This window comes from Phyllostomus hastatus, unplaced genomic scaffold (genome assembly GCF_019186645.2).
Source record: "Phyllostomus hastatus isolate PE091 unplaced genomic scaffold, TTU_PhHast_1.1 phas_contig_86, whole genome shotgun sequence".
NCBI lineage: Eukaryota > Metazoa > Chordata > Mammalia > Chiroptera > Phyllostomidae > Phyllostomus > Phyllostomus hastatus.
Window position 1 is genome coordinate 21650266 of NW_025333977.1, and position 144179 is coordinate 21794444.

Here is a 144179-nt window from a genome sequence, read left to right on the forward strand (position 1 = left end):
TGTGGGTCAGAGCACATTCCGCTCTGGGAGCAAAGCTGTGAAGATATGCGCCTGAAAGCTTGCAGCAGCTGCCGTACCAGCCCCATGGGAAAAACCTGAGTCTGGGAAAGTGAGACCAAATGCACAGGGAAGCAGAGGTGAGAGAACAGAGAAAGGGCTTTGGGGCATATGGCACCTGGATCCACTGTTTCCAAAGACAGCTTCACAAATGCACTTTGGTTATAACCATTCGTTCCTTTACTTCTCCTGATCAAGCTCTGTCGATTAGAACCCAAATCATTCCGACTAGGCAGTGACACAGACCCAGGTCCCTCAATGTCCATGTCAATTTTCTCCTTTTCTCTGGGGCATTGCGCCTTGTCTTCCACTAGCTGCGTGGTCTTGATGGGACCACCCATGACCTTCCTCCCTCGCCACATGAAAGGTCTGGAAAATGGATGTGTGATCCAGGTCAGTTCCAATACAGTGATTCAATAAAGTCCTCTCCTGGCATTTTTCAAACTGAAATGAAGGAAGGAGACCTTTCTCTCCAGTTAGGAGAGCTTCCATCAGTCTCCCTGGCGTCTGTCCCCTCGTGAAGAAGCCTGCCTGCAGGAGGGGAGAGAACGGGAAGAGATGAGAGAAGCATAGCAGGGGCCAAACACCATTCAGGTCTCTGGGTTCATGTGGCCCTGGAGCCAGTACCATCATTTTGGTCAAAGCTAGTCTGAGCTAGGACACTGTCACTTTAAGGAAAACAGTCCCTTCTAAAGGAGGGCCACCTGAACCATTTGGTTTAGACCTCTGGCCTGAGGCAGTCTTATATTTGTGGTAAATTTATGCAGGGTAGAAGGCTAAGGTTTTTCATCACTAATGTTTATCCTAACTGTAACCCATAGATACCCTCCTCACCCTCCCCACTGTTCTCCACTCCTTCCTAACCCTCACAAGCTCTTAAAGCTTTGGTTATCTTAAAGATGGGTTTTATGAAAATCTGCTAAAATTATATTATTTATTCATCCATTGATTCATTCGTTAATTAGTTAAGTGAACATTTAATGAGCATTTGCTGTGTGCCAACCGTGCATTAGCTACCCCATATAAAAAAGCAACACAAAGACAGAACTAGCTCTCAAATAATTTACAGTGTAGTGGTGTAGTCAGGTATATCACAGATAACGATGCTGAGAGCTCCTTATCGTTGTCATCTTTAATCTACTTGGGAAAGTTACACCCTGACTGAGAGGGGAAAATAAAATACCAACAGAAGCACATTGTTGCACAGATTAAAGATAAGAGTTTATAGAATATTTAATGTATAAAGGCATATTGACTAGGTTTTCTTGCAAGCTTGAACCTTTTTTATGGGTGTTGAAAGTCAGCCAGTCCCTAAGCTCCCTGAAGTTCTGATTTAATCATGAACCAAACAGTGAGGGATTGGCTGAGAAGTGCCTTCTTCAGGCTTCTGCACAGCACCCTGCAGAGACTTTCTGCAGAGGAATATGCTGTTTTTTCTTAAGGCTGAAATTTACTTGAAGTCATCAATCTTTTGCTTGTCTAAATGATCTAAAAACTCCCTCTCCAGCTGTCAGAGGTCAGCTTTTCTCATGATAGGTGCGATGGAATCACAGCTGAAACCAGCCAGCCCTGACGTGCACATAAAATCCACAGCCAGGTACAGTGAGCAGAGCGGAGTGGAGATTTGCAGCAATGACCCTCCTCCTGGGGACTGTGGGGGGTCTTAGAGCGCTGAACTCTTCCAAAGGAAAATATGAAGAGTAATGTTTCTTTTCATAGTTGATTGAAAAACAAACAATAAAAACAAAAACCTAGGCTTTATCGAGTTACCAGTACAGGTACACGTGAGTCGTTTTATGAACTCCATTTCACAAGCTGTAAAAGTTTGACATTCCCCAGTCTTCGCCTAGTGTGGTTGGTTCTGCCTCACAAAGCCCACAGTGGCCCTGGCTCCCTCCAACTCACTATTTCACCAACCCTACGAGGTGGCCCTTGAACTGCAGGTATACAATGGTAGCATGTACATAGCAGGTGGAGAATCAAAGGCTTAAGCCCACCATCTCCCGGGATGACTCCCTGAAGCTGCCACAGTAATCTGCTTGCAGTAAGTCACGTGGCCACACCTAGCTCCAAGAGATGCAGGAAAGACAGTCTTTATCAGGGCTTGCCACATAATCGGCGATGCTGGTGCAATATGAAAATGTGGAGCTCCTTTTACCAAAAGGGGGGAAAAAGTGTTGTTAAAGATACTAAAATATAAAGTTTTTCCTTTGTCTGTAGTCTGTGTTTTGATTTGTCAGGGTGTTATTTTTTTGTTAAATGTTCTAAGTAAAGAAAAATTAAAATTTTAAATTACTAGCATCATTTTATTATTATTCTTTCTGTTGTGCAATGTCCGTTTTAAATGCAAATGTAGGAGTGTTTCAGTTTTATGCAGAAACAACCCAAATTCCACAATTTGTATTTGGTAGCTTATACATGTATCAGCATTTATTTCTTATTAGAACAGTGGAAACACTGCACAAAACTAACTCAATTGTGTTTTATGTCCCTTCTTGATAAGGTACGTATTCTGCCAACCCTCTACCCTCAGCTTATTGATAAGTAAGGAAGTACTGAAATGAAAGCATTATCTTTCCTTTTCCTCCTATGTCATCACTTTCCCTGTACAGTGGTTGATTCAACAGGGAGTTAACACAAGGGTATGATAGGGTTCCTTGGTCACTCACATTTCCTAGAACTCCATTGTCTCCTTTTTGTCTCTGAAGCAAATTGTGGCTTGAGTGGTTAAGTGAGGCCTCGAGGGGAACTGTCAGTATACCAGTTTACTCAGTGTCTTAGTCTGTTTGGGCTGCTATAACAAAATGCCACAGATTAGGCAGCTTAGAAACAACAACAACTTATTTTTATTTTTTAAAAGATTTTTTAAAAAGATTTTTATTTATTCATTTTAGACAGAGGGGAGGAGAAGGAGAAAGAGAGGGAGAGAAATATCAATATGTGGTTGCCTCTCACACGCCCTCCTACTACGGACCTGGCACACAACCCAGGCATGTGCCCTGACTGGGAATTGAACCCATGACCCTTTGGTTCACAGGCTGGTACTCAATCCACTGAGCCACACTAGCCAGGGCAAAAAAAATTATTGTTTACAGTTCTGGAGGCTGAAAATCTAAGATCAAGGAGCCAGCATAGCTGTGTTCTGGTAAAGGTCTTCTCGGTCTGTAGCTGGCACCTGTTCACTGTGTCCTCGGGGTGGGAGGGGCAAGGGAGCTCTTCGGGCCCTTTATAAAAGCATTAATCCCATTCACAACAGCTCCACTCTTAGGACCTCAGCACATCCCAGAGGCCCCAAGTCCTAATACAGTTCCATCACTTGTGGGGTATAAGGACATGGAGCTTAGAATTTGAACATATAGCACTCAGTCATAGACATAACAAATACTTACCTTTGAACTTGCTTGGAGCCTTGCTGAACTCCCACCTCTTGGACCTCATGGGTCCACAGAATTCTATGCTCATGAGGCACTGTGAATGCTCTATGCAAACAGGGTGCCAAGGAATGGTGGGCATGTGTACCACACAGGTATTTTCTCTGCTTGCACACATGCTCCATCATCCCATTAGCCTTTACTTACAAAACACAAGTTCATCAATGAAGTTATTAAAAATTTCAAGATGGCAACAATAGAGAATTAAACCAAATGTGGGGTCCTTCTGGTTGTAGGGCCTCTGACACTACACAGGTTGCATGTCCTTGAAGCCAGCCCTAGCCTTTACTCTAGCTGGCTATGTGCTGAGGGAGAGAGTGAGAGCAAGAGTGAGAGCGAGAGCCAGGGAGAGAGAGAGAGAGAGAGAGAGAGAGGGAGGGAGAGAGGGAGAGATCAAGTCCTTATTATAGGATAGGAATTTCATCATGGGGGTCCACCCTCATCACTTCATTTAAATCTGATTACCTCCTAAAGGCCTCACCTCCTTAGACCATCACACTGGGGGGGTTAATTAGGGCTTCAACACAAGAATTTTGAGAAGCACACACACATTCAGTCCATTCACCTATCAGTATTATCCCTTTTTTCCACATGAAGAAACTTGGGCCCAGGGAGATGAAGAAATGAGGTAAGGCCACACAGCTAGTGAGTATCAAGGTCAGCATTTGAACCTGTGTCTTCCAATGTTAAGGCCAGTTGTCATAGTGCTACAGCACACTTCGAGTTTATGAAATGAAAGTTATGCTTAACAAAATACAGTAGAATGAAAATTTCAAAAACATGGATTTTCCTCAGAGGATATTAAAGAGCAGCATACATTTTACTTAAAATAGAAACATAGAGATAGCATGTAAGTATTCCTTTAATTTATAAAAACAATTCCACGAGTTAGGAGTTATCATATGCCCATTTTATAGATGAAAAAAATAGAGGCTCAGGGTGGTTAAAGAAATTGCCTAAGGTTCCATAGGCAGGATTATAACTCTTACAGTCTGACTGCAAAGCCTGAGGTATTAACCACTCCTCTAGCATTTGAGTGAAATTCATTCCTGAAGCAAGTGGAGTGAATTGCTTATGGAAAGCCATTTAATGAAAGGACAGATTTGAAATTAGCATAAGATTTTTAACATAAGTACTCTCTCAATTAAAAATGTTAATTTAGTGGTTAGATTAAATTCTTAGAATGGTATCCTTTATCTACAGTCAATTGGAAAATTAGAAAATAAGGGGAACTCAACTTCCCTATAGTAGGGGGCTATTACATATTTGTATCTCTGGAAAGAGGAAATGTAGACTCACATTCTCCATCACTACACAAATGAATTTTCAGGAAATAAGGGGAATTAGCTACTAAAGGGAGTAAACTCTGTGGTAGGCTTTGAAGTCCTAATAAATGACAGAGATCATAATCTGTATATAAAAAATCACCCAGGAGCACCTTTTAGTAGATCTGGGCCACGGCAGTGATGACTTGGTGACAATTCCCAATGCTGTCAAGCCAGAGTATGGACAGTGTTCAGATTGTGGGTTTAGTTTGCAAACAAATGCTAAGATGAGTGCCTAACTCTGTTTTTAGCAAAGACGTCATTGGGCTGGACAGCCCTCCAAATATCAATCATTCAATTAGGCTTCCTTAGGAAAACAGTGTTATGATTTTTGCACAGAGCCATTTTGAAGTTAAGTAGTTTTGGCTTAAAATTTGAAAATAAGGGTGCACTCTAGGTCAGGAGGTCTTTCAGAGCTATTTGCAATCCCACAAGACCCCTAGAAGGGAAGTATGTAGGACCTTGATTTTGTTAAAAAATATATATTTGGCTTGAGGATGGAAAACAGAGAGAGAGAGCCTGGGTTCTGACTTCCTAGTTATGCAATTTCTCTCTGGGCCCAAGGAGGATGGGCAGTGCCAAGACCTGGGAGGCCACTAAAGACACCCTCTGTCTTCAGGTTTGGAATTTATTTCTGATGTTATGATAAGAACAAAAGAGCCATACTCCGCATCCAGCCTGGAGCTGCAGAGAGCTCCTGATGGAGAGAGCAGTGGAATGAATTCGTGTCCTTGAGGTCCATCCCCAAAGCCTGAAGTTTTCCCTGAATAAACCTCCTTTTATTTAACAACACTTTTAGAGAGTTATTCTCCATGAAGGCATCTGAACCCTTCCTGAACCCATTCACTGCCACTTGGAGTTAATGAGTTCCATATGTTTACCACCGTGGTGAAAGTAGTTATTCCATTTATTTGTCCTCCAGCTGTCTCTTGTATGTAAGCTGGTTGCTTTGTCTCATCAATAGTTCATTTGGTTGCCACCATGTTTGCTCACCTCATTGCAAGGGTTCCTAAACTGATCTCAGAACTTGAAAAGGGGCAGCTTTTGAGATGCAAGTTTTGCTGAAGAAGGTTGGGTAAACATTCTGCAGTGATTGAAGATCTGGGCGCCAGTAAATTAGCTTCAAATGCATCCATTTTATAATCTGTTAGATGAAAACAAAAGCTTCACAGGCTTTGAGAGAAGAACATAAAACATGTTTCAACTGCTATATAGTGCTAAGTGATAAATATGCCTCTCATTTCCCTCTATGTTTTTTTTTCACTAGGTGGTTGGGCATTTTCTGGAAATGTAGTAGTATTTCATCATATTCATGAAATCAAATTAGGAAAGATACTAGAAGGTGCCTAGTGAATTTATTCAATGATTAGATCTTGAGGGTTTGCCAGAAAATCCCACTAAACTTCAGCATAATTCCTCTAATATATTTTCTTAGCTGGATATATAGTTCCACATTATTATCTTTTACTGAATGATACAGTTTAAATTCTAGGACACCAAAATATTTTATAGATGGTTTCTTTCCCTTTAATTATTATAAAATAAACAGATCATGTTCTTCTACCTAAGAGTTCTTTTTTCACTTTTTTGTGTTTTCCTTCACAATTCTATGTACAGGAGTCAGCTTTTTATATCTCTGCTATTAAATCTTATTAGAAAATTTCATTCTGCAAACTTTTATTTACCTCCTCTGTCTCTAGATGTACTTATGAATGTTTAGTTATCTCTATAGATGAAAAACTGTATTACTGTATTATATATGGTATAAAATGGACACAAAAATATTGAGAATGGAAAAATGAAATAACATTTTATTTCATATTATTTATTCATAATGAAAACTTTCTTTTCTCTTTACATTAGTAATACTATTTTAAGAAGAGCATTGAGTTTGAACTTACCTCATTATTTATTACTGGGACAAAAACATTCAAATGTCTGATTATTAGTTTAGTTAACTTTTCTGCTTAGTTTTAGTAGCTGCTTTGGCTGAAAAGGCTACTTCATCTGAGTACACAGAACCATATAGGAGAAGCGCTGACTGCCTTTCTCAGTCATTGTACCCTTGGGTCACCCTCCTCCATCAATTTTGCAGAGATTTGTGTTAAAACTTGGCAACTCTGCATCTCCCTTGATGCCTTTCAGTTGATTTTTTTCAAACTAATCAAGTAGGTTACATTTTTGTACGTCTAAAAATTGCATTTCATGCAATCAGGTAGGTTGCATTTTTGTATGTTTAAAAAATTGTTTAAAAACTCTTCATTTGTAAGATTTCTTAATCAGATTTTAAAAATTTAAGTTTTCTTTATGTATACAGTAGGGCTGGTTTTATAGTTGATACAATTTTTGGTAATAAAATTACATACATGTCCAAATATATCTTTTTCAGTAGGATCTTGGCATTGTATGAGTTTCCTTCTAAAAGCAATTGCTTTTTCATACATTGTTATAAGGTCACAGATTAACCATGTTTATTTTGCTTTTAAAGCCGTGTCAGCAAACCTTTGTACTTTTGGCTTTGTTATTTTCGCTGCTATCACTGATTTATGGTTCTTTTGCAGGAATCTTTAAAAATGAGTAGCTTTTTCTGTAGAGTTAGTTTAGTAAAAACAGGTAATGCAATTTGTAAATCCACTTAAAAGGGTATTTCTAATATACAAGATATCATAACTTGAATGAAACAGTGAGGGTGGTGAGGGTGGTGCTGGCTTCCTTCCTCACTGAAGAGGGGCCTCTGTCCTCAGGAGCTCTCAAAAACCCAGGTGACCATCAGACCCTTAGAGCGAGGGAATGGTGGGTATGTGAACCACTGTAATCTATAATAAGCTCCATAATACAATGCAATACCAATCAAATTAAGCCTTATATTCAACATATTGAATATACTATTATAATAATGTTAATATCTCATAATTAATATAATATATACATGTTATATTAAATATAAGGCTTAATTTGATTTGTATATAATAGTATATTTATATTCTCTATATTATTATAACATAATATATAATATAAATTAATGTATAATATATACCATATGTTCAACATATTGTTTATATAATAGGTTAATATATTATTGTGAACTATAATATAGAATATATTAACACTGGATAATATTTTTATATTAATATTATACTTATAAATATCTACAGGGTGGGGCAAAAGTGGGTTTATAGTTGTGAGTATATGAAACAGGTTCTTGAATTATTATTAATTATATTATTTTCAGACAAACAGGTGTAAATCTACATTTGCCCCACCCTGTATAATACTTAATAATACCTAATATAAGGCTTAATTTTGTTCTTGATTTTTAGATTAAAAGTATTTTACAAATATTTCTAATATTTCTTTTTTATGTCTTTTTGGAAGCTTCTGATCTATAGTAGGAGACACATAAACGAAAAACTGTTCAACATGTAAAATGCTATACATGTTAAAAAAGAACGCTATGGAAACATGAGTTTAAGGAAGGAGAGGACAGGGCAGTGGTCCCATTCTGGAAATTCTGAGGGGAGCTACATTTGGGAGGAATTTGAAGGCAGAATGGGAATTTTCTGAGTGGGGCAAGGGGATAGAGGACCTTTAAGACGTGAGAAGACAGGAGAGTGTGCCTGGGAGACACTGCGGAGTCTGCCTGGGTTCCACTTGGAGCACTTGGCGGGGGGTGAGACGTGGAACTGGAGAGGTGGGTCGGGGGGGTGCCCAGGCTGTGAAGGACTTTGTTCTATTGGCAAGTGGGAGCCACTGGAGATTTTACATAGAGGAATGACCTTTTAAAAGGGTGTATTTCATCTATAAATCATAACTAGTATGGGCTTTTGAAAACAGTTACATTTTTGGCAAGTGTGCATAAAATTCTATTCAATCTAATTTAGCAAATAATTACTGACTGTATTCTGCATGACAGGCAGTATCCCCAAGGCAACACAAAGGTGTATCGGCACATGGTTTACTTGGGAGAAGGAGTAAGCTGAATAGTTACAACTAAATACACAAATATCTGCATTTATCCTTTAAAATTGTGATGTGTTTGACATCTGGAACAAATTAACACCAGTATTTAATACTTAACAACACATATTTAAGCCAAGTATCCAAGCTAATGAGCTCTACTTTAGAGTAGGTTCCAGTATGGATTCCTTCTGCTGAAGGAATATAAACAGCCTAAATTTGTATGTGCCAGTGCAGAGAGAGAAATCTGTGTCTGGTCTGGCTTTGAGAGGAGAGCTTCTATTTGTGTCATTGCTTGGCGAGAGGTGCCAGGGTGTCTTCTTGGTTTTCCACTTAGGACATGACAAATGTTTGAAAAGGTCCTTTATGTTATAGGAAATAAATCTTGACAAAATTTTATTTTTGAAAATAAAAGTAAAATATGATTTTAAGAACACTTGGAAAAAAGAGAAAAGTATAAAGAAAAAAATTCAAAAGCATCCCAAATAAGACTTCTTAGAGGTGACAATGGTTAATTAACACTTTATATAATCTTCTAAATTTTTCTTTTTTAAAAAAATTTTAATCATTGTTCAAGTACAGTTTTCTTCCTTTTACTCCCAATCCAGCCCACCCACCCAACCCTCCCCACTTCCCTCCCATTACCACCCTCCCCCTAGTTTTTGTTCCAGTGTCCTTTAAATTTGTTCCAGTAAACCCTTCCCATTCTCCCCTGAAATTCCCTCTTCTGTCCCCTCTGGTCACTGTCAGCCTGTCCTCTATTTCAGTGTTTTTGATTATATTTTGCTTGTTCCTTTGTTTTGTTGTTTAGGTTCCTGTTAAAGGTGAGATCATGTGGTATTTGTCTTTCACTGCCTGGCTTATTTCGCTTAGCATAATGCTTTCCAGCTCCATCCAAGCTGTTGCAAAGGGTAGGAGCTCCTTCTTTCTTTCTGCTGCATAGAATCTTCTAAATTTTTCTATGCATTTATAAAGTATATATATTTTCAAAACTAAAGACATTCTATATATAATCTTTGCATTCTACTTAAAAAATTTAACATAATGAAGATCTCATGTCATGAAACATTTTTTAAAGACATTTTTAGGTGGATGTACAGTTTCAAGTTCTACAGTTATACTATACTTTTTTAAACCTCTAGTTTGGGATATTAGGTTGATTTCAATTTTGGGGGCATTTTTTTCTTGTAATCACAGATATATTTTTTGGCACAAATCTTTTACCATATCTCACATTATGTATTTTCTTAGGATCAATTTTTAAAAGCGATTTGAAAGATCTGAGATCTGCCAGAAGTAAACTGTTGAATATTTAGAGTGATTGAGATTGTTCTTCACTTTGGAAGGAGCATAGGGGGTCCTCTGAGTGCTGAGGAGAAACAGAACTTCATTCATTCCTTCAACAAGTATTTGTTGAATGCCTCCTCCATCCCAGGCTATGCACTAGTTGCCAAAGGTGCACCAGGAAGCAAGAGAGATGTGTTCACCCCTCGTGGTAGTGGGGATGTGGAAAGGTAGAAATCATAGACCAACTTCTGGTTTATAGACGGGAAACAGGAAGTGGCTTGCCTGAGTTTACCTAGCCAGATGTGAAAAGCCAGGAATGAAATATGGGTTTCTCTCTCTTGGAGTCCAAGCCTCTTTGCACCTCACCAGCCATCTGTTCCTTCAGAGTGATTTGGGGACATCAGTTCAGGGCAGGTTTACGGTCTCTTCTCCCCTTGTTGTATTTGGATCTAGCTCTAGGCAAGGTTGGGCAGTGAATGGGACCCAGTGTATCTGTGGGACCCTGATCTCTCCCTTCTGTCCCATTTCCCCTCCTGAAGTCTCCTAACCCCCTCTCAGGCACCCAGAGACCTCATAATCTTTTCTCATGACTTGTGGAAATGTGTTTTCTGAGAAGAAACTGGTGTCGGTCATTCATATCTCAACTTAGATGAGTTAAGACACTGTGCTCCTTCTTCCAGGGGGAGTTAACTGTGAAGGCATTGAAAGATCTCTTTCTTATTGAGGAATGCCAAACTTTGTTTCCAGTGGAGGCGTTTTGGGCATCAGGGAGCAGATAGGGCAGAGGTGCCCCTCCTCCACTGGCCTCCAGGCTCACAGCACATCTTTGTATGTCCTTTCCACCTTGGTTGGTTAGCCCAACTCCACATTCTCATATAAGAGGGAAGGCTGGTGAGAAAGTTGAGGACATTGTATTCACACCTGGAACTTACTACCAGTAGATTAAAGGGGCTGCTTTGGGGGTAGAGCTTCGTAGAACAGGGAAACTCCATTGCTAGGAAACCCCTATCCTCCTCCCCAACCCTGCCCAGTGAGGAGTGTCTCTGCTAGGAAGGAAATTCAATCAGTATTCCAGCCACCAGAATTGAATCTGGATGGACTATTTCCTCTTCGGATTCTGTTCCAAATTGCATTCCTCTTGCATGTTTGAAGTTAAGAGTCACAAATCATTTGTATTTCCCCTTTCTAAAGGAAAGCCTGCCACAATAATTACCTCACCCTGTTCGCTGACTTACGGAGGGCTCATCCCTTCCTGAAAACACTCTAAATGACTTTGATGGGTAAGTATCAGGCTCACACATATATGTAATAAAAGCTTGGAGAATTCAAATTTCTAGTTCATAGAAGTGGGGGTGTGTGATTTTTCTCTCCGAGCCTCATAGTTTCATTTTTCTTGATTAGATTGAGGCCAATGTGAGAATGGAAAAAACCTATCTTCACATAGGGGAAGAGATGCACGTGGGCCAAGGAGAGGAAGGGAGCGTGACACAGGAAGGACTCTCATTGCCAGTCAGAGAACTGCTGACAGTTGAACATCAAATGTGAAAGAGCTGTCAATTTAATGTTTGTGATGTGAAGATTCCTCACATTTCTAACGGGGTATTTAAATTTTGAAGTGGCTTTGAGTTACGGTGTAAGGAGAAGATGGTTCTAAGGCAGCTTTGATACTTGGAATAACATTTTTAATTGTTTTTCCATTTTAAAAACTGTGGTAAAATATGCAGAACATAAAACTTAGTATCTTAGCTATTTTTAAAAGTACAGTTTAGTGATAATAAGTACATTCATCTTGTTGTGCAAGGATCACCACCATCCTCTTCCAAAATCTTTTCGTCTTGCAAATATGAACCTCTCTACTCAACAAACAGTAACTCCCCACCCTCCCCTTCCCCAGCCCCAGGAAGCCACCCTTCTTCTGTCTCTATGATTTTGACTACTCTAAATACCTCGTGATTGGAGTCATGTAGTACTTGTTTTTCTGTGACTGGTTTATTTCACTTAGCATAGTGCCCTCAGAATTCATCCATGATGTAACAGGTGTTACAATTTCCATTCTTTTTAAGACTGAATAATATTCCATTCGAGGTCTGTTGGGAAAAGTCCACCCATTGTTAATACAATGGGAATGGTTTACACTACATCAGTGTAACCTGGCAACCAAGGAGAGTGGACTGGAATGAGCATGCGTGAACAAGACTTCACTATACTAGTCAGAGGGAGTGGTAGATGCCATTGAGTGAGCATGTGTACATTGCATTCAAAATGACTGCGTGAGTACAGCAACGAATCTGTGTCAGATTTTAAGCTTGAACATTCCTCCGTGTAAACTATTCGGATGATTCAGAAGGCCACAGCTGGGCAACTGGTGATTGACAGCTTCACCAGGATAATGCATCCACTCATGCATCATGTCTCATGCAGAGTTTTTTGGTGAAACACCAGTCCTAGTGACTCAGCCCCTCTATGGCCCAGATTTGGCATCCTGCAACTTCTGGCTTTTCCCAAAACTAAAATGACCTTTGAAAGGGAAGAGATTTCAGGCCATTGGTGAGATTCGGGAAAATACAATGGGGACAGCTGATAGCAATTGGGAGAACTGCGTGAGGTCCCAAGGTGCCTACTTGTCCTGTGTACCATGTGGAGAGAAGCAGGGGGAGGGGAGGAAGTCCAAAGACAGAGCCTTTACCTCAGAAACTCAGTCATCTGAAGAGACTAGATAGGAAGAAAACTGAGGTTCTATAAATTAATACATTTAAAGTTTGTTTTTCTCCAGTGCTATCCTGCAAGGGAGATCATGAGGGGTAGGAAAGAAAGACACGGCAGTTCTTCCCATCTCCAGTAGTGTAGAAAACATGTGACCCCGCTGCACCTCTCTCCATTACTCCAGGTATCTCCATTACCTGCACTACCAAAAAGTGCAATCAATTAAACCACCACTGATGCTATTTCAATGGGTTTGGGATTGTAGGTGGGTAATATTCCTCCAACTTGTCCTTAAAATGAATGGGGGCCATGGAAGTGAATGCTACGTGGTGCCAAGGCTGGAGGGGGCGTGTGGTTCTCACTGGGAGCTGGTCCCGGGAGTCGGGTAACTCAGGAGGCAGCAGAGTGGGCTGAGTTCTGGGTAGAGCCCTGCACCTTTTTGGAAGGAACCAGTTCTCGTTTTCCCGGGTGCACTAAAGTAAAGTGAATTTTAAAATGCAGGATGGGTGGGTGGGCTGGAATGGGAGTAAAAGGGAGAAAACTGTACTTGAACAATGATTAAAATAAAAAAAATGCAGGATGGCACTGGCTTTCCTCAAATTTAAATTTTGATAGTCAGTTAGCTGTACTTTTTGAAGTATTTTTATTCTGAAAACAAATTTTCCACAATAATGCAATTTGTTTCAAACCAAAAAAAAATGTGCTCATTTATCTGGCTTTTCTAGAATGGACAACTGAAACATTTAAGGCAAGATTCATTTATTCACCTCCATTTGAGAGTGGAGAGAATGTATCAGACATCAGGTACTGGTTAAGGTTAACAAAATATGGGGGAGCTTCTTCCTCTTTTCTGTTGTCCTTCGATAGTCTCCTGTGTAAAAGCTTTACAATACTATGAATATTTTATAGTAAGACACTTTTGTTTCTGACTTTTTAAATAAACCTCTTTTAAACTTAAAGGCACACAATAAAGCTTTATGCATTTATTAAAATATACACATTTTGGTAAATTTAGAATTTTCCCTTAGTATCTTGATAAATCAATATATTATCAATACCACAATCAATTTCAAAATAAAACATACTCCATAACACATCTGCATATTATTTCTTTCTTCATGATAAACTACAACACCCCATTGTACAGTGCACCAATGGGAATTAAAAACCACAAAACGAACAAACTTTAACGAATACAGCAATTTCATACCAATATATATATATACATATATGTATCAGAGAATGACACCAGAAATTACCAGCTGCAAAAAGCAAGTTGTACTTCTCAAGGACCAAACAAAAATGAAACAAGTTAGTAAAATTTACAAGCTGTACTTATAACTTTGGATACGAATTAAACAGTAACCTTTCTTTTCCACAGTGAGAAAAAGCTAGAATGTCGAGTCCTGCCGTTGGGTGGTGTGACTACATGGGCTGAGAACAACACCTGCTCTCTCAAAACCTGCAGCCCCGTCGGTTCGCTCAGACAGTTGAGGTATTTATGTGCCATCGTAGCATCAATAGTGTCTTTGCTTTGGAAAGGGGGGGATTATGATTCTCGCCTTCGGGAGTGTGAGACAAATGTATCACAACTGCCAAGACCAGTCAGGAGAAGGGGGGCAAGGAACAGTTTCTGCATCCCAATATTCAAACCAACACAATCCTTCATAGTCTGCACTTCCTGAGAAATTTACACAACCCACAGTTCCCTTTGGCCAATGCCACTGATTCAATATCAGGAAGATGTAATAGCAAAGGAAATATAAAAAGCATAGAGGGAGTCCCAGATGAAAAATCCATGCTGCCCCCAACTCTTAGTTCAAATATAGAGCCATTTTCTTTTCTTTTTGTACCAAAATGCACTGAATGTTTTTAAAGAGTAAGAAATTAGAGCTACCTACTTTCAGAAGACTTCAAGTCCGCAGCTGTGTTTGTGGAAGCCTTATGTGAATTTGTAATTCCATGCATGCAGAAGACTGTTGAATGATTTCTAACACTATTTTAGTTGATACTGCAGAATATAGGTTCATTTTTGATAGGCTTCAAAACTTCCACTAATCCCTTTTGAGCTTTAAGTCCTAAAAAAAGTTTTTTTTTCTTGGAGAATTAATTTTGGCTAAAGGCTACAGCTTAGGTATTTCAGAATGATGCAAGCTGAACAAGAAGAGGAAAGCATTTTAGACAGGAAGTCGCTCCCGAGGAGGAGAAACAATCACAACAGCCTCTTCTGCAAAGTCTTAGAGAAAATACAAGTAGACACAGGCTTAAGAATTATGTACATGTAGGGGTTTTTTTGTTACCCATCACCATTCCAACTGAAAAACATGAAGCACACTCACTCCGTGGTGAAACAGCATCCTGGTTCCTGCCTGTGGCGGCGCCTGCCGTTTGAGATGCTGCTTCTGCACTTGTGCATTTGTTTAACTACAAGTGTTGGCTGTCTCACAGGGGGCCATCATGCTTACCAGTTGGCACCTTTCTTGAGGACTTCAAAGGGCCCCGGAAGACAAACAGGTCCTCAGCATCAGGGAGGTGCTTGCATACCAGAGAAACCTAGGTTTAGCAACAATTTTTGATAGAAACATTCTCTTTGATTAGTCTTGTTCCAAATGGCATGAAGATAAAGGGCTACCATGCAGCCCTAGGGACCAACTTTGGGGTATGAGTTTCCTTGCACCTCCTTCCCTGCATGAGTAAGACATTAAGGCCACCTGTGGATTGCTCACTAACCTGAAGGCTTAAGTCCAAGAGTGGACCATTGTCTGCTGCCTAGACTCAGTGAGCTGACCTCAGCTCTGGCTTCAAACTCATTTCCTGATATCTGACTTCTCCACCCAACAGGACATTCCAGTCTGAGATACAAGACAGGTAAACCTGTGGCTGACCCTCCATGGGCTTCCACTGACCTCTCTGGGCCCTGGTAAAACCTGGTGGGAAAGGGGAGGGCAGTACACTTTAGTTTTTTAGGCCAGTTCTCAAACTCCTTGAGCTCAAGCTGAGTATATCTTGAGCTGAGGTTTTACTGTGTAGATAAGATAGAAATAAAAACTTGTTAGGTTTAGTTGTTTAAATTTATTGTTGAAAATTTTAAAGTAGCTGCAAATAACTTTGTGTTATCTGTGCACATGTTAGATGCCCACACTTCTCCTAGGTTAATGCTTTAGGTGTGGATGTTTTCTCCCTTTAATGTGTTAGATCAGCTTGGAGTGTGTATGTGATTTGTTAGCTCCTTGCATAGGCAGAGGGAGTCACTGCCCCAGCTTCTAAAAGTTCAAATCTCCCTGATTCATACTTTCATCATTTCCCCAATGCCTCCCCACCCAAGCAGAGTCAGCCAGCTCAGCTCTACTTTCACGTCTGTCTGTGGGTGAGCCCTAACCTGCCTTCTCAGCATGTTTTCTTATGTTTCATACACAAATCATGCATAAATCATGAGCTCTTGCCAAACTAGCTTTTTCCTTTCCTTTGAAGGAGACACAGTACAACTTACTAGTTAGGAGACAGCCGTCAGCCAGAGTCTATACCCTACTCATACCAGTCTTCCACTCTGCAAGCCTTTCTTCCACTTCTACCCGGCAAAATTCTGCCCACTCCACAAGCCCCAACACAAGGGCCGCATTCTCTATGGTCTTTCCAATGGAAGGAGGTCTTTTTCATATGCGAACCCCCATTGCACATTATAACGCCTTCATCTCACCTGTCATCTTCACTATTGTTCTTTATTTGTATATTCTGTTTTCCCTATTTCTTATGCCATAGCACATAATAAGCAGTCCATAAAAATGTGTTAAATAAATGTATTTCATTTTCCTTTCATTCATCCACGTGTCCATTTATCCATCTAGCCATTTGCTCAGTCATCAGATATTTAGGGGACATCCAAATATGCCAGGCACACGTACCTGGTAAAATCCAGGTCTGACGCTTATGTGTGGGTTTCAACGATCTATGCTATTGCAGTTCTCTGCCCTTATGAGGGGAGATTTATTCATATCATACAGGAGTACTTCTTCCTGTCACTATCAATAATTTTATTGTTTTTCAAGTTGCCCCTCATTGGAAATTAGCATTGCATATCAAGGTTCTGCCCTGGCTGGTGTGGCTCAGTGGATTGAGTGCTGGCCTGTGAACTGAAAGGTCACCAGTTCAATTCCCAATCAGGGCACATGCCTGGGTTTAGGGACAGTTGTGAGGCATGAGGCAATCAATCAATGTTTCTTTCCCTCTCTTTCTCCCTCCCTTCCTCTCTCTCTAAAAATAAATAAATCTTTAAAAGGTTCTGCATTCTATTACTTAGCACAGTTCTAGCTTTGTCTTATCCTTTTTATTTGCCTCCAGCTCCTCTCTTAATTATTTTGGGTATTACATGTATTGTAGTAACTACCTCAGATCCTTTTGAAATGAAACAGAGTACCAATACATGACAAAAATGAAAAAAAAACCCAAATAATTGGTTCTAAACTACAAATTTGCATGATGTAAACTCAGTGGAAGAGCTCTTGCTTCAGATGAGAATGTAAGAAAATACAGGTCTTCCTTGGACTCCTTTCAAGGGGTCTAAGTTTCTGTGGGAATCATTTACAAGGGGATCTTTTCATATGGGTTCACAAATGCGGTTTTAGAAAAATTGTTGGGAAACACAAATAAAGTCATTCTAAGTGATTGTCGGAATTTGAAACCTGCATTGTGGAATCTGGGACTCTTTCACAAAGGCTGGGAAACATGAGGAAACATGTGTCTATTTACCTTAAAAAACTTTTTCTATTAGATTGACAAATGTTTAATAAAGAAAAACAAGTTTACTAGAACGATAACAAATCAATTTGAGAGAAATAAAGAGATCAAAGCTTAAAAAGTTATAGAGCTCCTGAATGGGAGAAGTGACCCCTGAACTGAGAGGGGTTCGTGGCATCCTCAGGGAATCAACAGCAGTGGTGTGTACCAACGCTGTGCTCTCTCTTCTCGTGCTCAGAAATCGCATACAGCGGCGGCCAGACTGTAATACCTAAACCTTTCTAGTGAAAAGGAAGTTCTTTCACCCACAGTACGATTTTGTTATTTTGCATTAATATCTTCCTTTGAACATTTTTAACAGATACAGTCCCACCCTATCTATCTGGATATATTTCAAGCTTAAGAGATTATATTTAAACTAGGAAGATTTGTTGAGTTCTAAAACCAGTTCAACACTTCATTCTTGCAAAAAATGCTGATAACTCATTTACAATTAATCCCTAAGGATATATTTCACAGGCCAGGTGCTGTATCTTTATGGTTAAGTTTAGGAGAGAGAAAAATACAGCATTGCCAAGCATTACATTAAAATGACAAATATCTCAGAAACCAGAGTTGTATACAATTAATATAGAAGCATGAAAAAGATTTAGAAAATAGTAGTAATTTGAATTTAAATGACATAACGTTGGCTATGGGTATGATATGCAATTTATTTAAAAGCCTATTAAAATGTAGTTTCAATTGACCTTTTAAAAACTACTATGTTGAAGCCCAGTGCATCAGCCATGGGGACCTGCCATGTTCGGCTGTTGTATCTACAGTTATCGGACTCCGGTGCTGCTCGTATTCCCTGGACCGTGAGCCTCCAAGGGCAGATGTCATTCTTTTTGCATTCCCATCACTTAGCACTTGGTATGTTCTCAATCAGGGTGAGCTGAGGGGAAGAAGTGGACTTCTGCTCCCTGTTCATAATCTTACAGCCTGACAAGATGGCTCTAGCCTCACCCTCTAAAAAAGAATCGACTGAAACATTTGTTGATGTATTCTGGGAAATTTTTGGCATAGTGCTAGATCCAGGAGAGGGAGAATAAGGAATTTGGTATTTCCCCCCTTTCAGGAAATTCTCCCAGAGACTTTAGCTTGGCCCAACTTGTGCTTCATGTGCGTGTGCACCTTCCTCAGTACGGCGCTGAAATCCCTGTCACACAAGAGGAGAATTTACAGATCGTGAGTTTTTTCCTGCGCCAGATTGTCTCACCTAGCTCGTTTCAGAGAAATTCCTTTAAGAGCCTCTCTGACGGACCAGATTTAGAGCCTACCGGGTAGACATTTCTCTGGGCTTCAGTGAAACTGCTCTGGGAAATTGCAGGAAAAATACATGTCCGGAGGTGAGCTACCCCAGAAAAATAAGGTTCGGGAGGGAAATATGATCTCATGGAATGCAATTACCTAAGAAGCTGCGCTTCAACATTTTTGTTTTAGGAGTAGCGCCCACCAATCAACTGGGGGCATATCTCAAAAAAAAAAACCAACTACAGAATTTATAATTTTAGAAATCTGAAATAGAATTTGCAATGTGATCTCAGTGGCTGGGTCACTTTTCCTTGTAAAGATTTTATCTGATTATAAAACAAACAGCCTCCTTCTTCAAGGCATATTAGCGCCATGAAATCATGCTCCAACTTTGCCCCCTTCCATTATATCAGCAGGAGCTTAGAGCTTGGTGTAAGAGAAGGCTTGACAGAGAGTTCATTTCTGCCAGTGCCCTTCTGGCCTTCACTACAAGACATGGTTATTTTATTTTTTCCTGGGCATTTAGTAGAATTTTGATGGTGCTTCTCACCACATGAGTGGGTCTGCATGACTGCTTTCTGGTGAATCTGAAACCTTAGGGAGAATGGTCTCCAAGTCCCTGAACTTTGCTGGATCCTCAAGTTACAGTTTGCAGACTATGAGAATGTTGGTGAATACAGAGAAGCATGCCTCTTTTCCATGGATCTGTTTTTGTGAGATTTCAGGACAGAACGTTGTTTGCTGAGGAAGTGCCAAGGCCACCTGCCCACCCTGGCCTGGGGAGCAGCTGTCAGCCTGCGTGCTGAGCACAGAGCTTTGCCCTGTGGTCTCAGGGGCGGGAATGCTGTCTGTGCCCACACCCACCTGATTTGGCACATCTCCACCAGGGGCTGCAGCCTCAGTGTGGTCCGAGAAGTTTTCTTCTTGCTTCTTGGAGTATCAGTAAGAAGCAAAAAGATTCAACCAGCAAAGCAAAGGCCTAAGAAACATTTGCTGCCATCTGCTCTGATGGTTACACCTAAGATAGAATTTCTTTTACCTTCTTGTTTAGGTTGTCTTTGTTTTCCCACAAGGGGATCAGTAAGGAGACCCAGATTAAACCCTTTGACAGAACTATCCTGAAGAGCAGAAGTAGCAAATGACAGGTTATGATTGGGGACTGACTTTGGGGAAGGCTGGACTTTTGAAGTGAGAGGCAAAACACGTTTTCACCTTCTAGCCCACAGGTAAAGTTACTGAAAATAAATCACCACCATTTCTACATATTTCTTGTGTGTTTACTCCTACTCTGGAGAGTAATCTAACTCATCGTTTGCAATCAGGGCCTCCGAGTTCTGTTTGTGTTTACTTTTGCTCTTCGCTTTGCTACTTGTCCGGGTGTTTTCCTTCACATCTGACATCTGTTGGTAATAGAAGCCTTTGTCTTCGGCCGGCCCGCCCCAGTTCTCCTGGCTCTCACCCTCTGTGGCGTAGGAGAAACCCTCCTCCACGGAGAAGGGGTCGTCCACGTCGTAGCGCTGGTACGTGCTTTGGTGCAGGGCCTCTTCCCGGGCGCTGATCTCCAAGGTGCTGTTCCAGATGCCATACCCAAAATAAATGAGCATACCTGCAGGAGGGGAAAGGCACAGGTGAATAAGCAGCTGCTTGGAGATTCATGGGACGAGTAGGGAGATCCCTCTGAGTGGGGCAAGCAGAGCTGGTGGTATATGTGTTTTCTTTGGTCTACGCCATGTTTAGAAGAGACAAAATTAGAGGCCGTTTAAAAATTGGGCCATCTTGCATTCACCAACCCACATGTATAGCTTCCCCTAAAAACGTCAGAAAGTCTGACAACACTGCATCCACATTCCTATCTGATAACTTAAGCCTGGGGGTGAGAACTAGCTGGCAGGTTAGACAAGATATGGGTTCTCTAGGTCACCCCAGTCCTCACCTCCCCTGTCGACATCCAGCTCACTACATTCTGAGGTGTAGGTGCCAGCCAGGAATCTGCATTTTCTTTTACCTTGGGTTAAACATTTACGGATCAGTAACAGTGTATTCCCAGCATTCTCACTGTGTGTTATCCTATGCCTTCACTGTTTACTTTGCCACTTAGCAACATGCACATATTATCCTGCGATTTCCCTTGCCATGTCTCACTCACCAAACACATAATGTGTCACTGCCACACAGGGCCGTCCACTCTCTTCTGCGGCCTCTCAAAGTGTCTAGTCCATGCCACTGTTAGGGCCCTTAGCTGTTCTGTGATTGATTATTTGCATAGTGAGGTTCTATTTTATAGACTCTGCAGAAAAGCGGCACTTAATACTTCTTGAATGAATGAATGAATGAATGAGAATTCCTAATAAGCATGAAATATCCAGTGCAACTCTGTTTTGATGTCACTCCAAGCAAAGGAAAGAACTTGTCTCCATAGTTAATATGTAGCATTAACATTTCACTGCCATCAGAGTTTTTTTGAAATAATACGTAAAATACTTTGAAAGCCCCCATTTTGTATCTGGAAAACTGAGAACCATAGCCTTGGGAGGCCATAACGGCATGATGATGAAGAGCGAGAGCTGTGGATTCAAATCCTGCCTCCACCACTATTAACTGTATAGTGTACTTAGCCTGTTTGTGCCTTAGTTTTCTCTTCTGTAAAAGCACAAGAGTTATTGTGCCTATCACATGGGGTTGATGTGAGAATGATACCAGTTAGGCAGTAATTTTCAACCATGGCTGCACCTGAGGGTAACCTGGGGAGTTTCTGAACCACCCTGCTATCTAAGCACCACCCCAATATCTAAGCACCACCTAGAGAGTCTGGTTTAATTGGTCTTCAGTGTGACCCAAGCCTAGGTATGGGTTTTAAAGCTCCACAGGTGATTCCATTGATCAGCCAAGTCTGAGAACCTCTGAGATCAGGAGCATAGAGCTCCTGATGCATGTGTTTTACCGCCAACTCTGGCCATATTATGGTCTGGCTGTTGGGGACCCCTTGGTTACGCAACCTTCCAGGCCTTGACACCCTCTTCTGAGTGGCACTAGTCTCTTTGACTTTGCTAAGCCTGCAGGTGTCTGCTGGGCTCTTTGCTTAGAACAGCAAGGTCAAGCCTGCTTTCTGCTCTGGTGCTTGAGAAATCCAGCTCCCTTTTGCATTTGAAGTGTGTCTATTTAAGCTTGGATTTCTTCTTGCTTGTCTCAAATCACCCCCAAGCCCCGTGAAATCAACTTTTCAGCAGCCAAAGTAAGCAGAGATTTATAGTCCTAATTGGTAATAAATCCTCTAGTTAATCATTTGCAGATGTAGCTATTATTCTCAAATCCTGACTTTATTTTTCTGAGCAGGGATTTTTACTTTTTTCTTGCTTGGGGGTGCGGGTGGCCATGGGGGATAGTTACTATCCTTGGGTAGCACGAAGCATCAAATCTCTTAATAAAGGAGAACGCCTCTGAGACCTGAGAATACATTTCAGGAGACGAAGTAGAAATATCAGGCACACTCCTCCTTTGCTCAAGTTTGCTTTTTTATTTTATTTATTTATTTATTTATTTTTTTGCTATTTCCCTGCCAGACATCCAAGCAGGTGCCAAATCTTGCCTCCTGCTTCTGCTTGCTATCTATTATATCAGTTCTTTCCTCTCTGATCCCCATCTCCAACCTTATTTATTTCCCTACCGAACTGAATGCCATTTTGTTTCTCTTCACACGCTCTCTAACTCCTCGCCTCATTCAAGCACTGGTTTGACGTCTATTCCGACAGACCATCCCCTACCTTCCACAGGTATTGGGTGCAGGTAGATTGATATTTATGGGAATTCTCTAAAAGTGTTGGTGTGATTGCTCATAAAATCATAGACATTCAGAGTCTATAGACCATCCATTTATTTGAATACCTTCATTTAACAGAAGGAGACACAGAGGCTGGGAAAGACTAAATCACGTCCCTGGGTCTGAGAGGGGCAGAACCAGCACTCCGCATGGACCTAGAAAAGGCTCTCGCATGTCCAGTCCTTCATGCCTCCCCTCCCATGGCTGGTTGATAGACTATACTTGTTGCAGTAAACAGTAAGAGGTTTGGTTTACATTTGTTTTTTGGGAGTGGCTGAACCCAGAACGAATGTGTGTGAGAGAGAATGAGTTGACTGTGGTTACTTTGGGAAAGCAACCCATGGAAACCTGCCACATAAATATTTATGGGCCTTTTCATGTTTTCTCTGAGCTCCCGGCAGTTTCAAAGGTATGTCACTCTGTCTTCAAAAACACATTTCAAATATGAGTGCTGTGAACCAAGAAGTGACTGTGTGTGTGTGCAGCCTGCTGGAATAGTCAGCATTCTTCTAGGTCTTGGCTTTCTATCTGCCTTTACTCCTCTTGCAACCCTGGAGTCAGTTCAGGAAAAGTGGTGGGAAGCAGAGAAGGTTCAGAGGAAAGAAAAGTGGAGGGGGGCAAAGAAACAGAAGGGAGCAAATGAAGTGAGGGAGGGGAGAGAGAGGGAGAGGGGGAGAGGGAAGACAGAAACATGTACTACCATCTGTCACACATAAACAAGGGCTTTGTGTCGGAGGAGTAAACAGAGCTGCTAACAGCCTCCAGTGTAGGAGCAGGGTGCTTTATTTCTGCTGCTTCTTTCGTTCGGCTGAGAGAACTGAGCATGAGGTAGTTTCTGAAAAATCTGTGGTGATTCTGGGAATCCTGAATCATCTAAACTGAACTTCACACAACACCTCTGGGTGCTGAGTTTCTATAATGATGGATTTATGTTGCTCCTTTATCTCAAGGAGCTCAAACTGTTAGATAAATGTTAGCTTGTTTAGACCCCTCCTGGCCCATTTGGGAGTGTGTCTAAGGCTAGGATCGTGTGCCTTTCACAGACAGGAGACTGGGCACAAGGCAAAACAAAGCATTGTCCCCAGCAACGTGGTTAGTGGTCGGACTGTGACTCCTGGGTCTCCGCATCTAATCAGGGTGCTTCTATCTGTTATTTCTCCTGTCTACCAGGGATGGCTATTAGGTATAGACTGGTTGAAGAAAATTTTGCTTAACTTTTTATTTTGGAGAATTTCAAATATATGTGTGTGTATACACACACACACACACACACACACACACAAGTGGAGGGAATAGTGTAAAGAACGCCAGGTTCATATGGTAACCTCCCCTGGCATCCACTCCCCTGCCTTCTTCTCTTTAAGTCATTTTGAAATAAACCCCTTTCACTCTATGTACACATTTCTAAAAGAGATTCCTTTTTAAAAACTCAGTATCATTATACATCTAAAAACTAGTAATTCCTTAACATCATCTGATATCTGCTAGTATTAAAATTTCCCTGAATGGTTATGCACAGGGGGAAAACCCTTCGCCTTGTGAGGCTGTATGCTTACTTGGACGATGCTCTCATTGCTTCACATAGCTTTGGACACTGTTATTTAGGTTGTACGCGTTTGTTTTGTAAACCCTCAAAGCTGGCAAAGTTTTATTTCTGAGAGCGCATTTGGTTTTGGCATAAGCCAGAAGTCATTTGGAGTCAAGCCTTGAGAATAAGATGGCTAACTGAGAAATAATATTATTTCTGTATTTGCATATTTAATTCTGTTTCTTAAGAACTTTGATCCATTGCTTTGTAGTTACATACTCTGTATCTATAATAAAGGAAAGGCAGGTGTGATCTTGAAAATAGAAGGGAATAAAATTTTGTGCTGTGACACACACACACACACACACACACACACACACACACACACACACAGGAGCTCGAGGGCCCTAGAGGCTCCCTTGCTGGGCAAGAGTCATTTTTTCAGTTGATGAATCCTGGTGGGAGGGGGCACTCCAGGCAGACGCTAGTTAGCAGCAGAAGTCGTTCAATATTTTTACAACAAACATGCTGTTTCGGGGCACATGGGCCAAATGCCAGCCCTGGTCAAAGGTAAAGGCCCTGAGTCCTGTGAAAGGCTGTTGGCAGCAAAGGGAAATATTCAAAGGGAGGCTTCGGCTTCGTTTCCAGACAGAGTTCCCTGGTGGAAAAATGTGCCCATGAGAATTTCGGGCTAGACAAGATGGGGAGTCCTGCCTCCAGCCATTGAATGAGCTTTCTTTATGTAGTAGAGCACTTTGTGATCACAAAGTCCCTTATAAAAAAGCATTTTCTCCTCCATCAGCCCAGAGAAGCTAAGAACTGTATTGTCAATCAGTGATTGAAATGGCACTGAAACCCACATCTCTCGAGTCTGAAGGGAGGGCTGTTCCTCTTCCACCTAAATACCCTGGGAAGGTGCAGAGATGCCAAGCCTTCAGATGTTGGGGCACCTCAGCATGAGCTGGCAATACACCTGCTCGCTCTACTTGTGTTGATCTGCTCTGTGATAATTAAGCAAATGACCCCAAACCTACAAGTGAGAGGGGTGGGAGGAGGGGTCCTCTGGATCATATGGGAGAAAACCTAGAACAAAAACTTAACCCTGAAAAGAGACTGGGTGACCTGGAAATAGAAGATAACAGCAGCTTTCCACTTCTGCAGACACAAACTCTCGTAGGGGAGCAGGCCCTTGATCTCTGGAGCCCCTCAGGAGCTTCCTGTGCTGTGCATGTAGCTCCACGCTCCTGGCAGAGGAGGCGGGCCACCCGACCTCAGGCTGGGTGGAGCTGCCTCTTCCTGGGGAGCATTTTCCAGCAGGAAGCCCTGCCCGCTGCAGATAACTGAGGCTTTTTTATTTTTACCGCTCTGGGATCAACTTTCCAAAACAGCATTTGCCAATGCAGAAATGAAGACGGGATGCTAATGAGGTGTCCTCCCAACCAGCACCATCCCCACCTACTCCCACTGTGCTGATTGTTTTTTACAATACCTCTACAAGTCCTGTTGATTGTAATAACAATACGGTTTGTTTAATATGGAGTGGCCAGCAAGAGCAGGTTTAGGATGGAAAGATTCTCTCCCTGGCCCTGCAACTAATCTAACATAAAGCCACATTACTTTGTGTCTCAGTGTCCCATCAGCAAAATAGAGCTGGGAGCCCTTATTTTATCTGAGGGGGATAATGGGCATGAGACAGAATGCATCTTGGTAAAGAATATTAAAAAATCCAATACTCCAAGGCAGCAATCCAATTCTAACTCAACAGAAACCCAAGAGAAGTGTGCCTGTGTTGTCACCAAATTCACGTTCAGGAAGGTTCACAGAGGTTCTGTTCCTAACAACCCCAGACTGGAAACAAGCTCAGTATCCACAGACACTGGAGTGGATAAATACCTTGTGGTGTATCACCGCAGTGCAAGGCTGGATGGCAAGGAGAGTGAGCAAACTAAAATCACAGGCAACAACGTGAGTGAATCAATCTCTCTCTCTCTCTCTCTCTCTCACACACACACACACACACACACACACACACACACTGGGGGAAAGAAGCCCCACACCCACTCTTTCATGTCTCTAAGTGTGTTCCAGGTGCACTGCATACCCCACTACACGGTCTTCCATCTCTGCGATGGTCCTCTCTCCCTTCGCGTCCTCAGCCGCCATGGTTCTGGGTGCAGAACCATGGCCTCTCCCTGCCACTTCCTCCCCATGTGTCTCCCTGGCCTGCAGAGCACCTCTGCCAGCAGGCAGCCTGGACCCTTGCAGGATTCACCTCCACCTTCCCTCCTTTTTGGAAGCCCACTGGCCCTGTTGCCCTCCTCAGCCTGGCCTTTGTGATTTTCTTGCTCTTCTGATGTTGAAAGTGCAGTGGTTTTCTCCTCTGCCTACAGGAGAATTTCAAACTTATTTATGGGACATCCCATCAGGAGTTTGTTTATCTTGGTGCCCTCTCAAGTCCAAGTTCATGGTCTCTGTCTTTTACTCCTCTTCTCCTCATCACGATGGCTACTTTGGTCAATTTCCAATAAGATTTCAGATAGTTCAAAGACCGTAAGTGGTGTCTGCTCTTCAGAATATTTATTTTTTAGTACGGGATATATGGGCTCCATTGCCCAAATCGTAAGTACTATCTGGTCTCTAAAGCTATAGACAAGAATTGGTTTTTCTCAGATGGACTGAAAACATTTCAGATGAAAACTTGGCAGACCCCAGGTTCAGGGGGCTCACAAACTCACCTAACAGATCATTGATTCATATTAATGGCCCGTACGTAGGGAACAGCTGGCCTGAGAGAGGCTCGTGAAAAGCCCACCACACAGTGTCCTCACTGGGCCCTCCTGCTTTCCTATCCCTTGAGACTCTGCCCAACTCCTTGAGGAGTTCTTCAAAAAACTGCATCAGCTAAGAGAACAAGAGAATGAAGGCCACTTTGTGCTCATTTTGTTGGGATTACTAAACATTTGTTATTGAATTATTTCTCTTTGCTGAAGGAAAAGAAACAGGTGCCGGGTAATCTTGTTGGGACTTGTGCCTCATTGAATTCTACGAGTCGTGTCTTCTGAAGGTCAAAGCTTAGCAAAACATTGTGACAAAATGCTGTAATTAAGATTCATTTAGAGAGGGTTGCGTAAAAAATGTATCCAAGAAGATTATCACATTATGACTCAGCCTAACCATATAAATCTTTTTGAAAAAGTACCTGATGTTTCATAAGAAGCTCCATTTAAAAATATCTCTACTGTTCTCCCCAGGAAAGCTATACTATGAATAGAGATTAAGATGAGAAAATCTGACATTTTGGAGACTCAGAAGTTTAGAGGTGGGGTATTTATTCTATAAGATCATTAAAGATTTTATAAGCCAATTTGGGGTTGTGGGATGGATATATTTTATACATGCAAAAATCAGTTTGAAACATACAGGGGTTTGTTTCAAACTGGGCAGTTAAATTATTTGCCTTACTTATTAATATCTTCTTATTCTTCGCTCCACATGAGTGGCTCTCAAATGTGAGCATGCACCAGAGCCACCAGGAGGGCTTGTTAAAATCTAAACTGCCCTTGGAGATTCTGTGTTGGTAGTGATAGGGCCCCAAACTGCACTTCTAACTAGTTCCTAGGTGTTGCTGATGTTGCTAGTCTGGGAGCACACTTTGAGATCCACTGTTCTAGGTCATTTTGAACATAGCTGCACATTAAGATGACGTGAGAGAGCTTAAAGATATACCAAATATTGGCCATAGCAGACCAACAATCCAAAAAGCTCTGTGGCGGAGATCCTGGACATAGAATGTTTTAGAAATAACTCAGGTGATTCTGGGGTGTGTATATCTTTGTTCTAGGCAAAACAGACCCATACACCAGCCTTCGAAGATCACAATACCAAAGCAGTTAGTAGCTTGCAGCTGGGTGCTTGTTGAACTGCTATCTCCGGTGCCCTCTGTCTGGCCAGCCCCAGGCTGCAGGGTGGCCTCCTCCCACCGCAGGGAGTATCGGTTTCTGGAGCGAGCCTGAAGCTTGTGCTATCAGCAAGATTATAAAAGGCTCTCTGGGAGTTTTCTTCTGCCTGCTAACTGGGAGGGCAGCCTGAGTCAGAACAGGTTCACGCTGTACTTTGGCGTGTGATAGCTAGTCTGGGGGACAATGAATCATTTTAGATTTTTTAAAAGAAAGGTAAGATAGAAATAGTTCTCACTGCTTTCCCCAATATTTTCTTATCTAAGCCCCAAACCAGATCAAGGCTGGGAAATTATCTGCATTTTTACAGATGAGTAAACTGTACACTGAGGCCCCAAGGAATTAAGTGAACTTCCCAAGCTTACGAGACACAGAGGTGGCAGAGCTGTGATTTGAACCTGGGGTCTGAACACAAAGGCAAGGGTCCCTGCCACCTCACCGCTTTTGCAAAATGTCTTTGGTATCCCATAAACCCTAGATATTATGTAGGATCAGCTGCTTAATTTGTGGGTCCCAGTGCAAAATGCAACCACGGAGCTTCTTGTGAAGAATTCGAGAAGGCGGCAACAGGGCCTTCAGCCGAATGCAGGGTCCCCTGTGATGGCACAGGTGGTACGCCCAGAAAGCCAGCCCTGATGTTGTGTGTTAATCCACACAAGCTACATATCAAACATTCTGATCAAATAAAAAGGTCTGCTCAGAGGCACCCTGGTAGGGAGGTAGGAGCCCCAGATCTGAGCTTGGAGATACTGGGTTGTAGCAATAGCTCTTGAATAATTTCCTGTTATTCCTGTTGACATCAAGCATGAAATTTAACCTCACGGAGGTTCAGTTTAGTCATCTGTGAAATTGGGAGAGGGAGAAGTGGGGAGGTGGGGACCTGTGTTCGAGTTTCTCAAAGTGTAGTTACTCATGCAGCGCGTTCTAGTGCGGTGGCCATGATCAGGGACTCTGGGCCCGCACGCCTGAGTTCTGATTTTGGCTCTGCTATATACTAGCGATGTGACCTCAGTTAAATACCTCAGGTTCCTCATCTGTAAAATAAAGATTGTTCGGAGGATTGAATAAGATATTACAAGTAAAGCCTCAGAATAAAGGCTGATATGTGATAAGTGCTGTATGTGTTAATTATTACTGTGGATCATACAGCACCTGTGCCAGGGCTAATGTTTTTCTCATTTGACTCCCTTTTTAAATTTAAAAATAATCACTAGATTTATGTGAGTATGTGTATTTTTTCTAGTATATGTGAACATGTATAACAAATATATAATATTTTATAAAGTTCATTCATATACTCTCTAAAATCAGCCCAAATATTACCAATAGAATGATCACCACACTGCGGGTAACACTAACCTAGATATTGAAGGCCCCTTCCAGCTTTAATAGTCTAGCAATGAATTAGTAAATCATGTATCTTTCTGTCTGTACCTTCATTCATTTGACAAATATATGACTAAAATATTTGTATGCACTTCAGTCACTCTACCCATAATAGAATATTTCTATTGCTTAGCTGCATGTTCAGTGGAAAAATGTTTAAACAGAGAAGAGAGATTGTGAATAAATGATGTAAATGGTTAAAACCTGATGAGTAAGTGGTGATGTCCTCTGGGAAAATCCCCCTAATGTCTAACAAGGGATGAGATCTAGAATAGTGGACAATGGAAACAAAATGCTTATAGAAAGGCACAGAATGGCCATCAGAGGTGAGGAATCTGCTGGAGGACACTGGCCCTTTCCTTTGAATCCTAGGTTTTTACCCACTTCCCTCTATCTAAACCTTACCTGATAGGCCCTGTTCAAATTCTACCTCCTCGAAGTCCTTTCCGGCTGTTGTGACAGGAAGTTCCTTTGTTTCTCATCTGAAGAGTGCTTATAATCATAGAGATGTATTTATTAGGCACATGGTACTATATGTTCCAGGCACAGAGGACACGGTATTGAACACCATATCTCTGACCTCGAGGAGTGGATGGTTTACTAATCGATGCGTCTCTATACCGTCTTGCCCAGGCTAGTTGATTCACCCATATTTGTTTTGCCTCTCATTAAGGCAGGGGTTACTGATTCTATTACTTTTCTGTTCCTCAAAGCACCCAAGATCCTCCTTAGCTAAGTATTTGTTACCAGAGACCCTATGGTTACCAAGTTGTATAACAAACATAAAAATAGTAACGGAAGAACTTTAAAACAGGCTTTACTTAAACATCCTTCGCAAGTTACCACTAGCACCAATCCCAGCCATCTCATAAACATCAGTGATTGTTAAAATAGATACGATATAAATAATATAAATAAGTCACAAAGAAAAATTAGAAATCTTGGGAAAGATACAGATCTTCTTGAAGCTAATGAAAGTGAGTTTAGAGAGAGCAACTCTAATTCACACCCAAAGCTGTGAACAGCAGAGGACCTACCAAAGTCCTATCGGTCACCAGCAGAAGAAGGATGACGTATGATGGGTACTTCCCAAGGAATATTGGATTGGAATATCAAAGGATGAAGAAAGGACCTTGGGAAAAATGAAAAACTCTTGAAGAGTTTATAGAAGTCAATATGAAGTGAGGGATGTTAAATGGTGCCATAATGCAATTTTGTCAGGAAAAAATGATGCCAAAAAATCCACACTTAATTTATACTTTGCTCATTAAAAAATTATGGCGTGGTTCCTATTTTAATTTATTTTTTCAAATGTAAAGTACATTTTTTCATAATTTTTAGTTTATAAGATAGAATGTCAATCAACTTTTCCCACCCTCACTTTTACTATGTTACTTCCCTCTTTTTAAAATATGGATTCATTTAAAGTGGATTTTATGGTATTAATTATCCATAAAAAGAATAGAATGTCCAGTATTAACATTCAATGAAGTGGTGGATTGATCAGCATCATTCTTCAGAACCAACGACCAAGACCATAATAGGCAGAAAGAGTACAACCGGCTTTCTTGCCTCTAATGCAGAAAGCAAGGGTCCATAGATCCATAGAACCAGCCAGATTTCTCTTGGAATGCTGATGCCTGGTCCAGCAAGAAGGTAATTTTGGGATAAGCCTGTTCAATGCCTTAAAAGGGAACTCTCAAGGCTCCAAAAGAAGTTGCTTACCCACAAAGCACCAGACGGCAAACCGGATCCATGTGATGGTGGAGAGCTTTAGCATGAGATAGATGTTCACCAGCATGGCAAAGGCGGGCACAAAAGGGAGGCAGGGGGCCATGTAGGGCAGCTTCTTGGGGTTCTCTGGCTGCTGCAGGATCACAAACACCAGGGCACTGATCAGCAGCACCATTAGAACAACCAGAAGGATGGCCCACCAGCTCTGCTCTGAGATGTAGTCGGAACCAAAGATGATGAAGGAGCAGAAGATGAACATGAGGATGAAGAGCAGGAGCACGCAGATGGTCACCGTGTGCCCTGTAGCTGCTGTGGGCCGGTCCATTTTGCCTGGAAGGCCCAACCGGATCCTCATTGTGTAGTAACGGGGCCCAATCAGTTTTTTTAACTTGATGAGATAAATGTTTTCAGATTCATCAGCTTCTATGCCTGTGGTCATGTCCACAGTGCCATAGTTGGGGTGGTTGACATTGTAGGTTGACTTGTCTGATTTTCCTATGAGCATCTCATTGTCTCCCAGTGATGGTAAGTTCTTGGCCCCACATGTGTTGGTGGCAGGGCCAGAAAACTCTTCCCCTTCACTCACAGGAGAACATACTTCCTTCTCACAGTCAGCCAGGATGCCCTCCTTCTTCTTTGTGTGCTCCTCAGACAAGAACTTGACAAAACCATCAATGTCACTTTCTGGTTGGTATCGAAGGAGCAAGACGCAGACAGAGACCAAGGTGTAGGCAAGAAGAGTGCCAATGGACATCATCTCTATCAGGTCTCTGAGGCTGACTAATAGAGAGAGGAGAGCCGCCAGGAACCCTGACACGACGCAGGCCACGACTGGTGTCTCTGTGTAGGAGCTCACATGAGCCAGAAACCTAGAGGGTGAGCGAAGTACAGGGTTAATGTGGGCTACCGATGGCAATGGACTTTAACACGGCTTAATTCCTCCAGGCCCTACCCCTCCAACTGACTTCTGAGTTCATTGCTTTAAATAAAGCTGACATTCCTACCCTAGGATTTGGTTCCTGGAATATAATTTAAAAAGAATTCACTTTTATTCCTTGGTTTTGAGACACTCTTTTTATTAAGGTTCTTACTCAATTATGTGATGTAAAGGGTTGACTGAATCCAGGGGGTATTTCAGAAACCTAAGTGGAAACTCAGGCTTTGCGGAGAGGAAGTGCTAGCTGGAGAAGTCATACACCTGCTTGGGGTCCTCTAGACCTTCGTTACCCAAAGTGTGGCCCTTGCATCAGCAGCACTGGCATTGCCTCGGAGCTTATGATAAACACATAATTTCAGCTTTCGCCTGAGAGCTACTACATCAGAATCTCTGGGAGTGGGGTTTAAGAAACTGTGTTTTAAAAAAAACCCTTCAGAGTCTGATTTATGCCAAAGCTTGAGAAGCACTGCTCTACAGCAAAAGTACAGGGATTTAGCTGGTAAAATAGCACAGTAATTAACACAGTCTAAATTCAGGCAGTTACCACCTGGAGAAGATCAATAAGGGCGATTGAATGGCAGCTGCTTCCTTAGCAGTTCCTGTGGGCCTCTGGTAGGTTCCTGCTCTCTTTCTTCATGACCTCGCCTGCTTCCTCCTCTTTCATTCCTCCCTTATTTTCAGGATTCTCACAAGACCATAAACTGTGTGTGAAGCCTCAGCATCTTTCCTCTTAATTTTCTTTGACAGCAGAAAAACCTTTCAGGTATGTGAAGTTGTCCCATCTGTACCACAGTCAGATTCTTCCTGATCTGTCCAGTTCCTCAGACACCACTGGGACCTGGTGATGGCTTCAGGGGTAGGTTGAGGAACTGGAGCATGACAGACGATGACAGAGATGAAGTCCCTGAGCTGGATCCCTCTGCACCCCTGAGAGCTCGGTGCTGTCTGGGGTTTACTTTTTCTCTTGTGCACTAGGAGAATACCTTCCCTGCAAGCCCTCACACGGTGGGCACCAAGAACCACAAGATGGGGCCACACCCCCTCTGTACTGTGGCCAGATAGGCCACTTCTCAGTCAAGATAAGGGTCTGGAACTGTCACTAGACTGGTGTGGTTGAAAGTCTGGTCTTTGGAGTCAGACAATCCAGGGTTCAAATCTTGGTCCTTCCACTCAGAAACTGGGGGATTTGGGGCAAGGTTTTTTGTTTTTACACTCATCTGCAAAATAGAGTTATTGTGATGACTAAATAGGATACTGTGTACAAAGCACCAGGGATACACAAATATTCAATGGTAGCTCTCATTGGTACTATTATTAGGTCCTGTTCAAAGGGTGTTTATTATTCTCTCTTTGATTATAACTTCGAACTTTCTCAATTTCAGAGGGGCTGTGTGGAGAGGGCCAGGTGCCAGACCTCAGTTTGAGGGCAGGTCTAAGATGTCCCTGGGGTGGGTTCCTCCTTCTGTAGGCCACTCAGTATTGCAGTTTGGCACCCACTTATCTTTACAAAGGAATATACAATGTCAAATGGGAGAGGGGGTGGTTAGAGGAACAGATCAGTTTGTGCTTGATGGAGGTACCCAGAGTCAAACTGAGGGGCTATTTCAGGGGCTAATCTCTTTCAACTCAAAATCTATGTCAGGATATATGACAAATTCCACAGTCTAGGTGACAGGCATCGACATCAAAATTGCAGTCAGGATGACAGCAGGTGACATTCTCCCTGTGCAGGCATGGCAGAACAGAATCAGTTCCACAGAGTGTAACCCTTACCTGAAAAGGAGCCCATCGCCAGCCATGGCATAAATGACCCTTGGCATTGGGAAGAGGGAGCCCAGCAAGCTGACCGTCAGTCCTGCCACTGACCCAATGGCCACTACGAATTTTGCAGCATAGAACCCATGGGCCACAAACATCTCCATGAGCGGGGATTCTGTGTCAATGTCATAATATGGCACCATCAGAGTTAGGATCATGCTCACCTGTTAAAATAAGAGAAAATGTGTCTGGAGGTGGTGGACACTGACAGCATGGGTAAATGTCCCGCAGGAGAGCAAGAGCCCAGGGCATGGGGTCTGAGGCCTGCACGCAGTTTGAATCTGCCACTTCTCGGCACGTACCTTCACTTTAGACCAATCACTTGGCCTCTGGAGTTCTCGGTCTCGGTATTTTTCTCCCCACATGTGGAGTTAGTGGGCTAGACCAGACAATCTCTAATATCTCTCAGTGGGCATTTCACATCTGAGGACTAAGTCTGCAGGGATTTTAGCCACATGGAAGTGGAGCTAGACTGACAGTTCAATGAAGGGCAGACATTCCCAGGTGGGAGGAGCCGGGTCTGGCAGTGACTATGAGCACCCTGCCAACAGGGACATGACTCTCCTTTCTTTTATACTTCCACGATGCTACAAAGTCTTAATAGTATTCCTCATCACCCCAAAGACCAGAGATCAAAACTCCAAAGACAGATGTGTAGGAGATCCATAGCCAATGAGCTGATGAGACCCAGATGAGGACTCCTGTTTCCATTTCTTCTCTGTAGCTCAGTCCCAGGAGCCAGGCAGGTCAGCAAATAAATTATGTCACTGGGTGGAACCCAGGCCTGTTTGGGCTGTAAGACCACCATGGCTTTGCCTAATCAGGGATCACTTAACCAGGACTTGTCTCTTCCTTCCCTTCAGAATTGGCTGTAGGCAACGGAGCCACCAGTCATATGGTCCAGCTCCCCCTGGCCTGCAAAGGCCAGTGCTGGCATCGAGAAGGGAGTTCGGAGCCTGAAAGGGAGAGAGTGGTGCACTTCTAGATCACTTCTTTGCCTATTTCTCAGGAGCTAAGATCCTGCAGGGAAGCCATGGGCCACAAGGCAGGACAGCAAGTGGACCACCACAGCCCAGCAGTTCAGCTCCTCTCCTCGTGGTGGAACGGCAGCCTGCTGACCAGCACAGGACCAAACAGCTTCTGAGCATGGTGAAGACCCCTGCATTCTAAACGAATATTTCCCAGCAATGCCACCACTTGCAATGTCCCTTTTGGGAGTGGGGTGGGCTGAGCTGGAGAAGAGTGGGGTTGATCTTATAGCAATTTGCGTTGAGTCTCCTGACCACATTAGATGAGGACTGGCAAAGAGTTGGTGAATGCAGGGAAATACTCTGTAGTCTCTAAAGTGCTATTCTGAGGAAGGAACTATAGTTATTAACTTTATTGTGTGTGCTGCAAGGGTCGACCCCTGGAGGAGGGGGAGGTGTGAGGAAGGAATAGGAGGGGACATGCAGTGCCAGGTGTGTCTCTGCTGCTCCCTCCACAGCACCACCCCTCCCTGAACACTGTCGGCAGGGATAATCAGGATACAGAGAAAATGAAGCCACTTGTAATGTGTGTGCACAGTGAGAGGTGGTAAGTTTGGCCCTATCCACGAATGTTTGGATGGGCAACTGAATTTCTATGAACCACATCCAAAGCTGCTCTTGTGTTTTCCTTTGGTTTCCAGGACAATCCTGTTTTGCAGCTTGCTTCAATGATCAATTGCTCTGGCTTCTTCAGGTGGTTGCTAAAATTTTCCTTTTCCTGGGGGAGGGCAGAGAGGTGCATTTTGCCAGCTACATCAGCGGGAGCCGCAAGGCCTATAGGGCGTACCCCAGCTGCTGACTTCTAATTGTGGTGGCTGAGGTGAGTGGGCCCCTCAGGGCCTGGGAGTATTTGTGTAACCACACACCTGTTGGCTTGTCAGCTGGTTCTCTCCATTGCTTGCCGGGGCTGAAGTGGGGATCTTGGATGTGGCTGAACTATCTCTATGATAGAAATCCTAGGGTGGGAGCTGAGAGATAACACAGCAAAAGTGTGAGGGGCATCTCAGGGAGTGATCCTGAGAACACAAGGTGGAAGGCTTCATTCTGAGGACCACGCTCGACAGGGAAACCCTAAGGGGAGAGCTTGAAGTCTAGTAAAAAGAAGCAACAGCAGAAAGAAATTGCACTTCTCCCTGGGAGTTAAGGGGAAGAGCATCTCCAGCGGATGATGTTCTCTCTCTCTCTCTCTCTCTCTTTCCCTCTCTCTCTCTCTCTCTCTCTCTCGACTCTGGGGGAGCCTCACATCTCCACTGCCGGGAAGCTCCCAGAAGACAGAAGGGCATTGAGGAGGGTGCACAGAGGCCCACAATGCCTCTGCTCGCACACCCACCCGTTACTGCCAGCCTATGATCTGAGCTCCTTGGACGGCAGCCCACTCCCGGCACACCATCCCGGGCAGCAGCGGATACCAAGAGCCCTGATGTGGGGCAGCTGGAGATAGAGAATCAGAGGCCGTGGCTGAAGTGAGGACCTGGGGCTTCTCCCATCTTCAGTTTGGAGTCCTGACATTCATCTTGTCATTGGTAGGTGAGGATATACAGAGCACGGATGCAAGCACACAAATGCTGAGGGCACAAGGAAAAGGATCATTCCCAGGGGGAAGGGACCCTAGTCCCAGAGCCACATGCTAAGGTCAAACATGAAAAGGCCAGGAGGAAGGTCTTGAAAGCATCTGGCACTTACAGATACATATGCTGTCAGGCAGATGACCAGGGAGGCGGTGATAGCATAGGGGATGGACGTGTTGGGATTTTTGGCCTCCTCTCCAGTGGTGGCGATGATGTCAAAACCAATGAAAGCGTAGAAACATGTGGCTGCTCCTTGCAGCACCTGTAGGGATGATGACATTTGTCAGACTCAGAGTGTCAGGGCAGCACCAGGGTCCGACATGTGGTACCCACTGTTGCCCAATGCCCAGCAGTCTTTATTGAGTGCCAGAAGGGATAACACAGTGGGACTTGTGCTAAACATGCCAGTTCTGATCTCCTCTACTTTCTAGCCATGTGACACATTTCCTCAAGTGTAAAATGGAGGTAAGAAGAGTTATGCCCAAATCAAAACAAGCCATTCAACACATTCAAATAATTTTTAGAAATAAGTGGGGTTATAAAAAATCACTAAGTTGGCCATCCTAAGGTCTTGGGGGAACTGATGAACCTTTCTATGCTTTTATCCAGTGGTTGTCGGCCACAGCCAGGGGCTGTATGTCTACCCATAGGGGGTGTTTGTCAATATGGGGGGTACTTGTGACTGTCACAGAGATGTGGGGTGGGTGCCTCAGGCATTGAGTGTAGTGAGCTCAGATGTCCGCACAAAGAATGTCCTACCCAAATTACCATCAGTGCCTCTGACAGATTATCTCTATGGTAACTTCTAGATCTGAAATGATATAGAAGATTCTTAGATCTTCACATATTCTATTGTCTTCTATAAGAAGACAGGTAGAGATGGTTTGGTTTTTCTGCTTTTTGGGGGGCTTCAGTGACCTAGTTGGGCTACAGGGCAGGAAAGGGTCTGAGGTCTGAGGTGGTGTAAGGCTGAGGAGGTGGTGTCCAGTGACATCTGCTGGATGTCTCACTGTCGGGAGCACACAGGACTCCACGGGTGGGTGGGGCTTGATAAGTCAAGGTGTCAGTGAAAATCTTCCACTGAGGAGTGTGTTACTTTCTTCTGAAGAATCCACTGAAGTGTAAATAAAGTTTCCCCACCTTAGTGTCCTCATTATCAGCTGAAAGTAAAAAATGTGCTTCTTTGAACGCTTGGGGGTGTCCTCTTAGGGGAAGGTGAGGGAGATTTTTCTGGACTTGTGGGCATGGGGTGAGGCGACTTTGCAGCATTTAAGCTCTAGCCTGGGGTCCAAGAATGAGGCTCTATGCAGACTGGACCTTTTGTTTAATTTTGTGCACATTCAAGTTCTAAGTGATGAAATTCAAAACATATGCCAAGCAGATATCTCTCCCTAAATTTTCACTCTTACCATCTGCAATGACTTCTCAATAAATAAAAAACAAAATATTCAATACTAGAACTTACAAGGTACATCACAATGTTGAAAATCTCACACCTTCAAAAACAACCTTTGCTCATCTGCAAAATGAGTTGGCCTCTTCTACAGTCTCTTCCATTAGGACTCTATCATTCCAGTTTCCTTACTGAGAGTTCTTATCCTGGGGTCCATGCAATTCAGGGGTCTGTGGGTTTGATGAGAAAATATGGCATCTTTCTTTTCACCAACCTCTGACTGAGTGTAAGCATTTCTTTCCACTATGAATGGGAGTGGTAAACTAAGGGTTCCTATAACTTTGTCACTAACAGCATCATTTTCCTACCACATTAGAGGCATTGCAGAGAGCTTAGAGTATCAGTTGTGCTCATTTTTATTTTCAAATGATGATAGTTGTTAGAAGTACATGTTAATATTTAATGTACAGCAAAGAAACACATTGTTATTATATCACAATTTGAAAATATTTTTATAATTGTATTTCAATGTAATTGATTCCTTTTGATTTCCTATGTAATTAGGTTATTCATCTAGAAACACAATTCTCAGAAGGGGTTTACAGGCTTCACCAGGCTGCCAAGGAGTCCATGCCTCCCTCCCCACCCAGAATCTAAGGATTCCTGGCCTATTTTAACAACTCAGGTAAAGAGAACCCCTCAGACAAGCAGCCCCATTGCCAGAGAGCTACTTTCGGGGAGAGGAGCTAAGCCCCGACCCCAGCCCAGCCAAGCCCTTCATCTCGGGGCATGGAAAATGTCTTTGGCCTGCATACAAGGAGAGAAAACAGATGTACACGGAAGCTCGCAGGCTTGGAAATGTGCTTGTTTTCACTTATCTGGAAAATGTTTCTGTTTGTTAAGGATGAACACATGCTGGGCTTGCAAGCTTGCTTAGCTGCCTCAGTTGAGAAAAGCCTTGTTTTAAGACAGCTTCCAGAAAACAGGTCCTGCTTATCTTCCTTTAACATCTTTCTCTACACACCCCCTTCTTGTGAATCATACAGTGACCTGTTGTGACTGTCTGAAGGTGCACCACTCCTAATTAGGATGTCCAGGGCTACAGCTCCATGCCTGTTTAGTGTGGTCAGTTCTGAGTCAATTTAAAAGCTCATTGATACTAGAAGAGCTCATTGTTGAAAAAAGGAGGATGGGAAGGACCTAAACAAGAATTTTGGGGCACATCTACCTCAGAAAAAAGTGAGAAGTCTGTAAGTCACACCACGTGAGGGACACCTGGGGGCCTGGGGATGTCTAACTTGAAGAAGAGAAGATTCAGTGAATGTCATAGAGACTTCTTCTAATTTTCAAGCGTGGGCTACGCAGTAGTTGGAGGAGAGGTATATTGTAGGCTCCAGAAGGAATCTCAGAGCCAGGCATGTGGGTGGAATCAGACTTGATTAGGAGTACAGACTTCGTAGACTGTCGGACCCAGATTGGTTCTGCCACATACTAGGTTGATGAGCAAGAACAAGTCTCTAACCTCTCAGAGCCTAGATTTTTTAATCACTTGAATGGAGATAGTGATAATACTTAGCTCATAGGGTTGTTACAAGATTAAATGAGATAATATAATACACTGCAATCCAAGAATACTGTAGTTGCTCAATAAGTGTTATGTCTTACCACTAGTATTTTTATAACTATTGTAAGTTTTTGTAGACCAGATAAAATTAAGGGCACAAATTTTTTCTCCTCATCCTTCCCCTCCTTCTTTTCCTTGTTCTTGACACATATTTGCTAAGTGTTTCCATGTGCCAGGCACTGTGCTTGGTGATGTGGAGATAGTAATGAGCGAAAAGTACTCTGACCCTGGCCTTGTGGGCTTGGGGTCTCAAGAATACTGCACAACCCCAAATGCAGCCTTGACTGTAGTAACAAACTGAACAAACTGAATAAGGTGAATAAATATCTACATATATTTTTAAAAGGAAATGCTACTCTTTTCTAAATGAGTGAAAGAATAGATGTCTATCACTGATAATGATTAGATACCAGAAACTGAACTATAATCAAATTGGGAAGAGAGAGAAAAAGTTTGCAAAGAGAATGTCTATTAGCCTGAATTTGCAGATATAGAACTAGGAAACAATTAGGTTAAGGAAAGACAGGCTAGATCAAAGGTAGGATGTTGGGAGGTTCCACTGCATTAGGCAGAGAACAGAATTTAACTGAGATGGTTCAAATAAAATTATTTCAATGAGGGATTATTGAAATTCTAGGAGCTAAGGGTGGGCAAGAGTGAGGAGGAAATACTCTGGCCTTGCTCTCTGCTCACCTTCCATCTCCTGATAATACCTCCCACTGACCCAACAGGAAGCCACTGCAGGGGTCCTCTGGAGCACGGAACAGAGCATGCAGGGTGGAGAATGAGTCTCGGGAGTGGAGGCAAAGGCAGAGAAACCAGCACACCTGACAAGATCAAACAGACCCTGGCCTAACAAGCTATAGATTAAATACACAGATTATCGAGGAGAAGATAGTAGAATTAGCAAATAAGGTCACCTTTTTACTTAAGTTAGTTTGAATGAGTTCTTCCTTGCAAGCAAAGGCAAGATCCATGAAATAAAACTGTGTATGGGTATATCTGTACTCAAGTGACCACTAAAACTGCTTTCCACCTGACTCTACCTGGGTTCAGACCTGGCCACTGGTATTTGTGCTTAGGATACCCTTGCAAGCATGAAGGAAAGTGTGATACCTGGGGGAGCATCTGTGAATAAAATTGGTGGGTAGTGTGTATGTGTGTGTATACAGATGTGTTATGTCATCAGTACTTCATCCTAACTTTCCTTTAATGGTTTACATAAATGAAAATTAGTATTGACTTTTTATTCTGATGACACAAGGGAAAGTTGTTTTCCAGAGGAAACTTGGTGTAGCTGCTCAGCCAGGTGATCCAGCTCCGTCTGTGCCTCCACAGAGCTTTGTGGGGAAGCAGCACGTGCCTCAGTTGCTGGAGGACTGCTTCTTAATTACTTGTCCAAAGCGATGTCTTTAGTGGCCTGCTACTCAGTGTGAGGGGTCCCTAAAAGCTGAGCCCCTGTGCTTTGCTGATATCCTGCAAGGTATTAGGTATTTGAGAGGCATTTGAGAGGCATTAGGATGGAGCAGCACACCCCCTCCCAAGCCATATCATGCCTTAGTCAGTCTGCCAGGTGCCTAGGGGATAATTAGACACCTTTATATAATTTGCTCCCAAGGTAGAACAAGACAAAACTACAACTTTAATAGCATTTTCTACCATGCTCAAGATCCAGATATATTAGCAGCCTGTTCACAGTGACAGTGGAATGTGCTAATAGGTTCCAACAAATGGATTCAACTGTGCAAAATGTGGAAAAGAACTTTTTCCTTGTTGGAAGGCTGTCAGCATTCCCCACAAATGCTTGCTATGGACCATTTTCCTGGGAGATATTTGTGATTGTAGAGCATCTTCTTTGGTTAAAGAAAAGCCGTAAGATAGCATCAAGAACAAACAACATACAGGGAACACACATCGACAGTGATCAGGGGCTGAGGGTTTGCAGATGGAAGCAGGGGTTCAGCTGAGGGCCAGCAGTTACTTGATATAGGGAAGAAATGTTTGTTGTTCTTAAGCTCTTCAAGACCAAAGAAGCGTTTGACCCAGAACCTGTGAGTGAGTAAACCATTCCTTAAGCTATTTTCTTTGGAAAGAAGTAGCAGCAGCAGAGGAAGAGAAGGCTTATGAGGGGTCCGTGGCCAGAGGATAGAGTGCTCATTAACCCTTTCCAAGTATCTGAGAATTGTATTTCAAGTCATGTAATGGTGGCCTTCTAACCATCCCCTACGCCATGGTTTCCTCCATGCCACCCTACTGAAAGCAAATGAAGTGGACTGGAACTCCGAACTAGTCCCCTTGTCTGGTAGGTCAAGTTTTCCCTAAGGAGTGAAGAAATTCATGCAGCTGCCAGGTAAGCACTTTTGTCGACAATTGTTAGATAACAGAGTAGGGAGTGTGTTTATTAACGTGGTGGAAGAAATGCTCATGAGAAGGTGTCAGACCTTAAAACATTGGATCTATATTCAAAGTGGTCTTGCTGGACTGGAAAAGTGACCTGAAACCAACGTTGAGAAAGAACAGGTCCAGGCCAGTTCGCCGGGGAGGAAATGCACTATGCAGAAATCCAAGGCCAGGCAGATAGCAGAGGGGATGAGTCAGCAACATCTTCGCACTGGGATGCCCTTGTGCTCAGATGATGCTTTTAGTCACGGCCACTGGGGCACATATTTGAATTTCCTGCAGGGAAAATGGATTTGCAGTGAAAAATCCAAATCTCAGCCAAACTTTTTTGGTGGTCAACGGCAAGCCTCCTCAAGATAGTCAGTTTGGGTTGGAGTGAGGTCAGTGGCCAAAGGAGCAAAACAAGACAATTGGTCCCATGTGTCCACGATGGTGGTGGTGGGGTGGACAGTGAAGGACATAAATAAGGGCTTTGGCTCATCCAGGACTGGGATTGCCTTTCATTTCTTTTGTGATTAAGATCTATGGCCTAAGCTTCAGTCATTCTGATGTAAAAGTAGAGATCATTGTATTTATTTTTCAGTGCTGTTGTGAAGATTAAAGGAAAACTGTATGTGGAAAAGTTGTCATAAAGAAAATGTTAACTGTTAGGAATGGAATCTTCCCTTTTATATGGTAAAACTAAAGCTTTTATTAACAGTCTTTTCTTTTTTTATTATTGTTTATCCTATCACAGTTGTCCCAATTTTTTCCCCTTTGCCCTCCTCTGCCCAGCCCACCCCAACCCCTGCTTCCACAGTCAATCCTCACACTGATTTCTGATCTTCATTTATTGCTATAAAAGTTGGTGAGAACTCAGGACGTATAAATGGGGAACCTCTAAGGCTGGCTTGATTAGCTTCTTCTTTGATGAGGCAGACTCCTGAATGAGAAATGATGCGGAGCTCCCAAGAAGGAATAAGGAGACCCCCAAAGAGAGTAAAGACCCCAGGACATAGCACAGGAAGAAAGACTGAAAGACTCATCTTTTTCAGCATGAGCAAAGGGTGTTTACAAGAGGATATGAACTCTTTCCAGTTGCCACATGGGGGCTGGACTCGGTGTGTGCCACTCAGGTAAGCTATTAGGAAGATCTGAAAAATTTTACGTGATTCAAGTACTTAAGAAAAGTTTTTGAATTGTTCTGACATGAGGTCTTGGTAGTCAGTGCACATTTGGCCCGAGCTGGTTTAATTATACTCCCATTTGAAGATAAGAGACCAGGCCATCTTGGAATGCATTTCCCCGTTCCAAGACCCTAAGACTTTAGGAAAGGTTAAAGGAAATAAAAACATAACATGTCAGATTAATTATCTTATTTAAGAAGGCTCAGAAGGGAGGGTCATCATACTCAACACACTGACGTAGTAGAAAAGGTTCTGGAGCCACACAGACCAGGGCAGGAAATTCAGTCCTGGCACCAACTAGCTAAGTGGCCTCAGGTGAGTAACCCAGCCTGAGTCTTGGATCCTGAATCTGTAAGTTGGGTATGGCTGCACATACATTAGAGTTTTGTTGTAAGAGTGATAAAATATTCATAGTGAACAATGTATGATTCACAGAGCACCTAGGTAGTGGATAAATCCTAGCTTCTTCCTCCTGTCATTATCACTATTGCTAGCCGCCCAGTGTGCACATAAAAACATCCAAAATTTTATTCTCTTTTGCAAACATTTGGTACCACTAGTTTTCCCACTTGATAGCTGAGAAAACCTGAAAGCACAGAAGTTAGCTGTTGGCTGAAGTCTTATAGTCCATGACCCACTAATTTCTTACATTGTTAAGAAAATGGTGAGAACAGTTTTTTGTGTGCTATCATGGAAATGTAATTGAATTCCAGAAAAACATTCTTTTTTGTCATTCTTATAATTAGTTGTTTCTCTTATTTGACAGGAAAGGAACAATGTGTTTCATAAGAAAATATAGTTCTGAGGATCTAGAATGGGGTCAGCAGTGTTTCTTTGTCTCTTCTGGTTTTAACCAGTCTCAGGATTTATCCACTTCGAGGAGGCAGAATGAACTTTGTGGTTCTGTGGAATTCTTACAGATAAGCAGAAGACTAGAAATCTTGGCTAAAATTGCTTCCTCGCTTATTTCTCTGCATTGAACAGCATGGCATGGTTCAGAATAACAGAAGTTATTTTGAATGTTCTCCAAGAGAGATTTCTGGTCCATGAATGTCTTGAGGAAAACAGTCTAAGCAAAAGCTACAAAAGCAAAACTGGAGGAATCCTGGACTTGCTTCTGCCACCATTTTAGGCAGGTTTTGCCTCTTTCAGCCTCAGTTTCTATACCTGTGAAATGAAGGGACAGGACCTGGTGACATTTAAGACCTCTTTCAGCTCAAAATTCTCTGATTTATGTTCTACTGTTTAAAAAAATGGGCTAGCAAATTCTACCAATTAATCCATGAAGTGAGCATTTTTAGTCATCCTAGAGAAAGAATCCAGGTGCACCTGAGAACTACCTGTCACTGGGGTGAGATCTGAAAATGTCCTTCTGGTCCAGCCCTCTCTCTCATCAACCCCCAGACCGCACCAGGTGGACTTGTCTGTGTGAACATGCCACTGGAATGGAATTCACAACCTGCACCTACTGGGCCCACTCAACTGCCTTCAGACCCCTGAGGGACTAACCACCTTGGGTCAAACGGCAGCATTAGATTTTGAAACTGTTTGTTCCCTAGTTCCATACCCAGGAAACACACACCCCTTCCCCACCCGTCCACTCTCCCCGCTTCCTTTACTGTCTTGTTTGTTTATGGACTGACTGTCATCTGAATAGACTATGGGGAGATTCTATGGGTTTTGGAGTCAGATAGTCCTGGCTTTGGGTCTTTTGTATTTACCTACACTGTATGCTTAACAGCAAGCCATATGATCTCTCTGCATGTGAGTTTTTCCATCTGCAAGACCAGAATGTAAATATTTTCTTACAAGTTACTAGGAAGATTAAATAAGCTGTTATACGCAAAGAAATTAGTAGGAGGCATATTGCAAGGGACCAACACACCAAATCTACCATTGTTATCTATAAAATAGGATCTTAATAAATGTTTGTGAAACAAATAAAGTAAGAGCCACTCTTCCAGAACATTCCAATGAAAAGTGAGAAAAAGGGTAGCATGAAGATAATGAAACAGAGCAGCATTTTCTTGAAAATATGTCTCAGACTAGTCACAGGGTGGAAGGCAGAGGGTGTGACAGGTACACCAGGATTTAGGAATGAACTCACCCCTGACCAGCCGTGGGGCAAGAACTGGCCTTCAGCCCAGTATTTCCTATTGATGAAGAAGAGGCCTGCAATCATGATGAACACCCATACTGCCAGGTTCAGCACGTTGAGGACGTTGTTGAAGCCCACAGAGTTCTTCACCCCCAGCGCAACGATGATGGTGACAATGACAGCGATCACCAGAGCCAGAAAGTCTGGGTATGACTCTTCACCTTTACCTAGAGGGCAAAGACATGAGTTAAAAATGTCCCGAGGGATAAGAGGCCATGCAAACTCCCAGCCCTATCCCGGGCCATCTGCACTCTGCTCTGAGAAGGGTGGTCAGTTCATCACGGCCAGAGGAAAAACTCTGTGTGTGCATGTGTGTGAGTACATACATGTGTGCCTACACTGTGGTCTACAAGTGTTTATTTGCACATGTGCAGGTTTTGGTATATAGGTAAGATGACCTCGTATCCTGGACTGAAAATTGGGTTACGTGGTAGGACAATCACAAGAGTCCTATGGAGCCATGATACAGATCATTTGAAGTTAGGACTGTCCTGGGATATTTGGCATGTAGATATAGGTTTAACATGTTATTTGAAAGCTGCTTTATCTTCATTTTTGTGTATTCTATGGTCCACAAATTTTCCTTTCCAGTCCAGCAATGTTTTCATTACTAGAAAAATTTGAAATGTATGTCTTTGAAAACTATGGGAAGAAGGGTGTACTTTCCATTTATGCGTATGTGGTTGAAGAGAAAATGACCAGTGAACACGCCCTGCCTGCTAGGTCTTGTCTGTTAGCCAGTGGACTCCTGCCCTCTATAGAGTGGAAAAGGCACAGCCTCAGTAGCCAGGCTCCCAGATTTCAGCTGTACTTTTGCCCATAACCAGAGAGGTCAAATTAGACTAAATTGCTGTTAAGCACATAGGGTAAGCAAGCACACAGAACCCAAAGCCAGGACTGTCCAACTCTTTGGGCAAGTGTCTCATTTCTCTGGACCTCACCTATAAAGTTAGGGGCTTTGATTGCCTGATTTTGGAGGACACTTATAGACCTAAAATTCTATGAAATCAGCATATGAGGAGATGGGGTCTTCATATATTTTTATCTTCTCCTGGGATCTGGATATTCAGCATTTTTGTCATTTCTTCAGAGATAGGGACACTGGAGTTAAATGACTTGCAATGATCCCCAGAACTAGTCCCTGGAAGTTCTGGGACAAGACCCCAAAGCTTCCTCAACTAATGTCTAGCTTCCCATGAATGTGAAAAGATAAAGTCAGACATAAGAATGGAAAGTGGATGGCAAGTGATGGACAGAGCCTGAAGTCTCAAGGTAATTGTTATGGGAGCTTATTATTGTTTAGTATTCACTCAGTTCCATTACCCAATCTTGACCTCTGCTAGACCAGAATCCATTTTGCTCCATTTTAACAATGTATATTCTCATTTAAGAGTTAATATTTGCTAATTTATGAAAATTTTAAGAATCTGCTGAGGAAACCACTGAAGAATTTCTTTACAGTTCTTACTGCATTAGTTTTATTTTTATATAGTTATTAACATAATACATGTGCAATTTGCATCCTTTGTCACATGCCTTGCATTAAAAACATTCCATGTTATTACAACAGTCTTCCTAGTCATTCTTTTAATTTCTAGCTACATAATATGCTTCCACAATTTACTTAGTCATTTGCTCCACTGTAGAATATTTAGGCTGTTTCTAATTTTTGGTTGCTATAAATAAGGCTGTGATGAACATCTTTTTGCAGAAAGCCTTATGGAAATTAGACTGATTTCCTTAGAATACATTCAGAGGGGAAGAATTACTTTGCAAAAAAAAAAAAAGAAAGAAAGAAGGAGACACATTTAAGGCTCTTGTTATGTTTTTACCAAACTGTGTCCTGAAAGGGGAAGCACATTTATTTGGCTCTTCAGGTCTGCAAGTCTGGGTGAGAGGATATGGCAGTCTCACCCAGGCCATTGAGGGTTCCCACGCTGTTTACCATCCAGCGGCTGAAGGTGTGGTTTGCCAGTGAGTCAAACATGCTGCTCAGAGCACTGGCGCCAGCTGCAGTGCCAATCAGGTACTCCAGGATCAGGTTCCAGCCGATGAAAAATGCCACAAACTCCCCCACAGTGACATAGCTGTAGGTGTAGGCCGACCCTGTGGTCTTTGGGACTCGGACTCCAAACTCGGCATAGCAAACACCTGCATGGACAAACACACATGGGTGGGGAACTTCAGGAGATGAGCTAACCCCTTGGTGACTAAACATTTTGGGTAGAAAATGCTGGGAATCTCCAGGATTATAGAACAAATACAGAAAGTTTTATGTATATGAATCAATTCAACACCAGTAATGTTTTCAAAACTCACTCCTGAAAACTTTTTAACCCGAATGCCTGGAAGGCAATCAGAACTAATTTTAAGGAACTATTACAAACTGATCTTATTTATTTAGAAAAATTTGCATTTGTATTATGTTTTTCTGGCATTACTCCTTAGGTGTTAGATATCCTGTGTGAATGTGGGCCTAACTTGTTATGACCCCCACAACTGTTGGCACCAGGGTTAGATTATGTATAACATTCTTCTCTTTCATTTTTACATACTGCAGAAGATGCATCTCATTTGAGAGTAATACTTGCAGTGATTTGATGTCTAGGGAGCTGATAAAAATTTCAATTATAATGAACAACTAGTTATTTTTCAAAAAAATTTTAAATTTTTATTTACTGATTTGAGAGAGAGAGGAAAGGGTGATGGGTGGGGGGTGCAGAGAGAGAAAGACAGAGAGAGAAAGAGGAGAGAGAAGTTTGTTGTTCCACTCGTTGATGCACTTATTGCTTAATTCTTGTGTATGCCCCCTCTGGGGATCAAAACTAAAACACTGGCACAGGATGATGCTCCAACCAACTGAGCAACCCAGCCAGGACTAAAAGGCTAGCTATTAACAAGGAAATTTAGTACATGCAAAAGATTATTTAATGAACACTTTTAGAGTACCTGTCAAGTTGCTAAGTGCTGGGATTAAAAAAAAAGACCAGTAAGACATGGCCTTGCCCTCGAGAAGAGATGCCCCAGAAAATCAGCACACATGGCGGGCTTTATTCAGCTCAGTGACAGAGAAATGTATAGGAATGAGAGCGGAGAGGAGAGGAGTGTGCATGAGCTGGCTTAGAGGAATATGGAGGAATTAATTGGACAAAGAGGCAGAACATGAGGTAAAGATATAGCAGAGGGAGATAGTATGAAATATTTGAGTGGAGGGGAGTATGTGTATAGTGGGTACTTGGAGGGTCAGGGCCCACTTCAACCAGAATTACCTGTTGAATCATAATATTGGTAATGGGTACCAGGAATCTGAATTTTAATAAGCTTGCTACTTATATTTGAAAAACATTCATATATTGCCTCATTCTCTGTTTAATGGAGTTCGAGATCAAATTAGAAAGAGTCTGGGAATACACCAGACTTCTGGGGGTTGGGAGAGTTTCCTACATCGTGCTGGGAGCTCTGGATGTGAGGCCAGTGGGTGGGGTACCAGGTTGGAGGACAGATATAGGACAGGTTGGAGGAAACACAGCAGGAATGGGATGTAGGAGAATGTCAGAGGGAACTCAAAGCGAACTTCACCTTCAGTCCCAGTTTTGTTAAGGGCCAACCCTGAAGCTCTCTCATCACAAATCAGAGAACAACAGTTCACTCTTTTGTGAATAAAGACAGCAGGTTTCTTCTCCTTTAGAAGGGGAGACATCAATGCAAAGAAGCAAAAATAGTGATGCCAAAAGCAGTGACACTGCAGTGAAAGATGAAACACAGTGATGCAACGTCTCCTCTCCTTCCTCTAAGTGACATCAGTTATCAGGGTGGTGTGTCCATATGGAAGGAGCCCTGGACCAGTTGGGCTGCACTGTTGTCTCAACTCTACCTCGGACCTGTTCCACCTTTTCAATTCTGCTTCCTTCTTTGTAAAAACAAAGGGATTGGACCGGGATGCTCTCTGAAGGGCCTTCCTACTTCACCACCCTAGGATTTCACCTGCTATATTAAATTTTGCTGCGAAACACATTAAGCATAATCCAAATTTTCTTTTACATTAATTACTATGCTGTCTGGTATTACAGAGATGCTACAAGGGTTAGCAGAGCTGTTTGTCCCTACATTAAATGGCCCAGGCTACTGTTTATTTTGAGTTCCTGTCTCAGCTCCTCTCCTTCCACTTTGTACAACAGTTTTCCATCTCCTTCCTGGAGATCAGAAGATCAGTTGTTTCTCCTTGTTGTTGTCACAGGGTTTACCCTGAGGAGTCAAACCTCCTTTCTAAATTACTGCTTCTAACACTTGATGTTTGAATTGTTACAGGGAGTCTAGAATTACGAGGATGTGGTCTTGGGAGGAAGACCTGAAGAACGCTTCCGTGAGGAAATTGTAGGGTGTATAAGCACCAAGTATGAGGACTAGATGACATTTTCTCTCTTGGAGAACTTTTGTGTTTTCTTCCCCTGAAGAGAGCTGACTTCACACACACAGAGTAGGTTGCTCTTTTAGCGCAGCCTGAGGAAGGGATTAGGAGGCAACTAACTTGTCTTTGGTGTAGGATCCACAATTTTAGCCAATAACTCTTATATGTTGTATGAGTATCTTCTCTCCACCTACCTTTACCCCCTAATAATATATAAGGATTATGAATGGAATTTTTCCAAGCAATACTTTTGCAGCAAGCATCAATTTGCAAATTTAATTTGGAAAGGCAGTATTGTGGAGTTTGTGCAATCAAACATCCTCTTCTTAATATTTGATCTGCCAAATCAAATGTTAAAATACTCTCTTCACCATCAGAACTGAATAGCCAAGACATCATTAGGTGTTAGGGAGGGACCTAATGCACACTCCCAAGTTCATAGTGGTTCTACAGATGCCAGCAAACATCTGATGATTTCAGTGGGTCTCCTAAAACACTTATGCCCCAGCATTCACACATTGAAATAAATATTTTTTATTAGAAATTGCTTTTCCTTCATTTATATTTCATTACTTAGGGCACATTCTATAGGAAGGTAACATTAGCTCTAGTTTGCATTTCATGATAGTAAAGGAAGCAAAGTATTTATTACTCAAAGTTGATTTGGTGCACTGGGTGAAGAATCACTATTTTAAAGGAGAGATACATTTCTAAACAATCCTTATTCAATTTAGTATGTATTTAAAAAGTTCTTCCCCCAGAGTTACCTTCCTAATCATATTTGCCTGGGCTAGTGTCAAAGAGATTTTGTATTCCTTGGCTACCCATCAAGTGATTGGAGAGGAAGAGGCACATCGACTCCAAAAGTATAACTGTATAGCTGGAGAGAGTCAATATAGAGTACAATGTTGAGGTCCAGATAGCCATTAGTGTGGGACTGTGCCATGCAGACCACATGATGGAAGTTTTCCCATTGGAGTTGTTCAGAGATAGCAGGACTAGATCCTTGAGAAATATGGAGGATTCATTTCAGCAGGACTAGAGGAAATGAGTAATTTCTTATAGCTTGTAACTCTGATATCCTTTTCAATTACCCACTCTTTAAGTACATTACAAATGTATCCATGTTTTCATTTTGTCATAAACCTAGTATTCTACTTTTATTCCCTAAACTATTTTTGATTATATGGACACATTGACAGCCTAAAAGGCAGTCAGACTTACACATTGAAAAGAGGATTGGGTCAAGATATCAGGAGGTTCCATATTTGGAATATTCTCTATAAGCCATCTCATGTGTACTTCAAGTGGTGCATGATTTGGGGCTCAGAAAAATTCAGTCCCTTTCAATGTGAATTCTTTCCAACTCAGAGAGTCTATGGCTCTATCATACATCAGCACACTAGATCAGCCTCAGGTTAAACCCGAGAGACTATGTACTTTGTTGAACTTACTTGCTGTGCCTGAGACTATGCCACACAATTGTAGAATATCACTATGTGTTCCTCCTCCTCTAACTTCATCCCTTCACTCACAGCCTGCCCTGGCTCTCTATGCTTTTCTTAGAACCAGGAGGCCAATATTCTCCAACCTAAGAGAATATAAAGGAGAAAGACCCAGCTGAGAGTAGACAAGTGGCAGAGAAGGGTCTCTTGAGTAAAGAAATGTATTCCCCTCCACAGTCCACCAAAGAAAGTCATTAGATAGATAGCTACTTTTTTAAAGTATTCATTTACCTGGAAAGATTTAATCCAGTGGTTGTTCACACTTGAATGTTAATTTCTCTACTCAGATAAAGAGGTTTTCTCATTAACATGTAGTTTAGCTTCTAGACTAATTTTCTAACCTACTTATCAACTAACTTACCAATTTCCTAAGTAATTCCTGACTTTCCAATTTCCTTCCTTTATGTGTTGCACATTGTTAAGTGCCTGCTAAACTGATCACGGTAGTGAATACCAGAGACACACGGTAAGTAAGGCATGTCTCCTGACTGTGAAGCATCTATGTTTCAGTCAGGAAAGAGTTGAATAAACAGATGATTCCACATGGCGGGTTTTAATGCTACAGAGTATTTATGAGGTGCCCTTGGAGCTCTGTGGGTCAGCTTGGTCCTTGGGAATATGGGTCTTTGATTGATGGGGGAGCAGAGAGGAAGGGGTATGACTTTTGAGCTGCATCTTAAGGTTGAGCTGGGTTTTTCCAGGCAGAAAAAAACATGAGAAAGGGCAGTTATAAGCAGATGCAAGGCTTAGCTGCGTTGACACACAAAGGCCACTTTGGGGATCGAGGAAGCTGAATCTGCAGAGGCGGACTGGGAGTAGGTCATTGAGGGGGTGGGTCCTTTTTAACAGATGTAGGAATCTAGCTGAGAGGACTGGACAGTTTATCTACTTCTATAGTTTTAAACCTTTGTCTTGGTTATAAAAGCCCCTTTGCACACAAAGTCTTATTTGGGAACCTAGTACATAAATAACTAAAGGTAAGGTGGCTGTGTTTGAAGAGGGCGGGAGACCTGAGGCTGGCCTGTCCAGGGTCTCCCTCATCCCACACCTTCCCCCAGCCCTTGACCCTCCTCTGCAGATGCACAGGTTATACTGAGCATGGCATGGGGACAGGTGTCAACTGTTCCTTGGGTTTGATATGACTGAGCCCCAGACTGAAGTTGCACATTCAATTAAATACAGAGCTGGGCTAGAATGGAGGTCTCCTCATATCCAGTCCTAGGAGCTTTGAATTCATTCCTTTATCCAAAAAATTTATAAGGTGCCATCTCTATGATTCTATGTTAGCTTTAAAGGATTCAAAGATGAACAGGAAGAATACTATCCCCTTTTTTGTGGGTCTTATAGTCTAACAGAGAAGACAGACCAGAAAACCAACAATTATAATAGAAGAGGAAAGGAGATTTTGGTTGCAGGGAGTGGGAGGGAAATGCACGAGCTGCTGTAAGGAATGGCAAAATTGAGTTTTGAAGTCAAGTCTTCTGACAGCCAGGGGGACTGTTCAAAGGGAAAGAAAGTGTCAGGAGATATGAGAGGGAGTGGGGGGAGTGCCCAGGAAAATAATTAGCCAGGCCTGCGTTTTCATTAAGCCCCCTAGGATCAGTAACATCTTGAGTGTGGCTTGGAGTTCTTTCTCCGAGGGCCTTGCTTTGCGTGATGGGCACAAGTTGCAGGCTTCAGTTTGATGAGTTGTTTTGAACATACTGAATCTACAAATGCTTCATTCTGGGGAGGTAGGAAGGTTGGGATGGGTTGATCTGGAAAATGGATGAGGTCACTGATTCCTCATTCATGAAGGCAGTTTCTCTGGAGTGTCAATTATCCATTGTCTGTCAGACACAGGATGGAATCTGAGGCTGGGCTATCCTGGTACAACTCACCACTTGGGCCCCAACATGTCTTTAAGAAAGCCCTCACCAAATATAGCACTGCTGAGATGGTGATTACCCATTTCCTTTTAATTTTCTTAGTTGCCTTAAAACATCTTTGTTCTGTTTATAAATTCACAGCAGGGCTAAGACATGTTATATACATTGCTGTGGATTGCTGTGGTTGCTAGTGCTGCTTAAATTGGGAGTAGGGTAAAAGGAGAAATCACAGAGAAACCTCAGAGAGTATAAATTCTCTCGGAAACATTTGTTTTCTCAGTGACACTGGATTCCAGATGGTGGGTGATGATGTACCCCAGTCCTTGCTGTCCCCCTTGAGAAGCAGGTTGCTATGTTCTGAGAATCATTTGTTTGCCCCCCATCCTATGCTGTGGGATGCTGTGATCTGCACCCATGTCTTCCTTCTAGTGTTCTTGATAAGCCAAGAAAACCGTGGACCTCTTCTTCAGGGAATAATCCGTTAGGCTCTCTCTCCCTCCCAGCTCCCTGCTATGGTCTCTTCTCCCTGAGCAACCTTGGCCACACACCTGTCAGCAAAGACCAGACAGTTTTTATAAGTGTTTTATAAATCGTTATATAACAGTAACAATGTTGTTATTGTTAATGTGCCTGGAAACACCTATGTTTCTTTGCGTCCAAGAAAAGACTTACACCTGTTCTGCCAAAGCAGGCCCCAGGTGGACAGGAGAGCCTGTGTGTAGCGATTGGACAGTATCTTCAATCAGGGAGACTAGGACACCGTTAGTTCTACACCAGACAGAGCTCCAATTAAAGTTAGGTAGTGAGCAAAGAACTCGAAAGTTCCCCAAACTGCAGAACAAGTATATTAACATATCAACAGGAAGGGAAAAGCTGTCCGCTAGGTTAGAGAAGTGAGCCCTGAAACAGGTCGAGGAAGTTTAATAACATGCTGATTAAATGTGACCAGACTATCTATGTACTCTCTTCTCCAGCCCTCCATGAGAATAATTTAGGGGTTACTGGAGGCCTGATGTCTGTTTCTATAATGTGATGAATTCAAGTATTATATTGTCTGGTCATGTGATTGTTAATTATCATCATTAGTGTACATTATTGTACTTTTTAAGGAACTGCATCATTTATAAAATGATAATGAAGATGGTAATCATAATAATAATGCTCATGTGGTTGCTTCCAACTAGAGAATCCACAAGGTTAGCTGTTCCCAAAGGCCAGAGGTGACCTCAGGGTAACATCCAAACCATCTTGGAGGGGGAAAGGCATTACAAAGTGGAGAGGCAAAACCGTGTTTCTGGGCACTGGCACTGACCTGCGCTAGGCCCTTATCTGGTGCTCAGGGAAGCTGAGGAGTGCCAAGGCCTCTGTCTGTAGCCCCTCGCTTTGCTCCAGGAGAGGCAATGAGGTACCGTGGAAGCCACCCAGCCTCCGAAGAGAGACCCAGGGAGCCGTTATGATGATTAGAGATCATGCACATGAATCACGTTGCCCAGGGCCTGGCACACAGTACGTGCTTGATGAATGGCAACCAAAGGCATTATCAACTGTGGCCTTGAGCAAGACTCCAGGTCGCTGAGCCTTAGTTTCCCCACGTGGAAAATGGTGATGGCCATTCCTGCTGTGCAGGCTGCTGTGGATCTTCAGGAGTTCAAGCACGATTCCTGGCATATCACAGACCCTCCTTCCGTGGGAGCTGTGGCTATTGTTATACAGGAAGAAAAGGAATCTTGGAGAGAATGACTTAGCAGTAGCCTCTGGAGTGTTTAGCAGGAGCCCTTGCCTTGGAGGTGGGATAAAGAGGTAGAAAGTAGTGTTGTTGGCTGATGGTTTTAGAGACTTGGCATCTTCAGGGATATAAGAAATTACCCAGAGTCCAGACTAAACCTTTGTGTGCTTGATTCACTTCTAAAACAGAATAGGGAAATGTTTCTTCCTAGGTTTTAAATCTTTAGTCTGGAAACAACTGTCTAATTCCAAAAATACACTTAGAAATGGTGAGATAGAGAGAAAGTTCCCATTTTCTTGCTCAAACTTTCGTTATGAGAGCTACAGCCCCTGATCCAGATGACCCTCATAACTGGGCTAAAAAGGCTTTGTGCAGAAAGCAAAGGAGAGTGGGAGTAGAAATGACAACCAGCAATTCTGTCACCCAAATATTTAGCAGCTCATCACTCTGCAGGGGTGGTCAGTGCCTCCATTCCTAAGCAGATGGAAGTGACAGCAACAGTGATGACTGACCTAAAAAGCTTCTGTGAGGTGACCAGGCCACCACCCCCTTGCCATGAGAATTTAATGGGCAGAGTTGAAGGTGAGCACCAAGAGAACACACCCAAGCCCTCCTGTGGTCTCCTGAACCCATCTGAGGTGCAGGTGGACCGAGTTTCCACTGGGACAGGCTGCAGTCTGCAGGCAGCAGATGTTCAGCAGGGTGAGATGCAGCAAATCTTTTTTGGGCCTGGATCTGCTCTCTAAGGAGGACCTTCCCAGAGACATCAGAAACCCCTCACACAAGGGGTGCCATCTTGACTTCTTTGCAAATTGGGCCAACTTACAGGGAAGGTGGGGCAGGGCCAGAGACCCAGGATTGGAAGACTGATGGAGAGAATCTTTCGGGTGTGGGGATTTGGTTAGAGCTCCTCCTTCTAGTTCTTCTTCCTCCTTTGACACAAACACCTACCACATCTACCTTCCTCCTTCTTCCCTCCCTCTTTCTACTTCACGGCCCTCAAAACTTGAGAAGAATTCTATTGGGCATAAATATGGAATTTGTGTTTTAAGGAACATTGCCACCTACTGGTCTATGAGGATGGGAGGATGGCTGGCGTGTGCTTGGTAAATGGTGCTGTGCACAGTCCCTGTGTGCAGTGGACAAGGGTCTGCAGGTTGCTGTTCTTCCCGATTCTCCCCTAGATGGTCCCGATGGGTTGTTTCCAAGTGGGCAGCCCCTGCTGAATGCAAAGGCGCTGGTGGCTTTTTAGCTGATTTTTCTGCAGGACAACTCTAGTAAAGAGAACAGCGACTCCCCTGGATTTGTTGGTGCCTTCATGAAAGAGGAGTTCCTCCAAGGAAAATATCAAGTGCTCTTGGCCAGTTTGTAGTATTGCCTGCTCTCATAGTGAAAAACACTCTGAGAAATGTTTGCGAAGGGGCAAGCATTCGTATCTATGGTTCGCATATAAGAGAAATTCATTAGCTTGGTTTTCTTAAAAAGCCTAAGAAATTACAAGCTGAGGTATAAAGTTTCAAGATAAATAAATATAACCAAGAGCTATTAAATTTATTCCAAAATAAATTATCCACTGAAGTCCTGAGTTAATAGTATCTAACAATATGTTTGTGTGCATATGTATATGTATATATACATATAAAGTTATATATATACACATACATACATATGTATGCATGTATATATGTATGTAAACATTTTCAGCTACTCTGCAAGGGGTTTTTTGGGGAGGGCCAGATCCATGAAAATGGCCAGTGGTGAAGTCTACTATGAAATGTTTGTCATGCATATTAGCAAATCATTACTTTTCACATATGTACAGACACTCATGGGTGCTCAGTAAAGCACAGGCAGAAGTTGTCTCCAAGATAAATACATTCCTTGGGTTGTTAAGTCAATGATTCCTCCTACTGCTTGAGAATCCCTCTTCTCTTTGCAACTGTATTCTGTGAAATGTGGTGTCTGTCTACACTACACCCCAGAAACTGCTACTTTCAATCCACGGGCTGTCATGGCAGTGGCCTTTTCTGAGTATTTCTGAAGCCTGAGACACCAGGGCTTACACCTTTAATTCCTTGGGTAAGAAGCTGTTCTTCCGTCAGTTCTATTCTTACTCCTCTGCCCACTTTTTCTCTTTCTCCATCATTGCTTCTCATTTATCTTCTTTGACGGCAGCCATTTAACCAAGTTTGGCCCCTAGCTCTTTTATACGTTTTGCTTTGGTGACCTCATCAAAGGGATTTTCCACTAATTGCCAATGCAATTTGCCAGGAGTACCCTGATTCCCTTGATGGTCACGGTCCCTTAGCACCATCCTCTGTGACCTGGCAATGTGAGGAGGGATGTGGATGTTCAGAGCAGGGGACCAGGCACGTGCAAAGCTCCTGAGCTGCCAAGGCCAGCCAGGCGAACTCTATGCACAAAGTCTGCTTTGTACCAGGTGTCTGAGACAAAAGCTGGCACTTGTCGTAACTTCTCTTTAAGGGTTTCTATCCGCATTCCCATCTCAAGTGGTCGTTCCATAGCCATCGTGCCTTACTCATCTCCAGCACCTATTTCACTTCTAGGAGTTGAAGCTGCTTAAATATCGCGTGGTCAGAGATAGCACTTTGTCATGGTAACCTGTTCAATGTCCTTATAGCACTAATCACAATTCATAATTATTGTATTTATTTCCCTGTTTTCTGAGGCACAGCCTCTCTGTATGTTTTGAAGTATATAGCATTTTTGAATGGGGCTGGGCCACAGAAGTGGCAATTCCTTTTAGGCAAATATTTTCAGAAGTAAAAGCATACTCTTTGCACAAAGTTCATCTGGAGAAAGGGAGGGTAGGAGGCAGGCCTGCTGGGTCTTTTGCTGGGTATGCACTGAAAAGCTTCAGAGTTTGGACCAGGACTGCTCATCTGCATTAAGGACACATCTAGCCTTGTTAAGTTGGGGACCTGGCCAGTAGTAGTGGTAGGAGAATAATAATAACAGCAAAGACTACTGAACATTTACTATGCACACCAGTTATACTAAACACTTTATATATATATAATTTTAATCTTATGAGATGGTTATGATGCATAGGCTGTTAATATTTTTATTTACAGATGATGAATCCAGGATTTAGTCAGGTTATCAGGACTCCCCAGTCTTTTCTGACAGGACACACCTAGATAATGACACTGTTTGTATGGGATGTGTAAGGGGGTGAGGCTGCTCACAGGTAGAGCGGACTAGCCTGGGCCCTCTGTCACCCCCCCCCCCAGCTGCCCAGAGGGCTAAGGGATCAACATGTTGGCACATCAGTAATTTTGGGGATGCTCTAGGTTAAGTGGACTTCCCAAGTCACACAAAGTAGTAAATGGCTGAGCAGGGCTCAGCTACAGGGACTAATTGCTACATGAGGTTGGTGTGTGTGTGTGTGTGTGTGTGTGTGTGTGTGTGTGTGTGTTGTGGGGGAGTTGAGGTATTGGATCTTTCTTTACAAATCTATCCCTTCCTAGATTCATTAAAACAAACAAACAAACAAAACCTAACTCATACAGGCAATGTAATCCAAATTCTTCATTTTGCAGAGGGAGAAATTGAGGTCAAGAGATGTGAACAACTTGCCCAAGGGTCCCGAGCTGTTGGGGGACAGAGCTGGGCCTAGATCTGATGTGTCCTGACTTCTGACCCAGGCCCTGTTGTCTGATGCCGTGCTCACAGTTGTGGCACGTGTGCCTGTCTTCTTTCTTTGCATCAACTCCAAGTTCTTTCTGAGTTCTTCCCTGTGTTCTGCAGCAACTCAGAGCTGGTGGCCACCCCCTGTCCCCAGCCATGCTAGGTGCTCTTGGTCTGCACTGCCCACTCTATGAGGGGCTGCTGAAGATGTAAAAGAAGCCCTGGTTCTTCTGGGGTTTGCTGGAGGAGACTCATTTTCACAATCAGCAATCTGAGAAACTTTCAAGTTTCTATTATATAAAATATGCTCACCTTCTCTGAACTGGTAACTGACATCCTTCCTACAGGGCTGTCAATCAGCCCTGTAAAGAAGACCTACATGCACTTCACAACACCCTTCTCACTGCTAACAGGTGACAGAAAGGTGACAGAGCTTAGAAGTCATTTTCGTGACCTGGGTTACAGAAGTTTTGAGCTAAAAAAAGTGCTCTCATAATCAATAGAATACAATGAGCAACGGGGTTTTTTTTTGAAACCCCAATAAGAGTGAGAGTTTCCTTGACTCATTTGATTCTTTGATTACTTTTTGAATTTTGGGGTGTGTGCCTGCATGAAGCAGCTTAGGGGTAAGTGTCTCTGGAGCCAGACAGAACTCAGCTTAGACTTGGCCTTTGACACTGACTGCCTTGTGGTCCCAGCAAGTCACCAAATCTCTCTGAGCTTTAATTTTGACATCTACAAAAAGAGTATAATAATGGTACTTATTTTGTAGAATTTGTTGGGAGGATTATGCAACTGGTATTTAGCTAGTGCCAAGCACATTGTAAGTCTTCAGTGGTTTAGCTTTTAGGATTCACCATAAAATCAAAACACTAACATCTACCTAGCAGGGGGGTTGGGAGTATTAAATGAAGTGATATATGCACAGTATTTGCCTAATAACAATAAAAACAGTAGTAATAATAATGATACCTGACAGTTATTGAGTGTTTAATAAGTTAGGCTGTCTCAGAGACTTTACAAATATCAGGAGTAGCTGTGATCATTATTAAAATTTCAACATGTGGCTGTGTGTTTCAACACTATTTTGGAGTTCTCATCTTCCAGAGGCTTGAAGACTGGTGTGCACTTGCTTGTCTTCGCCCTCCTTCCCCACCTTCTCAATGTTGTTCTTCTTCCACCTCCCAGTATGGTTGAGAGCAGTTCTCAGACATGTTTGGAGGAACAAATCAGTGGAAGTTTGTGGAATGAATAAATGATCTTAGATCAGTGAGAAGGTGTTGCACAAGAACCAATCTCCTGATGTTCACCTCTCAAGTCTGGTTTCAATTTAAGGAGGGGAAAATGGTTTGCCCTTAAAAACAAAACAAGGAAACCCACCATGCAAACTAAACAGACTCTGAATCTTTAGAAATATTCCTTAGCCATAAAAATCCAACCTGAGATGAATACTGGAGTGAGGAGACTCTGCTTGAACTTTACAAAGGTGCCCAGATCTAGCCCAAGGAGGGCGTTGGGAGCCTCCCCTGTGGGAAAGGCATCTACTTGATAGAGCTCTGCTCCCCTGACCGCCTCCCCAGGCACTCGCTACCACGGGCTCACCTGCTGGTGAGTCAGAGATGCTAAAGAGCAGCTGAGAATGGCAGGACATATGAACTATAAACCCTAGTGCTAAACCATAAACTAAGAGGACTGAGAAAAAGACTACTCGGTTTGATGATTCTTTATTGCCTTTTAGGCCCTTCTCATTGACTGCAACTTATTAATCCACATCTAATGAGAAATATTGGCTTCAAAGATCTCAGGGGCAGCTTGCTGAAATGGAAGACCTTGAGTTTTGGGTCCTACAGACTTAGATTTCACTTCTGGCTCTACAATGAAATCTCTGCCTGCCTCTCAGGAAGTTGCTTTAACCTCCGACTGTTTGGCTCCTCATCTGAGGACAGAACTAAAATCACCCCTCCCTCCACTGTGTTGGTGACACAGACAGCAGGTGCTGCATGAAAGCACCATCTGCAGTGTCCTGCACACAAAGGTTAATTTACTACCCCTCTGGGTGTTCTGTGAGGGTCCTCTCTCTATACTGGACTTTTCTTTTTCTACTTTCACTTTGTGTCACCAGAATAGTGTTGTAGATCAATTATTCTAATGACATTATTTCAAAAACATTCTTATTTACTCTGAGTCTTTTCTAAGCTAAAAAGAGTACTTATCTTTTTTCCTTCAGCCTCCTCCATCCACCCATGCTCAAATCCTCTCCATCTTAAGCTTTCTTCTATCCACTGTTAGGGCCCAGCGCTTCATAATCTCTTGTCTGTTCTATGCAGTATGCATACATCCCGTTTCTTCACCTCTCTTCTCTCCCCACGGTTACTAGAATACAGGTCTGGTCATGCCACTGAACTTCTCAGCACCTACAAAATGATATATATAATCTTGGTTTGGCCCCCAAATCCCTCCCCTAAGAACCCATTTTGCTTAGTGAATTATCTTGATGGACTATTTTGTTGGGAGATCATTGTCTTTGAAAAATGACCAGGATGAACTTGGAGGGAGATAGAGATAAGCAAACTGCTCTGGATAAGATAGGGAACACGTTTTAGGGCTTGACAGTGAGCAGGCTAAAGAGTATGAAGGAGAAAGGCTGCCTGTTAATGGGACTGGAGGCTGAAGCCAAGAAGAGAGGGTTGATGGACATTCTCTAAATGCAGGAAGAATCACAGTGTCCTGTATTTAATTGTAAGCTTAGTGTCTGCTGGAATGGACTGCATTATATCTCCCATGTCTGGCCCCAACTTTTCACAAAGTCCACTGTACATGCAATGTACATGTTGCCTTGTTGGTACTTTGGGGAGCAGAACTGGGGTGTCATCTAGTTGGATGAAGAGGTGAAGAAAGGGGCATTGAGAAGTGAAGTGGAGAGTGGAGACAAAAGAGACTCCGTGGAAGCAGAGATTCAGGGTTGGAAAAGGTAGGAGAAAGGTAAGACTCACAACTCCCTAGATTTATTAAAGGGGCTCTAGATTTTCTAATTGTGCATTACAGGGAATCAGAACCGATTTTACTTCAAGATTTCAGGACAAATTGACCTCAGCAAACTGGAGGGCTTAGGGCTTATGCATCCATTATGACTTTGGCAGTGACAGCCAGTTTTCCTTTCTTTCCCCATCAACAGAACCTCTATAATACTGGGGTTGACAATATATCCAATCAGAAGACTATATTCTTAGCCTGACTTATGTGGCCAAGAGTCCAGGTTGTAGGCAATGTAAGTAGTAGTTACAGAAAAAAAAAACTCCACTCATGAGAAATGTTCTTATAGAGGGAACAGAGATGTGGGAAGTGACCTGCCCCAACTTTCTGTTCTCTTTCCTGCCTTCTGGAACTCAGACATACTGACTGGAGCTGCAGCAGCCATTTTGGATCTCAAAGTCACCTTGAGCATGGAAACCACACATCTGGATGGCAGAGCAGAAAGAGCAAATAGCTTGAGACCCTGTGACTGTGGAGCCACAACAGCAGCCTCCCTTCAGAGTTCTTTTACATAAAAGATAAGTGAAATGATCTCTCACTTTTAGTTCTCTATTTTATACAATGGAACCTAATCCAGATCTGCTAATACAGCAGCAGAACAGCAAAGTGAGTAAGGAGCAAAGTGAGTAAGGAGCTCTGGAGTAAGACTGCTTTTACTCTGTCCCTTGTTCTGTCACCTCATAAGCGAATTACCAAACTTTTCAGAAGACTCTACTTTCTCATCTTTAATATAAAGATAATAACACCACTTATCACATAAGGTTTTTTTTTGTGAGGATTAAGTAAAATGATGTGCTAAGCATTTAGAACTCTTTTGGTACATAGTTATGTATTCAACAAATGGTCGCTATTGCTGCTACTATTACTATTATTACTATTACTATTATCACCATAGTGACTTCTCAGGTTTGGTGTTCATCTCCATCAATAAGCCATGGCCTTCTGGGGTAGAGATAATTTCTTATTACTTTTTGGTACTGCTCCAGCACTGGTGGTGTATGGTGGGTACCTAATACGTCTTTATTGAGCTATAGCTTACTAGATTTTTGCCAACTGTTTCTTCTCAGTAGATGATAAAAATGCCTGGCATTGTGCGCCGGGCAGGGGACTGATGCTGTCTGTGTGTGTGCACCGTCGTTTTATCCTTACCCAAACCATCTGTGATACGAACTTGAAGAGCTATTGTAGAAAGTGCATGAACTTAGGAGTCAGGTCTATATTCTTTCTGGGGTTCAATTTTTTGATATTAAAAGAGAACTGGAAATAAACTTAGAAAAAAAGTTAAACCAGCTGTCCTTTATATGAACTCAAGTTTGTAGGATCCTCTTAGGGAAGGTTGCTTTTAATGGCCAGATGCCGCTGACATAGTGGCTTTGCTCTGTGTTTCATCCCAGTCACCTGAATTAGAGAACTTCGTGAACCATCTTCCCTCCATCCATCAGTCTCTCGACAGAGCTGTAGGTGGTAACCAGGAAGAAAAACTATTTTCCCTGTCTAGTTTCTTCCTCTGGTATATACAGAAAAGGTTTTTAGCTCTGGTAATGGGCATGGGGTCTGGTTGCAGTCTGCTGGGCTATTAAAGGGTGGATCAGACCTTTTGAACAGAGGGCAATGGTGACAGCACAAGCTGTCTTCCCTGCAGTTTCCCTCCACTGTGATGGGCTGTGGGCAACTACGCTGTAGGTGCCAGACTGGGAGGAGGAATGTGGGAAGTTATTGTAACTTTGGGTCTTGTCAAATTGTAGAGAGTCACTCTCTCTCCTAGTCAGTTTTGTTTCATTTTATAAGCCAGCTAGCATTGTATGAGGAGTGAGGCTACTAGGCTAAGAAAATCTCTTAAGAATCTGCTGGCCAAATAGTTTCTACTGTAACATACGTTTCCTCTTCTCATAGGTCATGGCTGCAGAGAAGGTAGGTTCTGGTTTCTATAATAAAGTTGTCCTTAATCCTGGCTGTACATTTGAATCCTCTGGGGAATTAAAACAAACACAAAAACAAAAACAATTCAGGCTCTATTCCAGTCCAATTACATTAGAAGTTCTGGGGATGGAGCCTGGGCATCAGTATATTTAAAAATAAATAAACAGAAATTTAAAAAAAACTCAAAGATGAGCCACAAACTGGGAGAAAATATTTGTGAGAACATACTAAAAAGATCTTGTATTCAGAATACATAAAGAATTTTAAAAATTAAATAATAAAAAAATGAAGAACCTAATTAAGAAGTAGGCAAAAGATTTGAACAGACACTTCACTAAAGAAGCTATGTGGATGGCAAATAAGCACATAAAAAGATGCCCCAAATAATAATAATTAGAGAAATGCTAATCAAACCCACACTGAAATACCACTAGACATGTTTTAAAGTGGCAAACAAACAAAACAACCACAAAAAACAACCCATAACAGTAGTGAGTGCTGGCAAGCAACAGGGCAGCTGGAACTCTCGTGTGCAGCTGGTGAGAATGGAACAGATACCGCCACTTTGGAAAGACATCTGGCAGTTCACTATGAAGTTATATATACACTTACCGCAAAACCCAACAATACCACTTCTAGGTATTTACTCAAAAGAAATGACAACTTGTGTTCACACAATAACCTGTACATAAATACTTATAACAGCTTTATTCATAATAGTCCCAGACTGGAAATAACCAAACCGTCATTCAACTAGTAAATGGATAAGCAAACTGTGGTATACCCATACAGCAAGATATTACTCAGAAGTAAAATAGAACAACCCACTGATACAAACAATATAAATTTATATTGCATCAAGCTAAGTAAAAGAAACCATACTCAAAAGGTTACATACTGCATGATTCCATTTATGTGACATTCTGGAAAAAGCAAAACTATAGGGACAGAGGAGATGAGCAGCTGCCAGGGGTTGGAATGGGAGGAGAGGAAACCTACAAAGAGGTAGCATGAAGGAATCATTTGAGGGTGATGGGACTCTTATGTATCTTGATTATGGTGGAGGTTATATGATTCTATGGGTTGGTTAAACTCATAGAATTGTACATTTAAAAGGGTAAATTTTAATGTGTGTAATTATTATTCAATAAAGCTGACCACCCCCTTCCCCAAACCATTATTCAGAAAAAAATATTCTTCAAGAGATTTAAATTCATAGTCAGAGTTGAAAGATGTTGGCACAAACAAATTTGAATCTAGGTTTGAAATTTGAAAACAGAATCTAGGTTCTGTTATTTAAGTTTCAATTTCTTTATATGTAAAACTCGAGATAATAAAACCTACCTTGAAGAGACATGAGTTTTAAGTGTGATAATATATGGTGAGTGCCTATTACAGGGTTTAGCACACAATAGAAATAAATACTTATTTAGTGTTACATGTCAGGCACTGTACCAGGCACTTTACAGGCATCTCATTTAGTCCTCACAAGTCTGAAGCAGGTATTATTCTCCATTTTCAAAGTGGAGAAACTGAGGCTCAGAGAAGTTCTGGAACTCGCTCAAGTTTTCACAGGTAGTCAGTGGCTGAGCCAGGTCCCAAGTCTAAAATTAACATGACTAATTACCGTGCCACTTATGAAATCTTAATTTAAAACATCCCACTCTACAATGTCACTTCTATCCTCTAGCCCACTTCTTTGATTTTTAATTTCAGTGATTTTTTGAACTCATTGAGAGCACCAACTTCCACTGACCTTACCACTTCTGAATCACCTCTACCCTCATGTTCTCAGAGAGAGAGAGAGAACTGGTTATGTTTGGAATATGTTGAATTAAGTGTGTCTGGAACATTCAGATGGAAATGTTTGGTAGGCAGTGTGAAGCTTGGAGGACATGTATATGGCCGAGACATGAATTGATATAAGCATGGGGGTACTGATGATGGTTGAAACCATGAGACAGGACATAATCATCTTGGAGGGAGCATAGAGTGGGAAACACTAACATTTGGAGAACAAATAGAGAAAGGGAAGTCATGAAGGAGAAAGGGAAGAAATGATCAGAGAGGTTTAAGAACTTCATATTTTCACACAAAGTCAAGAGAATATTAAATGTCTTGAGATAGATGGCATGACATTGTCAAATACAGCAGAGTTCCAATAAGATAAATGCAGAAAAATATCAATAAGACTTGGCAAAGGGCATACCATTGGTGACCTCAAGTTTTGTTTCATTTCGTAGTGGGGGAAGATGCCAGAAAGCAGTAGGTTGAGGGATGAATCAGAGGTCAGAGCCACCAATGAGCATTCTTGAGGGGTGAATAATTAGGAGAGGAGGAAGATTGGAAGTTGCTAGAGGAGAATGTGGTCCTAAGAAGAATTATATTTTAGGATGAGAGAGACATGACCTGGAAAAGAAGCCAGTTGAAGAGAGGCTGAAGACACAATTGGAGAGGGGGATTATTGAGAGTGTAAAAGGATAAGGTTAAGGGCTCAAAGAACTGAGTGACTTGAAAGTGAGGACATTCTACCCTCTGAAAGTGGAGGAAAGGTGGCATGTGTGGGTGACAGTTTTGGGACATATTTGGTGGTATAATATTTAAGGAGCTCATGGCAGGTATCTGGAAGGAATCAAGGTTGTCTGCTCTAAGTGAAGAGATATAAAATGAGCAGGGCTAATTGAGAACAATGAAAGTGTAGAAGACCATTGAGAAGATTTGACAAAGGGCAAGTGAAAGAACTTGTGGACCTAGCAAAGGGATGCTGGAGACCTTAACTTTGTGGTATGCTCCTATGTGAGACTGAACAACCTTTCCCAAGAGCTCATTCACCCAGGTGCAGACTTGAGAAAGCAGATTCTGGGATAGATTTCACTGGGTCATTTCAGAGGGTGGATGATGGACAGGGAGTCAAAGGGGTTTAGGAGCAAGCCCAGTAAGGGAATGAGCTATAAGAAAGTGGGGTTTTCATTTAAGGTTCTTGAGGCAAAACCATTTTAGGTGATGACAATACCAGGGTGTATCCCCAAGAGTGGTGGCTTGTGTGGCACCAGTAGAGATGAGGGCCATGGGCATGACAGCCCATTTATGGCTAGGTTGTGGTGGTGGATGGGTTTATCTGCCTGGCTATTCCAGTTGCCTGGGATTATGGCAGAAGCTGGGCTGGAGAGGAAGACTGTGAGGAGTGACTGGGAGGCGAGGAGATCAGAATAAGTAAGCATTGTGGGGTGGGGGCATGAGCCTCAGGAAGATGAGCTTCATGGATGTTTGTCACTGGCAGGCATTTTGCCAAGATCTTTGCATGTATTTTCACATTTACTCTTCATAACAACACCACCAGTTAGGCTCTATTATTATCCCTCTTTTGCAGATGAGTAAAACAAAACAGAACTTTGAGAAGTTTGGTAACTTTCTGAAGACCACACAGCAAAGCAGTGCTGGAGCTTTATGTGATGGAGGAAGAACAGGGATCTGGGAGGGGCAGTGGAGGCAGATTCCCCTGACCTTGTGAGTGGGTAAGGAGTGTGGGAATGGCATCCTCCCCAGATTGGGTGGCAGGGCAATGGTGTCCTCAGGGTCCAACCAGCTTTATTTCCAGCTAGAAGGAGAAAAGGATCACATGATATGATTATTGTGATACAGAGTAGCTGTCAAGGGAGAGGCAATATGGGCTGATGATATGGGAGTGGAAAGAAGACAGTGGAGGGGGACTTTCTTTGTTTAGCGACAAAGGATAATAGAGTGAGAGGCCTGGCTGAAGAAGCCTGCTATAAATATGTTAACTTTGGCACAAGTTGTTTTGGTCCTGGCCCTGGCTGGGGCTCTAGGAGGATTCTGGCTAGCCTCAGCAGGGAAATGAATCACACCTTGTAGAGAAATGTTATGAATGTGGCCATATCTGGAGAAGGGGTGTGTCCCTGATTGGGGGAGAAGCAGGCTTTTCTTTTGGTGCACCTGTTACTGGGCAGCAGTACCAGAGCCTTCGGTGGAGCTAAAGCCCAACTACCTAAAAACAAGCAAACTCTGGTTTGTAGCATTTGCTGGGTTCTATGGTATGAATACTCCCACCATAGCTGACTTCAAGTTAACCACATGACCTCACTAAATGCAAAGTTGGAAGCAGGCGCAGAATCAGGGTTCTTGGTGTGGTGCACTACAGCATGGACCAGTCCAATCTTAGACCCACCTGAGCAGCAGAAGTATCTAGGTTATGCAGCACCCACGAACACTGTGATGGGGGCAGGCTCCCAGTGTGACTGAGCCTTGTCCTGGTTTCTGAAAGTAGTGTGGCATCATGAAGAATAAGATGTGGGTGACTCATTCATGGAATCATCGTGATTTGGGGGACTGGGCCCCAGTAGGATGGATCTGGAGGAGACCATGCAGCCCGTATGAACTGAGCAGGACTCTTAGCCATTTACTCTGTGCCGTCTGTAGACCCTCGGGTTACAGGTCTGCCTTTGGTCCTACCATGGCTAGTCTGTTCTAGACAGTGACACTTTCAGATCTATAAATTTATGGTAAAAATCTGATGCCTTCTCCCAAATAATTTCCTTGCCAAGTAAGTTTGAAAATGATTGCCATCAAGTTAATAGAACTTTAATCATCCATGAAATTCATCTAGGCGAATAATTTATTTTCATCTATAAGGAAAAAATATCCTTTGTTCTGCAGGAACCTTAATTATTAAAATATTCATGCATATTAGAGAATGACTTTAGAAAAGGAGATAGTGGTAAAACTAGCAGGAAAGTAAGCCATGACTAAAGATAGATAAAATCAGTCTGGAAATATTCCCCTCATCAAATTGAAAGGGTGTCAAATACAAACCAGCGTGTTTTCTGGTTGCATGTGTCTAGTCCGTGCACCCCATGTGCACAGGCCACATCGTCTGGATTTACAATATGAAGGCAGACTTTCTTGCAATGGCATGTGTTAGCACGCAGACCTCCCAAAGTAAGTTTGCATCCCTAAGTGTCATGAAACATTTGAAAAGACCATGGCATTCACCCCTTCGCAGGTTGAACCACATGATCTACCTCATGCTTTTGCATTATAACCATCAAGAGGCAGAACATTTTCCTTTTCCTTCTCATTCAAGTTGTCCATCGACCTATCCCTGGCATTCTGGGAAATTACTGTATGGATCACAGCTCAAGAGAAGAGGAGGGAGAGGAAATGGGACAGCCATTTCACAGATGATAAATGCTAGGTCCTGGTACCTCATTAAAAAGGAGATAATGAGTTTTATGATTCTTTCTCCAGGAAAGAGAAGGTGCTAGTTGTGCTACCTCTGGAGATCATCAGTCTGTGTGGCAGATGGTGCTTCGTGGGTCTCACAATGGCTTTGCATTTCTAGCTTGGTTTCCTCCTGCTGCGGAATCGCAGTACCAGTTTGAGGCTCATCAAATCCCAATCATATCAGATTTATTGACTTATTTTGCTACTCTTCCTAGCCTTTATTTATTATTTATATCCAAGCTATATTCTCCATCCCCTCATATAAAAGAATTGACCTTTCAATGGAAGGGAAAGTTAAAATAAAAATGGAACCATTAAGACATGATAGGGAACAGGAAGTTGGGAGATAGCTAGGCACCAGAACAATTATTTGCAGCAAGAAGCCAATGAAAAGGGTAGCTACTATAGTTCAGCCAAAACTCTAGAATTGTGGGATGAATGGCAATAGGTCAGCAAGCATGCTTTCCACAGGCCTTTCCCTGCATGGAGGCCCTTACCTGATAATATGGATGCAACAGCTGCAATGATGAAGGACACAATGACACCAGGTCCTGCCATTTCCTTGGCCACCAGGCCAGATACCACGTACATCCCAGTGCCCACACAGCTGCCAACGCCAAGTGAGATGAGGTCCACGGTGGTGAGCACCTGGGCTAGCTTGGTGCCATGTGCTGTGGTGGCCCCTGTTCCCTCCAGCATGGACTCCACTGGTTTGGTGCGCAGGATCCTGGAGTGCATGGCATACCAGGCAGCCCCCCACTGAACCCGCCGGGGGTCCAGGGAGGCCAGGAAACCACTCATCCTGAGTGGTATGGGTTCCGGTGAGGGTCAACTGGTGGAAGAGGGCTATGGAAGCCTTAGTGGCTGCTTCTGGAGCTCATTTAGTGTGCAGGGATATCCCTTTTAGGAGAGGTCCAGAGAGACCCAGAGCAGCCTTCTCCTGGGCATGAATATCTGCAGGAAAAACACAAGAAAAGAGATGAGACTAAGTGGGGAACAAACCATGACTCAGAGGCATGCTGGCAGAACTGGCCTATCCTGTTTACTCATACACAGGAGCATTGCATTTTCCCCTTTGTGTCTCCTCCACTCCTAAATGACAGTTTGTAGTTCGCTCTGTGTTGCATAGTTGTTCAGAAGAGGCTGGTTTGCATCAGCACACTGTCACTTGCTTCTCTGGGACCTGGCCTAAGTTCTTTTACTTTTCTGTACTTTGCTTTCAATTGTACAATGGGGATAAGAAAGTCAGCCTAATGTTTATGTGAAGATTAAATTAGATTATGTCTAAAAAAAGCTTAAGACAATGCCTGGAACATGGAATGTGCGCATCTGTCTGAACTCTAAGAACTTTTTATCTGGCTTGGCCAAGACTTGGTCTGTGATTCTTGGGCATGCCCTCTGGGGACATGACATCCTCATTTTTAACATAAGGATGTAAAATTAGCTCTAGGACTTGCTTTGAAACCTTGCTCTCAAATGAAATAAAAAATGTTTTTCTTTGTTGTACATACCCAAATATATTTTTAATGTTCATATTTTAGCCTAATAACCAGAAAAATACAAATGAATACAAATCAAGACTAGTAAAACCTGTCATAATTATTTTAAAATTTCTTAGCATAATGAATGATGGGCAGAGCTCTAATTTATCCATCCTTATCCATACAGAGGATACATGAATTAAGGTAACCAATAGGTTAATCATTATGAATGAATAGTGCAATTCAAGTTTTCACTTGACCTAGTGAAACATGTTGGCAACCATTTTCTTGCTTTAAAGATTGGGGATGAGAGAGTGCTCCTGGCATTTGGTGGGTGGGCCCCAGAGAGACTACACATACAGGAATATCTCATCAGACATTTTCATAGGTGAAAATTCTGGTTATGATGATCTGAATCTAAAACCTAACTCAGTTTTACATATAAACACATAGGATTGAGGCGTGGTTGTATTAATTCACAATTTCATTGAATTTTTCAGGAACACAACTATAAAATAAATTGAAGGAAGGTTGTAATTTCTTTAGAGGAGTTCCTCTCCATTTTAGAAAACCAGTCCCCCTGTCCCCCGCCCCTCACCCCCTGCCGGGCAATGCCACACGGTACTGCATCTCCCACGCTGCACACGCGCAGCAGTCTACCATTTGGAAATGGCCCATTTGCAGTATTTCTTCATACAGTGCATGCATCTGACAGCTTCATTTGGACATACCTGAGTGTTTATGCACTGAAATGTGTTATCTGGAGGCAGGTTCTCCATGAGTTTTGCTTCAGGACATTAAAAGGAGTGTGGCACTCACTTATTACAAAAGAAAGGTGTCGGATCTGATAGACTTCAGAACTATTGTGTTAGATGACTTCAAAAGTTTTGTCAAGTTAGAAAATTACATGAAGCTACTTTCTTTGGAAGTCAGCAGCATTATAAACTTCTATAAAGGAAAATGTAAGTACAGCTGAATATCGCACTGTGCGGATAAGCCTGGGGCATTTACATCTGTAATAAATACCAGCCCACATAATCTACCAATACTAATGAATACCACTTAGTACTTCATGTAACACTTGTCTGCTTCTAAAGCTTTTGCCAACACAACCTAATTAGGAGAATCATGTGAAATGCGGCAGTTTGGTTCACAGGAGTTGGGGGATGGCCCTACTGCTTAAATTTCCTCCTATCTGACAGTATTGCTCCATGCTGGGTTGCAAATCTTGACAACACCTTGAAATACCAGTCCAGTTCAATACCACTGTATACGCCAGAGTCATTTAAAAGCCTAGAGTGTGAGCAACATTCTTTTTTTTTAAAATATTTCTACATTTGTGAGAAAAGGTGTCACCTGCATACCAAAAGAGCTGCAAGAACGCCTGCTTTGCTTGAGCTCTTGAGGGGAATCTAATGCATTATCTGTTTAATTTCAATTCAGCCAGCCTATATTGAACATCTATTATGCACCAGCCAGGTGTTAGGTTCAGGGGTGCAGAGACGTGGTACCTATTCTCACAGAGCTTCCCATGTAGAATGGGAAGTAAACCAAGTCGCAATGCAAAGCGGGGGCTTTCTTTGTTTTTCTGAAAAGCTTTTTTTCCTATTACAAAAGCATAGCATGACTGTTGCAGAAAAAAATCCAATAATATAAGTGATAACATTCAGTGAGGAAAGACAAGGCATGTAATACAATACACAGGTAGAGAAACAGAACCAGATGGTTTCAGAAAGAGATTAGGGCTATGTTATGGATTGAATTGTGACCCCTCCAATTCATATATTGAAGCTCTAATGAGCAGTACCTTAAAATGTGACCTTATATGGAAGTGGAGTCATTGCAGATGTAATAAGTTAAGATGAGGTCATGCTGGAATAGGGTGGGCACCTAACCAGTATGACTGTCCTTATAAAAAGAGATTTGGACACAGAGCCACACACACAGAGAACAAGGTATGGAGATGAAGGTGAAGGTCAGGGCCATACATCTGCAAGCCGTGGATCACCAGGGGTTCCTGGAAAAGCACCAGAGGTTAGGAGAGAGCCACAGAACAGAGCCTTCCTCACAGACTTGGAAGGAACCAACCGTGCCGACACCTTGGTCTCGGACTTTCAGCCTCCACAACTGTAAGATCATCAATTTCTGTTGAAATCCACCCAATTTGTCATTCTTTCCTATAGCAGCCTTAGCAAATGAATACAGGCTGCAGAGGAAATCAGACAGGGTGATGAAGGGGCAAGGGGTTAGGGTTAGGCTCCTGACCCTCAGGAGCCATAGTGACACTGGTTCCTGAGCGCCAGGTGTCACTCTTCCTGCAGGCGGTCCACAGTGGAAAACAGGAGTGGCTGTTCTGGGAACTGAGTGATAATGACTGGGACAGGGCGAGGAGGAGGATCTGAGGGCTGTGTGACAGCTTTACTTGTGTCCACTCATTTAATGCCTACAACAAAACTGCCTTTACAGATGAGGCAGTGGAGGCTGGGAGAGGCCAGTCGCTCCCTGGAAGTCACGGGCCCATAAAGTCAGAGCCAGCGCGTGGCTCTGGGGCGTCCACTCACAGAGCTCAGTCAGTCCTTACTCCTGGCTCTCCTGCCTGATGTGGGCAGGGTCAGACTGCTGAGGGTCCCTCAAGTCAACAGGAGGGGCTTGAGTTTATGCTACGTACAGTGTGAAGCCACTGGAGGGTTTTATTTTGGAGCGTGACGTGACATGATTTATATTCTTAAAAGCTCATTGAAGCTGCTGTGCAAAGTTAACTGAGCCTGCACAGCCGTCCCCAACCTTTTTGGCACCAGAGACTGGTTTCATGGAAGACAGTTTTTCCATGGGCAGGAGTGGGGTGGTAGGAGGGTGAGGACAGGAGGAGGAAGAGCTCAGGGTAAGTTTTGCTCGCCCGCCGCTCACATCCTGCTGTGTGGCCCCGTTCCTAACAAGCCATGGACCGTACCAGTCTGCAGCTGGAGGTTGGGGCTGGAGATCCCTGAACTGAGGAATCATGCCCAATGATAAGTTGGTCTCAGGACGAAGGTACAAGGTGTGTGAAGTGCGCACCTGCTGCTGAGGGAGGCAGTGGTCTCCATCCTGGCTGCACAGTGGAATTTCCTAGGGGTCTTTCAGAAACACTGGTGCCTGGTCCCTACCCCAGAAACCCCAATTTAACTGAGCTGAGGTGTAACCTAGATACAGGGATTTGTTAGAGCTCCCCAGGTGATTCTAGCAAGACAGGGTTGGGGTCCACTGCCCTACACCACCAGACATGGCTAAAATGCTGGTGTGGAAAGCCAGATATTGCCTGTGATAATGGATTTTATGTGTCAGCCTGACTGGAATTAGGGGTGACAGATAGCTGGTAAAATGTTATCTTTGGGTGTGTGTGTGTGTGAGGGTATCTCTGGGAAAGATTAGTGTTGGAATTGGTAGGCTAAGGAGATGGCCCTCATCGGTATGGGTGGGCGTTGTCCAATCCATTGAGAAGAAAAGGCAGAGGAAGGGTGAATTTGATGATTCTGCCTGAGCTGAGACTCTGTCTTCTCCTCTCCTTGAACACCGGTGTTCCTCATTCCCTTTAAAGTCAGACTGGAGCTTGACCACCGGTCCCTCCCGATTCTCAGGCCTTCAGCCTCAGACTGAGTTACAATGCAACACTGACTTTCCTGGTTCTCCAACTCGCAGACAGCTAATTGTGGGACTTTTTGACCTCTATAACATGGGAGCCAATGTCAATAATAAATCATCTCACATATATCTGCACACATATGTAGCCTATTGACTGTGTTTCTCTGGAGAACCCCGACTAACACATGGCCATTTTCCCCATGGGGCCACAAGTCCGACATATCCGATCTGTTTCTCTTCCCAGGCAGGCAGCTGGGCCTCCCAGCAGCTGTCTCCTGCTGGCAGTGACCATGGATGCTATGCTGTCTGGGGACAGCCTCTGGGATACTCGTCCTGATCAGCCTTCATCAGAAAGTGTCACAGGGACACTGAACCACGAACCAGGCTTGTTAGAGAGGTGGTGGCTTCTCTTTAATAGACAATTAGAAGCCATGGTGAAAAAAACACAGAGACTCGAGTAGCACAAAAGTTAAGGGCAGCGAGGATTCCTTCCTAGCTCTGTTCCCTTTGTACAATTCTCCTCAGTGCTTGCTGTAGTGTTGCAAGCAGGGGCTTGGGGCATTTCCTGTCTTGGTTGGAAATCCACCGGAGGGGACAAAATGTACAAGAGAAAACATGCTCCTAAGTGACTATTGACAATATCCATATTCATTACCCCCAGATTATGTTACTCAAAGATAGTTTTGGAAGCTCATTGCTGTTGTCTTTCCAAGATGAGCAATAAATGTGTGTTGTGCTTTCTCCAGCACTTTAATTCGAGTGTCTCAAAATACTTCACAGCTTTAACTAAGGAAGGCTTACAGGACCTCTGGGAGAAGACAGTCATCATTGTGGTGTTTGCTGGGGTGCTGGAGGGTTCAGCGGGCTCCAAGTATAATGTCGGTAAGAGCAGGTTCGGGTGAGGAGGAAAATAATTATGGCTTAGACATGCACTGAGGTAGGATTACCGAATTAGATTGGAGTCTGCTTTTGGAGGACAGGAGAGGGAGGAAATGAAGGATAACAAAACAGTAAACAGCCCCCAATCATCCCTGCCTGATTTTGCAAATACACTAAGGGATTACTGAAATCCCTTTATGACATTCCCGGTGAGTAACTGTCCAGCCTTTGCTGAAACATCTGGAGCAACAGGGAACACTGGCTGGTAGAAGCAGCCTCTTCACATGGTTGGACAGTTACGATTGCCACAGAATTCTTCTAATCAGTGTCCCCTGGCAAACCAAGGTTACAGTTAGAGTGAAAGGTGCGTGCTTTGATGAGCTGCACCTGGTGACTCAGGGTCAGGAGGAGCCTTCTGAGCCCCTTCCATGACTTCTGTGTCCTGAGGTCCTCTGCAGACCCTTCTCCCCTCATATGCTTTTCAGCCTCACTGCTTTTCCTCCTCTGGGCTGAGCTCCTGGCTCCTGGTTAGGAAAAATTCAGCAGCCAGATTCCCTGGGTTCAAATTCTGCCTCTGCCCTTACTAGCTAAGTGACCTTGGGCCAAGCCTCTGATGCTTCAGTGTTGCCATCTATAAAATGGCATAATAAGGGTACTGAACTCACAGGGGGCTGGTAAGGAGCAAAGGAGGCAGTACATGTGAAGCTTTCAGCACAGTGCCTGGCACAGTGTGCGTGAGCACCATGGGAGCCTCATCTAGAACTGCCCTGCTCTGGCACCGGACTGGGTCTCCTGATCCCCAGAGGCTGACACCCTCTCCCGTCACTCCCACCTCCATAGGTAGTTCTGGAGGACCCTTGGCCTGCTGCCCAGTGCTCATCCAGGGCTTTTCTCTGCTGAAATTCGTCCGAGTTTCTTCTGCTGCAGACTGAACACCCTGGTACTTCTTCTGCAAGGGACTCGTGCTTACCTTTCTCAGGTTTGCAGAGAGTAGCTTTCTCCTTTCCTGTGTTTTGTCATGTAAAGGGGCATCTCAGCAGATTTGCTTGGGCCTTTGGGGGTTTACTCCTCTCATTCTTCTACACCCTTGACTTTTCTGCCCAAGATGTGGACACACCATCAGAGGGCTAGGCCATGGGCTTTCACTTACTGTCAGCACCCTATCCCTGAAAGCATGGCCCCCTTCTGACCTTTATGCCTGCGACTAACTCTGCTGAGGTCCTTGCTTCTTTGCTCCTCTAATCCTTCCAAGCTTGCCAGATACGGCTCTGTGTTTGCACCCTGATGGTGAATGTGCTTGCCTGTCAGTCACTAGGACTTTACACTGGTGGCCAGATCTAGGTCAGATGTGTCTGAATCTCAGGGTCTGCCCAGCCCTAACAAAACGCCCTAGGAAATTGGACTGAGATCTGTGTCCTGGTAACTGTCTCCTGTTGTCCCCAGTTTCATTCTGTTTCTGTACAGATTAGGGCTAATTCTGCTTATGAGGAAAGTCCTCACACTTTTGAAGGCAATGAACATATCTCTTGGAGTCTCTATCTTTCCCAGACTAAACATCTTCGGTTTCCTCAGTGACCAGCAGTGCCGCACAGTTGAAGCTTCTAGATGAGTCACATTCTGTTTTATACTTCTCGGGCGGGCTGAAGTTTACCGTGCTTGACGTTTTTGGACCGTGACAGAGTGGTTAGGAAGATGTCTTGTCCTGTGCGTGTGTGTGCACGTGCCTCCTAAATCACACAAGGCTGGTGTCTGACAAACTCACTCAGACATATAATTGGCTTAAAGACCAGGGTTTCTGATTTTTCAGATCACTAATCTCCCCAGTCATATCTTTGTTAAGCATTTGATAGATCAAACCCATCTCAGGTATTTTTGGATCACCCACCAAATTACTTAACAATGTGTTAACCCATTTATGTTGTACACAGAATCTCAGATACAGCTGGCTTTGATTTGCTTGGAATGCCTCTAAGGGGAGTTTGAATTTATGACGATTGAGTAGTTATGCAAAAGAGGTCATACGGATTCAGCTTCCTTCTCAAAGCTTGCTGTTTCTCTTTCTGTGTCCTGGGCTTCGGGCGAGAGGAGCAGCCCCTGCCTGACACACGACACTCCCTCCTGCACAGGCCGGGAACAAGGGCTAGTGGAAATGTGCGCTGTGCCTCTTCTGTGTCTGCTTGGGAGTGGCATTTCCCCTGACTTTCCAACGGCTAAAGTAATTCAGATGACCAAGGCCACGGTTAACAGGTGGGTCGCATACCCTTCCCATAGCAGGCATTTTGGTCACATGGCAAAAGGTGAGGTTGCACACTTTTCTTAAACGGAGGATATAAATAGCTGTGATGATTATGTAACTTATCTCATTAAGCCCATGCTACGCACTAGGCAAGACAATTGTATTTTGTTTTGAGGCTTTTTTTCTTTTTTTTCTGGAATGGGCACAAGTCTATGCATCTGAGGAGTAAAATTAAAGAGACTCTGTTGTGTTTGTTCCTGTACTTCCACAATTCATTCTGTAAAGATGTAAACATTGGTTTCCTTTAATGACCAGTGAAAATCCAAAATTAATCTGCCCCGACACCAAGCAGCACCAAACAGTAAGCAGTCATTTTAAATTTATTTGCTTGAAATAAATAATTAAAGAGAAAAACCTTGTGAGGATTGATTGTTACCTAGTCTGGAACAGTATTTCTGCTTACAGAAGTTTCCCATTCTGCTTCCTTGTTTGTCAACACTCCAGGGGGTGAGAATATCATCTGTGTGTTTATTTGGCAGAAACTGTTGTGAAAACACTTTCAAGAGAATGCCTGGCATCTATCTACTTAGCAGGAGGAGCGAGGGAAGCTTGTTCAGAGATCTGGTTATTTAGCAATGAGACACTACCTTTGTCTTCCAACCCCCAAACCAGGGAGGAAATCACAGCCTGCGGCTTCCTTTCACTCTTTTCTCTTCCTCATCGCAGGCCCAGGATCTCAGGCCCCTGCCTGGCATCACGTGTTATTCATTGTGCATTTACTAATATTGACACCAGCAACAAAAAAGCCCAGAGCCCAGGGAAAGGAAAACCGCCCCATTAATCAGATTTCAGTGGGAAAGTCCTCTTTTAGAAGAGGCAAATCACACAAGAAAATAATTTAACCTTTGCATGCCACTGTAAAAGATCTAAGAAATTCTATGAAATAAATCATTGCATGAAAGTATTTAATGAGTTCCTACTATGTGTTTGGCTCAATCGTGGCTGTTGTGGCCATACCAGAAATACTGTTAGATAGAGAATGTCAGGAATTTGGACACAAGGGAGCTTCAGGGGGTGTAAATGGCCTCTGGTTGTCCCTCCGTATTCTCTCTCGCTCACAGGCTAGCTGTGTCCTGGGATGCTACCCGGCACGCCCCACATCCAAGGCTCCCTGGCCTTCTGGTTGGATTGGTTGACAGGAGGTACCAGCAGGCAGTTGGGAGGGAGGCTCAGTGTTTATCTTCAGCTCCGCTCTGCTGGGTTGCTGTGTCCATCCACTAAAGACCATGGCTCCTGCTGGGTGGCCCTCTCTACAAAGCCATCTCTCTCTGAGTCCTGATTACACTTCTCTCCTTTTGCCCTTTCAGGCAGAGTGTGGTGCTTCCAGAAATACACCTTGCCTCATGATTGCTCTACCTGCACCTTTGTATAGTATAGTTATTTTTATCACACTTTCTTCAAAACACAAGATTTGCATGGGCCATCTGCCTCCTGCTGGAAGGCTGGTTGATCCATGGGGAAATCCTGGGGCTGGGAGCGATCCAGGACAACCAACCACACTGCCTGTGTCTACGGAGACACCGAGGTTGAGGCAGAACACTGAAGCTTAGACTCTGACTCTGCTGTGTGAACTTAGGTGAGTCTCAAAATCTCTGAGCTACAGTTTTCTCATCCAAAAAATGGGAGAAATAAGTTACCTTGTAGAGTTGTCATCATTTAACAAGATGACGCTTGTGGATGTGGTTTAGAAACTACAAAGCAGCTTATCAGTGTCAGTATTGAAACACTGACCAATGCCCCAAATGATGGCTGAGGCACAGTGAGAGCCTTGGCGATTAACAAAAATGGACCAAATGGTGTTGGCCCTGCTGGTTGTACCACTTGGTAGGACAGCGAGCCACTCACATTTGGAAAACCTCTGGGCAGGAAGAATACTACAATACTTTTTCTGGTTCACACTTGGTTAGTCAGAAAAGTTAGGTAGAAAATATTCCCTAAGCATTCCAGTTACTAGGAATTCAACTGCAGGCAACAGTTATTGGGAAATAGGGGGAGCCCGTAGGCCACTTCTAAAACATGTGCAGATTTTTAAAGTTAACACTAAAAGGTGAGAGTGCCCTGTCATGCAGTGAGCATATGACAGTGCATCCGGAGACTTCAGGCATTGCCCTCCGCTTTGTGATGAGCTAATGGTGAGATCTTGAGTAGGCCACAGCTCACTGAGGATCCTGTTTTCTCTTTAAAAATATGATAACTACTTATGTTTTTAATGCAACTCTACAGGTTACAAAGGGTATTCATATGTGATGCCTAACTTTTCACACAAAAATTCTTATCTCCCCACCTCAAGTGAGATCTGAGAGGCCATTCTGTCTGAAATGATGAAATCGTGGGACGTTTGAGATCACCCAGCATGGCACCTTCATGGCACAGGTAATTAATTCAAATGTTGCTCAGCCTCCAGAAGCCAAGCTGCACCCACTTGGGCAGGATGCCGACCTCAGCATATCATTGTACCCCAGAGAGAAGCTCCAACTGCACTCCTGACATACTGAGGGGGGAGCACACTTTACTGAAGCCTTCCTGACAAAAACGGAGAAGTGCTATCTTATACCATGCAGAAATCCCTACTACACCAGTCCCCTGTGGCTGCTGTAACAAATGATCACAAACTTAGTAGCATGAAATAGCACAAATTATTATCTTTCAGTCCTGAGTCTGTGGCTACGTGCCTTCTGGAGGCTCTAAGGGATGATCTGTTCCCTTGCCTTTTCCAGCTTTTGGAGATTAGGGGCAGCCTGCATTCCTTGGCCTGTGGTCCCTTCTTTGTCTTCAGAGCCCGCAGCATAACATCTCTCTTCTCTGACCTCCTGCCCCCTTCTGGCAATGAACCTTCTGACTATCCCAGGCCCAGCTATTTAATCCAGGATAATCTCAAGATTTTTATCTTAATCACCTCTGCACAGTCCTCTTTATCACATAAGGTAACAGATTCACAGGTCCAGGAGATTAAGACAAGGACATCTTTGGGCATCATTATTCAGCCCGCATACCTATTAAGAACCACTCTTTAGACATATCTCCCTTTGTATTTCCATACTCTCTGGCAAATTTCTTCTCTTTTCTTGAAAAAACTTGGCTCAATTTTCCTCCATACCTTCTCTCCAAAATTCTGTCCCTAATCAAAAACAAACAAATAAACAACCCCACCCCACCCCACCATTGACCCATATTGTATCTACCTACTATTCCTCAAGAATACCTTTTATAGAGTAACCCAGTCAGCTACCTTCCCATGAGCAGCTCTGGAGCCCAAGCATTGAAGTGACCTATCCAATGTCACACACCAGGTAATGGCAGGTCTGCTGGCCTCCATGCTTTACTGCTCCATTTTATGTCTTCTTTTTTTCTCCTCCATAATGACTCACAAAACAGCTAAATACACCTCTGAAGACAGGAAGCAAAATAATGCTCGCCCTGTGAATTGTCTCTTCTTGTGTGGACCCATAAACTGCCACAGGTTGACAGAGAAGAGCTCAGTGAGAAGGCCTTACTGCTTCACCTCAAAGAAGGCGAACGAAGCTGCCTATGTTTTCTATGTACAGTATCACTCTTGTGTCAGGCGTGGGGTGATCCCCAAAACAAAATTAGGTATTTGCCTGGTTGTTTATGTGGTAATGTTCCTTTAAAATATATTTTCCTCTTTAGAGCTGAGGGAAGGCACAGGGTGTTTAAATGTTCCTCAAAGCTCTTTCTAGTGACTTGGCCTCATTCAAGGAGTGGATTTTCTTCATCCCAGGAGTGTTCTGAATGCTTTTATTCCCATAGTTAACTAGCTGGCTTCCCCAGCATTGCTCAGGAAAATCCTTAAGTAAGTTCATCCCTGAAGCTACTCTCCCTGCATGTGCTAAGTAGAGTTGCCCATGTGAGGGGCTGCCTCATAGACCAATAACTGCAGTTTGAACACCTGACTTTTTGCCTTTGGGTTTGAATTTGTATTTGGAATTACTTTTATTTTCTCTGCTCACTCTGTCTTAACCCATGTTCAAGGCCTCTTTTGAACTTTGGATCCAGATATTCTGGTGATTGGCCACCTGCCTTTTTGAGATTCCTTCCACTGCCCCCACAAGATATTTCTACTATTTGTAAAGGGTCTGCATTTTAAGTCAGGTAATTTAAGTAGACCAAGTTTTGATAATGGCCATTTTTTAAATATGATACAGCAATAAACAGACAAGTAGACAGAAGCTTAATTTTATCAATGTAGGTTAGTATAGGTGCTGCATGAACTTTTGGTTCTGAACAAAGCTTGACTCCACATAACCAGTCCCACTCTACTCTTGGTTAGTACTGTTCTCAACACACACCATCTGCTTCAATGAGCTCAGAGCACCTAGTAACTGTCTGGCACCACATGTGCAAGATGCAGAGGGAAGAAAGAGAAGAAGGCGGCCCGTGCCCACTGGGAGCTCCTGGCTGGCCAGGAAGACAGGCACGGCAATGAAGTGGCCATCCAGTGGGATTCAGCAGGTCCCCCTACTCACCACGATGACTTTACTTCTTAGACTTTCCTTTTTTTTTTTCTCTTTTTCTCACCTTTCCCCCCTCCTTATCATGAAGCTATTAACATTTTCATATTCTTTTGGGACTCAGTTCTGTCCCATCTGTCATTAAATGTGTGTTAACCACAGGGGCCTTCCTTCCTGTGATTTCCTATGGGGCCCCCAACTCAGCATAAATTAAATTGCCTTGCCCAGACTGTTTCATGCACACAGACTGGGCTCTTCTCAAAACTCTCCGAATGGTTTTGTACCACAAAGAAGATGAAATCCAGATTCCTTACCTTGGCCTAGAGGGCCCGACACATTCTGGTGTCTACTTCATCTCTGAGTTCATCTCCTGCCATCACCCTTCTTGGTTCAGCCACACTGACCCCCTTTCCGTTCTTGAAACACACTGAACTCTTTGTTATTTCAGGGACTTGGCACTTGTTTCCTCTACCTGGAATCTCTTGCCCTGCATCTTTGCATGTCTCTCTCCTCATGATTCTGGTCTCAGCAGACATGTCACCTCTGTGGAGACCTTCCTCTACCATCTGAGCTAAAAGTAACCCTGTCCTTCATTCTCCTCCCCTCACGTTCTATCATCTATCTATCTATCTATCTATCTATCTATCTATCTATCTATCATCTATCTATCATCTATCTATCATCATCTACCGCCTATATTTTTGAGTAATTTATCTCCACTTGAACCTTCATTTATACTTTTATTTTCTGTATCTTCCCTCCATAAACTCCTTAAAGGTAGGATTTTGTCTGTCTCATTTCCTACTGAATTCCCAGTGATGACAGCAGGGACAGGAACACTGTAGGCAATCAACAAATATTTGTAGGAAAAAAAGACTCCTCCATAGAGCTAAAAAGAGTACTAGGTGTAAAATATTTCTTTATGAAAGACATCACTTACAATAGCAGTTTGTAATAATTCCTGCTATCTTGAGACATCTATTACAATGTAATTTCTTTTTTAATTACTCTGTGCATAGAATCAAAAAACACACAACCTTAGAAATCATTTGACCCTAGTCTCAGATTTTACAAATGAGAAAATTATTTTCATTGAATGCCTTTACAGATCCCTTTGGGAACTAAATAATCTATAAATGTTCAATTATAAATAAATTATCTACCTATATTTTTTACCCTTTTACATTCATTAAGTCAAGGGGAGACAATTAAAAATCTACAATATTATAATATTAAAATTTCAACGTGTATTTATTAAAATTTAGTTAAGGTTAGAGTGGTACTTTTTGATATAGACATTTCATGTAGCTTCTTGGAGACCTTAAACAGTCTTTTACCAAAATTGAGTAGTAAAATCTTCCTAAACCACAGACTTTTGACAGCCTAGGGTTGTAATACATTTTTGAAAAATGGAGATCTGCTTGCTCTCGTCATTTCTGGCTCCTCAGTCTACTTGAGGATGACACATACACAGTCTGTGAGCTGCAGGCCCTTGGGTACACTCTAGACCTGAAGCCCAGGGAACTTCCCTCTGGGGGCAGGTTTCTTCCTCAACTGTCACTGTGTCTTTCCATTAGGAGATCTGAAAGCTAGGAGAGCACATTTCAATGCTGGCAGTCCTAAGTCACAGAGGAATGCCAGATTTCATTTGGGGACTTTTAAATAAATTTCTAACCTACAAGCTATTTGATGGAGAAGTGCTTGTTTCCAAGTTGTCAAGTTAAAATTTTCCCAGATTGTAAGCTTTTAAGTTAAAATGTATTCCTCACAGAGCACCATACCATACAATTGTCAGTGCAAATATAAACATTTGATACAATAGAACAATATGTCCATTATCACAAGTATTCAAAGAAATGCCAAATGAAAGGAGACATTTTCTCTTACTAACATGGCAAAGGTCAAAAAAATAAAAATACTTGCTGATGATGAAGGGGTCAAAGAACTTTCATGCCCAGATGGTGGGTTGTGAATGAACACACATGTTTTGGGGAAGTAAGTGTATCATGTGGAAATAATCAGGTGCAAAATGATTTTTTTCAGGGGCATCCACTGCAGTTTTATTTATAGTGGTAAAAATTGGAGACAATGTAAGTGTTCAAAAATAGGAACAGAGTTAAATGAGTTTTATGGCATTCAAAGAATAAAATAGTGAGCAAACACTAAAATATTGTTCTAAAACAATATTTAAGGACATAAAAACTACTCAGGATATAATAAATTAGGGCTAATATAACTGTGCATGAAGTATGATATGATTTCACTTACATGTTAACATTTTAAAGTGTGGATCTATGTGTGGTGGGTTTAGGAATGATTTCTATTTTCATCTTTTCTGTGGCCAGCATTTATTCCTTAACAATCAGAAGAAAAACATTTTCAAAATAAAACATGCCACTTGGTGGCCAGGAAGAGCCATCCTTGGTTTTGTGTTTATTCTTCTATGCATCCTCACTATGCACCTGTTTTAGGGTATGCTCCCCATGCAGAATTAGATTAAATGACATTATCTTTATCATTCCATTCATTTGGAGGATTGAGTTTTCAGGCCCAGAGAAAGCTCCAACTTGATTATGAAATCAACCTCAGAGAGAAGGTTTGAATGACCAGGAGCCTGGAGGTGGGTGGGATTTTCCCAGTTGCCAAAGAAGTTCAGGCCATCACCCCTGCTGGGAAGATAAAAATCTGTCCCTAAAGCAAACACCTCAGTCCTATGACCCTGGCTTCTCCTAGCTTGGTTTTCTTTCTTTCCATGTTGACCATCCACCAAAAGCAACTAATTCTGGTAATTCCATGGACAGTTCTAGGAATTCTAATTACTTTCAACAGGTTTTATCATACAAAACAAGCAAAAACAGCCTTTCTCCCACAAAACCCATGCCCTCTTCAGCTGTTGCCACACTGTGGCTGGCTCTACTTCTTCATAACTTGTCAGTAATCAGCCACCTCCATTAGGCCTTCCACATCTTCCTTGCCACCACCAAAATTTCCTTTGCTGAGGTCATCAATGGTTTCCATGTTGCTAAATCCAGTGAATGCTTTTTAGCCCCCATCACCCTCACTTGACCTGTCAGCGCCATTCAACACAGTAGTTCAAGTCCTCCTGCTGGAATGCTCTCATTCCCTCTCTCAGCAGTGAGAGCCATGGGCTGTGTGTGTTGGCCATGTGCAAGCGATGTCATACTCTCCTGTCACTCTTTTAGGAATAACCTGTTGTGATTTTTTTCAGTATAATGGAATTTTAAGAGGAAGAACACATCCTCCAGAAGATCCTTACTGCTGGTACATTTGTAGTTCTTAACATGATGTCTACTATTAAGTAGGATCACAATATTTAGATGTGGCCATGTGTTAGTGTGAGTCAGCATCAAGAAACCATTATGCCTGGGATGTCTTTGCTGAAAGAGTGGTCTAAAAGGGGAAAAGAGACTATCTAAATGCTCTTTAGTTCAACATAAAAAAGGGGGGATTTGATTGACAAATATGAACAAGAATATACCTTCCCTAAGGTAGGTATATACGTTCCTTAAGGTAGACAGTCAGATGCCTTATGAACTTTTGGGTCCATCTGGGCTGTTTGGTCATCATTGCACTTTGGCCCACACTTGTAGCTGACCTGAGATTGCTACCCTCCCTGCAATCTGAAGCTCAGGTCAAAAGTGTAAACTTCCCTTGTGGAGTGAGGCTAGGAGACCTGCTGCTCTGGTGCCTTTCCCCCAGGAGACACCAGCCCAGATCTGACCTATTTTTTTATGCCTTCTCCAGAAGAAATTGTCATGATGCCTGATGTTTAGAATCAGCCCAAGAAGAGCCTACTTTACTATGTTCTGCATTAATGAGATCCATGAACTAATGGGTCTCTGCCCATAAGAAGTGCAGTCTCTCGAGAACCAAGTGGGATGGGAAAGGGGCATGGACCAAATAGCATTTCATACATAACCATTTAAGGGTATCCCAACAAATGAGCCTCTGTGTTCAGAGCCGGGATTGAGAATACTGAATGGGGTCCATCTGTCATAGCCAAGTGCTGACAGTGTAAGTCCTTCCTGCTTATGGTTTGAGTATGAGTGGGACCCCCATTCCATCTGGTTAGTGAGAAATCTCTAAATAAGCAGGGGTAAACTCCCCTTGAGGCACATCACATGATTAATACAGTCTTGTTTATTATTTTGAACTCTTGCATTTATTCTGTTGCAAGTAGATAAAAGGTAAAATAGACTAAAAGAATCTTTTATTATGAGGCTAAAAACTGAGATGTTAAAAGCTTATACGTCTGAAATGCAAATCATAGTGCTTAAAAAGGAGTGTTCCCCTCTCTGTCTTCTATGTTTGTACATCTGAGGTAGAAATATTTGCTCATGCTCTCTGATGTGCCAGAGGCTGCCTAGAGAATGTCTTGGGTAAACTTCACCCAAAAATTGTATAACTTACATATGCTTACTATGTACCAGGCATGATTTTAACTGATTTATATATGTTATTCTTACAACAACCCTATGAGGGAGATATTATTTTTTAACTATTTCCAAATTCAGGGTGAGGAAACAAGCACAGAGTAGTTAAAGCATTTGTTCAGGGTGGCACGGCTGCTAACTGGCAGAGCTGGGATTTGAACCCAGGTAGTGTAACTCCAGAGCAGTGGACCATCTAGAACAGCCCTGTCCTGGTATCTGTGATGATGAAATTTTCTTATGCTGTGCAGTATGGTAGTCATAATCACATGTGGGTATGGAGCACTTGAAATGTGGCTAGTGCAACTCAAGAATTGAATTTAAATTTTATTTAATTTTAATTAATAATATAACCATATGTGGCTATTGTACCAGACAACGTAACTATAGAGTCTGTGCATAATAATTTCCAAAATAACATGAGAACAGTGACTGTATCCTTTACAGAAGAGGACTTGGGGGCCAGATAAGTTGGGGCACATATCCAAGGCTCTAAAACTGGAATGTGGATGCGCCAGGAGTCAGGCTCTAAAGCCACATGCTCTGGTCATCAGAGATGCACTGTCCCCACTCCCCTCTCCCCACAACCAGTTCATTCTCCCGGCTCTTCATCTCTTTCCAAACAGAATCAGAAAGCATATCTTTCTTCCTTCCCCCGATCAAAGTCCCTTTTTTCCTTCCTCTATTATTAACGCAGTAACAGTAGAACAGCACTTTGTGACAGAACCTTACCCTGCATGTGTGGGGTATGCGTCATGGCCCTGGGGAGCTGAATTGACCAAATTGGAACAGCTTAACTTAGTAGTAGGCGGTGTACTCATTCTTAACATTCTTAAGGGTTTATTCCAAACTGTTCTTTTGTTGCTTCTTTCAGTTATTCTTCCCTCCAATCTACTACAGTTCCTCCATCCTTGGGAACAAAATACATGCCACATAATCAAAAGAGCCTTTGGTTAAAAGTACTAAAGTGTTATCTACTTCAAGTTTTGTTATTTAATTTGAAGTTCTCCCAGCTCCACCTTACCCCTCCCCCCGCCCCGCCAAAAAGTCTTTCAATTAAATTCACATTAACTAATATTATTATTAAAGAAAAAACACAATTATTTATAGTTTAGGAGACTGTCGTTTTTCTTAAGCATAGTTTTGAATAAATCAACCTTATATTAGCCCATGGTGAGCCAAGCACAGTGTCTTGTACCCAGTAACCTTTCAACAGCTATTAACGTTTAATTGATTTGCCTTCCTCTACCTTCCTGTACTGACTTAAGGACTCATATGAATAGGAAATCTCACTTTAACCATCTGGTATGAACAGAGAAAATAGACCTCTGTTCAACAACAACAAAAAGTCAAATTCAAATACTGGTGCACTCAGGCTTGAAGCACCCAGGCAATCCTGTTTGACATTAGAAGAGAAGAAGTGCTGTTACTTTGTCAGATAGCAGACTGCCCATCTGATTACAAAATACTATCACCGCCTTATCTGGAGATGAAAACTCACCCAGCTCCCAGACAGAAGGAGGCAGGATCTAATGTTTCCTGGTGGAGGGGAGCATGCCAGTATTTCCAATGACCTGGAAAGTAAGAGTCCGCTGAAAAGCAGCTTGTGAAGAGACCGAGGAAGACTCTTTTAAGGCACTGAAAACATGGGGAGAAAGGGCATTTGTGTTTGGGTCTCTTTGATGCTTCCAATTCCACTGTGACACAAGCTGTGCTTCTTGGATCCTAAATGATGACTGATCTATGCCAGTACAGCCAAGCTGATGTACTTAAAAATCTAGAACGTTGACGTAAATTAGTGTTCTCATTTCCACAGACTTATTTAGAGAATAAGTTCACATGGTGATGTAAACAGAGAAGGCGAAAGGAAAAAGAAGGCACTTCATAATTTCTCACGATATGAATTCTAGCACTGTACTTTTAAACAGAAGCTCTTTCTACTCCCAAGCAATCAGACCTTCAAGCCACTTCCTGGAGCAATCCCCCTAACCAACTGTGCTGATCCCTGGTGTGCCCACCTACAAAGCGATCAGTGGGGAGGCCCCTCACTCGGTGGACAGCTGGCTCTGGAAGGTGATGTGGATCAGCTTTCACTAGTCCGACTAATGTGTTTTTTCTCCCTAAAGAACTGGACTTGAATTAGTATTGCTGGGGAGGGCTGTTGCACCATGAGTAGTCTCACATGCAGGTGGATGATGCATAGGTCTCCTTGATCTTAGAAGTTAGACTCCTAGGGGTTCTCAGCCCCTTAGAATAATTTTGAACCATGTGAGTCAGCTGGGGAGCTGCAAAAAAATAACCATGTCCAGATTCACTACCAAAAGATTTATATTTAATTGGTCTGAGGTGGAAACCTGAGATCAGTGATGTCTAAGGGATCCCCAAGTGATTCCAAAGTGTAGTCCACCTGGTTGGAGCAACTAGCAACCCCAGGTTGCCAGGATCCCCATCTCTTCCTCCTCCCCCCTCTTGGCGCCTTCTCCTCATTGTCTCCTGTAAAGACTCAATGAACCAAATAATATAGGTTTTACATTCTGAAGTGGATGGTTTTATTGTCTCCATAGAACATGAAAATATTTTCCATCTCTTATAAACAAAACAATATATACCTATTGTAAATTCAGACAATCTAAAGAGATCTAAAAAATGAAGTTTAAACCACTCATTCCCTCCACTGGATTTTATCTTGGTGTATGACTTTTACAAAGTTTTCTAGAAATATACATATTTCATGTATATGTGTGTGTGTGTGTGTATATATATACACACACATATGGTAAGTCCACTTCTAGAAACTTAAGGTAAGGGATTATATGGAAATGTTTACAAATACATGTCTGTAAACATTGTTTATATATACAAAATAATGAGAAGACCTTCAATTTCAATGAAAAGAAAATTTCATTAACTGTTGAATAGCCATAAAATGAGAGCAACTCTTGCAGTCTTTAAAATTATGTATATCTACATTACTGTCTTGGAGTGATATCTCTGATACATTAAGCAGTCCATGTAATAAGTGGGTTAAGTATGTCATTATTCATTTGAGTCTATGTCCCTTTTAACCTCTGAGTTCCATGAAGGCAGGGCTGTGTCTGTCCTGGACACTGCAGTGTCCTCAAGCACCAAGCCAGGGCCCAGTGGCAAGTAGGTGGACCTCAGGACACAGAAATGAATAAGTAAGTAGACATATCTTATAAAACGCTTTGTAAATGCTTTCACATTCAGTTATGCAAAACACATAGGCATTAATGTTCCCATCTTACATGAAAAAGGGAAGTTTGGAGAGTTAAAGTGGTGATACACCCTGAATCCAGACTTGGGCACTAGACCTGTCCCCTCTCTGCCTTTCTAGACTGTTCCTCTACAGTTTTTATACTCAGCCTGAGCTGAGGAAATGTAACACTTACTACGATCTCAGAAATTAAAAGTTCTAACAGCTATCCACAACTGACATCCTCGGCAGAGGCACTTGGCTTGAACATGAAGACTGAATTCTTTGAGAATAAACAATGGTTACCGCAGTCAGTTCCGGGATAACCATTGTGGTTTTTAAACAAGAGCAGGGGAGAAAACATATGAAGATCAGTCAACAAAAATCGCCTTTCCCCAGGCCATTGGAGGCATGGGCAATCTGAATGAGAATGACCGTAGAAAGCAATTTAAGCTCTCTACAAGGGAGTTTTTATAGTTGCAGGGGCAGAGGCCTGATGGGTGACAGCTTGACTTTAGGGAAATGCTGAAAGGTGGGGCTGCTGTGGTTTTAACTGCCTTTGATTTTACATGCCTAGGGGAAAAGCAGAAGGCTTTGGATTATAATTAAATGATAGCTGTGACTGGGCGTGTGTGTAATGAGGGGCTGATCTGAAAATTGGTTGATGGTCCTCAGTGCTATTATCCTCAGTGATATCTTTTTAAATAGTGCACATTATATTAGAAACATGATGGGATTATATCCATTCCTATACTGACATAAAATTCATAGATAATAAAATAAAACCATAAACATTAAAGAAAAATCAATGTAATGCCTTCATATGAATAAGAACTAGAAGGCATAGAATAGAATAATTTATAATAAAAATTCTCTCCAAGCTGTAAAAGCTCAAGCAAAATATAATGAAGTACTCAAACTTGTGTCTATACATAGAACCACTGTGGTCTCAAAGCCACAAGGATAAAGTTGTGGGGTGTTTCCCATTTAAATACTGATGAGGAGCTGAGGGTAGAGTGATTTTCTGAAAACTTCCAAATTAAACCTAATACCACCTTTCCTTGTTTTGTACATTAGTTGCCTTTCTGAAAAATTCAACACATACACATTTTTAAAATTGAGGCATGATTCACATACCATTCATCCTTTAAAAGTGTATAATTCAGTGTTTTTTTTGTGTGTATTCTTAGAGTTAGGTAGCCATCACAATTATGTAACTTCACAACAGTTTTACCAGCCTCAAAAGGAGCCCACACCCATGAGCGGTTACCATCCACTGCCCTTCCCCCAGCTCCTGGAAACCACTAGTCTAGTTTTTTTTTTTCCTCTATGGATTTGCTTATTTTAGACATTTTGTATAAATGCAGTAATATAATATGTGTGGGCTATTGAGTCTGGCTTCTTTCACTTACAGTAATTTTCAAAGTTCATCCATGTATCAGAACTTCATTTCTCTTTATGGCTGAATAATATTCTATGGCATAGATACACCACATTTTGTTTATCCATTTGTTAGTTGATTCCATTTGGGTTTATACTTTTTGGCTATTACGAATAATGTTAGTGAGAACATTTTTGTACAATTTTTTGCATGGACATATGTTTTCAAGTCTGTTGGATACATCCTAGGAGTGGGATTGTTGGGTCATACATATGGCCAATCTATGCTTTACTATTTCGAAGAACTGTCAGACTGTTTGAAGATGGCAATGGCATTTTCATTCCCATCAGCAATGTATGATGTTTCCAATTTCTCCACATCATCAACACTTGTTATCACCCATCTCTTTTTTACTATGATCATCCTAGTGAGTGTGAAATGGTATCTATTGTGGTTTTTATTTGCATTTCACAAATAACTAAAGAGCATCTTTCATGACTTTATTGGCTATTTGTATATCTACTTCAGAGAAATGTCTATCCAGCTCTTTTGCTCACTTTAAAAATTGAGTTATTTGTCTTTTTATTGTTGAGCTGTACGAGCTTTTTAAAATATATATATTCTGTATATTAGACCCTTATCAGATACAAACTTTGCAAATATTTTCTCCCATTCTGTGGGCTGTCTTTTCTCTTTCTTGATGGCATCATTTGCAATGCAAAATTATTTGGATTTAATGTAGTCTGATTTACCTATTTTTTGTTGTTTATGCTTTTAGTGCCATATCTAAGAAACTATTATTTAATCCAAAGTCACAAAGAGTTATGCTTATGGTTCCCTCTAAGAATTTTATAGTTTTAACTCTTAATTAGGTCTCTGATCCATTCTGAGTTTACTTTTGTGTGTGATACGAGACGAGACCCACTTCATTCTTTTGCACGTGGATATCCAGGCACCTCAGCACCATTTACTGAAAAGACTATTCTTTCCCTATGGAATTATCTTGGCACCTTTGTCAAAATCTATTGCCCATAAATGTAAGGGTTTATTTCCGGACTCCTGACTCCCTCAGGCTGCCCATGGCAGTTAATCTGGCATTGTCAACCCCTGTCAGCTGAGTGCCAGGGTGCCTCTCTGGCTCTCATCAGTATCCAGAACACCCTCAGCAGGCAATGAGCCTGTGGAGAGCCACTTCTCTAAAATTACCTTTTATGCCCTTTAACCTATGTCTTTCCTCGTCTCCTCCAGCCCATCTCCCACATGTCTAAAACATGTATTTTTCAGGTTACTCTTTGTTTGAAAGTTTTCAATGGCTCCCAATGCTCTGTGAGCTAAAGTTCAAACTATCCAACATGGCCCATCAGCTCCATACCCTCCAACTTGTCCTGTGTACCATCTGGCCTGTGGAACTGGCCTTGCTGCTACGTGCTGCCCCACAATCGGGCACACTGACAGCCCTTTGGAAATCACATTCATCCTTTAGGACCAGCTCCATCAGCTCCTCTGGAAAGCCTTGCGGGTCTCCTCTCCAGCTGGTGGTGACCTGTGTTGAGTTCCCAAAGTGTCTCTGGGGACCTTCATCCTGGCATTTATTATTCTAAATGCAAGAGCTGGATGCTCTTTCTGCCACTGGCCGTAAGTGCCCCGCCTTGTTTATTCTGGCTCCGCCTCGCTGTACAGCACATTGCCTGGCCTCTGTTGGGGTCAGTGAATTCTGGTTGAAGGACTGAATCAGTACCTCCCTACGTTCTTCCTGATGAACCCACTCCTGTTCTCTGGAGAGATTGTTTCACCTTGAAGCTCACAGAGATTTATTATCATTTATTTATATAATACACATGCCTTTATTTGAGAAGAATGACAGGAGTCTGTATGTGTAATTTTAGGGAGTAGGGAAGAAAGCTTCCAGTTTCAAACATTATCATCATCATCATCATCATCAACAACAACAACAGCAATAGCAGAAAGTCTTCTAAATACTAAAAATTCTCCAATGGGGCATAATATTTTTGTTCCATGAGGAAAGAGGCAGTTTAAAACCCAAGTGCCCCATGTGAGATATTCAAACACAGTGGAAATGCCTGGTGGAAGATAAGCAGAGGCTACGGAGAGATGAGGCAGGCCCAGGGACCTGAAAGGAACCATCGTGCAGGGGCACCTAAAAAGAGAACAGTCAGAAGAATGTGTTTGTCTGGAGTGGCAGCTGCCGTGTTTAGGTGACATGTTTGCAAACATTGTCACTGGAGTCGACCTTGGACACCATTCCTCCTGTTACAGCTCTGATGCCCAGGCCACTGTTAAAAACTTTTTTATTTACATGACTTGACATTTTAAAATTACTCTTTTTTCTCTCCAAATTAATACACATTAATATTAAGTCTGGACAAGTATGACTAAGTAAAAAAGAAACTACATCTATGGCTATGAATTCCACTCGCTACAGATGGCACTGTAGATACTGCAGGGTACGTGCTCCCAGTAACTTTGTTTCTCTCCAGTATTTGCCCTCTCCACAGTGTGACTCTGGTAGTCAGTCACTGAGTAAAAGGGCAAATGTCAAAACAAAAAAACAAAGCAAAACAAAAAGGTAAGTGCACAAAGAGGGGAAAAGGAATGTTGAGGAGTTTGCCAGCTCTCCTCCGTCCAGGGGCTGTGCTGGGCATGGCTGGGAGTGATTAGAGTATTGATTCTATTACCCCTTGCACTGCACAGCCATGACGTCAGTAATGCAATTCAGCATGATCAGAACAAAATTAACTATGAGTCAGATGGCAGCTCCCGGCTGTTTAAGCTAAGGAGAAATGGATTTTGTCAAAGTTTATTAATTCAACATTTTCTCCTCTATGTCTGTGTTTCATTTATTCAGAACCAAGTCCAAGGGGCCATGTTGAAACCTCACCTTAATCAATGGTCAGCATTTCCTTCCCCTGACTGAGGACTTTTCTTTCAGCTCCACAAAGGGCCAGCACCAAACCTGTGCAACCTCTCTGGCACAACTTCCCTCTGTTCTTCCCACAGCATCCACCCACTTCAGCCTTCAGCCTTCAGGGTCACATCCGCCTTGACTACTCTGCTTTCAGTTCCTCCCTTTCCATCCTTGGCCTCATGGTGGATGCTGCTCCCAAAGTCCAGCCCTGGGGGTATTACCACTTTGCTCAGGAACCCTCAATAGTTCCCTGATGCAAAAAGAGTGAAGCTCACACTCTTAGCTGTTTACTTGTCTACCTTTCCAGTCATATATTCTGTTACTCTGAGCTGGGTCCAGTGAAAGTAATCTCTGAAGAAACTGCCAAGAACCTTGAAAAATATTTTTTCTCTCCCTTCCTTCCTCCTCACCCAAGGACATACTTACTGATTTTATAGAGAGGGGTAGGGAGGGAGAGAGAGAGGGAGAGAAATATTGATGTGAGAAAGAAACATTGGTCGGTTACCTCCCGTACATGCCCCACTGGGAACAGAACCTGCAGCCTTAGGTATGTGCTATGTCAAGGAAACAAACCTGCAGCCTTTTGGTTTAAGGGATGATGCTCCAACCAACTGAGCCATACTATCCAGGACTGAAAAATATTTTGTTTCTTTACCTAATTAGGAAATTTGTACTTTTATAATACTCATTATGATAATTTGAAAAATTCAGAGAGTGTAAAGAAGGAAAGAATAATTATCCTTGTCACGCTGCCTAAAATTAGCCAGTGTTAACTTACATTTTGGTGCAAAAGGTTCAAAATCATGCTCAAACTGTACATACAGTATTGTATCCTGCTGTTTTGACTTATGCTATAAATACTTGCTCAGATCATTAAAATATCCTTATAAGATGTTATTGGAATGGTTGCTCAGTGTCCCATCACACAGTTGTGCCACAGCTGATGTAATCATCTACCCTTGTTGGCATTGTTAGCCATTTAGGTTTCTACCAAATTCTGCCCATGATAAATAATGCTAAAATGAACTTGCTTGAATATAAGTCTTTAACCACATTTTTGTTGTTTACTTAAAAGAGATTCCTAGGAGATGGCATCACATAACTCTCCAGTCTATTGTTTTAATAATTGGAACATTTGTTTTACCTCTCTTCCAAATGTATGTCTATCCTGTGCAAACTGGCACAAAGCTCTATGCATCGTGGGTGCACTACAAATGATGGTCGAATTGAAAGACAGTTCACCTTCATGTGTCTCGGTTTCATTCAGCAGTTTCCTTCATTTGTAAAGTGTTGGGAACCGCCCTGACTGGTATCAGAGGCTGAAACCCCCACCTAGCTAAGGCTAAGGGAACGCTCTTGGAACCGTAAGCCGGCAAGGAGACAAAAGCTTATCTTCCTGGCAGGAATGCTGCTTCTGCTGCTTTATTCATAACTGAACCCCCAAAAAGCTTGGTCGGTTAGCCAAAGACGGGTAAGATTCCCCACGGGGGAACGACCTAAGACAGGCACGATCACTTTGGGAGGCCCCCCCAAAAGAAGGACTTGGGGGGCTGCAGCAAAAGGGGGTGATGGACCCTTGCTCCTCGGCTTTGACATAGCCTGAGTTCTCAGTGTCTGGAAGAAAATCTCCTTATCTCTCGGTTGCCTTAGTTCCCTTGCTCCACCTAAGCCTGAAACAATGACAGGGTGGTGCAGCTCGGTACTGAGAAGTGAGGATTCCCCAGGGTGATCAGGCCTAAGAAAGAACATGTAAATTACTGTGAAACCTTCTTTGTTTAGAATGCTCTCAGTTGAATGAGAAGGGTCTTAGGAGGAAGTTAGTTTGTTCCTCAGTCTTACAGCTCTTTGACCCCCAACTCAATAGACCAGCAGAGTTCTTTGTTTTCTATGGTTCCTTACTTCCCCTAATGAGTACTGTACTTCACCTGAATTATTATGCAAAATGAACCCAATAAAAGCAGGTATGGATGGTAAATCAGCGCGCTCCCCACTAGGGGGGTGGCCATTTCGTCCCTACTTCCCCACAGAAACTAGTCTGTCTCTGTGCATGTGTTGTTTTTTCTCGCGTGTTTTGTCGAGCCATCCACAGCGTTCCGTGGTCACTGCTGGCCGGTGACCCACACGCAACAGTAAAGTAGAGGTGTTGAATTATATTATCTTTTAAACATGGCATTTTATGGTTTTTGTGCCATCAGAATTTCACTAATAGCATATCTCAGATGTGATATTCACAAACGATTGTTTTCACAGTCCATTTCCTGTATGGATCATTGATTTCCCACGGGGTTCAGGCAGGCCTGCCCGCCTAGCTGGTGGGTGGCCCATACAGCAAGTTGGGAAGTCCATGGGGTTTGCACTCCCTCAGCCCTGGCTTCAGTTTCTCCTCTGTGTGATCTTGCACACAGGATCTCAGTATCTCTGGATTTCAGGTCTTTGGTAAATCATGCCTGCTTTGCAGGGTTGATGGGAGGACTAAATTGGATAATTATGTAGGGCTCTTTTTAATACTGGGTTTTAATTGTTATAGCTATTATTGTAATACATGTTCCAATAAATCACTTAGGCATCCTGTACCCTGGATGGTGACACAGGAGTTTGATAAACCAGGGTTATTCTTTTGGGAAGGTATTGGTCCTCTTTTTTCAACACCAGCACAGGGAATGGTGAATTACTGTGCAAGCCTATTTTCTGCACGTGTAGTTTTAATAGCAGAATCCAGACACGGAGCCTATTCAGGCATTCCTTGGACAATCTAAAGGAGCTAGGCATTGATTTTGCCCCATCCTAGACAGACACAGACACACGAAAGGAAGTTGATTCTTTGATTTTTCAGGTAAATCATTTCCAGATTGACACTGTACTCACTGAAATATAGCCTACTAGGCTCTCCCCCACTCCCATTACAACCTCTGTAACAAAATAAAATTAAAACCACGACGGTACTAGGGAGGGAAACAAGAGGAGGACCGTAGAAGAATCCAGGGGGATAAATGAATGAACGGAAGCCTCATTTAAGAAACAGCACCTGTCGTACAGGGTCGTTGTGAGCAATGATGTACAATAACATATGTAAGTGCTTATCACAGTCTGGGCACCTTGGAAGTGCTAAAGAAACTAGCCCAGGTCAACCCCCAGACCAACTTTTTTATTATTTAAAATGTTAGGGCTTCAAGCCAGGGAGTCTTCAATCAGCCTTCCATTGTAACTGTCCTTGAGTGATGTAATTCCATATTGATTTTAGGAACAGTGCATCTGGAGTCGCCTAATTTTGTTACCTAGAGCAGTTCAATCCCATTTATCAAACTCGTAACAGGTGCCGATTTTGTGTCAGGCACCCTCCCGGGTGCTGGGGCAGGAGATGAAGGGGGCGAGGCCCCAGTCCTCAGGGATCTTATATTTAGTTGCTCTTAGTCTGTGTAGTGTGAATGCCATTAGATGGGGACAGAAGAAAGCAGTATGACATCACGGATAAGAGTGGAGACCTGGCACTAAATACCTCCGTTCAAATCCCAGTTCTGTTACTGACCAGCTATGCAATCTTGTAGCTTGAGCTCTCTACATGTGTTCAATTTCTTTCTTTTGTAAATATGGAGTAATACCAGCATGTTCCCCAGAAGTATTGTTGTAAGAATTAAATGAGATGTTCCACAGAATTGCTTAGAAAATGCACGATTATAGTGTCTGTAAATATATATTGCTATTTATCGAGAGGCAAGAGCCCTCAATTCCAGTCCTCCCTTTTCCACTAAATAGTTTTGTAATCTTGGGCAAGATTCATGCCTCTGAATCAAAAAGAGAAGGATAGATATCAGTTTCTTATTGGATGGGTCATTTATGACTATTTTCTCTCATTCAGTAAGTAGTCTTTTGTTTTGTTAGTTTCCTTCACTGTGCAGAAACTTTTTGGTTTGATGAAGTCTCTGCACAAATAAATACATTTGTTTATTTTTGCTTTTGTTTTCTTTGCTCGAGGGGACCTGTCCGAAAAGATATTACTCAGACTGATGTTAAATAGTTTACTTCCTATATTTTCTTCTAGAAGTTTTAAGATTTTAGGCCTTACATTTAAGTCTTTAACCAATTTTGAGTTTATTTTTGTATATGGTGTAGGAGAGTGATCCAGTTTTATTGTTTGGCATGTATCTGTCCAGTTTTCCCGGCAAACTTGTCGGAGAGACTGCTGTTATTCTAGTGTGTGTTTTTGCCTCTTTTGTCATAGGTTAGTTGACTGTATAAGCAAGGGTTTATTTCTGGGCTCTCTATTCTGGCCCATTTATCTATGTGTCTGTTTTTGTGTCAGTACCAAGCTGTTTTAATTATTACAGCTTTGGATACCAAAAATATATAAGGAACTCCTACAACTCAATAAAAAAACTAAGCAATCTGGTTGAAAAATGGGCAGAGGACATGAGAAAACATTTTTCCAAAGACGACACACACAGCCAACAGATACAGTGAAAAGATGTTCAACATTACTCATCATCAGAGAAATGCAGATCAAAACCACAACGAGATACACCTCACACCAGTCCAAATGGCTACTAAAAAGTCAGCAGATAACATGTGTTGGTGAGAATGTGGAGAAAACAGAATGGAGATTCTGCAGAAAACTAAAAATCAACACACCACACGACCCAGCAATTCCACTTACGGGTACTTATCTAAAGAAAATGAAAATACTAATTTGAAAAGATACATGCACCTTTATGTTCACTGCAGCACTATTTATAATAGCCAACAAGTAGAAGCAACCTAAGTGTCCAGTGATGGATGAATAAAGAATATATTATACATATGTGTGTATGTATATGTATGTATGTATATATATATATATATATATATATATATATGCAATGAAATATTATGCAGTCATAAAAAATGAAATCTCTTCATTTGTGACAACATGGATGGATCTAGAGGGCATTGTGCTGAATGAAATAAATCAGGCAGAGAAAGAAAAACATCATATGGTCTCACTTACATGCGAAATCTTAAACAAACAAATGGAAGAAAACAAAAACAAAGTCATAGAAACAGAAACCAAAGGGATGATTACCAGAAAGGAGGGGTGGAGAGGTGGGCAAAAAAGGGAAGGGGAATAATAGTCAATAACATTGTGATATTTGCACAGTGACAGATGATTGCTAAACCACATTGTAAGGTATAAAAATGTGGAATCACTATATTGTACCCTTGAAGCTAATATAACCAATATAAGATGGTATGCCAACTAAAGAACACTTAAAAAGAAAAGAAAAGGAAGGTGGTACTGTATTGGCTGGGCTGGTCGGTCTGGACCATCAGCAGGAAGCTGGGTTGTACCACTCACTGGGGCCAGGAAGGCGTGTGTCTGGAATACAGGAGCCTCCCTGGGGCACGTGAGAACCCCCCTGTCCCGCAGTTAAGGTCATCGGGAAAACGCAACCACCCAGTTCAGGCAGGACTGCCAGAGCCTTGGTGTTTAGAATATAAAGTTTAGAAAATACAAGGGTGGGGTGGGAGAGATTAACTACTTAAATTTCCTCTCAGATTTACAATTCTCAAATTCTAAATCCCCATTCTGCTTCCAGCTTGCTGTGTTTTGTACACCGAGGTATCCGGGCAAATAGCCAGTTTTATGTTCAGATCACCATGGTCGATGGGAATAGCACAGTAATAAGACGGCGTGGATGAAAATCAAATAGAATTCACACCCACTTTGTATGAAAAATGTCAAATGACAGAGTAAAACATGATGTTTTGCCTACAATGTCATTCTGAATGGAGAATTACAAAGTTGAATTTCAATGATTGGGCTTTTATTCTGGCTATAAATATAAGGCTATAGTATAAGAATGGTGCGTTTAAGTTTCTTCTTGCAACTTAAACAGAAGGAGTGGTAGTTCTTTCCAGTTATAACAGTGCTTAGTGTTAGCATAAATAGCCCTCCGTGTGTATGGCCCTGCTCAGGCGAAGGACGGGAGCTGCTGGTTGTCGTGCTGGTCGCTGCCTGGCTGAGGGAGGGCCTTGAGGGGTGTATACAGGAGTCCAGCTGCATGAAAGTTTTCTTCATAAAACCACAAGGGACAGACAGTGCTTTCTGAACTGGTACCTCACAAAATTGTTAACATGTCCTTGACCGTTGCCAGTACCGATGCTGATGAAAGGCCCTATTCAAACAGCATATTAGTGGTTTTGAAGCCTTGTTTCAATTTTTAAATTTGTTTAGGGGGAGAATAGAGAATACAATTTTCTTTTTTAGAGAGGTGGATTGTTATTAAATTAACGCAGATTTCTTAAGCTTTACTGAGATTGTCCTCTGGGTACCAGAAAAGACACATTTCTGTCAGTTAGTGGAACAATTGGTTTTAGAAATGCAATGCTAGCCTTTTCCTTAGTGTTGTTACTATAAAAGTAATAACTATTATTATAAAAATTTAGAAAGTAAGAAGACCTATAATCTACTACTTTAACATGCCTACTGTTACACCAATTTTAAAATTATTTTTATGTAGGACTTGTAGCATTCACAGAGTAAATTTTTGTTCTTCTTTTCTCTGGTAAATCTTTTTTAAAATCCCTGAACACTCATTAGTTTGCATTATTTAAGAAAAGGATATTGATTAATCTGTGTCCTAATTAAATGCCTATTTAAAAAAATACTAATTCTAATACCTGGATTAAAAAACAAGCAAATAGACTAAACAAAACATACAGAGTTTCTCTCTCTCCCTTTTTCTCTTTCTCTCTCTTTCCCTCTCTCTTGAATTTGGGAAACCACACCGAGGTTGCTTTTATTAAGTGGACCTTCTTTAGTCTCACACAATGTGTAATTAACAAACAAATCAAACAAAGCCTTCCAGTTCACTGGCATTTCAGAAGTGAGAAGAATCGGCTTGGTCTTTGCCACCTCTCTCTTCTAGCTGAGTCATTCATTGGGTCTGTAGTAACTGGAAAGAGGGACTTTATTTCATTACAAAGGACCCGTGGCAGAGCCGCCAGGGTCCTGTCCTGAAGAAACAAGCACGTTCAGGATTGGGTTGGTCGAGTCGTGTGATGGTTTTGCCTGGGTTGCCTGATGGTCTTATTATTCCTCATTTCTCGTCATGAAACTGTGGCCTCCAGAGAATTTCCCTGTCTCCCATGGATTGATAGGAACACTTTACTCTGATTCCACCACCTCAACAAGGCATCCTGCTGTTCTTACATGGGGCCAGGCACAGGGCCTCTCCTCTAAAAACCAAATACTAAAAACTTTAAATTTTGAAATATTTCAGACATAGGCAAAAGGATCGAAAGTGGTATTACAGACACTCCTACTTATTAACATTTTTGCTTTTGCTCTCTTTTCCTGGAAAGAAATAAAAAGTACCAGTTAATAGTTAAGGCGCTCCTATTGTCTCTCTTCCCTTGTTCTCTTGTGAATCCTAAGAAGAAATGTATGTGTCAAAATGGATTTCTTGTAGTTAACAGGGCCCAAGTTCATAGCCAAAGTCTAGCAGCCATCCTGACTGAGGTCTCCCATGTATCTGCATTTTGCGAAAAGCCACAGACTGAGGTTTCAACCTCCTATACTGCTCCTGCTGCTTGAGCCAACCATTATAAGGAAGTTCTTGGTCTTGTCTTGTGATTAGTGAACCGAGACCTGTTCCGTCCAATCAGAACTGCACCATTATATCCTCATTTGCATTTTTACCAACCAATCAGAATGCATGATACCAATCAGAACTGTATGATTTGGACCAGTCAGAAATGTATGATTTCAAAAACTCATTTGCATCAAATGGACCACATTAGGGACCTGGACAGAAATTTTCTCTGTGAAAGACAGCCTCCCCTTTGTCTCAGTGGAGTGCACTTTTAGTTTTCCACCAGAGGCTGTGTCTCCGCAGTTTGCAAACTGTAAAATCCTCAACCTTGGGATTTTTATACCATGTGAGTAGTGAGAACTTGGGCCTCCATGGAAAGGCTTGAGGTTCTGATTTCTCATGTAAGCCTTTTCTTATGCTAATGATCAGTGACCAAGGGGTATGATTTCTCTAGTCCAGGGGTGCCAGACTCATTTTCACCGGGGCCACATCAGCCTCGAGGTTGCCTTCAAAGGGCCGAATGTAATTTTAGGACTGTATAAATGTAACTACTACTTAACAGTTACTCGAGAGCTCTGCACTGCTGCCAGATGAAACAAGGTGCCGGACTGATAAAACAAGGTGGAGGGCCGGATTCGGCCTTCGGGCCTTGTGTTTGCCACCTGTGCTCTAGTCCCTCATTTCACTGACAGCAGGGTTCTTTGAGGGTCCTGGATCGAAGTAGGGGGGTCTCAGTTTCAACTCTCTACCTCCCATGGGCCTAAATTCACAGTTCCTCCTGCATGAGTCTCCAAATTCAAGTCCATAACATTAGTACTCTTTCCCAAGTCTTATAACCCTTCTTCCCCTCATTCTTGCCTGCAAGCACATGCCCCTTCTGATTTTTTTACCTCTTAATTCTCTGAGACTAATTGATGCTAATACTACTCCTAATAATACATATTATGACTTTAAGTCTCTTCACAGTCTAGACCCCACAGCCGTTAGCTCCCTGGGGACCTGACCCATGTTTTGCTCTTCCTTTAGGGTTACTATAGAACCTAGGAAGCTTCTTGCAACAAATATTTGTTAACTGACCCACAAACTCCCCAGGGTGTGCAATTTCTGTGTGTGTATCTTTGTGTGAAATAGTTGGGGATACCACAAACTTCAGATCCCTTTGGGTATTGTGGCAAAATCACTGGACTAGAAATCAAAAATCTGGAGTTTTAGTTTAATCTGTTGTAGAAAAATTATGTGTCTTTAGACCAGTTTCTACCTTTCTCAACCTCAGTTTGTTTGTCTACAAAATGGGGATAGTATATCTTCTCTGCTTGCCCTACAGTATTGTGATAAGGATTAAATAATTGCCATGTGGAAAAGTAGTATGCATTTAAAAAAGTTATCCACTGTGTATTGTTGATAGTGTGTTGTTTTTTTATTGTTATTCCATTGCAATTGTCCCAATTTTTCTCCCTTTGTTCTTGTGTTTTTATTTCTGAGTAAGGACATAGTAAACCAAAGAGGTAGTAATACGATTTCCTGATTCCTTCTGGGAAATATTGCTTATTCTGGCATTGTCTGGTTGCCAGCCTTGCTACAAGAAATATTGTTTTAGTTTGTCACATTGCCTTTAATGGTTTACATGTTGCCCAAAGGAGCCCTATTGATATTCTAGACAGCTTCGATGAAGTGTCATTTTTGAATGATCAACTCAAAGAAATCCATTAAATGTCATCCTTTCTTCTGGAAACATCTTTCCAGTTGTTTTCAAGTCAGTACAGTATTTACCAGCTGACACTTTTCTAAACAGAAATGAGGCTCACTTACATTTTGCTTCTGCTTCCCTTCCCCCTCCCTCACGAGTGTGCACCCAGGCCCTCTGTATTCATTCACGCCAGTGTGCCTCTCGCCAAACTAAAGATGAGCTAACATCAGTTCAGCAAACCCTGGTTCCTAAAGGTTGTGTGTAAAGCAAACTTTTGCAAACAGAATATCATATTTTCATATTAAATAACACGTGTTCCTGCTTTGGTTTTGATCTGCATTCAGTCGGTTTTGGATTTAGTACGTATCTCACTATCAAGTTCAGTCTCTGATAGACTGTGAACATCCACTATTTAGAAATTCTGGTGATTTTTAAAATTAAATAAAGAATTCTTGCTGGTAATTGTTTCCAGCCCTATCAATTGTTAATGTTCTGGTAATGGGTTTTCACATAAGAGGTATGTGTGGGTGTGTCATATTTATCTTTTCTTCCCGTTTCACTTTTGAGTCATTACCCCTTTAAACACATGGGTGAGAAAAAAATTGAGTGCAGGTCCTCTCTCCAGGGTCATAAGAGGGTACTGTGAAGTGGAATGCTGGTGGAATAAACAGTGATGAAAGCCACCTGAGCCAGCCCTGACCCGTGGGTAATCACTGTCATATAAATGATAGGTTCTCCTGGAGAAAAGAATTATTTTCTGACTTATTTCCGGAGCCTCTGAAGTGGCCCTTTCTGTTGTTAGAGATCTATTGTGCTCAGGTGAGACTTCAGCTGCTGCCGGCTGTGGAGGAGACATGCAGGGACTAGAAAGCACATTCCCAGGTGCTGAAGCTGGAAGAAATAATTGGACCTGACACTCTCATTTCCTGGCAAAGGAAAGTGAAACCCAAAAGACGTGCCCAGAGTCACACTGCTAGACAGAGGCTGTAGACCCAGGACCCAGGAAGTGTGCCTCTAGTTCATTGGGCTTTATTTTATTAAGTTTAAGTTTTAACAGTTTATTCTTTTTCAGAAGACATAGGCCATAGTCTCTGAAGTCAGACAAACCCAGTTAGAGCTATTGCCCCACCTGTTACAAGTTTCAGTCTTTCTGAGTCTTGGTTTTTTCATCTAAAAAATGGGCACAAGAATGCCCACTTTGTAGGATTATTGTGCTAGTTCATGTGAATGTCTATGAAGTGTCTGGTACATGCTACAGTACAGATATTATTGTTAGTACTCTAGGAGATGGGGTGGGCCAACTGTCACCTCTAATGTTGACAGTAATGCGTACCTATAGCCCTCCTTTGCTAACTAAATCTTTTCTCATCTCTCCAGCTTTGGGCTCCATTAAATTCAGCTTTCACATAGGCTTCTTTTGGGAATCATGTGTTGTATTTTTTAAGTATTTCCAGCCACCCAATAATCTAGTTCTTGTTGCAGAATCCTGGATTATTAAGAAAAGAAATCTCTAGTCTACTTAAACTCTGAGGAGAAATAGATTCTCACACCCTACACCAGCCTGGTTCTCTCTCTTCCAAGATGGTTGACCTTGAAATATAACCAGGATGGTATAGGAAGTAGGATACCCAAGCAATGGGTTAAGAGCCTTGGGCTGGGGTGAGATAGCAAGGGAGGGGTGACCCTACCTGAGCCCAGTTTCAGCTGGGATAAACAAGGCAAGGAGCTGATGATTCTCAAGTGCAAAAGTACAGTTTAATGGACCAGAAAAGTGACTAATTCAGGTGAGGAACTTTCCTTGAACGTGAGGCCTCCATGACTTTGATGGCCAGGGTGATGTGGGCAGACCAAAGTCAAACAGAGGCAGCTGCAGATGGGAGTCTGGGGCTGTGCGTGCACATGTTGTGTGTGTAGTGGTTATTGTGGAGTTAAACTACAGCCAGACTTGAGCGAATCGCCTTGCTCTTTATTGCTTTTCCTAGGAAAAGGAGGTGACAATCACCTTGCTTGGCCTGTGGGCAGTAAGGGAGATGGTTGCCTAGAACATTTGGGACCCTGCAGCTTAGCAGAAAAAACAATGATAAAACAAGAAGTCAGAAGGGAGGCTGAGTTCACCTTCCTCTTCTTGCTTATGTAGGGCCGAGGGTCACGAGCAGAATGGTGTGGAAAAAAGCTGGCTGGTTAGGCCGGGCTCCTCCTTGTCCTGTCAATAGTTAGATAATCTTAGCTTCTTCTACTGTTGATATAGACCCTGCCCTGCTGTCACTAGAAAATGAAGAAAAAAATGGAAGTGGGGATAAATACAGCATCAGAAAAGTAATGGGAAAAAAATAAATGAAGGGTGGAAAAATAAAGTGAGGAAATCAAGACTTTAGAATCTTTGGTGTTTTGTACCATGGTCCATGCTGGAATTGAATTGAACTGGATGTGAGCCATGAAATGCATCTTTAAATTAATAATAAGCTGCTGATGTGATAAATGATCAAGTGGGAAAGACTGACGGTAATCATCTCATAGATGAGGCATCTCAGGTCCAGAAAAGCAAAGGTGGGGCACACACAGCCAGAGAGGGGCCGACCCTCACTCCCCCATCCCGGCTCCATTTCCCCAGGGTGTTTCCTCGGCATTGTTCTGGTTCCAAGCAGGCAAAGCTCATCTGGATTTACCCCTCTCCGCACTTCTGCCCATCCCTCCAACCTGTTCACCACTAGTAGAGGGTGGCTGCTGTCAGCTGAAGTCAGGTGTGAAGCCAAGGAGAGAGGGACAGACTCTCTCTGCAGTTCTCAGAGTTGTCTCATCTCAAACTCGGTTTGAGTGGCATGATTCAACGCCAGCCAAAAAACAGCAACTATGGCTCACGATTCTACAGGTATGAGACACTCTTTTTTTGCATATTTTTCACAGTTTGATATCCTAACTTGACTTTCCTCTTTTCACCCTCTGTCTCCCTCCCCTATCCCACTCACTGCTGCCAGAACCTTCCAGCACTCTTCTGGTCAAAACTGCATGGCAATGACACCTTTTGTGGCTCCCACTATCTGTGACTCACAGTCTTATTTTCTTAGCTCAGCATTCAAGTTCTAAGAGTGATGAGTTTCCCTTATCTTGTAGACATTGAACTAGTAATGAAATGCTTCTCTAAAAAAACTTCAAGCAGCTGAGCCCCAAACCCATTCAGGTGAGTTCATTAAGAAATCAAAAAGCCAACCCTGAGACCTTTACTTTAACACTTAAAGCAAAGTTAGAATGGACCACCTTGAGTGATGTGGTGCAGTCATGTCTTCAGTTACACCTTAAACATTGCATTTGCAATGGGTATTTTTCTACATTTTGACTAGAAATTGGCCCTGCATACAAGCTGAGCTGTGAGATTACACTGGCAAATTCATTTCATTTTCTAATGATAGTGATTTCCCGTTGATTTTTTGTTTTCGTTTTGGCATTTGGCTAGGAAAGGCCTGATGTCCTTTGTTGTAAGTGGAAAAAATCATGTAAAAAGACAAATAGTTTGCAGAATATAAATTAGGCCTCTAGGCTTGGTGAAGTTGGGATCATTAGTTAATGACTTCATGATGATGCCTCTTGCAAGTGACTTTTGAAAACTGGGGACAAATTGAATCATTCAGAGATGAGAAAGAGCCAATAGTTTATTTATGTGTGAGACATGCCTTTTACTCTCAACCCAGGGACAGTGGTAAAAGCTTTGATTAGTGGGAAAGAAATGCATCTCTTTTCTCAGTGCCCAGGAAATGCTCCTGCATCTCCCACCTCAATTCTCCCCTTTAAGAGGAAGTACATTAGAAAGAATGTAATTTCTTCCCCCTCCTTTTTTTGTTGACTTGTTTATTTTTTTTGTTTTTACTTTCTCATTCAACATTTTCTTAATATGCTCTAGTTTATCAGTGAAATCAAACTTCAGAATCCTCTAAAATTGAACAAAGTAGATTTTCAAACCCCCCATTCTGTTTGCTTAAAACTATCCCTTCAGCCATCAGTTCTCCCATTACAGCTTATTAGACTTCCTGTACTGTGTCTGGCTTTGGGGTGATCACACAACCTCAGCCTTTGCTGAGAGAAATGAGTTCCTATAGGCAGATGAAAATACTGAAAGTTCTAGAATATTAATTTATTTTAAATCCAAATATGTAGCGTGTGTCACTGACAGTTTAGGACAAATTTGCCTGCCCAAAACCATTCACAGAAATGTTGAGGACTTAGGCCATTGCTTTTGTAAGCTGAAACTTGCATTACATTGGTCCATTGGGCCTGTAATTTTGTTTATTTGACAGTTACATGAGAAGAATTCAAATCACTTCACTGATTAAGAAAACCAAACCTAAACAACCAGTGTTGAATGCAACCCCACATACTCTAAGCATTTGGGACTTGGTATTGTTTTTATTTTAACAACAATATTTTGAACAGTGGTTCCTCTTTTTATTAAGCTCTTAGTCTGTGTTTTCCCCCCACTGTAACTCTGATTTTTAGCATATTTGTTGAATGAATGAGTAACTAAATAAAAAAAAGAGATACTGTTTTTCTTTCTTAGATGGAGTGACAGAGGCCTAGAAAAGGTATGACTTGCTCAGAGTCCCACACACGGTCTTTGGATCTCTGGGTCTAATCCTCTGATGGGACTATGAAGGTGGAGCTCCCAAGTCATTCTGATTCATGCAGGATTGGTCTCTTTCAGAGAAAACTTTTAAATTGTGGATGGGCAGTATGGACGAGGAAAACTTTGGTGTTGGCATAGCCTTTGAATCTTGACCATAACCTTCTCCCTTCTCTAGCTACGAGATCTTGGACAGGCAATTTAAATTTAATAATCCTCATATATAAAATTGAGATGATAATATCTACTTCATAGGATGAAATGAATAAATGTGAGCTGTTATTACTGTTATCAGTAGTATTGTGATATAACTATCTAATTATCCTTTACTTGAAGAAGAACACTCACTAACTTGTCATATTGGAATTGCTTGTGTAAAGAGATAACATTGTAATGCTCAACTGACAGTTCTCCCCAGATTCTTAATGTACTGTGATGGCACCATTGTGTTTAATCATAACTGTAGTTTGTAATAGACGTGGAGCAGAAAGGAAGAACACAGGCCAATCACTAAGATAGTATTGAAACAGAGAAGTCTTGTTTCTATTTTGACAGTTAAGTTCTATAATGGCGTATTTCACTTATCTGAATTAGGAATTTATTTCTGATACAACAGTCTATATTCATTCAGATATTATCTTCCTCTGTGTTCTGATGCTAGAATAGAAAGTCTATGTGATTAGGAAGGAAGTTACAGTGAATCCCAAGTGGTCTGTGTAGCTCGTGCCCACTTGGAACTAGGATAACCTGCCAGCTCAAGGGAAAAACAAAAATAGTCAAGTGGTTGTTTGGCCTCTTTCAAAGCAATGATGTTGTCTGGTTTTTAGAAAAACCTTTTGAGAGTTGATTTCTTTGACATTTTGTGGATGAGTTATAGTCACTCCATGAGTGTTTTCTTATTGAGAGTGACTAATGAACACAGTTTCAAATGTCAGTGTCCACATTTGGAGATTTCAGACAAGGATAAATCAGACCCCAGTGCTCTTACAGCATGGTCAGACCGTGGTACTCTCTGAGGTGAAATAGAGAGCATCAGCACAAAGTAGAAGAGATTTTCCTCTTACCGAAACAACCCAACCACTAAGGTGGTTTGTTTGTGATAAGTGCTTAACCTGGGGCATCTACCGTAACTCCCTAGAGCAGACTAGTATGTAGCTAACATGACATAGGCCATGAGTTAAGAAGTGATTACACATCTAAAATAATATTCTAATAGAAGACAGGGACTGCATAAAGATGAGGTAAAGTCTCTACCATCTGTCAAAAGAAGTTGTCAAAGTTTATCCAACGGCGGGAGAATTTGAGAGAATTCTCTAGTCTCTGTTGCAGGCTGCCATAGCACATTTCATGAGACTGTCCAACTGCATGTTGTACTCACAGGTCATTGTTGATCACTCATTTGGTTTTCTCACTATCCTAATACCAGAAAGAGATGACCTAGGCAGTGCTCACAAGCATCCCCATGGCATGTGACTATATTGCAGCCACTCAGGATTTGGAGAGCATGGTTGAATTCTACAGAGCTAGATGACTTTTTTTACAGGTATTATTTATTTTCAGAGAGAGAGGAAGGGATGAAGAAAGAGAGGATGAGGCACATAGATATGAGAGAGAAAAATCGATTAGTTGCCTCTTGTACATGCCTGACCCAGGAATTGAACCAGTAACCTTTCGCTTTGCATGAGAACACCCAACCAACTGAAGCACATTGATCAGGGGGAGCTAGATGACTTTTGGTAGAACCAATAGGATACAGTTTCTGTACCTAATAAGCCTGGTCAGATTGTGAGACAATCCTGACCCTATGAAATCCTGCCTGAGAAGCCAGTTCTTGGATTTTTCTCCCTTTTTCTTTACTTCTCTTTTCAATATAAGTTTTAGTGAAACACCACCTGTTTTTGGCTTAAAATGACTCTTAAGAATAAATTTAAACAGAAAATGTGAGTTCCATAGATTTTCTAAGAAGAAAAAATCTATTCCTGTAAATTTTGTGTATACTAAATTAAATGCACCAGGCTGATCAATTCAAACACCTTTCCCCTGAGGCAGAGATGATTTGGGAACTGTCTTTTTTCATTTCTTAGCTACTATCAATCTTGCTTAAATTCATCCAATTATCCAATTATCAGGTCTCTGGGATTATGAATCTAATAACCTGCCACTTACAGTGAACTTTGGATGAACTTTGCTTCATTATCAGATGATGGACACTACCTTCTTTCTTCATGGGCACACTGTTTTCTGGGGTGATCTCTAGCTGGGTGATGGGTACAGGGGTGGGTAGAAGTAGGTTTACAGTTGTAATGCAAATAAATAATACAATAATTAATAAACAATAATGCAAGAATAAACTCTGTGTTTCATGTACTCAAAATTGTAAACTTACTTTTACCAACCCCTATACATCCTTTAGATTAGAAAGTGTGTTATACTCATAACACACTTGGGATAACAGCTTGCGGGTATTCAAAACAATGTCCTGGAATGAATCTCTGAGCACAGTGTAATCAGTCACTTACATCCATCCTTATGGGGTTATGCAATGAAAAGGGTGCGGGGGTTGTAGAGAGTGGGAAAATGCTGCATTATCTACCCTTAAGAAGCAGAATCTTGGTGTGGAGGGAAAAGCACTGGACTTAAAATCAGAGAATCTAGTCGTAGTGCTACTTTTAGCTGCGCAACCTTGGGCAAGTGGTTTTACCTCTCTCGTTCTTAGTTTCCATTCTTGTAAAATGAATGGATAAGTTTAGATGATTCCTATTGAATGTGTATTTGAATGTGGAGGAAAAATGGCCAGATAATAGTAGTAAACAACCAATCTCAGAAATCTAAAGATGCACAGACTAAGGTGAATATGAGGTGAAATTTAAAATCATAAGCCTAGATAAATTATTAGGAGTTTGCAGATGACTGAAATATTCAGCCCTGTTTACAGAGAGCACTGGCATTCTAGAGTCTGAAATGGTATCTCTGATATGCTCTGTTTGCAGGGAGCTTCATCTTTCTGAGGGCTCCCTCATCTAGAAAATAGAAAGGCAGTGATCACCTACATACACACACATGAACAGCACATCATTTCCAGAACCAGCAGAGATTAAGACGTCTCCCTGTTCAGGCCATGCCTCTATACTCTCTAGCAGTTTTAAATGAGGAGGCAGGAGGGCGTGTGTGAGGTGAAGTAAGAATGTCATGCCCATGTTGGTGTATTATTTGTCTGTGTTTCTTAAGAGAATGCTCACTCATCATGAAGAAGCAGTCCAGGATCTGATGTATCACCTGGTTGTAATGAAGGAACTATATCTTAATAGTGAGCAATGGAAAACTTGGAGCTTCATAAATATTTAATCATCACACTGTGTGTTACATTGATTATGTTCCAATGGTGAATAAAATTCCCAAAGGCAGCACAGAGCAGGGCAAGATGCACTGAAATAAGAGGATGGACTAGGCTCGTCTTTGCCCTGCCACTAACTTGCTGGCTGACCGCAGGCAAGTCACGTAATATCTCTGGGTTTTTATTACTTTAGCTATAAAACATAAGGGAAGGAGAAGTCTAGGATGATTTTTGAGGTTTCTTCTAACTGTGAGATTAAACTTCATGATTCTTGTGTCTGCTATGAATCAAACCTGAAGTCAATGATATTCCTAAAAATATTCATAAAACTTCTGTCCAAAAAATAAACTCCAGGATGAATAAATGTATCCACTCAGCTGCTTTCAAGTCTCTGCAGAGTCCTTCCAATATGGCCTCCCATCATTCCTGGCCAGGTCTGTATCTAATCACATCAGCCTGTAGACATATCATTTACCTTCACACATCCAGCACTTGCTTATGCTGTTCCCATTTCTACAATAGCCACATGATAAAATATCATGTATCATTCAAAGTACAATTGTATTATAATGTCTCTGTGGAGATAAATGGTTTCTTCTTGGAGCCCTTCTCATAACATGTTTCAGCATGTGTCATGCTGCACATATAATTATGGAGTTTCATCTGACTATCAGATTGTTGATGACTTGAGGGTAGGGATTGTATCCAGTGCTTAGCCAGACCCATGCTTGTCACAAAGCAAAGGTCACAAAGAAACCCAACATTTCTTCAATGGAATGTGAATGTGGTGGTTTTCAGAATCCTGATTTACTGATTTTGGGCCCCAGTGCTGACTTTTTATCTGGGCCTAGGATTATGGGCATCCTAACCTACTAGGACCCCTTGTGCTTGCTGAAGTTGGAGAAGGCTTCTTATAGAAGCTTCTGAGGACCAGTTTGAAAACCATTGATCTCTGGCCCCATATTTTACTTCTCAATATAATTATTGGAAGTTCAGTAGTGATTCTGAGCTGCTGTAGACCTCACATGAGTGTGGCTAGATTCCACTTTGGGGAGACCCAGAGTAAATGCTCTCACTCCACATCAGTTGGGAAATCAGGGACTGTTAACAGCATATTCTAACAGTATTTTTAAAGAAGATTTTATTCATTCATATTTAGAGACAAGGGAAGAGAAAAAGGGAGAGAAATATCAATATGCGGTTGCCTCTCTCATACTCCCCACTGGGGACATGGCTCACAACCCAGGCATGTGCCCTGACTAGGAATCGAACCAATGACCCTTTGGTTCACTGCCCATGCTCAGTCCACTGAACTATACCAGCCAGGACTCTAGCAGTATTTTCCAGTGGAAGAGTGCTATTGGCATTTTGGATGGGTTGTCTTTTTACTGTACATGGTTGTCCTACCTAGTGCAGGATATGTAACATTCCTAATCCCAGTCCACCAAAATCCCATCCCATAGTGTCTGTGATGACAAAAATACCTCTTAGTCCTGGCTGGCATAGCTCAGTGGATTGAGCATGGGCTGTGAACCAAAGTATCGCAGGTTCAATTCCCAGTCAGGGCACATGCCTGGGTTGCAGGCCATGGCCCCCAGCAACCATAAATTGATGTCTCTCTCTCTCTCCCTCTCTCTCTCTCCCTCCCTTCCCTCTCTAAAAATAAATAAATAAAATCTTTATTTAAAAAATACCTCTTAGTGAGATGGTACTGCCCCAGATTGAGAACCATTGATTTTAGAAGAAACCATGAGTGCTCCCATATTATAAGATCCATTTTCTAGACCTGCAAGTTTAGGTTCATGATCTTAACCCTACAGACTTTGATTTAATTGTCAAAACTGGTTTAGGATTGGGCATCAACAACTTGAGAGTTACTTTTGACCAAGAGGGACTGGATGGAAAACTTACTTTTCTTTTGTACAGAATTTATAATTTACAGGGAACTTTAACTAATGCCATCTCATTAGCCCTTCTTGTTATATGAGGGACAGATTCCATTGCCTCTATTATAATAAAGAAGTTGAATGGTGCTGACTCAAGTCTTGCAGTCATTTCAAATCTGAGACTGGAAACCAGGTCTCAGCTGACTCTTAGGTCATCTCACTCCCTACAATGTATGTAGAAAGCCACAGAGGTAGAAGTAGAGTTATACATTCTATAATTGCCTTTGGCTTTGGTGGAATATGTGGTTAGTTTATCAAGCTGGAAACTAAAGCTAAAGAATAAACAAACAAGCAAACAAATTTATTTAGCTGCTATGATAGTATTGTTGTCTTATTGGCCATATCATATTGTGTTAGATACTCATCAACAGATGAAAGTCCATAGTGGAATAGATGAGCACTGTGGTGTATCATATTTATGACTAATTTGGTAAGGTAGGTTTAATAAGAAAATAAATGAATTTCACACATGATTTTGAAAGTTTAAGTCTTACTCTTGACCTAAGCACATTAACAGGAAATGACACTGGAAGCTCTCCTTCTCTGCCTCAAAAGCTGTCTAGATTGTCACCTTGAGTCAAAAACCTAGAGCAGAAGCCAGAAGACTCCACTGAAAAGTAGAGATGTGGGAGGCTGACTTTTGAAGCCTTAGAAGGTGCTGGACCTTATACCAGCAGACAATCCATTTTTGGCAATGCAGGTGGTTCACACATTCTGGGGGAAAGTAGCAGAGTGGTCTTCATTGCATGCAGCAGCCTGCAAAGCACCAACATTCAATACTGAACTATTGAAACAATTGGTCAATGGCATCAATTACAAAATGATAAGAGCTATCTTGCAGAAAGAAAATGCAGATACCTATACAGCTTCATCAGAACCAGAGAATCAAGGTTTTAGTCACCCTCTTGACTGTTCTTCTTGCCAGAAAATGTAGGTAAAATTGAAATTCCCAAAGGAAGAGGCTTGTGTGTTAAGTGGCCTATAAACGACACACATCAGTTATCTGAGAAACTTGTGGTTTTCAAAGAGGCAGTATAGCATGATGGTTAAGAGCACAAACTTGTTAGCTGTATAAATTTGGGCAGATTATTTTTGGATACAGGTTTATTGCCTGCAAAATGTTGATAATTACATTATTAACATTATAGGGTCTTAGTAAATGTATATAAGTAAATAAGTATTAGCTATAATAATCATCATAACCTTCATTGTTATTATTATTGTTACTGGGTGAAATACTAGAGTGAAATGTCAAAACTTCCAATAAGTAAGTAATGATGTAAAACTAAAAACTTTGATTTATTTTTTATTATTTGGGTTGAATTAGGCATAGTATGAATTTACCAAGTCCTTGGCCTTATTACATAGAACCATAGATGTTATAGCTTGCAGGACCTGAAACACTAATTAATTCAATTTTTTTATTTTAGAGATAAAGATGATGAAGTTATCGAGAGTGAAATTTTTGCCCAAATTCTTGCAACAAAGATTCTTAGGTTTTGAACTATGAGTCTTCTGACTCATAGTTCATCCATGAAATTTTTACCTACTGACTACCCTCAGCCAGTAGTTCTTTTACCTGGGAGTGCAAAGGGAAACAATCCAAAATCTAAAAACATCTATTTTTTTTTACTTCTAATAACTCTGGTAAAGGTTTGGGGGAAGAGGTTAAATTGTTGACTAAACAACTTTTTATGACTAATAAAAAGATGCATGATGTTAAAAGATGTAAAGAGCAGTGGATTTAAGGGAAAGAAGGCTGAAGTCTTATTTCTGCCTTTCTTATAACCTTGAATGACTGTTCTCAGCTTCAAATTCTGTTTATAAAATGAGAGTTGGGTTATATGATTGTTACAAAATATTGGCACAGTAATATATTATATAAATATAATCTCTAATAAACAGTTATTATGAAGACCATTTTGTCATTAGAATGTTCAAACACCTGGATGTAATTTTTAAAAATTTGCTGAATATTATAAAAAAGGAGAAAACAATTTAAACAATAAATAGGCTATGGAAACCAGCTCACTCATTTGTAGGACTGTTTATTGGGTTGGAATAATTTGCCATTGGCAAGTGAGAATCAGTTAATTCCAGGCATTTGCTTATTGACTTACTAGAGTAGGATGATCAATTTTTGTTTCATTTTTGTCAGTAATCACCAGTTAAAACTCTTAAATGGAGGCCCAATTATTCCTGGAAAAGGATAATATTCTGTGACCTGCCAGACTGTGATGTCACCAGCTCTCCTCTAATTAATATATGTGCTTTCATTCTAAGCTAAGTAAATGTCTGCAACAATCATGAAGGCCAATCAAATACTTTCTCAAGGAAATAACAAGTACTTCTTTAATGTAAGAGTGGAAAATAACACACAACTCCATTTAAGCATTGTGTTTCTGAAGTTGTCTCTTCACAATGAAATGAAGGACCCTTGGGCTGATATTTCCCTTTCCCTGTTTCCTGGAGGAAGGAAGCAAGATACAGTTCTCAGAAGCAGTCTTTCTTGGTCATCACTACCTATGTCTTCAGAGAGGCAAATAGTGATTGTAAGGGTAAGATGTGGTGTTCTGTGTTTGTCTCTTGTTTTATCTGCTAAAGGGAAATGCCACAGGGAATATTCCTCTGTTGGTTAGATGAGTGCATGGCATGAACTGAGCTGGAACAATGGCCTGCTTTCAACAAATATTTATTGAACACCCATGTGCCAGGCTATAGGAGTTTTAAACACCCAATGACCACAACATTTCTGTGCCAATATAAGACACACCTTCATTATTGTATTGATTAAATGAATGACTGCATGTCACAACTATCAGTTTCAAAGCCACACCATCGCTTCCCTTTACTTCCTGGGATATAAGATCAGTGAAATCACTCAAACTAAAGACAGTAAAAATTAAACTCTTTCCAACTCTGATGTAATGTATTTTTTCCCTCTTCAAAATCCAGGTTCTTCCAAGAGATAAACAAGTTTCAAGAAATAAATAAACCATAATTCCCAACAAAAGCTGTTTATTATTAAAGCCAGCATGATCCACTAGAGGCCAGAGTTGACAAGCTCACTAATTTTTCCTTTAGTAATGTATTTCCATATGCAACAAAGGCCTGAGAATGGTATGCTTGAGCAGCATCAGGGCTCAGAGTAAAAGCAAACTAGGTCCCTAAGAAAGGAAATAATCTACCAGGGCTCCTGGAAATAGAAATAGAAACTAGAGCCCATGGCCATACTCGTGAGATGAGTAAGAGCTCACTTCAATTAGTAGTTAGTAAAAATATTCCTTTAAATGATATCCCTTACCCATTCATACTGAGAAATATCCACAATACTTCTTATGTTTTCTCTAAACTCTTATGACTATGACAGAATAATTATTGACAATTGATTTGAAACTATTATTTAAAAGGTAAAAGTTGTTTCAGAACCACCGAGACATCCTAGCTTATTTGTTTTTTTTTCATCCTAAAGGAAATGTTCAGGGACAAATAAACTAAACTGCAAACAATATTTCAATTCATAGAACCTAACCAAACAGAAATCTCACCAACATAAATGGCTTTTTTCTTTGCCATTCCACTTTTCACTAAAAAAAATGACAACAAAGGCCAAGTACACTTATACCAGGAATTAAAAACATACCCAAATGCATTTAGTTAAACTCCCCTATTTGTTGATTACAATAATATGCTCTGCTATACACTCTACATGACAGTACTAACCATTACAGATTCAATCATACTCCTCACAAAGTACTTCTATATACCTATACTGTGAGTCCCACCATAGCCTTTTGAAATTGGTATCATTTCTCATTACCATTTTACGAATGAAGAAATGGAGCTCTAAATAGCCTTATAATGTCATCAAGTAGTAAATAGTACACTTAGTACTAACTTCAAGTCCTGTATTCTTTCCACATTTATCATACTATACTTATACTAAGACAAGATACATACATACATATACACACATGTTAGATATATGATTGTATATAATCATATATGATTATACATATGAACTTGCATTCTGTATAGAACTTACAAACTATTTCTAAGTTGGAATTCAGGAAACTAGAAAGACCCATCTATGGAACATTTTTCTCTATTGGTAAGATGAAATCTATATGAAGTAAACCTCTGAGGTCATCAGCGCCTTCAGTGAGACATGTACTCTCTTTGCTACTCTACTGTCTTCACTATGTCTGTGGGATTCTGGGAATGTCCTAGGTACAAAGTGTCTTTTTCTGTTTCCTTGGCAGAAGTTTCAAAGCAAAGTCCAATGTCTTTTATGCAATTCCAAGTTCTCAATTGCTGTGAGGATGTTTTTAGCACTTTTAAAAAAGATTTTATTTATTTATTTAAAGAGAGGGGACGGGAGGGAAAGAGAGAGGGAGAGAAACATTAATGTGTGTTTTTCTCTCACATGGATCCCACCGGGGACCTGGCCCACAACCCAGGCATGTGCCCTGACTGGAAATTGAACTGGCAACCCTTTGGTTCGTAGCCTGAACTCAATCTACTGAGCTACACCAGCCAGGGTTGTTTTTTTAGCACTTTTTAAAACAACATTGTTTAATAGAACTTTCTGCAATGCTGGAAATGTTCTGTATCTTCACTGTCCAATAAGATAATCATTAGCCTTACACATTGGTAGTTATCGAACACTTAAAATATGAATAGTGTGATTAGGAAACTGAATTTTTAGTTACATGTGGCTAGGGACTACCACATTGAATACAGTCTTTCTGGATAATTTAAAATTATGGTTCACAGGGCCCAGAACATCCCACTAACTGGCATCCTTGAAAGATCACCCAGTGGGGGTCCAATAGCAGTTAAGTATTTAATTATGAGTTATGCCTTAATTGATTCTAGAGAGGGGTTGAAGCAGAATGTTGATTTTAGCATTAAAAGGTATATGGGGATCTTTAAGTAAAGGGTAACAAATGGGGGTATGTTGTAGTAAATATTAAGAAATAAAAGAGCAGAATAGTACCATTTAAATTGAACCTGGATTTCTAAACTGTACATATTTGAAGCAGAATAGAACTATTAAATTCAATATAAAAATTTTCTCTTTGCCAATGTAATTACTAGGGCTGCAAAAATTCAATTAAAGAAGATGAGATTTTGCTATGGGCTGAAAAAGAAGCAAAGAGAAATGAATACAGCATCAGGTTTTGCTGTATGTGAGCATGGACTGGAACTCTAGGACTGCATCCAATGGAATTATCTACTTGACAGAACTGTGAATATTCAATAAAATGATTTATGAAAAAATACAATACCTAGCATGTGGTAAACATGTGACAGATATTAGAACTTATAATGATTATGTATTTCTGCTTACATCTTTTTAAGTCTCTTCCAACTCCCTATTAGAACATAGGAAGATGCTTAAATTATTTTTCCAAAATCATTTTGGAAAAATTATTTTTTGGAATAGATCATAGAAGAGGAAATATAAACAACATAAAGGCAAGTAAAGAAATGTCACACTGTCATCCCCATTTATGAATTGCTGTCATCAGGAAAACTGTTATGAGGAAAGCAGAGAGTCTCAGGTATGTTGGGCCAGGCAACACTGTAGTAGCGAAACCAGAGGGGAAAGAATAGAAAGAAAAAGTAGTTAAGAGGACTGCTTATATTTTACGTGTTTGTATATATTTGATATATTACTGATGTAATTCACTGATGGTGATGTTTTTGTCAAAGACAATCAAAGTAGGCAGCAGGAAAGAGGATTTGAGGTACCAGGAGTATAGTGGCACTCTCCTGGGCACTGGCTCTGGAATCAAGTCAACTAGGTTCCATGCCCAATATTCACAAGACAGACTAATGACCATCTTTTTGTCTTCAAATACTTCTTGTAAAATAACAGTGCTGAATGACCTTCAGGGTTAGTCCTACCCTGAAACTCAAGCATATAACTCTGAGTATGAAAACACCTCCCGGATCTAGTCCCCTAGATTCTTCGAAGCTCTGCTGCTCTTTCAGGCAAGCCCGCTGTTTTAGCCCTCTACTGTATTTTTGTAATCCCGAAGCTCCAGTTGTGTGAACGGTGTTATCGCAGGCAGCACGCACAAAAGCAGTTGGTATGGTGGGAGTGAGTTGCCGTGGGTGGCTAAACAGATTAAAGAGGACAAGGTTGGAAGAGAATGTTGTGTGTGACAAAGAAAGCAGTCCTTTCTCCTTTGACAGCCTCTTGCTATATTTCTGAATAACATCTTTCCAAAGACAAGTGCCAAAATGGGGGCATGAAAAATAGCTTGAACTTTGGAGTTAAGCAGACCTGAGTTTGAATCCAAGCCCTGGATCTGAGATATCTAACTCTAGGGTTTTTTGTTTGTTTGTTTGTTTTAATCTTTGGGATTCTGATGGTTTACAGTTTATGAAGTTTAAATGAAATAATATTACCCAGCAGATAGTAAATGTTCATAAATATTCTCTTAACTTTGCCTCTCAGAATTAGCTTCATTCTTTTCCCATCTTGCCCATAATATGAAAGACTAGTCAAAAACAAAACAAAACAAAACAAAACCAAATACGCAGGGATGCTTAGAGATCTTATCTAGAGGATGTAAACAGCCTGGGGTGGGGAGAGAAGGATGCTAAACAGAGAAAAAGCCATAGCCAGAAACAGATAGCCCGGTCTCTCCGTAATGAAGCCTTTTCCTTTGGGTAGCCTCACAATTCTTTGGTTCCCCAAAACCGCGAAAGCGTTTATTAGAATAGCACTCCTAACTGCTTTCCCAACACTTCGCCAAAAGAAAGATTCACTGCGCAGGCAGAGGAAAGAGAACGAGGCACCACACGTCTCATACCCACCCGAAGTTAGCTAAACTGGATCCTGAAGTGGCACCCGCCCCTTGCTCCTCTACCAGAGGGAGGCAAGAGCATCACTTCTCTTCGTCGCTTGCTCCATCTGACCCCTTTTATTTGGTTCTAACGCAGTTTCTGCCTGCGGGAAATGCTGGCAAAGGGTGAGCCGCCAGTTCTCGGGCAGCATAAGCTCTCCTCCTCGCAGAACTTTCAGCACCGCGGACAGCTCCAGGCCCGCATTAGGCTACCTGCCCTGTTGTTCTCCAGGACCGCTTACCCCAAGGAGGAGGTGGGGGAGGGGTGGGGCGGGTTATCTGTATGTTTTTGCCAGCTTCGGCTAGTGACTGTCTCCAGAGTTCTGAGAGAAACCCTTCACCAGAGCCGGTTCCTTTGCACCTTTCAGTTCAAGACCCCAAAGAACCAAGCTTTGCGCAGGGAGTCGGGGTCAAGGGGGTTAGGAGCAGGCTTGCTGTTCCAGCTTTCCCCGTTTACCCTTGGCCTTCCTTTCGCTTCTAGGCATTTGGCGACTTTCTCTCTTACTCTTCAATCACGATACAAAACACACGTTATCGACGGGGCTCAGGAGGGGGAAGGAAGTTCGGGCTACCTCCCGCGAGGCCACTTTGCCCTACTCGGGCCCTCTGGGTTCGCAGGAAGCTGACGTGCTTTGGGATGGGGAAGAGGCGAGGCTCTGACCCGGGAATAAGTGCAAGCGAGAATCCCTCCCCGGGGCTGCCCCCCCCCCCACACACACACAGTGGCTGGGGAGCGTCTCTGGACACTTCTCCCAGTACGTCCACCTCGCCTCCCCGGTAGGTCACCGCTCCCTGGGGACAGATGTCCCTGGGAGCGCACGGGCCAGGTCAGGGCACCTGGCTTCGCTGGAGTCCCTTTGAAGAGTTTGCTCTCAGGTAAAAAGGCAGACGTTGTCCCGCCCTCCCCTGAGGGCTGCGGCCGGAAAAGCGTGTCTTCCTTTCCCTGGGCTCATTCCCAGGCCGAGAACAGAGAGGCGGGAGCCGGGTGCCATAACGGTGAGGGTAAGAGGCGTCCGTGGGGACCCGGGTGGCCAGGACGCTGCTCTGCTCGCGGCTCCCCTTATGCCTCTCGCCCCGGAGGCGCTGAGGCTGCTTTTGCCCCAGCCCCGCCTGGCAGCTCCCGCAAGTCCCCAAACGCTGGACGCTGCCTGGGCCCCATTCCAGGTCAGAGCCTGAGAGATACCCCGACCCAGCTCCTTGCTTCTTCCAGGGGACCCCTTTCCGAAGGGCGCTCTCACCCTCCGCGCCATGTTCCTGCTTCCTCCCTCCCCACGGCTCCGGCTCTCCGGGGCATTCAACCAAAGGCGATCATCCCGTTTGCAGAGGTCCAGCTGGGATGCAGGGGGCGCGGAGGGGTATGGACTGCGGTGAAGGGGCACTTTCACTCACCGGAGGGCTGGCGGCGATGAACTGGCTGCCCGACTGGTGTCTGGCCGTCCGCACTTAGAGCGCCCGGCTCTCTCTCCCACTGTGATGCGGGGTGCTGGTGGCCCAGGAAGCGAGAGGCAGCCGCTGCTGCAGAACAGCTCCTCAATTATTCAGATACCACCCCCCTCCCGCCCGAGGCCTGTCTGTCATCCCTCCAGCTCGTCTGTCTCCGCCTTCCTGAAGTCACGTGGGCTAGTCAACCCTTATATTTCTCAACCCAAGCCTCGTACCAGACGACCCCCCCCCACACACACACCTCACACACACACACACACACACACACACACACACACACACACACACACAAGCAATCTGCGATTTTCAACGCCTCGCTGGCCCACTGAGCCTCCCGGAGGGGCTTTAAGTATCCCAGGCTGTCCAGAGACCGAGGGGGCCAGAGATGGGAGCAGTGCTCTGCCCTGGGAAAACAGGAACAGACAGGACTGCAGTGTCCGTGTGTTGAGAGGTGCCTGTCAGCAGCCCCGCCTCTGCTGGACTCAGCACTGAGGAAAGCTGGCTACTCAGACCTGCTTCCTGCCCTCTGAAAGCTTACCCACCTCCTCCCCTGAGCTATTGCTGCTCTTAAATTTCTTCCACCTCCCTCTGCATTATTGGAATGAGAGGATGGGAGAGACGGAAAATTTCTCTCCTTCCCCGCCAAATCAAGACCCCTTCCTTCAAAGCTAAAATAGGCCAAGTTTTTCTTTGGGTTCTCAACCCAATCTTGTGAGTGGATTTGGTATGTGAAGACCCATCAGGAATTTCAGTCCATGTGAGCTTGAGTTATTTCACTTCCCCTAGCCATATTTTCGTCGGGAAAATGACCACCTCACAAGACTGTTAGGAGAATTAGAAATGATAATGATCTTGACATTGCCTAGCCCAGTGCTGGATATTACATATTGGGAACTCAATAAACGAGAGTTCTTCCTCTGCCTCTGTTAAACAAAAATTTCAGAAAATAAGACAGTTGTGATTTGTGTCTGTGGAATGGAGGTATCTTTTGTAAACTTGGAAGGGGGTATCTGTGAGGTCAGACTAGGCCGACAACCAGTTTGGGAACAGGAGAGGCACAAGGCTCATATTTTCCATTGGTTCTGGTAAGATGAATATCCCAGAGCTATGTTATATATTAAAAAGATGAGGAGTAAATGGTATGAACCCAGACATATTTGGCCTCATCAGAGAATTATTTAACATGCATTGAGTAGACTGATTTGGATGGAAAGTACCTACATGAACTCTTGCATCTATAGTCCAAGCCCTTAAGATATATGGGAGCTAATGAAATGTAACTCCCTGCCCTTGGAAACAAATTCACTGGACTTTTATTTGAGAATACTGGCTGACTGATACCCCCTCCCTAGGATGGAGCAGTTCAAAGCTACCTTTAGGCCTTGTGTTTTAGCTCAGAGGCCCTGCGTTCTCCCCAGAAAAATGACTGACCAGTGCCAGGACAGTCTTGGTAAAAACCATTTAGTTGAAGCTTATTACCATCTTGGACCAGCATTGAGGCCTGAAGTCTTGGCACATCCCCTCAGTTTAAATTTATGAGAGTCTTGCAAGAGCAAGGTATATCAGGCTCAAGAAACTGTGAAACACTGCATGGAGTTAAAGAATTAGAAATTTTTTGAAGTCATAGTTCAGGCCCCGCCAGTTACTTATTTTAAAATCTTTGGTAAATGACTCAATCTCTCAGTCTCATCTTTAAAATGGGAATAGAACAGCTATCTACCTTCTCCATGAGACAGTTGTAATGTTAAAATGAAATAATGTATGAGAAACCATCCTGTGAAAGGTAAAGAGCAAACAAGTATCAACTACTGATGTTATGGACTGAAGAAAACCCTAAATTTATTTTATCCCGATGCAATATGGACATGAAGGGATGGGAAGATGGGATTTGTCATGGAATGAGCAGCTACTAAAATGTCAGTGTATTTCTGTGGGCCCCTGTGTGTCCATGTAATTCAAGGGGTATAGTGTTGTGAATGAGGCATTTTTAAATTTTCACTCTCTCCTGTGATGGATTTCTATATTAAATCTCATCCCCCCCCCCAGCTTTTCAGTTTTAGAATAGCACTAGCCACAGTCACAGTGGTTATGAGTATTTAATATCTGAGATAAGTTTATGCTGGTATTTCAGAACAGCAGAGTTTAGACTTTTCTGCCTCTGCTGGTTAAAATTGATTTGGATTCAAATTCAGAATGGGTTTGATTTCAAGAAAAATATTTAACATCAAAAGGGTAATTCCTGGTTACTCATCAGTACTTTGAATGGTGAAATGCCAGTAGACCTAGTGAAATCTGCACAGAAACCAAGAACTCCTAAGGAGATTCCCCTACACTGAAGCAGTCCAGTTTCCTGGTTTACTTCTTTATAACAGTCCTTAGCATGTTCAGTCTAGATCCCTTATATTTAGGGAGACCAGAAAATACCAAGCCATGCTTCTATATGTAGCATTTTAAAAAATTGTTCAGACTAGGTAAGTTGCTGCCTCTGACTCCTATCCACCTTGGTGTTGTCATGAGAACACATGAGAAATGCAAGACTATGCATGCAATAATTTAATTTTGCCTCAAAAATGGTGCAGTTACTCAAATGAGTATAAATTTCTGAATATTGTGGGCAGTTTCACCAGAAATTGCTCTGAGACTCTGAATAATTTTTTTCAAATTAGTTTTAAATGCCCAAGTCAACTTTACCCAGCAAAGAGTAGAAGAGAGAGCTTGGAGAACAGATCTTGCATAGATTACAGTAGAAAGTTACACCTTAACAATGATTTCTTGATAATGTGTCCCTTGGGTCCTACCTCTTTACTTGTGAGCTCGTATCTTTTACCTGTTGACTATTACCTTTGTAAGCCACTGTAGACACTTTCCAGTTGTTGGGAGAGCACTCACGAATGAATTAATAGAAATGCAGTAGATAAAAGTGTAGTTGAACATTTAGAGACACACACAGGAGCAACAACCGATGCATATCTCAGTTTCAGGGTTGAACAATGACACAGAGTGACTGCTAATTAGATCTTGAAAGTACACATCCCAATTTTATTGTTCCAACAATTGGAATATGGAGTTTTTATTCATTTATTCACCATGTTCTAGATACTTGAAACAATAGCCATAAACAATACAAAATGATTCCTTCTCTCCTTGAGCTTACAGATTAGTGGAGTGAGTCGGACCCTAAACAAGTAACCAAAGAACTTGAGTAAAGTTCCTGATCAAAACAAAATAGAGTGATATTGTAAGGGATGAAGGGCCACCACTTTACTTGAGTGGTGGAAAACTGACAAAAGCAAGGGCCCAGACACAAAAGTTGTTGCTCTCCAAGGAAGGGACAGTGCCCTCTTACTTAAGACCTTTTGCCAAAAGCCTGCCATTTTCAGGGTAACCACTAAAATAATTCATGATTGACCAGTTTGATTGGATTAGGGTTAGGTCACGAGGGCATTGGCCAGATGCCTTAGAAACAATTTCCTATTTTTGTCTCATGATTCATGATGATGTGTACTTAAAGCATTCTCCTAGAAGAATTCCCAGCTCATCAATGCACCTGATTTTTGACTCTGGGAAGATTCAGAACCTGACAAACCAAAGATACTGTAACAGTCTGACCAGGGTCCAGTTCAGAACACTTTAAAGGGAGAGGTGGTTCAGAGAAGCAGGAGAAGAGAAGACACAGAACCAGATCCCAGTCTACCATAGGCACACAATAAAGATATATTAAATAAGTAACCTGCTGTTAGTATCCTACCAATGTATAAGCTAAATTGTCTATGAGTAGTTATCATTTGAATATCTAATTAGTAAGAGGAAGAAAGGGGAGGCTGACCTGAGCATGTTCATTTTATTTCTTCCAAATTTACAAAGATATATAGCAACTCCCCCCACCCCCACCGTAACACCATCCCTGCTTGCAGAGCGAATAAAGTTGCTTAATGGTAAAGCTGTGGAGAGAGGTCTGGAGTGTCAGACCAGTGGAGTTCCTGACATGGAAGGAAACATGAAAGCAAATACTTCTTCATATTTATTACATGTTTTCTTTCTATCCATTCACTTTTCTACTTAAATAAAAATTTTAAAGAGGTTCCTAACATCATTTTAAATAGAAAACTGGTATCTGTTGCCATAAATACAAAATAACCATTTAAATAAACACAGTAAAAATAAAACAGTACTATTACAGTCAAGCTAAATACTATTGCCTTCCAGATAATTTGAAACTCGCTTTCACCTTATTAAAAAAGAAAATCAGCAACTTTTAGAGAGGTATTAAAGACATGTTAGCATCAAACTGAGGCTTTCTCCATGAAGTCATCAAATAGTTTTGAAAGATAAGAGGAAAAGGTTTAACTTCCTAACTCTGTGATTAGAGGCCATTTAGTGCTGAGTCCTACTACCACGTAAGTCAGTATTTCCCCTAACTTTAATGTGTGTAGAAATCATCTGGAAATCTTGTTAAACATGTAGAATTGGATTCACTAGGTCTGGGTATGACTTAAAGATTTGTATTTCTAACACAATCACAGTGATGCTGGTGTTGCTGGTTCTTGGACCATTCTCTGAGTAGCAAGAAACTAAAGTACCAGTGATGTTATGTGTCCCACATTTGGGGATATGCTACCTCTTTTTTCTTTACTTTTTAAAAAATATATTTTATTTATTATACTATTACAGTTGTCCTATTTTCCTCTCTTTATTCATCTCTGCCCTGTACCACCCCTCCCACACACATTCCCCACCCACTAGTTCATGTCCATGAGTGGTACATATATGTTCTTTGGCTTCTACATTTCCTATATTATTCTTAACCTCCCCCTGCCTATTTTGTACCTACCATTTATGCTTCTTATTCCTTGTACCCATTCCTCCATTCTCCCCCTCCCCCTCCCTGCTGATAAGTCTCCATGTGATCTCCATTTCTGTGATTCCATTCCTGTTCTAATTGTTTGCTTAGTTTTTTTTTTTTTTAGGCTCAGTTGTTGATAGTTGTGAGTTTGTCATCATTTTACTGTACATATTTTTTATCATCTTCTTTTCCTTAGATAAGTCCCTTTAACGTTTCCTATAATAAGGGTTTGGTGATGATGAACTCCTTTAACTTAACCTTATTAGGGAAGTACTTTATCTGCCCTTCCATTCTAAATGATAGTTTTGCTGGATAGAGCAATCTTGGATGTGGGTCCTTGTCTTTCATGACTTTGAATACTTCTTTCCAGCCCCTTCTTGCCTGCAAGGTTTCTTTGGAGAAATCAGCTTATAGTCTTATGGGAGCTCCTGTGTAGGTAACTGTCTCTTTCTTTTGCTGCTTTTAAGATTCTCTCCTTCTCTTTAATTTTGGGTAATGTAATTATGATGTACCTTGGTGTGTGCTTCCTTGGGTCCAACTTCTGTGGGGCTCTCTGAGCTTCTTGGACTTCCTGGAGGTCTATTTCCTTTGCTAGTTAGGGAAGTTCTCCTTCATTATGTTTTCAAATAAGTTTTCCATTTCTTGCTCTTCCTTTTCTTCTAGCATCACTATGGTTTGGATTTTGGAACATTAAAGTTGTTCCAGAGGTTCCTACGCCTCTCTTCATTTTTTTGAATTCTTATTTCTTCATTATGTTCTGGTTGAATGCTTATTTCTTCCTTCTGCTCCAAACCATTTAGTTGAGTCCCAGTTTCCTTCCCTTCACCGTTGGTTTCTGGTGCATTTTCCTTTATTTCACTTTGTATAGCCTTCACTTTTTCTTCTATTTTGTGACCATACCCAACTGTTTCTGTGAGCATCCTAATCACCAGTGTTTTGAACTCTGCATCTGATAGGTTGGCTATCTCTTCATCGCTTAGTTGTACTTTTGGAGTTTTGATCTGTTCTTTCATTTGGGCCATCTTATTTTGTCCCAGTGCAGCTGTTATGAAGTAAGGGGTTGAGCCTTAGGTATTCTCCAGGGCAGAACAACCCACTTTGCTGTGTTGTGGTGCTGTATGTGGGGGAGGGGTCTGAGGGAGGGAGCAATGCCACTTGCTCGGCTCTCAGCTGGCTTTCAGTCACTTACCATGCTACCCACAAACAAATTAAGCACTTTTGGTGCTGATTCCTAGGTAGATGGGATTGCATACTTTCTAGGACCCTGTGGGTCTCTCCAATGAACTCTCCTGTGAGGCTGAGAGTTTCTCCTGCAGCCTCAACCCCCACAGGTTTTTACAGTCAGATGTTTCTGGGGCTTTATTTCTCCTCATGGAACCCTGGGTTGTGCAGTCTGTCTCGCTTGCCAGTTGTTCCTCCTGGTTTATCTGCACACAAATATGGGATTACCTGCTCCAGCAGCTGCTGTCTCACCCCATCTGCCAGCTGCTACCTTGCCTTGAGTCCTCTCTGTCCCGGCTGCTCATCTGTGCCCCTGTTATCCGTCTGGATGAATGTTTCTTCTTTAACTCCTTGGTTGTCCGACTTCCATACAGTTTGATTTTTCTGTCAGTTCTGGTTGTTTCTTGGTTTTAAATTTGTTGTTGCCCTTCTTATGGTTGTGTGAGGAGGCACAGTGTACCTACCTACACCTCCATCTTGGCTGGAAGTCCAAATCAGGCTATGCTACCTCTTATTTTATAGGTGAGGAAAGTAAGGACTTGAAGGTTGTGAATAACCTGAGTTTCTATAGTTAGTTGGTAGATTAGTTAGGACTAAAACTCATTTCACAGGCTTCCTGCCCCTCAGTTTACTGCTTGTTCCCCAGGGCACTGATGTGCTACTTGGACCAAACAAACAAAACAACACCCCCCCCCCCACAAAAAAAATTCCCCAAACAAAACAAAACATTTTCAAAAGGCTATGACATGAAATCCAGGGTTTGAACTGCTATATTCTATGTTATGCCCAAACTCAGTAGCTTAAGATAACAAACTGCATTTGTGGGTCACATTATGTCTCCACTGTGGGTCACTATGGGCTCCGCACCATGTAGTCACTCTAGACCATTTTATTATGTCCCATCTCAACATGATACTTCAGAGTTCACCTTGGCAGACAGGACCAAGTCTGGGAAAAGCTGCACCAGCAACTAAATACTCTGGCTTGGAAGTGATGCACAGCACTATTGCCCACAGACCACTGGCCAGAACATGATTGCCCCACTCAACTGCAGTTACAGGGGAGATGGAGAAGAATGATACTTCCATCTGTCTGGAATAGGAGTTGAATCAGATACCATGAACATTAAAGTCTTTACCAAATATATAGTCTTTCTATCATGAATATTATTAATTTTTAAAAGACTTTATTTATTTATTTTTAGACAGAGGGGAAGGGAGGGAGATAGGAAGGGAAAGAAACATCAATGTGTGGTTGCTTCTCACACGCCCCCTACCAGGGACCTGGCCTACAACCCAGGCATATGTCTTGATTGGGAAACAAATCAGCAACCCTTTGGTTTGCCTGCCGGTGTTCAGTCCACTAAGTCACACCAGTCAGGGTGAACATCCTTGATTTTCACATCTCAGTCTTTTTTCCTTTTTTCATGAGCTCCCTTATCCAAGTTTTCCAAGCTAATGAGGCCACTGTTAGTCCATTTTCCCTGGGTCCTTCTGTATCACACAGAAGGAAAAGGCAGTATAGTGGTAGAGGAAACACAGAATGCCAGGGAACTTTGGTGATAGCAGGGGTGTGAAAATAGTTTGGCCAGCCAGCAAAAGTGACCATATTGATTAGAAGAGAGAGAGGGGCAGAGAAAAAGAGAAGTAAGGGAAAAGAAAGGAAATGTTCATTTCTCGAGGGCCTTGTATTAGGACATTTACATGATTTTGTCTTCATAACATTCCCATCAGATTATAAGCAGCCTGTTTTACGCTCAAGGAAACAGATGCTCAGAGGGCTTCTTTAACTTTTCAAGGTCAACATAAGAGTAAATCAGGATCGGTGTCAGGCCATAAACTTAGTGTTTTTCCTGGGAAGTCTTAAGAAAATCACTCTTGCAAAGCAGAGCAGGTCCTGAAGAATAGTTTACTTGTTCACACTGATGTTGGGACTTCTGAGACTTGGCTTTGCTGTGGTTGGCACATGCAGACACATAGCTGAAACATTCTGATTTCATAGTGGTTACTGAGTGGGATTATACAGTTTTTGTGAGAGACCAAGATTCTTTTGACTCTTTAACTGGATGTCATCATTGTCAATCATCTTTGGGCATAAAAGAGGAAGTCAGGTCACCCCCTGGGAGAAGGCCAGAGTGGGTGCTGAGGAGTCTTCCTTAGGAGACTAAGGGTGATGGGGGCTAGATTGTTCCATGTGCTGCTGAGGTCATTGTGGGAAGGAACAGGGGACTTTTGAGACAAACAGACCTTGGTTTACATCCAAAGTCAACTAATTATTAGCGACATGGTATTTGACAAATTATTCAAGTCTCTCTGAGACATAGTATTCCAACATTGCAAAAGTGGATAATGATGCCTAAGTGCAGAATGGTGGTGAAGATCAGAAATGAGATATGTTAAGTGCCCAGCACATGTGATTGTTCAGTATCAATGGCTCTTCTTAGTGTTATCATTGATAAGAAGGTGGCTGTGAAAGGCTGGAGAAGCTCAGTCTTCAATTTCCTGAGTGAGCTCAGCCATGCAGTTTCCTGTTCTAAACCTCCATTTGTTCTTCAGAAAAGTGAGGGAATAGGAGCAGATTTCTTCTAAGAGCTCTTTCATAGACTTAAGTCAATGAGCCAGGAGTCATGTGGTTCTCCTGGGGAAGGATAAGGACCAGTCTTGGTGAGCACCTACTCACAGTACAGCAAAGAGAGGGGAAACAGTTCACACTGAATGAAGAGGCCCAGGGATTCACTGGCAGAGTCCCTGAACCCCAGACAGGAACAAACTTTATTTTGTTGCCATTGCCACCAATCAATGACCCATTACAGCAATAGGCAAAGTTAGGGATGAATCTGAGTCAAGGGGTGGTCTGTTTAGCCACCATTGCATATAAGAAAGGCCACATTGCTAACAGAAGCAGTACTCACTCAGGCAGCAGTCACAGCAGCAGCTTTGAATACAAAACAAAAATGTCAATAAGCACCAGGGAGAATTGGAGGGAGAGGGATGAAGCTCACTTTAATGGGATTGTTAGCTTGCTTCAGTCTCTGCAGCCCATGCTATTGCCACCAGGTGGAAAATGGATTATACTGGCAGTGGGCCAATTATGTCCACAGCAGATTCCCTTCATGAGATGGACAGGCAAATCACTACCCTCTGAGGAAGCATTCATCAGTAAAACAGTGATTACTTTGTCAGCCTTTTAAAGATATGTATTTACCTGCTGTGTATATAAGCTTTCTCTTGTTTAATTCAATGAATTTTATTTGTTTGTTTTTATTAAATTTATTGGAGTAAGACTGGTTAATAAAATTATACAGGTTTTAGGTGTACAATTCTATAATGCATCATCTATATATTGTATTGTGTGTTCACCACCCAAAGTCAAGTCTCCTATTACTCTATATACCCCCACCCTTTACCCTTTCTACCTCCCACACTCCCCTTTCTCTTGGTAATAACCATACTATTGTCTGTGTGTATGAGATTTGGGTTTTTGTGTCTAATCCCTCATGTTTTTTACTTAGTTCCCCAATCTCCAATCTCCCTCCTCTCTGACAGCTGTCAATCTGTTCTCTGTATCTATGAGTCTGTTTCTATTTTGTTTGTTAGTTTATTTTGTTCACTAGATTCCACATATATGTGAAATCATATGGTACTTGCCTTTCTCTGACTGGCTTATTTAACTTGGCATAATACTCTCTAGGTCCATCCAAGCTGCTACAAAAGGTAAGATTTCCTTCTTTTTTAAAGCCAAGTAGCATTCCACCATGTGAATGTATCACAGCTTTTTTTTTATCAACTCATCTACTGATGGGCATTTGAGCTGTTTCCAAATCTTGGCTATTGTAAATAATGCTGCAATGAACCTAGGGGTGTATATATATGTTTTTAGTTAGTGTTTTGGGTATCTTCAGATGTATTCCCAGAAGTGGAATTGCTGGATGATAAGGCAGTTCCATTTTTAATTTTTGAGGAAACTCTATACTGTTTTTCACAGTGGCTATTTGTGAAAATCTGCATTTTCACAAAGAGTATATGAAGGTACCTTTTCTCCACATCCTCGTCAACACTTGCTTGTTGATTTATTGATGATAGCCATTCTGACAGGTGTGAGGTGATATCTCATTGTGATTTTCATTTGCATTTCTCTGGTGATTATGTAATGTTGAGCATCTTTTCATATGCCTATTGGCCATCTGTATGTTGTCTTTAGAGAAGTGTCTATTCAGGTCCTTTGTCCATTTTTAAATTGGAGTGTTTGTTTTTATGATGTTGAGTCATATAAGTTCTTTATAAATTCTGGATATCAACCCCTTATCAGTTGTATCATAGACAAATATATCCTCCCAGTGGGTTGTATTTTCATTTTGTTGATGGTTTTCTTTTTGAAAAGAAAGTTTGATGTAGTCCCATTTTGTGTGTGTGTGTATGTTTTCCTTGCCCAAGGAGACATATCAGAAAAAAAATATTGCTCTAAAGAAATGTCCAAGATTTTACTGCCTATGTTTTCTTCTAGGATTTTTATGGTTTTAAGTTCTACCTTTGAGCCTTTAATCCACTTTGAGTTTATTCTAGTGTATGGGGTAAGAAGGCTGTCTAGTTTCATTTTTTGCATGTATTTGTCTAATTTTCCCAACACCATTTATTGAATAGACTATCTTTACCACTTTGTATATTTTTTCCTCCTTTGTCATGTATTAATTGACCATAAAGACACGGGTTTATTTATGGACTCCCTATTCTGTTTCAATGCTCTATATATCTGTTTTTATCCCAGTAGCATGCTGTTTTGATTACTATGGCCTTATAGTATAGTTTGATATCAGGTAGTGTGATTCCTCCAACTTTGTTCTTCTTTTTCAAGAATGCTGTGGCTATTCAAGGTCTTTTGTGGTTCCATATAAATTTTTGGAATATTTGTTCTAGTTCTCTGAAATATGCCATTGATATCTTGATAGGAATTGTGTTGAATTTATAGATTACTTTGGTAGTATGGATATTTAAATCATGCTAATTCTTCCTATCTATAAAATGGTATATACTTATGCTTATTCATATCTTCTTCAATTTCTTTCTTCAGTGTATTATAATTTTTCAAGTACAAGTCTTTCACATCCTTGGTTAAATTTATTCCAAGATATTTTTAATTGTTTTGGATGCAATTGTAAATGATATTGTTTTCTATGTCTCATTGTGCCAGACGCCAGAAACCTTTAAGATGATTCAAGGCAAGACTGAGTAATGTCCTCCTTGGAGATGTAGTCAACCTATAGCACTCTGTATTCAGATTGGCAGATCACTGTAGGTACTGGTTTTTGGCTCTGTGTTCAGCTTGGTCTGGAGCAGGGCACTTTCTCCACATGACTTAGGGAAACACTAGTGAACTTCCAGATCTCAAAATATGACCTGGCCTCTTAGGACAAGTCCTAAAGCAGACAACAGTTCATTACTTTCTAGGTACTGACTCTGCAGGCCCCACTTTTAACAATCTATCTAATCTCTGTGTTATTGCACACAAATTGCACTGATTTTTTCTTGTTTTGATCTATGCTTATATATCTATGTTCAATAGAGCCTTGGACCTCTATTAAAGTGCAAATCATGCAGGAGGTATTTGTTTAATTTATACTAATAACAACACTGCTATGAGAAATAAGGATGGTTCCCTTTATCCTTACCCTGCCTTGATAAGTAATTGCAAAGTTTTGCTTCATCTATGAGGTCAGTTTCTAGCCTTGAGCTTCTCTGCTGATTCTCTGGGATCTCTGCCTCCTGATGTAAAGATATGATGATGAAGGTGATGATGGTAGTGCAGTAACAGTGTCCATTCCTTCCCATTCACTCTTTGTGCCATAAGCTTCCTACTTTGGCTGAATCAGCTGCTGCTCTTTTCATTATGTTTAGTCTTGGGAACATTTGCAGCAATTAATGTATCATCAGAAGAAATACTTTAATCTATAATGGGAAATGAGGCAAACTTAATTTCATCTCACAATTGCTTAAAGAGTATAATTGTTTTGTCCAGAACAGATGCTGACAATAGCTGGTTTAATAGGCAAGTGCCCATCTCCTTTGAATTCTATAAGTAGCTTTAACATCCCTGATGCTTTACTAAAACAACTCTTCACAAAACTTGGTCCAATCAGACTTCCAGTCAAGATGGAGGCATAGGTAAATTCCTTGCACAACTACAGCAAAAATTACAACTAGACTACAAAACAAATATCACCCAATATTGTCAGAAAATCGAGTTGTGTGGAAGCCTGACAACTAAGGCTTAAAGAAGCCACATTCATCCAGACAGGTGCACTTGTCTACAATAGGCCATGTCACTAAGACAAAGCAACTCTACTTAATATACAGGAACAAAATAAAGGGAGGCTGCCAAAATGAGGAGACAAAGAAATATGGCCCAAATGAAAGAACAGAACAAAACTCCAGAAAAAGAGCTAAATGAAATGGAGATAAACAACCTATCTGATGCAGAGTTCAAAACACTGTTTATCAGGATGTTCCAGGAACTCACTGGGTTCTTCAACAGCATAAAAAAAGATCAAGGCAGAAATGAAGTTTACATAAAGTGAAATAAAGAAAAACATACAGAGACCCAACAGTGGAGGGGATAAAGGTGAGAATCAAACCAACAATTCAGAACACAAGGAAGAAACAAACACTCAATCAGAACAGCAAGGAAAAAAAGAATTAAAATATGAGACAGTCTAAGGGACATCTTAAGATGCTCCTAAGATGTGCCTCTGGGACATCTCTAAGTGTATCAACATCTGAATTACAGAGGTGCCAAAAAGAGAAGAAGAAGAGCAAGAAATTGAAAACTTATTTGAAAAAATAATGAAAGAAAACTTCCCTAATTTGGTGAAAGAAATAGACATATAAGTCCAGGAAGCACAGAGAGTCTGAAACAAGATGGACCCAAAGAGGACCACACCAAGACACATCATTATTAAAATGCCAAAGGTTAAAGATAAAGAGAGAACCTTAAAAGCAGCAAGAGAAAAGCAGATAGTTACCTACACGGGAGTTCCCATAAGACTGTCAGCTGATTTCTCAAAAGAAACTTTGCAGGCAAGAAAGGACTGGCAAAAAGTATTCAAAGTGATGACAAGTAAGAGTCTACAACTTAAGTTACTCTACCCACAAAACTATCCTTTAGAAATGAAGGGCAGATAAAGTGCTTCCCAAACAAGGTGAAACTTAAGGAGTTCATCATCACCAAACCTTTATTATATGAAATGCTAAGGGAATTATATAAGAAAAAGAAGATAAAAATGATGAACATTAAAATGGAAATAAATTCACAACTATCAATAATTGAATCTGAATAACAAACTAAGCAAACAAGCTGAACAGGAATAGAATCATAGATATGGAGATCATTTGGAGGGTTATCATTTGGGAGGGGGAAGGGGAAGATTGGGGAAAAGGTGCAGGGATTAATAAACACAAATTGTTAGGTACAGAATAGATAGGGGGATATTAACAGTATGGGAAGTGGAGTGGCCTAAGAACTTACATGCATAGCCCATGGATGTGAACTAAGGAGGGGATTGCTGGAAGGAATGGGGGTACAAAATGGAGGGGGTCAAGGGGGAAAATTGGCACAACTATAACAGCATAATCAGTAAAATATATTTTTAAAAATCTTGGTTCACCTCACACATGCCAAAGCTTTTTGCTGGTTAGTAATCCTCATAAAACAAGAGAAAAAGGGACAACATAAAAGAGAGCAACAATAAAATATTTGCCCTATTTAGGAAGGGGACATGACCTTTGGCTTTGACAGAGGTGTATATCTAGTCAAGGGAACTGCATTACATATTTTGAGAATTATCTTTTTCTTTGTTGGATAAGTGAACCACAAGATAAAGAAATTCCAAAGTGCACATAATATGTTTATGGGGGGAGTAGAATAAATGATTGCTATGTCCTGAGGCCTCCCCTTATGAGACTTGGGCAAGTTTAGAACAGTTGGGAAGGAGATGTTTATTTGAACAAAATGGGGAAAATGCAAGTAACAAGGGCATCTTTTTTGGGGTGATTTCAACCTGGCCAAGAAGATCATAAGACTTTTTTAAAAAGATTTTATTTTTATTTATTTTTAGAGAGGGAAGGGAGGGAGAAAGAGAGAGAGAGAGAGAGAAACATCAATGTGCGGTTGCTGGGGGCTGTGGCCTGCAACCCAGGCATGTGCCCTGACTGGGAATCAAACCTGCGACACTTTGGTTTGCAGCCCACGCTCAATCCACTGAGCTATGCCAGCCAGGGCAGATCATAAGACTTTTAAAAATAAAAATTATAATGGCTAACATTTATTGGGTGCTGACAAGAAGGTCATAGATGTCAGTCATTTGTTGACTTAGGTAGGTGTGTGTTTTCAAGAAGAACTTCAGAGCAGCAGCCCTATGGAAAACTCATTTAATAAACATTAAACAGGTATTTCCCAAGAGCCTACTGTGTACACAGTGACCAAGCTAGACCTCTGTGATTAAAGAAAAGAGCCTAAATGAAAGGGTCATTGACTGAAAATTCAGGGACTTGAAACACAGCTGGATCCAGGTACTGAAAAAACATCACTAGGTGTCTGTTGTCATCTCTCAGTTCTGTTTGTTTCTGAATTAGCTTTAGTCTCAGCCAAGCTCTCCTCAAAGGTGGCTTGTGGGCACCAGTGGCTCCAGGCTCACTGCTTACCAGGTTAACAACCCCAGTGGAAAGAGAGTATCTTTTTCCTGATACTTTCAGCCCAAGCTCCAGGGCTGACTCTCATTGAACTGAGAGTTATTTGCGCATTTCTTAATTAATCATTAAGTTGAGAAAAATGGAATGTGATAATTGGCTGGTTTATGCCCTGTGCCCACCATAGTTCTGGAGGGTGCGGTTAGTATCACCTATACCACATGGACTGGGAGTGGGAAGTAGGACAAGAACACTATTAATAAAAAAAAAAGAAATAGATTCTTTTTTTGGTGGAAAAAAAGGTGGAAACAGTGAAGCATATTCAAAACTTTATTGCCCATGGAATCCTTTTCCTTAAAATTATTATTCAGTGGAATATACTTGTGGAAATGCAATCTTAAGTGATTTGATCCTTAAGTAAAGTCTCATAATGAAGATGGTCTTGTTCCTAGACATTCTTATCTGACCCTATTAAAGTTGTTTATCCATTAAGATGAAAAATGCATTGCCTGATTATTCACACCCCTAGGAACTGCCACATTGACGACAATAATTGTGATTAAATTTCTTCTTAAAAGTACCACTCTGCAATTGTTTAGTGCTATACAATTTATCAAATGTTCCCTCCCACATAACATCTCATTACTTCTTAGATACTATCAATTGTAGTTAATTACTCCATGATCTAAGCTACCAGACATCAGTCTTCTTGTGATTAGCTGTCAAAATATCATACCTGATTCCCAGATCCCTTTAGTTCCACCTGTCACCTTGCCGGACTCAAAAACTCTTTTTGAGGATATTAAGTATGCTAGTTGATTTTGCCTTGTTTAAGGTATCTTTTATTTTAGTGACATAAGATATTAGCAGAGGAAAGGGCTGCTTGAAGTAAAACTGGTTGATTGCTCCCAGCTGTCAATCTGAAAAGTGACAGAAGGCAATGGTCCAGGCCCCAAGTATTTATGTTCAAGAGCAGTGGCATTAGGGTGGCTTAGATGGAGCTGACACCAAGCACTGGGCAATTTTATTTTACTCAAGAATGGGTAAATGTTTGTATGCATGTACCAGTGAGGTTGCATTTGGTTCTAAGTAAAGGAAAGCTCAACTCGAACTGACTTGAAAATAAAGGGAATTTATTGACTGTTATAACCCCATGTCTGCCTTAGATATTTTTTAGGACAAGAATGGTAGGTAGATAGATAGATGATAAATAGAGAGATAGATATGAGAGAGAGAGAGAGAGAGAGAGAGAGAGAGAGAGAGAGAGAGGGAGGGAGGGAGGGAGGGAGGGAAGGAGGAAGGAAGGAAGGAAGGAAGGAAGGAAGGAAGGAAGGAAGGAAGGAAGGAAGGAAGGAAGGAAGGAAGGAAGGAAATATATAGGGTGAAGTTTAAGATTTGTTTGGTCACTGTCTTGACACAGTCATCACAAACAGCTTTTTTTCATGGAATTGAAATGGCTGCAATGGTTCCAGGCTTCATATCTGCACCATATACCATCCAGGAGAGAGTAGCCTTTCTTTCCTGTGAGCCCCCAGCAAACATCCTCTCCAGCCTCATTGGTTTGAATTAGGCCTTATACCCCTTCCTCATCAAGAAGTCTGACCAGATGTTTGGATTATGTTGATTAATATTCTATTTATTCCTGAAGCCAGAATTTCAATCAGTGTCCCCTCAGTCAGATGGGGGTTGAGTGAACTTGGTGGTCTCCAAGGCATGGGAGTTAGATATGGGGGAGGAAACTCCAAACAAAGCTCATTAGTCTAGAATGATATCAGTGTAGTTTCTCTCTGTCTGTCCTTTGAATATTATCTATTTATTCTCATTCTGCAAAGGATTTCAGACAAGCAATGGCCATTTATAGGAGGGATTGGAAATAACAGAAAGAGCCCTGAATTTGGAATTCACTGATGCCATATCCCATCTCCATGACCTTGGGCAAGTCCTATATTTGAAGTTGTCTCTCTCATTACTTAGTAAGAATAATATTTACTCTATCCACCTCACAATGTTGTTGTGATCAAAGAAAAGATCACGACTTTAAGAACATTTTCTTGTTTACAACGAAAGTGTAAGTTGTTATTTTTTTCATGGCTGGCATCACTTAATGAGAAATACAGATTTCAGAGCAACAGATTTGCTTTGAAAAATGTTCCATCCCAAATCTCCAGTAGGATAAAAAAGGAGCAGCAGTAGCTTTTAGGTATATGGTGCTGAGCACAGGAAATAATGACTTTGGAATAGCTGGAGAAAGACCAGATGGATGCCTCTGTGATCAAAGGAGTTATTTTTAGAAACATGTTCAGTATCCTAGGACAATGTCATGTGGGGAGAAATGCTCTGCTGTATAAAGTACTGTACTAGTTATTCCCCTTGGAATATCCAGAGGTTAAAAACATGGGTTTTTGAAACAAACAGACACCAAATTATCATGTAACCTTAAGTCAATCATTAACCTTTCAGATCCTCAGTTTTCTTATATGACAAAGGAGTAATAACACTGACCTCATAATATTTGAGAGATGGTTATACTATTAGCTGGTGACTGACTATACAGTGCCAAATGGTGCCCAGAACATAGTAGCTGCTTACTAAATGGCAACTCCTCTAGCTGTCTCCATTAACTATGAAATTTACAAGTGGCTAATCATGGCAGGACCTTATCTCTGAAGCTTCTTTCTCTAAGCCTCAGAAGTTCATAAATACTTTAGCTAAAATTCTTTACATTCTTGATCCTAAGAAAAATGATTTGGAAATGACACTAAGATATTTAAAGCTAGACAGTGATTCCTGAACCTTGTAAAGTGTCTTAGCATACTTGGTTAAGTGTCTAAATTGGTTTTATTACCAGACTGAATTGTATATAAAAATGAACAAGTAGCCATCTACTTAGTTATCAATATATCACCTTGTATTTCTAGTTCTTACTTTTTAAAAATTTGCAGGGCTTCTTTTTAGAAATATAACCATCATTTTAAAATTCAAGACAACCTAATGGTTATTAAAATTTTAGAAAATCAGTTTTGGTCATTATGTACTGGAAATTTTATCTGATTGGTACATCCATGAAGTAACAGTTCAGTATTGGTTAATGTTTGTAATGATGATTCTCAAGATATTGCCAGTACCTCTGAGTCATCAGACATAGGCTGAGTAACATTCAAATAACTTTAGTGTTAAATGCATTTTGTTCTTTTTGAATTCTTTGAAATCTGTATTTGTGACACAAATGTTATCTTTCACAAGACATTTTCATAGGTTAACTTGAAAACTTTGTCTCTGGACCTGGAATAATACAGAATCTCAATCCAACTGGGGATTTCAAACAAACTTTTTACTCTAATAAAAATTGTAGTTATTATGCAAATGAATGGAAGTTTATATTTAAGGATGACTATGAACATTTATAAACAATGATAATTACTTAATACTGTGGGTTAGTAGAAAGATCACAGGGTAAGAACTAGGAGTTATTAGTTCTAAACCCTAAGTTTTTTCATAACTTTGGATAAATCACTTAACATCCTCGGTTTCAACCCCTTTATCTGTAAAATAAGGAAGTTGAACTCGATGATTGCTGACATGTCTTTAGATCTTAACATTTTATGCTTCTATTATCCTTTATAATATGTAGTATGTTTTTAATAGAGAACCAAATTAGGCTACAGTTGGAATTTTAATCTTAACTAAGCCCATGTACCTTTAAAATACAACCACTGTTTAAAATTACTGAGTAAGGACAAACTTCAAAGAACAAACTCCAAATATATAGCTTATTATTTCTAAGATGAAAGTACATTATTTGATATAGGCGATTATGGCTATAGCAAACTACATTGATAACTGAATGCAAACAGGCCTGTTTTGAGGATATTTGCTAATATTCTTTCTTTATTAATAAATATTTCATCAAATGCTTTCTTCAATCTTGAATAAATGAATAACTTCAATTATAGACAGTGTTATCTATATATGTATTTGCTGTTATGACAGATGTCCATCCACTGGCTAAAATTTGTTAATAATCCTCTAATCAATATGTATGCATTTATTGACACACCTGCTTACATCCTCTAATGGCCTATTCCTTACTTAATATTAGTCAAAAAATACCTAGCACAACAAAAAAAGCTTTAAAATGTTCAGTTATGATAAGCATCAGGATCAACAAACACTGCTGGGTGTGTAAATAGCCATCAGTAAAGATGGCTTGTGTACAATTCTAAAAAGCCAGTCATTGGTAGATGTTAACCTGTCCGTGGACTTTGGTCATAGCATATTCACTCAAGCTGCAAGAGTGTTTGCGAAGGAAACTCCTCCAGGAGCAAATGTAGCAGCATTGATTTCAGCTGATTAGCTTGCTGCCTTAAATATGTGCCGACAGGTAACCATTTAAGGAGACAGCTGACATGCTACAGAAGCTGGAGATCAGACACAATGAGGAATATATTTCAGACACAAGCAATGGGAAATCAAGAGATTCCCAATCTATGACAAGCAGCAAAGCTGACATAATTGTTGAGGTAGAGAAGATATGCTTTGACCCTAACTATGACAGCTGCTTTTGGTGGAGAAAGAACTGTGAAAACAATAAAAGGAAACTTTAATTATAGTTACTGTGATGAGTAGCTAAATATGAAAATACAGGCATATCTTAGAGGTAGTGCAGGTTTAGGTTCAGACCATGACAGTACAGCAAACATTACAATACAGCAAGTTGTAATTTCTGTTTTTGCTGGTGGAACGGTTTGCCTTCAATTTGTATAAAGCACAACATCTGTGAAACACAATAAAGCTTAAGTGCAATAAAAGGAAGTATGCCTGTATCCTTAGGGTTAGCCTAAATTCAAGAAGGCACCTATTATTACTCATATGACTTTTTGGATGTTATTTATTTTCAGAGTGCTGCCAGGCCCTAGGGTGTTAATGGTATGACTTTCACTGTAGAAAGAAAAGGGGTCTTTTAGGATGGGGCAGGCAAACAAAGTGGGACCAGTGTCAGACCAAGTGTGTCTGACACACTGGCAACAACAAGAACCACCAAACTGAAATCATCATTAGGAATAAAGAAATTTACCTAGAATACAGATGTAAGGCAGACCACTATGTTAACTCAATCCATTTACTCCATCCTTGTTTTCCTGCTGTTTCCTTGGTTCTTCTGCCTGCATGGTAGCTTCATGCTGGTATTGAGAGGTTGCCCTAGGATTAGATGTCATGTCTACTAATAGGAGAACACAAAAGGGAATAAAATATTGCTTCTGGGACTTCCTTCCAGAAGATGAAGGGATAACTTTTTCCAAAAGTCATTAGGAAACTTATTTTTGCATCTAATTAATCCAGTTGACATCATGTGACTAGTCAGGAGTCAATTATAGCAAGTGAGATGGGATGAATTTCAAATGAATCAACCTCTCTGGGGCTAGATGTGTGCAGCTTCCGTCAATACCACGACACCATGTGTGGGAGGACTGGATACCTGGAGAAAATCAGGGTTCTGTTAGGAGAGCAAAAGAGAGGGAGAAATGGATGCCCAGACACTAGTCTAGCACCTGTCCTTACCAGCGGATGAGATTGGGCAGGGCAGCTAGCCACTTTATTTCCCTTATCCAAGACAGTTCTACTCTTATGCCTGATATTCATTTTATCTTTCCTTAGTGACAATAGTTCCTTTTTGTTCTGGTTGAACAAATTGCCAGCTAAAGTCTATACTTTTTAGTATACTCTGCCTCTCAGGCTTTGGGGAATTGCTTTAAAAGGTGAGCTGACAGTTGATATGTGACTTTCTTGTCTTTCTTTGCTTTATCTTGTTCCCTACCTTGAATCAAGAAGTAATTATTAGAGTTTGACAGCTATTTTTGGACAGGAGGGACTCTTGAGAAAGGAGACCATGTAGAATTGGCAGTTCAGCCCTGGACTTCCTGTCTAGACCTTTCTTTTATGTGATAGAAAAACTAACTTATAAATCTTTTAAGTCACTCTTACTTAAAATATTTGTTGCTAGTCTTAGAACTCATTACTCAAATGGTCTTTTCCAATCATCAGTGTATAATAATTTGTTAGGAAAGTTGAAATCACTATGACAACTCAAATGAATGACCTTTCAAAGTTTCTATATGCTCATGCAGAAAAATTGTTCTCATTCAATGGAAACTTTTTTTTTAAAGATAAATCTTTTCTTTTCTTTTCTTTTCTTTTTTAATTTATTTATTTTTAGAGAGGGAAGGGAGGGAGATAGAGAGAGAGAGAGAGAAACATCAATGTGCGGTTGCTGGGGGTTCTGGCCTGCAACCCAGGAATGTACCCTGGCTGGGAATCGAACCTGGGACACTTTGGTTCCCAGCCCGCGCTCAATCCACTGAGCTACGCCAGCCAGGAAATGGAAACTTTTAATGAAATAAAATTATAATCAAATTAAGTCATCCTGCTTTTTATTCATTACACATAAAAGCATGTATGAGAGACTGAATTTGCAGGGAAAATGCATAGAGCTCTCCATATTGTTTGACTTTGCAACAATCTGCATCAGAGTTTATGATTCATTCAATACTTTAGCACCAATATTTCATGAAAAAGTGCATCATTTTGGAGAGTGGCACTTGTGTACTGTTGTAAAACTAAGTGAACAGTTCTTAAAATATCCTGTCACATTAAATTTGTACTGTATGTCTGTAGCCACTCAGTAATGGCAGAAATAACCAAGTGTTGTGAATAAAAATTTTCTTTAAGCCAGGGGTTATTTGTAAATTTTTTTCTGGAAAAACTACATTGAGATATTTGCATTCAGCTTCCCTTCAACTCTCTAGATAGATGGTACCCATAAATGGACTTGTATTCTTCTTCATGCCTCCATATTCAAAGATGATGACATTCACTTGTGCTTGCTCTTGTTTCCATTTCACTAGCTGAATCTGCACTCTTACTTCAATACCTGCTGCGGGTCCTTTGGCTTTGGGTACACTTCTGGAATTTTTCACAGAATGCTTCTTTTTTTTTCTATGATTTCTCTTTTGACTTTGGGAGTTCACATTACCTTGAGTGAAATCATTACCCTTTAGTTCCTGGCCCATGAGTTTCCCTTTCACCATCTTTTCAGCCACACTCAATTCCTAGATCATATTTTTGAGTGAATAAAAAATATCTTATGATTCTTCTTTCAGTTTAAGATGGTAGCCTGAGTGAATGGGGTGGGGAAGGTTTGGGGTTGGGATGGAAGCCAAGAAAGGACTAGGAGTGATAGTAGAATTTAGCCCTTGATTTTAGTTTTAAAACCTTGTGCATCTTCTAGGTTTTCATTTAACTCATCATCAAGTGCTAGATGTCATTTATTTAAGCAACCATTTGTAGAGTCTGTATGTACCCAGTTCCATGCTAGTTACTGGGAATACACAGGTAGAAGATACAATATGTGCCTTCCAGGAGCTTACAATCTTATGAGGGAGGCAGACAAGTACATGAAAATAACAGTTGTCTGTGGTGGGTTCTACTGAAAAGCTCTAAGAGAATCAGAGATAGCATAAAACAATCAGTGTGTATGGTTGTGATTTCATGGCTGGCTTGGAAAGAAAATACAGGTTGGTCAGTTAGGCAGGAATTATCATACAATATTCTAGACAATATTTATAAGTCCATGTCACCTGCTGAAGACATTTTCCTTAAGCATGGTGTAGTTCCTAGAATGATAGCGTTGCCCCACCCATGCACCTAAGAAATAGAGGGTTGCTGTCCTTGGTGCTGAAACACAGATTTTGGTGTAGGTAAAGAAAATAGTATAAACGGTGTTGGTTTCTAAAGTTAGGGGCAGGGGGCAGGAGCATGTAGATATTTATCTAGAGGGCAGGCTGACCATAGGCTGGGTGGCCCTAATTTTGACTATAGATAAGGAAGTGTTTGTGAGCAGTCATTACTAAGAAGCAGAGCACAAGTCCTTCATAGTCTAATTCCTTTATGATTTATTGGTTTAAGAAAGGCTCACCATACTAGTGGGGGTGGGGGTGAGGGGTGGAGAGAGTGAAAACACAGGAAATGGAAGTGCTCTCTACCCCCACATCCTGATGCAGCAGATGCCATGGTTATGTATGAGTGTCTCAGGGGGAGGAGAGGTCAGTGTCTGGAAAGACACAATATAGCAGCTGTTCCTGGTCCCACTTTCCCAGCAGCTACTGTTAGGGTTGAGACTCTCTTAATAAATTCATCAATTCTGGGATACACTTTATAAAGACATTTTTAAACACGGAACTGCTTTCCATGGTTAGGGCTAGGGCTAGGGCTTAGTCATATAACTTCTAGATTTTTTCTTTTGTCTCAAAGTGCTTGTATTTATTTTCTTAAGACCAGTATGGAGGTAGCACAATGTAGTAGAAAGCCAGACAGACCTGGAAGCTCTGTTTATTTATTTGCCAGCTATATGACTTTGGGGAAATTATTCTTTAAGCATTTGCTTTTTAATATACATAAAATGGGTTAAGACCCCAGCTGGTGGCACTCACTTGGTAAGAGCATCATTCCCATAAACCAAAAGGTTGCAGGTTTGATCCCTGGTAAGGTCACATACCTAGGTTGTGGATCCTTTCCCCAGTTGGGGTGTGTTGGGGAGCTCTGGCTGCCAAGACATGATCTG

The 144179-nt window shown here is 41.6% G+C and overlaps 1 protein-coding gene and 1 non-coding gene across 3 annotated transcripts; both read right to left on the reverse strand.

Annotated features, from left to right (window-relative positions):
• Positions 1-13500: 13500 nt before the first annotated feature.
• SLC7A14 (solute carrier family 7 member 14) lies at positions 13501-120963 on the reverse strand. Of its 2 annotated transcripts, XM_045851842.1 has the most exons (8): positions 120767-120963; positions 69153-69609; positions 47218-47454; positions 45253-45470; positions 36678-36824; positions 33922-34130; positions 31203-32080; positions 13501-20396 (listed from the first exon to the last, which is right to left on the reverse strand). In XM_045851842.1, exons 2-8 carry the CDS (start codon positions 69454-69456, stop codon positions 20074-20076), a joined length of 2316 nt encoding a protein of 771 aa, XP_045707798.1. In that variant the 5' UTR covers positions 69457-69609; positions 120767-120963; the 3' UTR covers positions 13501-20073. The 2 variants fall into 2 exon arrangements, with proteins under 2 accessions (XP_045707798.1, XP_045707799.1); XM_045851843.1 differs by lacking the exon at positions 47218-47454.
• LOC123827612 lies at positions 80287-80418 on the reverse strand. Its single transcript, XR_006787271.1, has one exon. It is a non-coding gene; the product is annotated as a small nucleolar RNA SNORA75 (small nucleolar RNA).
• Positions 120964-144179: the final 23216 nt, after the last annotated feature.

Excerpts from the sequence above, each read along its gene's own strand:
- SLC7A14 (XM_045851842.1), bottom strand. The coding sequence starts at position 69,456 with ATGAGTGGTTTCCTGGCCTCCCTGGACCCCCGGCGGGTTCAGTGGGGG. Across the intron at positions 47,455-69,152 it reads TGTTGCATCCATATTATCAG|GTGTTTGCTATGCCGAGTTT; the intron begins GTAAGGGCCTCC and ends TTGTCCATGCAG. Across the intron at positions 20,397-31,202 it reads TGCCGTCTGGTGCTTTGTGG|GTATGCTCATTTATTTTGGG; the intron begins GTAAGCAACTTC and ends CCCCTCCTGCAG.